The following is a 144,179-nucleotide window of genomic DNA, read 5'->3' on the forward strand; positions in this document are numbered from 1 at the left end:
ATATATATATATATATATATATATATATATATATATATACACACACACACATATATATAAAATTCTTTAGCATCTTCTTTAGCCTTTATCCCATCACACACCACACACACAAAACTTTTATCCCTTTATGTTGGTTCGTTTTTTCAGTTGAAATATTATACAAGGTGACTAAAATGGTTGTCTGACTGTAAATGTTTAATCAGTCAAAATGTATTTATAAAGCCCAACATCACAAATAACAATTTCCAACAATAGAAACAAGAAAAGAAAAGAAAAGAAAAGAAAAAAACTTGTCTCCATTGTCTGTTGCTAGACATTAAATATAGAGGTCCATAGATGTTACAGTTAGTCTCATGACTGCTGTGCACATATATTCAACAGCCATGACCATTTTATGTACCAGCTGCAGTTTGGAACATACTCTGTTACACTTTGATGCTTGTGCAGCACCACGGCAGGCATATCAAGATGCCAATTCCACCAGATATTGATCTACAATCTGTATCTGGCTACATGAATTTAAAGACATTTACCAGCTGAGAATTGTCTCAATCTCAACTCTTGTGATCTCGATGTATGAAAAAAAAAGGTGACTATCTGGCTACATTTCAGCCTACAGGGCAGGTCCCTGGTCAGGAGAAGCGATGCCGAAGTGACCTCTGCCTGTTTTGTTTTTGTAGATGAAGGGCTCATCTCATCTTTTTGACATGCACTTTGAAATAGCAGGATGAGTTGGGATGACCTTTGACATATTTTGTCCTTAGGAATGTAGCCAACGTTGTTTCCACCTGGCTGAGATCTGATCACAAGGCGAGAACACCTTAAGTTATCATGTGCTCTTCCTAATCATAAAAAACACTGAGATACAGATCATGTGTTGATCCCACAGGTCAGTGGGGTCTGAATGGCACCTTTAATGACCATATCATTATGTGTATGCATAGCTGCACAGTATCTCTCCTGGAATGCCACATGTTAAAGTAATATCTGCTTTTTGAAGTAAAAGGATGACATGCCACTGCTATTACTACCTGTATTTCCTTAATGTTTGGAATACATACGTGTTTGTGTGTATGTGTATTCATGCATCCATTAGAAGGATAAGGTGTTATGCACACATACCCAGTGGTGGGAAACATACTGGCCAGAATATTAAACGTGTACCATTCTTTCACCTCTTCCACTCTAGTTCTGTTGTAAACATTTCCCTGAGTCCTTATACTGGAAGCTTTTAAAAAGGGAAAAATAAAATCATACCATAAATAATGATGTAAATCCCATCTTTGTGTAGCTTGTCTATCAGTCACACGCTCACACACTCTCCTGTCTGCCTCTTGAAAGTGGTCAGAATGATTTTCTCCACAGTAAGCAGTTTTCAGACTGTCTTCTTGTCTTTTCGAGCTCCTCATCTGTCACAGCGGTAATTCTTGCTGCCTGAGAGATGATTCAGTCCATGGTGTGTTTCTGCAGTAAAGACAGCACGAGATGGTTTGACCGCTTATTCACTCGTTATTAATTCATGTGTCTCTGTGGAAACAAAACTGTTAAAATGTGTCACGAAGGGGCATCCGGTAGGTCATTGGTAGAGCAGGCGCCACATGCACAGGGACTGTGTCCTGGCCTCAAATTCCAACCTCGGCCCTTTACTGCATGTCATCATTTACCTCCTCCACTTTCACGTTACACCTGTCCTATCAAAACAGAGGCAACAAAAGCCCCCCAAAAATGTTACACAAGCATTTAGAAACCTCTATAGGTTAACACTACATTGTTAAAATTACATCACATTTGGTAAAGACCACATTTTGCTATGTTGAGGACACGAAACTCAAAGTGAAGGACTTGGGACATGACTTGGGACTTAGTGCAAAGACTTGAGACTTGCAAAACAATGACTTGCTCTCACCTCTGATACCTCCTAAAAAACCTAATCTGAGTGACAGCATGTGAATGCTCCATAGGAGATGTCTCCGCCCTGTAGTTTTCTGTGGAGCAGTCCTGTCTGTCCCCAGAGACACTCACAGTGATAGCTGTCTCCACTCAGAGAACAATGAAGCACTTAGCCTCCAGAGGAGTCTTTTCAAAGCTGTGAGGCTAGAGCAGTGACACTGGACTGGTCTGCGCTTTACTGCGGCAGTGAAATCAGTTCAAGGTGCTGGTCTGAGGTCGGGGTCAGGAGAGGTCGTCAGAGAGAGAGCCTAGAGGGGGGTCAAAGGTGAGACTTTGATGCAGGATGCAGGCGGCCTCAGGCGGTGGTTCGATGGGGCGATCCAGGTGTGGGAGAGCCAGGTGATAATAGAGCTGGGTAGAGTTACTACTACTGCTGCTTGATGTGTGTGCTGGCAAGGTGCTGTATGGATGCTTATGTATCCGAGTGCATCAAGGAAGAGAGTTCCAACCCACTGTGCTTTTGATCACTTCACAGGCAGCTTTTTGAGAAAGTGGGGCCTGCTGAGAGCTTTTAGTCACACAGAGAAAGCAAGAGCACGGTGACCTGACACAGGTAGGCTGTGGGAAATAAAAGACACAGCAGGTTCACGTCACAGTTAGAAAAAGTATTTTTTTGAGGATGCTGAATAAAGTTATTTTCTTGTTTTTTGTTTGTATGCATAATTTTATTTTACATTTTCTTTTTTCCCTATTTTCTAGTAATTTTCTTATTACATCTTATGAATTCCCTGCTAATTTTTGGGCCATTTCTTATTAAGTTGCTTGCTGCGCTCCAATGAAACTAATTTGCTCAGGTTTCAAAGGGTTAATATAACACTAAGCAAGCCGATAACACTATAGGAGTATCATCAGGAGTGGGTTGGTTGGGATTTTTCCAAGGCTGGGGGCAGATATACCGGAGAGGCAAAGGGAGTGAAAGGGAGTGAGGTTTCACAAATCATGGCAATAAAGACTGCGGACTCCAAGGTTACCCAACCGAGTGGCCATTCAACACACACCTCAGCAGCTGAGTGGAGGAGGATTAGGAAGAAAAGGATTGGAAAGGAAGGGAGGAGAGAGAGAGAGAGGTGAGTGGAACAACTACGTGTTCCTACCTCCCTCTGACCTCCTGTTCTGCACTGTCAACAAGCAGTAATCCGTGGAGAGAGAGGACGCAAGGAGTGGCTCTATAAGAAGGGAAAAAATGGCAGTGACAGGAGTGTTTTAAAAGTGATGAGAGATGTTCAATTTGTTTGGCATGGATACAACAACAAAAAAAATGTTTATGGGGGCTCTTCTGAAGGGATTATAAACATGATTCATTGTCCTTCCTGCAGTATGAAGAGGATAAAGATAAGCCTACCTAATTCCTGTTTTAACAGAAAACTTTTTTTTTTTTTTTTTGGAGCACACACTATTCATCCGGGTGGGTAAATCAGATAAAGACTCAATGAACATTTCTTGACAAAGACAGTGAAATAAGCTTCATTGTACTTCTTGAAACTTGATGCAATGGTTGAAGTCTAGAAAGCTAAGGTATGCAACATGTTCTCATCGCAACTTGACACATGGTGCAGCTCTGTCATGACCTTCCTTGAACCTATGACGTTTTAGGTATCCTTCTGCCTCAGCATGTCAGGATGCCAAACTGTGTCAAAAAAGCACATGGTATTGTGTTTAAAATGAGAACATGGCAACCAACACAAGCCGTTGCCTTACAATAACAACACCACCAGTTCTCTCCAAGCGTGCTCTCAACTGACGCTGTTCAGCCGCATTCCAGGTCAAGGTGGTGAAGGTGGCTTTTGGTGTCACGCTGGTACACTGTAAGCACTAAAAGAGCAGACATATTTGAGGAGTTTCGAATGAGAATGAATTGGTATATGCATTGCTGGAATGTAACGAAGTAGATTTTCCTGGTGTATAGCTTCAAAGTATTTTCCTTTACTTGAGTCATTTTAGTTTATACCACTTTATACTCCATCTCCTCTATATTTCAGAGAAAAATATTATATCTTTTACTCCATTTTATTTGACAGGTTTAGTTACTTTTCAGATTCAGATATTTTATGCAAAACATATGAGTAGCTTATACACTATGATAGAAATCCCTACTATTGAAGAAGTGTATAAAGCACTTAAGTTGTCTACATATCGGCAAATGACATTATCAAAGTAATAAGTGTTTCAGCATATTGAATCCTTTTACTTTTCATACTTTAAGTACATTTTGCTTATAATAATTTTGTACTTTTACTTGAGTTACATTTTGATTACAGGACTTTTACTGGTTTTGTCTGTTTAACCTAAGAATCCAATTTTTGCATTGGACAGAATATGAGAAAATGTTTTATTTTTTTTCCTGGAAATTCAGACTTCAGTTCAGTTTTCCTATGAAAAGTAATGCTCCTAAATTTGTACATATCCCACATATTTTGGAAAGCTACGTTCATGTGACCAACGCGCTGAGTCTTGTAAGTAGGTAGTTTGGGGTGTTGAAAGGGTCACAAAATGTGTTCTGTGTAAACTTTCATCGAACTTGAAGTTATTTAAAAGTGACTCGAGTCCACATCTCTGGGAAGTATGTCTATGTGTGCTTGCACATTTGTAAAAGATGAGTCTCTTGAGAGGCAAAGATCACCAATGACAAAGATGGATTTAAGAATCACCTTGAATTAATTTAGCAAAAAAAGGACTGGGCACTTTCTTGAAAGTATTGCTCAGGCTGAAATGTTCATGCACTTATTACCCTTTTTTTTATTTTAGATGCTTTAGAGGGCATCCATTATTGCAGCAGGTTAAGAGTTTCTGATGGTTGTGTTTACAGGATGCTGGAAGGGTTAGTAGGTGATCTACAGTTAGTGTGCTAACCGCTAACATGTAAGATTAGAGAAACCTTCTGCATCATAATGCAATACAGTCATTCAACATGCTTATGTATAAACAGCAGAACTTTTTTTCATCCAACTATGGAAACTGATCGCCCACCAGAGATAATCCACTAGCTAACCTTTCCCATTATATATTTTGGCATTTGGCATAAGATCCAAATGCCAAAATCCATATTTATGTCCACATGATGTATTGCTGGACGGTGTCAGCAGAGTACGTGGTCGGTCTGATCACAGTGATTTTAAATGCTGCTGGACGGCACCTGCCGCAGCACCGTGATATGCAGGTGGTGGGCAACAGGTTGAAACACATAATATAAGGGACATGAAGGTCTCTTTGAGTGTCTGTTGACATCCCAGCATAGTTGATATGTGCTGTTGTTGCCAATACACTTGTACACTTGTAACATAATCCCACCATGTGGATTTGTTGACATCACTGAGAGGCATCCCTTAATGTAAAGAGCAGATGCAGTAGGATACCTAAAACGTCATATTTAGACACGGAGGTCCACTGCAAAGCTACAACATGTGACAACTTGGGATGAGAACTTTCTCATGTCAGTATTAAAATGTATTTGCAATGCCACACCCAGTTTTAATACCATTTAATGCAAACAATGTGATTAAATCCCTCTCACTATTAAACTGTGTCCACATATTCTGTTTCACATCAAAATACTCCACATTGCGGAGGCCAAAGAAGCTCAAACACCCATTTCACTGGCAGCCATATGTGGGATTCCACAGTACTGTGATCTTCATCTTTATAAATAATTGTTTTACAACTTTATTCATTTCACTTTTACATGCCCTGTGATTTCACTGCAGTGTTTCCTTTTCCCAGAGAGAAAGATTAATGGATCTTCAGTTTGGTGAGAGATATGGATAGATGAAAACAGGTCTATATACTCTGCACCCACTGAGCTTCAATCAGTAGCCTCCTCAGATGATAAGCAGCGTGTGTTTGTATGTATCAGAAGGGAGAGAAGGGCCGATGTAGGCCATGCGGCAGTGGGTGTCTGTGGGAAAAAGGATGCATCACAGAGATAAATAAGATAACAGGGCTGTGTGTCATTCTGCAGGGAAGATGAGCAGGAGATGACGGCCCACTCTGCCTTTGATCAAGCTTGAAAAGTCAAATAATTCCGTGTATTTATACTGCCTTGATTTGCACTGGCCTCTGGAGGGGTCACATTTTATCTGTTTGCATTTCACAGCAGGCGGCAGCTTGCTCTACACCGCACTGGTGTTGTAATGCTTTCTCTTTGAGTACATAATGCCAGATTACTGCAGAAGTGGAAATGTTTACATAGCTAGTGTGCAGATGATTGCACATGTGGAGGCCAAATGTGTTGACAAGTGGGACTACATATAGATGAATTAGCACTGCTGGTTATCATCAGTATGAGCCATTCAGGCTTTCCACAGGTTAGAATAGTTGCAAATGTATCTGGAAATTGGTTTACTTGTTTCCCTTCATTATAAAGTATATTGTCTATATTTCCACCATATATTTATTCTTCTGTTTCCAAGAATGTAATTCACTACCCACAGATAATGAGCCTGCCGAAGGTTTCACCTGGAGGTCCAGGAAGGAACAGAGAAATCTCAATTCTCTCAAATCTCAAATTCATTTTGTTCCTTTTTATCATTTATGTGTTTTTTTTCTTTAATACTTATTTTGTCTCTTATAGGGGGATATACAATTGTTATTATTGTTATCATAAATTTATTTATTTTTATATGGGGTAGAGAGTGGTTGTGGAGAGTAGACTTGAGTGGTTAGAGGAAGTGGGCATAATTGTATAAAGAACTGTCATCTGTCTATTTCTGTAAAATCAAATAAAACAAACAAAAAAGGTGACAAGAAAATGTAACCACTGAAACCAAGCTCCAAAAAAAATTTGACTTTTTTTTTTTTAAAAAGGGTTAAAGTAATTGAATTACAACACAGATAAAGGGCTTATATTATCTCATAGAAAACACTGTACAGGCACAGAGTGGAGCTCATTTTATGCCTTGGGCCTCCCGGCAGTTGAATGCTGTAGTAGTGTTATGTTCTATTGATGTGTGATTGTTGGATATCAGTGCCATAGGGCAGCCTCAGAGAGAGGGCATTGTTTTTTAATAGTCATGGACGGTCACCAAAATGTGGTATTTATTTTTGATGTTTGTAAAGCTACTAAATTTGGGGCCATGTCTTGTTAAAATGCTTATTGTTTTGTACCCATGTTTTTGAAAGTCAGTAAGATTTGCTGAAGTATGAAAGAGTTAATAGTATTGAATTACAACACAAAAAAAGAAAAAAACAAATTATTTGTATTCCACTACAGTAAATCTGAAATCTAATTACTGGTTCTTACTCCCTTACTATCACAACCCAGAAGTTTTCCCTCAACATCGCCTCCAGTCTAGTGGATCCAGTCACTGTATAAAATCCTCCTTATGACCTACAAGGCCTTCAGTAACTTATCTCCTCTACGCCCTCTCACTGCCTCCAGTCCAATTATGCAAAGCTCTTAAATATTCCCAGGACCAAGTGCTAAACCTGGGTGACGGGGCCCTTTCCTTAACTTCTCCCTTTATACTCTGGAGTTCCTGATCATCCTACATTCAAAAAAAAGCTCAAAACTGGTTCGGCCTTGTCCTCCCTGCCTCTCATTGTGCTGTGAAACTTCTTCAAGCTGTAGAAATCTGATTTCTCATATTAAGATCTGTCTTTTGAGCAGCAGACCAGAAATTAAATTAAGCATCTGGTCACACATGTAGTACTGAACTACCAGTCTGTCCTTGTCCTCTTGACACCTCCCGGCTAACTGGGAGTTGCCTGTCATTGGGAGTCGTGCAAAGTTGTTAGAGGTCATTTGGGCTCATTGGCTGGTTGCGGGTTGGTATTTGCTGGGCGGTCACGGTGGCGATGTAATCTGGTCTCTCAGTGTGTGGGAGCGAGTGATTTATGGCCTCCGTGTTTGTCTGTGGAATTACCGTTTGATTGCTTCATTCCTTCCAGAGCCCTTGAATCCATGCTAATGAGTAAAGTGCTTATCTATCAGAGCATTAGGGGGTAAATCCAATTGAGCTTGTTATAAAAAAAAAGCCGAGGGATGCACAGAAGTACAGTTTCAGCAACTCTGCTCGACTCCTCCAAATGATGATGCATAACTGGATATATCTTGTTACATCTTTATTATACTGGAAGCGCACTTGTCCGTGTGCACATTTCTATGGAGCTGACCTCTGGGTAAAGTCTGGTGATGCTGTTTGAACAAGCTGTATTCATTACCCCATATACAGTATTTGTTCGATCAACAGAGAGGACGAGAGAGCAAAGCAGTGGAGAGATGAGGTAGGAGAAGAAGTCAAAGAGCAGCGTGGAGGACATGGATCGTTAGTCCGTTTAAGGAGAGGAGCTGTCTCACTGTTTGTAAGAAGCATTACCCTTCAATTACATTTAATCTGGACAGCAGGACTTCAGCCTCTCGCTGCAGAGACAGGGTCAATATCGAGGCGAGCTGCCGAGATGAGCCTGTGACTGACTGAAGTTCGAAGACAGACGTTTCTGTTCTGCTTTAAATCCCTAAAATCAGACAAAATGTTTCCTGGTGCGGTTTTCTATATTTAACCCTTAGGGACCGTGTGATGCATTTTACATGCTTTTTATTCTAAAATAAATACTAAAAATGACTTTACATGTATTATATTGAACATTATCATTTTAATTGTTATTATTATTATTATTATTATTATTATTATTTTGCATCTGAAAACATTGTGACATCATGACAAAACCCTGGCATTTATATTGTTAAAATTAAAAAAAAAAAGAATGACCATTTGCTATGTATGATTAGGACTGATTTTGTTAAAAAAATGACTCAATGAAAGAAAAAAAATAATATTAATGTATACTATTTTTAAAGCTTAATTTTGAAAAGTGCATTTTATGCGCAGAGTGATACAGGTGTGTTTGGTATTAAAGCAGGCCCTAAGGGTTAACAAAACTTCATTTCAACACCTTAAAACTGTCATTTGGAATGTTTTTTTAATGTCTTTTTCTCATTGTGGTTTCATATTTGAAAGTCTCTGATAGACTTAATTACACACACTCCTCAAATCAAAGTGCAACAGAGCCTCACCATAATGTTGCGGGCCAAGACATTAATCTTTTTTAATCAGGGATAACTAGCTATAATCACTAGCACTTGTTCAGGGCACGTCTTCAGAGGAGCCATGCCAAGAATCACTGCACCAGTACCGTGTGCCGACTGTCGGTGTTCCTTGGGCAAATTGCTTTTCCACTTTGGAACGTTTCCAGGAGTCATGACGGAAAAGAAAAGAAGTACAAGGGATTGGAACTCGGATGGAAATTTCAGATTGTCAGATATCAAGACTTTCTTTAAGAGCGTTGCTGCTGCTGTTTCACCGACTCCCTCTGTGTTCTGTGGACAGCTCTGGGTGTTAAAGGCCCAGCTGTCAGTCAGGATTAGCAGCCGTTTGGCTGTCAGGTACCGCTGTAGGAGCGTGGCCCAGCAGTTGTATTCCAACTCAGATCCTCCATATCAATGTTTGTGGGTGAAGGTTTTAGTTGCCAATAATTGTTCAGAATTTAAGTTTACTGACCCCTTGCTGATTAGAGATATAGATGACTTGTCAATTATTTAAGAGCACACAGTTTGGGCTATAACTATGTTCAACAGAACTAATAATATTAGTTGTTGCATATAATTAGAAGTAATTAGACATTTTATAGAGATGAATCACACTTTTGTTTTCTCGTGCTTGTTTATGCTTGTTTCAAAAAAGCCATACCATGATATGTCATCCAAAATGGAAGAAAAAAGGCATAGTATACTATGTCATCAAAAAAGAAAAAAGAAAGAAAGAAGTCATAGTATTGTATCTAGTCAAAAATATGAAAAAAAAGTCATAGAACAGTATGTTGTCCAAAATATGACAGAAAACTCATGGCAAAGTATTTCATCCAAAATATGACAGAAAAGCAATTATGTCATCCAAATTTTGACTAAAAAGTGAAAGTATACTATGTCATCCAAAACCTAACAAAATAAAGTCATAGCTTTATATTCTGTCAAAACTATGATTAAAAAAGCCATACAACAGTATGTTGTCTAAAAAATAAGAATGATATTAACAAAAGTGTAGTTAGTTTATTATGTCCTCAAAGGTATGACAAAAAATTGACATTATATTATGCACCTAAAAATGACTAATGTCATCCAATAGTATAAAAAAGTCATATTATGAAATGTCATCCAAAATATCATAAAAAAAGTCATACTATATGTTATATAAATTAGATTAAAAGTCTAGTCCTATCATTTATCGCTCAGAATATCATGAAAAAGTCATAGTATAGCATGTTGTCCAAAATATCATAAAAATGTCATACAATAGTGTATTGTCCAAAAATATCATGAAAAATTCATATCGTCTAAATGGTGATATGAATACTATAGTATACTATAGCATGTCAAAATATCAGAAATAAACTCATAGTATAGTATATAATCCAAAATGGCATAACATGTTCAAGCAATAGTATGATGTGCAAAATATCATACAAAAGTCATACTACCGTTTGTCTTCCAAAACAGCATGGAAGAGTAGTCCAACACGGCATAAAATTGTCACATTTTAGTCATTGATAAATTAATAAAAATTACAAAAAATACAAAAAAAATAATATTACTATAGCATGTCGTCCAAAACAGCATAAAAATGCTAAAGTATGTGGCAAAATGGTATTACAATGTGATATTTTTCATTGTCCAATACACACTTTGCATACATACTATAGTATGTGGTCAAAACTATCATAAAAAAATCATACGATTGTATGATGCCCAAAATGGCATAAAAATGTCAAAATATAGTATGTCATCCAAAACATACTAATGCCATACTATATTATGTTGCCTAAAATGGCATAAAAATATACTTTCGTATGTTGTCCAAAATGGCATAAAAATGTTAATACTAAAGTATGTCATCCAAAATGTCATAAAAATATCATACTATAGTATGTTGTCAAAAATGCCATAAATATGTCTTTCAAAAAAATGTCATGCTATCGTATGTCATCCAAAATGGCATAAAAGTCATAGTATATTATGTCATCCAAAATATCAGAAAAAGTCAAAATATAATATTTGGTCCAAAAAATAAATACATGTCATAGTAAAAGGTGTTGGAGAAAATATCATGAAATAGTCAAAGAAGCCATACTATATCATGTCGTCCAAAATGGCATAAAAAAGTCACACTGAAGTCTGCATCCAAATCATCATGAAAAGTCAGAGTATAGCATGTCATCAAAAATATAATTAGAAAGTCATATTATACTATGTCAGTGTTTTTTTAATTTCAAGTCAATTTTGTTAATAAAGCCCATTATCACAAATTACAATTTGCCTCAGAGGGCTTTACAGCACACAACATCCCTATTACAACAAAATATACTAAATGTTGTAGTACAGTATGTCCTCAAAAATAGCATAATAATGCCATAGTATACCATGTTCTCCAAAATATCACGAAAAAAGGTATAGTTAAGTATGTTGTCCAAAACGGCATAAAAGTTATAATATAGTACTTCATCCAAAATATCAGAAAAAGTCATACGGTGGTATGTCGTCCAGAATAGCATAAAAATGTCATACGATAGTATGTCGACCAAAATATCATAAAAATGTCAAACAATACTATGTCATCCAAAATGGCTTAAAGAAAGTCATACTACAGTATGTCATTCAAAACATCATAAAAAAGTCATACTAGTCATACTAGATAGACTAAATGTCATATTATTCTATGTTTTGGAAAATGTAATAAAAAGACATAATATAGTATGTCATCCAAAATGGCATAAAATAAGTCAAGTCATAGCTCTAAAAATGTATTTGGATGGAGAAAATAAACAAAAACATAAATGGCTGACAATAATTGTTGATCTGTGAACATTACTGAAAACGTACTAAACTTCTTTTTTTTTTAAACCGTGTAGTCCATGTTTTTGTGCTTGTACAGCTCTCTCCTTTTCAAAAGAACGGCATGTCCGCATGTTATTTTTAAACATGAATTTCATGTTACCTATGGCAACTGGTATTACAAGACAAGTTTAAATGCAGAGCTAGCACACAGGTCACACAGTGAACAAAGAGCCTCACTGTATGACACAAGAACAACACCAGAGCGGTCTCTGCCTTGGAATTTGGGTCTGGGTCGGTTGCGTGACAGCCAGAGAAAGATAAGGGAGAAAATGCTTAACCTGGCCTGTGCGGATGGAGCATTTATCAGCGAGGCTAATCACTGTGATTAAACCTCAACATTCAGGCGGCATGGAAGGGAAATGGACCAAAATTTCAGCCAAGCTATTACAAGCACACGTGTGCTCTGAGGCGCACAGGTGGGACGCATGAACCTGCTATCTTGTTTTTCCCACTGATTTTTTAATTTCCTGATCAGCTCTGTCTCTGGGGTGAGATTTCTGACTAAACTGGTAACCTGTCTCGCCGTTTGGGAGCCCAGCGCAGAGCTAGATCTCCATATGGCTGTATTAAGTCAGATTCTGACACAGACAGCTGGGGCAGATGTTTCCATCCATGGCTGAGCAACTGAGATAAATCAAATGCTGACACTACATTGGGCCGGTATGTGTGAGAGGTCTACCACAATCCCAGAGTGTGAAGAAGTGTTAGTTACAGCGGTGTAGCAGTGCTTGAGGTGACACCACAGATATACGAGACCAGCACAGAATATCTTACAGATCACAATGCAGCACTGCATAGATTTGCTACTTTACCCTTCAAAACTTGAGCAATTTGGACTGATCTGATTTCTTTTCAAGAGCAAAAGAAGGCACTGTGCAATTTTGCAAGAAATGACCAAAAAAAAAAAAACGACAACAAATTAGTAAGAGTTACACAAACACTTCCTGGCTTCCTGGAAATTAGAAAAGACTAAAAAGTGTCAAAATAAACTATAAATATATTTCTGTAACACATATTTAAATATGTAATTATAAAAAAATACTCTTCTCTTTACATTTTTCCTCAACCCACCCTTTTCTCTCTCTCTTTCAGGTCATTATTCTCAGAACTTTTTACTAATTTCTTGCAAGTTTTGGGGTTCATTTCTTGCCAAGATGCACATTGCCTTTTTCTCCATGTTTTTGAAAAGCGTCTGAATGCTGCACAAGAAAACTTATGTTGATCCAGGTTTCAAAGCATAATCTTCTTCTAGTTTAATCATTTAATATTTGATACATAAAGCCATAAATAATAGGTGAGATAATATTGCATCAATTCATCATTTTTAATTTGTAAAATTATACCAGAATTTCTTTACATCTTTAATTAATTTTCTTTTAACAGCTGCACTGAGCAAATATTTCTTCATGTTTATTTTTTCAATGGATCACATGAAAAAATGTGTGCAATGTCCAGCATATCATCATGTAGCTCTGAAACCACAGGGAACTCTGCAGTTCCCTTAGGCTGGCTAGATTGAGTATTTAAGCATTTTTTAGTGCACTGTTTCTGATACATTCAGCATTCAACAAAAAAAAAATTAACTGTTTTGGTTCAGTTTTGCTATCCTCATCGAATTCTAGGTTTCAAAGCTAAAATTAGGGCTTGAACTTACCTCTGTGTAGCCAGCTGAGGAGCATAGTGGAGCATTTAACATCTTAACTTTAACAGGAAAAGTACACTTTCTGCTTCTTACATGCATACAGTCGTTTATCAAAATAAACTTACAACACATACAACATAGGTAACAACAATGTTTTTATGTTTGTTTCCCTATGTTCAGGCAACAATATCACATGGTTATGTCAGGAAAAACTGACATATTGGCTCAACATTCATAAAGGAAGCAAACTGCATATATATACACCGTATATATATATATATATATATATATATATATATATATATATATATATAATATATATATATATATACACACACACCTTTTTTCAAGAGCATTAATTAATATATGCAGACAAAAAAGACTGTCACACAATACAGATAACCAAACATAAAATCCTGTCTAATTGTCTAAAACAAGTTCAGTGATTATCTGAATAGCAGTCTCATTGACCAAGACTGACTACGTAGCACCAAAAGCCACCTTTTGTGGCTGTATGATACACTGCCAAGGGAAAAAACATTCACAGTGTTAGTATACGCCACTGTATGCCCGGATGGCACCTGCTGCAGCGTCATGATACACATACAGGTGGCTTCAGTTGAGAACGCTGCTGGATGGAACCTGTCATGTCCACAAGATACGCCCACTGGATTGTGTCAGGTTGAAATGCTGTTATAACAACATCCAATGTAGGGAGCATGGAGGTCCCTACAAGGAGGACAGGAGGGGTTTTGAATTGATCCAACAAACCCCCAACTTTTATGCGGGAGACTGATGTTTGCTTCCCATCTTTATGTAATGTTATGTTTTTCTGTACCTTTAACGTGTCTTTTTGCATAAACCTAAGCATCTGTGACTTTGTTTTCCTAATCCTTAATATGTGCTCTTATTGTAATCCCTGTATTGGTTGCCATGTGCTTTTGTTGCCTAAACATAAGCATGTGTTTTTGTAGTGTAATCCCGCTATGTGCTATTGTTGACATCCTGGCATTCGTAGCGGCATTCCAAAATGTCAACAGTAGATGCAGAGAGTGTAATGATGCTGAGGTCCACTGTCACAGCGGCAGTATGTCACACTTTTGGATGAAAACAGTTTGTAGTAGTTTGTTGCCCACACCAACTACGACCATTTGACAATGTTAACAACAACTTGTTACAACGTATTTCAGCCAGGAAACCGCTGTGTGTCCTGCACAGATGCTAAAGGATGCCTCACACCTTAGTATGAGACACCGAGGCAGTGTGACAGATAGCCGATATTTGACAACTTGGAAATGAAAACAGGCTATAATCTTTATGAGAAAGTTTTCTAATTGTCGTTCTTATACCAGGTTGCAAGAAGATATCAATTAATGTTATATGTTAAAAGTAATTTCATAATAAACTTGCTGTATAGTGCATAGTTATCCCAATATGTTTTATGCTGCAGTTTTTTGTTGCATTCTTTTACATATAACCCATAAAGTTGAGTTACCTTAAGGCTGTGAAGAGCTGATTCTGATCCTAATTGTAGATGTTTTATATTCTATTTGTGTTGAATCCTATTATTCCTGTAGCAGCCCAATTTCTCCACGGGGATCAGTAAAGCTTCATCTCTTTTACATATGCCGTTTGGTGGATGCTTTTATCTAAGCCGCCTTTTATTTCCATGAGTGTGTACATTTTTAGCATCAAGGCCACTGTACCCTAGCAGTTCAAGCCGGGCCACATTAGCCTGTTGTTAAATTCTCTGCGGATTTACGTCCCGGTCCACGGTTTGATTTTTCTATCTGACTGAAGTGAAAAGTTTGCCTGGAAACCTCTTTAGATTCAGACGGTGTAGCAGGCAGACAGGAGGGGATATCCAACAGGTGGAAGTGAGATGGAACGGTAAACAGAGAGCCCGCAGAGACAGCCTGAGGCTCACCGACATTCCTCAACACTAAAGGCCCAGATCGGGAGCGTTTGTGGAGGAGCTGGTAAAGAATGGAAACAAGGGCTCAACTTTGAAATTATTCATCATTTTGCTGCTTCTCTAGCTGTTTTTATGCTGCGCAGCTGCAAGAAATGCTGTAATTTCTCTTCAGTATGCTGGGAATCGAAGGGGATGTCATTCATTGGGACTAATGCAGTTCGCCTCAAAACTGTTGGTGAATAATCTCCCTCATGATGCTCTGCACTCTTAGAAATAAAGATTCTAAAAGGCTTCATTCTGACGGGCTAAGGTCCCACTCAGAACCGTGCTTTTTTAAAAAAAAAAAAAAAAACTTGTTGGAAGAAAGGATTCTTTGTATGATTAAGAGTACAACCATACCAACCAACCACCGTTCTCTATAGAATGTCTGCAGTATTTAATGGTTCTGGATAGAGCCCCGAAGGGGTTCTGGGTAGAACCCTTCACAGTTGGTTTAAGGTATTACCCATTATGTTAGATTCTCTGAAACGGTTCCCATTGGAACCTTAATAATAGGCTCTATGAGAAACCAAAATGGGTTCTCCTATGGAAAAACAAGCTGAAGAACCCTATATGATTGTAGTTAGCATCTTTATTATCAAGAGTGTGCTTTGCTGGGAAGAAATTCATCAGCTCTGTTCAGTGCGTTAGTGCCGTTAACAACAATGGATTTGACTGTATAGAAACCAGCACAATTGCTTCAGACAGCTGATGCAAAACATGAATTACCATGTCCCGCTTTACTTTTAATCCCTGGTGACGACGCAGTGCAGAGATTTCTTGTCCGAGTGCTGTTTCTACTCCCCTGAGCTTGAACTTTCAGATTCCATTTTAGCAAAAACATTTCCCAGACAAATCAAATCCTCTCATAATTCAGCCCTGTGTAGACTCCCCGGTGTATCACCCCTAATGTAACCATTGCCAAGACAATGCTTTTGCCTATTTATCACCAGTAATGATGAACCAAAATGCAAAATGGCGATACAAAATGAACATAAAAAAATGAAACGACGTGATTGATGTCTGATTCTCGGCGAGCTGGCACGTTGGGGAGCGGAATAAATGAACGTCAAAGATTCCCTTCTGGGCAGAAGCACAGAGGGAAGAAATCTAAAGTACTTTATGTCTCCGTCTCCATTTTTCACTAACATCTAGATATGCACACACACATGCTCACGCACACACATACGCACACACACTTGTCTCCTCCGCCTTATCCCACACTCTTGCTCCCTCTCCTGCTCTCTGCAAAGCTTAAGACTTTTATGTCTGTGCTCGTCATTTGATTTGCAAGCCAAATTCATTCCTCTCCCTTACAATGTGCTGTAGGGTTCGCCACCCTCCTCCTCCTCCCCGAAACCCGCCTCCCTCCCTTCCCCGACACGGGCTGCACATGGAAGCAGCTCCAGTAACGCTGTTGGCAGACATCTGGAAATGTTTTGGCCCCATGCTGGAGGTCACTGTCTGGACCAATAGAGACCATACCTCAACCTTTGCAATGTGACAAGCCTTCATATATCTCCCCGACCTCATGTACTGTATGGAAACACCCCCCACCAATGCACCCCGTCCCATTTATACATCACCGCAACCCCTCACCTCCCCCGTCCCTCCTTTTTTTACTCTCCGCTCATTTCCTACCTCCCACATCCTCTGCTCCACACCACTACCTTAGTCCTCTCCTCCACCTCTCAGTGCAAAACGCAGAATTTCTTTTGTTTCTCTTTGTCTGCACTCGGCTCTTCAAGACACTTGCGGTAACAAAAAGAAGTTCCCCTTGACCAGGTCATTTCAGTTCCAGTTAAGAGCCAGATCAAAAGAAGTTAAGCTCATTCTGGTCATACCTTTCTGAGTTCGTCTTAAATGAATGATGAGGAGCGTTCTGTCACACAAAGCAATATAAAAGCTGCTTTGATGTGGTGAGTTTCATTTGTTTTCATTGTGTGTTTTGTACTGTAGTATTATTATAAAACCACACTATGACTCATCACCCAGAACTAAATTTAATACCTATTTTTTTTGCATAACATCTTTAGACGTGCACATTTGCATATATATTTAAATGTATTTTTTGGTGTTTTTTTTTTGTTTTTGTTTTTTTGCACCTCTATTTTACCTTTAATGAAAATTACAGCCCTATCACCATACGTATCGTATCTGTGTTTCTAAAGTAACATAGTATATGTGCTGATCCTATCATCAGGAGCTGAGGGGAGACTACTGTTTGGGACCAAAAAAAGCAAGACCTGTTGCTATCTAGTGTGTCATTGCAACACATTCTCATCCCAACTTGTCACATGGTGCAGCTCAGTGACCTTCTTTGTCTACTTGTGACATTTTTGGTATCCCTCTGTGTCAGCTGTTTATGCTTCAGGATGCTGTTTTGGTGCTGTCAACAAATCACATGGTGTGATGATGCAGCACAGCCCTTATTTTTACACAACAGCACATGGTAACCAACGCAGACTGTCACAGTGGTTAGGATTAGGCAACAAAGTGACAGATGTTTAGGTTTAGGCAAAAGAGGCACATGGTGAAGTGTAGAAACAAAAAACAAAACAAAACCAAAAAAATACAGGACGCAAACTCCACACTCTTAATGTGTTGTTATCAGCAGTTATCACTTGACATGTCCTTCAGCATTCCATGTCCATGTGACTGGTTCTGTCCAGTCACTTTCTCGGCATTGTATGCCGATGCCCCCGGTTTGGCTGTTGGCTGGCGTATAATAACAATGCCACCAGTTCTGTCCCAGCGCATTCTCATCTGACGCCATTCTGTCACGTTCCAGTAGGATGGTGAAGGTGGCGTTTGGACACAGGCTCGCGTCAGAGCAGAAGCATTTCACAAGTTCGGAGTGAGAACAGGCTGGTCACTGATGTGTTTCTGGCAGCTTTTTCCATTGGTATCAAATGTGATGGTGCACTGCCTGAAAAGCCAGATTTTCAGGCCTGCGAATGTCTCCGTTGGGTGCAGAGGGGAGGACACCCTGCTATACAGCGAATGTGTGAATGACTCTAATTAGCATATGAATGAGACTCGCCTTTGACCTGGCTGGTCCCCCACAGACAACCATTGGATGGAACCAACCTCATTCAAAATGAAAATCACCTGTGATTGGACAGTAAATCCCTCACTCATTAGTCATCTTTGGGACATACATATGGTTTATTACTATTGGTTTACCCCTCCCCTATATCACTATAATAATAATAATAATAATAATAATAATAATAATAATAATAATAATAATAATAATTATTATTATTATTATTATTATTATTATTATTATTATTTATTATTATTATTATTATTATTGTTATACAGTTACTGAAGACTACACCTGCCACAATATCAGTTGAAAAAAACACATTTGCCAGGAACATCTTGAAAACAGTGAAGCTTTATTTGAAAACAACAACAACAAAAAGTAACAGAGCAGAGGTGGTCTTATTACATGAGATCATAGAAATGTATGTATCCTTGCTGCTTCGGGGTTGTATGTAGTCGGTGCCAGTCTGAATGAAGATGGCCCAATACGCAGCCCTTTGTGGTGTGTTGCTACATATTTTGGGTTCTCTTCCAGTCTCTCCTGAAGAACAGCACACAGTTTCGAGATCTCCTGGCTTCTAAAGGATGGTGGCCTCACAATATGCAGCTTCCCCGTCAGCAATGCTGTCGTCCTCATCTAATATCATGTCTATTGTGATTCCTCTTCAAACATCCATTTCTTCTTTAGTCAATACAGCTCTACTCGCTTCCAGCAGCTGAAACACAAAAAGTACAATTAGTAGGCTACTGGTCTGTGCTGTGAACACAACACAGATAATGTGGCTAATAAACATTTCTGATCCCATTCAGCACAGTGCATTCAGCTTTTTTCTTTAAATCTTACCCTTGCATCGGGTCATATCGCCTGTCGTTTCCCTCTGTTTTGGAGACCCCGCACAGTTTCCTATAAAATACAAAAAACAACATCAAAGTCACTTTGGTGAACAAATATCTGGGCTTGAGTAGCAGGCTTGTCAATGTGGCACATTACATGTTTATATTCTTCCATTTTAACATTTAATTCACTCAGTCACTCACCTAATGTCTCCTCACTGGTTGCTGTCCTGCCTGTCCTCCTGCTGCATCAGCTGTTTGTGACGAGGATCAGCTGCAGCGTCGCGAGGCCGCTCCTTCAAAAGTAATTCCAGCACCTCTTTAACTGTTCACCGTCATTTTGCCATGTTGGTCTTGCTTTTTACTGAGCTCTGTCTTGCTGCTCTGTTATTTTTGGTATGTTTCATGTAAACCAATACACACTTTTTCTTGTTTTCCCTCTGTGTGGGTTCAAATTTCCGAGAAAAAAATAAAATGACCAGCCACACTTGGACATTTAAATTTTCATCCAATCGTGATGCAGGAGGCGGGACAAAGCCATCACAACCCTTGCTGTTTGGCTCAGAGGCTGAACAACATTGGCGAATCAATGCGCAGAAATTGATTATGTAACCACGCTCACTGCGGGGCGCTGGATGTCTAAACAGGGCGCATGTGATATCAGTGGAAAGCTTAGATTATGCACTTAAAGTAAGTTTCTAAAGCATGTTGACATGGGCAGATTTCGTTTTTTGGGGCCTGGTGCCCCAGCCTTACCGCTGTATTTGATTTCACCCATTTTCTAAGTGGGAATAATGGTGGGCTGTTAGCAGCTGTAGAAGACGTTATGCTGTTCTCTAACTAATACAGACTAGTGCAGGTGATGGAGAGTTGCAGGAAATACACACACACACACACACACACACACCATTTTGGTGTATGTATTGATACCTATGTACCTGTACCATGTAGACTAAATTTACGTTGGATTTCCACCGCTTGCCGTCAATCTCCACTAGTTGTTTTGACCAGGGAGACCTCAGAGTTCGCGGTCATTACAGAATCGCGCAGTATATCATTACAGAAGAAAAAGTAGTAACTCCATTCAGTCCCTGGATTAATTATAGTGATGTCAATTCACTCCCATAACTCCCAATAAGTTGCTCCACACCATTTCCTTTCTATGGTTGTCCTGGTGTCATAAATAATTTTCTACCTTCCAAATTGGCTTCTCCTCATCCGTGTTGCCGATAATGACCTCCGAAAACCTCTGACCTGTTAAATCCAGGCCTGGATCCGCTCATTTTGATGTTTTGTTGATGTAGTTAAGTGAAATATGATCAGACATAAACACAGAGTGTTTTATTCTGAAAAATAACCGGATGTTTTAATGTTGAATCGCTGTCTGGTTTCCTGTCTGCTCGGTGTTAAATTCGGCTGAATTGATGTGAAGTGATCCGGCGTCCGGCAAAAATAGGAGGCTTGCGTATCAGATGCGCAAGCCTCCTATTTTTGCCTATTGCCAGATTTTGCTAGATTTTGCCTATTTTTGCCAGACTGCCAGAGCTGGGATGGACATCCTACTGCACATAGATCTGGTGGAAATCTGGGGTTACTGTTTTACTGTTCTGTGCATCTTTTCTGTGAGCACATACACACACACACACGATTGCTGCCGAAAATCCCACTGTTCATGCAGTGGTGGAAGGTAGGATTATTAGTCAGTTTTTAAACAAAGTTTAAAAGCGAAATTACATTTGTCCTTGATCCTGCTACATTATTGGAGCTAAAGGATGAGCTGATTAAAAACAGCAGCTACTATGAAGATTCAATATGGAATATGGATTGAATTAGCAACCAGTCACTTTTCCCAACAGCTTTTTCAGCAGCTTTTTGTTGTTGTTGTTTTTTTTGTGTTTGTTTTTTTTAATACCAACACATTGCTGTGTTTCTAGTGGGATTAGGTATTTAAAGCCAAAACATGATCTTGTTAACCATAACCAAATGGTTTTTGCCCCCACACTTAACCACATGTTCTGCACCTTTGTGATTTAAAGTTTCAATGTATTAGCTACATAATTATGTGCAAATATAGTAACATATCCGTTGCTTGCAGAAACATACTGGCAATTTTGTTGTGAAAAAAAACAGCAACAACAATAATGCCTTGTAATGTCTGTGGTGGTGTTTTGTTTTGTTTTTTTGTTTGTTTGTTTTTTTTGTTTTTGTTTTTTTGCAGGAGTGGGGGGTTAATATTATCAAATATTTAAAGAGGCTCTGTAATGTCCTCAAAGGGAAACTCTGCTGATTTTCAAATTTAAATGAACTGTGGTAAACTTGGCGCCATCTATCCAGTGCCTACATATCCCTGCACCCATCCCGGTGAAACCCCAAGGTCACCTTGCAGTGGGAGCCTTTATTGGTCTGGTATGGTGCAGTGCATTCTGGTCGTATGTTTTCTACCTCTTGAAGCAAAGTGAATGCCACAGCCAATTTTGTCTATTTTCTCTGGTAATGTAACACTAATATCAAATGTTTTTGCATCTTTCTCCTTCAAGATGGCCTATGTGAGGACTTTTGCACACTTTAGCACATTTTTTCTTTTTTCAAATCTTTTTGGATTTTTGTTTGTTTGTTCTCCGTACATACTGTACATATCTTTATCATTATTATTGTTATTTTATTTTATCCTGTTGTTGTATTTTTGCTGTGGATACCAAAACAATTTCCCTTTCTATTCTATTCTGCTTTTATATCAGTGACATACTTGTTGAATAACTTGATAACTGGACCCTATTGTTTTTTCAGGTCAACAGGAGAAAACAACACATTTGTTTGGACTATTTTCAGCTGTGAGATTAACACACGTGGCGCTAAAGTGAGTATTTATGGCACCAGGATATGGACTCAACATAAACTAGTGGCATTGTCCATTTTCTTTGTTGTTCAGATTTAGATGAGAATTGTCAATACCACCCTCATTATTGCCCATTAAATTTAAAGCTCAGCCAGAAGACAGTTCGCTTACCATAAACTGTGGGGAAAAAGGGAAAACGGTTGCATGCCTTTGTCGAAAGACTTAAAAAAACTTTTAACCTTAAAGCTCACAAACTATTGTAGTCTATCGTTTTAAAATGCACAAAAACAAAAGTGTAAAAATAAGTAGAGTGTATGTGGGACCACTTCTTGGTGAGGCAGAGGGATGGACAGTGTTACTTAGTGCATGTGTTTGGTGAAAATTGTGATCATGCACAATGCAGTCATTTAACTAATGAACCCAATGCTTTAAATCTGTGACGGTAAAGAAACAGTCATATTGCTCTTGTGCACATCACATTTTTGAGTGCTTGTGAGTTACTTTTGTAACAAAACAAGCAAAAAAAATTCCTGAAAAGACAAAGGATTAGTTATAATCATAATTATTTTACTTCAAGTTTTATTCTCAAATCCTCAGTGTTAAACACTCATCTAGGAATTATTAAATACATGAGCAGCTTGAAATTTTTGAGGACAAAGCAGAATAGATATATTGACGTACGAACAATGCTGATCCGCTGAGATGGTTTTCTTTTGTGTATTTGCCTTAATTTAATTAAATGATATGTTGGATTTAATTCAATATACAATGCTGTATTTGTTCTGATTCACTCCTGGGAATTGGTCTTAGAAATAGGAAATTGTTTAAAGATATTTCTGATGAATAATGTTGGTGTTAAGTTTGTTCTTGAAGTTTGTGATGAATTTAAAATGAACAATGTTTGCAAAACAAATCCAGTTTGATTCTTTCGTGTACAAAAAAAGAGAAAAAATCGATGCATTTATTATTATGATAGACAACTATAATTCACTAGTTAGACATAAGCATTTAAAACCTGTGCATATTGGTTTGATTTCTTTCAAAAACATGGGGAGAGGGCGCATTAGGCAGCTTCACAAGACATGGTCAAAAATGAGCAAAATGTTTGTGAATAAGCTACAAGAAAATTACCTGGAAAAAAAGGAAAATGTCCTAAAAAGTGATGAAAATAAACACAAAATGTACATATTTTATGAATTTTAGTTTATTTTGTATGTACATTAATTTAAAATTGAAGATTCCTATAATCAGTAATATAGTTTTTGGGACTTTGCCCTGTTTGTTTTTTTAATTATTTTTTAAAATAATTTTCTAATAATCCTCACCTTATTTTTTTAAATAAAATTTTCAGGTAATTTCCTTGTCACATTTTTCTTGACATTTGTGTGACTTCTCTTGATAAGTTGGTCATTGCCTTTTTCACCATGTCATAGAAACAAATCAAAGCAATCAGCTCATGTTTCAAAGGATTAAATAGCTTTTGAAAGGCGTCGCAATACAGCACACAAAAACTGATGTCGACCCAGGGTTCCATGAGTGAAAAGTGAGATCTGACTGGTCTGTCTCACCCATCACCTCCCACCTCCTCCAGTTCTCCCCTTCTCTCCACTGAGAGCATGGCAATGTCATATTTTAAGAGGCCATTTATACTAAGCTATCTATCTGCACACCCTTGGAGGAGCGAGGCAGGGTGGCATCAGAGATTAGCGGGCGGATGCAGACGTATTTATTTGGCTGTAACAGCATGTGGGAAGTGAGAATGTTGACAGCGCCACAGTTCATCAAAAAAAAAAAAAAAAAATCTGACCTTGTGTGAAAGCCAGTATGTTCTTTGTGTCATGTATCAGATATCAGCCTGAAAAGCTCATTTTGTCACACTACATGTGGTTGCATGCATCGCATATGTGTAGGCGTGTTATTTTTGCTGTCTGTGCACAGCGAATGACAAAATATGTACGTTCCATGTAGAGAGAGAGAGAGAGAGAGAGAGAGAGAGAGAGAGCAATAGAGAGGATGTGAGAGACCTCCAAACTATTTCCCTCAGCTGTTGGTGTTACAGGCATATTTTTCAGGATGTAGCAGCATGTGGGCGCAGGCTCTGTTTGTCTCAGGATGACACCCTTCACATCCATTCATCACTGTCCTGCCAGACCTCCACTGACCTTGGGCCTCTGCCTGGGTTGTATGTGTGTGTGTCTGGGGGAGAAAATGAGGGAATGATGACTTCGAAAGGAGTGATGGAATGTAATCAGTTGTATGTTCTTGGTAGGTATCTTAATTTCTGTGTGTGCATAAATCCAATACATTCTTATCCCAAGTTGGACACATGTTGCTGCTTTGCAGTGGAATTCTGCGACTACAAGTAACATTTTAGGTATCCTTCTGCATCTGCATTTTATAGTCAGCAAATGCACATGGTGGGATTATGCACATCTGGTTATATTTAGGCAAAAAAAAGCATGACAACCAATGCCTGAACGCACATGCTGGCACGGATGATACCACACACAGGAACACAGGACTCCCATATGAAAGTCCAGGGTTTGTTAGACCCATCCATCCTCTCCATCCACCCTATAGGTGCCCTCGCGTTCCTTGTATTTCTTACCAGCACTGTTTCAACCTGATACCATCCTGCCATGTTTCATTTGGGCGTGGCAGGTGCATCCGGCCATCTGACAGCGTATCATAACACTGAACCGTTATGTCCGGCTGCCCTCTCAGCTGACACTGTCCAGCAGTGTTTCATGCAGACATGCATAGTGCCAAAAGTGACATTTGTGCTCCTTTTATAACGTCGTTATCTGCAGCATTTCAACTTGAAGCAGTCAAATGGCGTATCATCCAGACTTGACAGGTTCCATCTGCCCGCGTTCCCAAGTGACACCAACCATCCCCTTATCACGCTTCAGCAGCAGGTGCCGTCCGACCATCCAGCACTGCATACTAACACGGTGAGCACCATGTCAGTTGATAACGTCCAGCAGTGTATCATGCGGACTCAAAAAGTGGCTTTGGCTTCTGGATCTTACACTTAAAGTACTGGCAAAGTGGCGCTATTTCACGACTTTGGAATCAGAATGGGTTGGTCTGTCTCAGCAGCCTCTGTCAGCTGCACACACATGAAAAAAAATAACATCAAGTGGCAGGATTCAGGTCAGAAAAATGGACAAGTCCCAAAATCAAAGGTGACAGGATGAAAACCATGACTTAAGTGATGCATCTTTATCTGCTCATTTAGCCAAGCAAGAGGTAGCAACATTAGAATGGTCATCACCTTGAGAGAGGTGTGAACCTAGACCTGGTCTGCAGTGATTGAGAGCCAAACATAGCCAGACATTTGTTATTCCAACATCTTAATGATTTCGCCTTTTAAGCTGCACAAGATTCAAGTCCCTCCAGGTGCCCAGGTGACAGATGGCTGGCCCAGGCGGGGGTCCCTCCTTCTGTAAGTTATAGATGGACACCTTGTATAAGGCACACACACACTCACACAAACACAAGGAGAAAAAAGCAATTAGGGCCAGCATGAAGGGGGGAAAAAGCTTGATGATGATAGAGTTTTACATTCCACGCCTTGTGTCCTGAACATTTCCCTGCACAAAGGGACAAGCTGTGGTTTTTCCAAGGGCAAACATGAGGAAGATAAATTAGTAAGACTTGCGCGTGTCACCAGAAATCAGTTAATTTAAAGGATTTAGGGCATTTGATTCTACATGTATAAACTTAAGGTCACACAGACACATGGTTTTGATTTATAGACATATGTCAAAAACCTACAACAGGAAATGATAAACCAATTATTCCATGAGAAAAACAGCTGCTTGTAAGATTCTGAAGAAAAAAAAATGTCTGACATACGATCGCACTGGAAAAGACGTCAGCAGAGAAAGCTAGGGGTTCGGTGATACTGGAAACACAGTAAGCTGACATTTTGCTGAATGTCTGCTGAATCAACATCCTATGCTTTTTGTTTAGTGTTGTCTCCCATTTCAGTCTCTGCTTTATGTCATCACTGTCTGTTATTATGGTAGTAGGCTACTGTAGGAGCAACATTATCTCACAGAAATACATAACATGACTATGACATCCTAACGTTGTTACATGGTGATTACAATGTGTTTGATTGCATGGTGTCCACACGATTATGTTTAGGTATCAAAGCTACTTGGTTAGATTTAATAAAAGATTGTGTTTTCTATTGAAATAACTACATTTGTTACACACCGACGCAAGAAGCCTGTGTCATAAAGTGTTGTTAGTATGTCCTGTAACATGATACAACTCTGTGAAGGATGCAAGTACACTCTAAAATAAAGGTGCTAACTAAAACCATATAAGGTTCTTCAGCTTGTCCCCATGTGAGTACCCTTTGAAGTTACAACTGTTTATAGAGATTCTATATTGGTAACTGGAAGGTTCTGCCTAAAACCTTGATTTCTGGTAGAACCTTTTATAGAGGTTCTATATGGAACACTTTCAGAAGGTTTCTACCTTACCCAAAAAAAGGGGTTGTGCCCTTTTTGATTCCTGGTAAAACCTTTTATAAAGGTTTCACAAAGTAACCCTTTCAGAGGGTCCTACCTTGAAGCCAATATTAAGGGTTATACCCTTTTTGATTCCTGGTACAACCCTTAATAAAGGTTCCGTAAGGAACCCTTTCAGAATGTTCTTCTTAGAACTCAACATAAAAGGTTATACACTTTTTACTACTTTACTTACTACTTACTAGGTTATACCTAGAACCATCTGTCAATGATTCGACCCAGAATCTCCTCTGAGAGAAGTATTCTGTGGTGTCATGGTTTCACCCAGAGCCCTCCACTTTATAGTGGTGTTACCAAGAACACATCCAAAGGGTTCTACCAAGAACACATCCAAAGGGTTCTACCAAGAACCACACCCAAAGGGTTCTACCAAGAACCACATTGGTTACTAAATATTTCATTTCCTTCTGGTTTGAACCTTTTACAGAAGGTTGCAATGCCCTTCATATAAATTCTAGGTAGAACCTCTTGCTATGAAACTACAGGATTGGTGACTGCTTGAGCATGTTGGATTCTCTGAGTAGTTCCTTTAGCTGTCCTAAAATACCTTGGCAGTTTTTTCAGCAATTCTCACAGAAACAAGCTCCAACCTGACATCAATCTCCGTGCCGCTTCTAGTGCCCATCAAGAAAAACTGAAGTGGAAAATGTTTCAAAATGTTTCATGAAATCTCATGAAAAGAAGATGAGAAAAATACTACCTGTCAAAATACATTTCATTCAAAGTGTATGGGAAAATGAGACATCCTGATTACCTAATAGACTGAACTATTTAAATAATCAAACTTTCTCTTGAAGAGGCTATCTTGGATGTTTTCATCAGCGTGCTGTCCACTGAGTGTCTCTCCTCTTCCTCCTGCTCTTCTAATCTCTCTGTGTTCCCGTGTTGAATTGAGAGCAGCTCCAGTGATGACAGATGCATCGGTCTCTGAGCCTGAGCCTGATTGATTAAGAGTCCCGGCCCACAAACAAATTAAAAGACTTTCTATCTTGTAAATCTCAATCTTAATCTTGGATTGTCTTTGAATCTTTGAAGTTTATCAGCAAAACCTTTAAAGTGATAATCCACCAAAAACCTTCGTTTTAGATAGCAAATACCCACCCTGAGTAAACTTTAAAGACTGTGTAAAGTTTCTTAAATCAAACATTTCATTAAAATTAATCTAAAAAAAGTCAAGTTCAACCAAAACTTTGCAGAGAAAGTTGCATGTAAGTCAAGAGGAGGGAAATAAAATGCTTTGATGAAGTTTTCAGCCTCCTGTGGTTGTAAATCACGCTGGTGCTGACCTGTATATTAGCTCTTTATGCCGTGTTTACGACCGTAGACAAATCAGTTAGCCCACAGGATATTTACACCAGGTCCCTGACAGCCTCTCTCAGCTTCAGTGGTGCTTAAGCTCACTACAGCACTGCATGATGGTTAACCCTGCCCGCCCCACCCTGACTCACCCCCCAACACACATACACTCTCGCTGGGCATGGTTATTTATGGTATGAGTGTACAGCCACCTTCCGTCCAATTAAAGCTGAGTGCTGGCTTTGTGCAGCCCCCTGTTCATCATTTTCCTCACAGGGGCTGTTAGTGTAGGTGGGGGTGGGAGGACTGTACTCTTGCTTTCCCTTTGACCTGTTCTCCGGGGTCTGGAGAGTCTGAGTTTAAGGGAAATGCCACTGGATTTCATCCTTCAATATATTATCCCCATGCTGCTCGACAGTTCAATTTGTAAAGTCTGAAGTTCAAGGGAAAATCAAGCCGATGCATTATTCCTGTGTGCATGTTAACCACTTTTTGAATTTGAGCCTCAACAACGTATTATACAACGAAATATTATACAAGAGTATAATATTAGAAAAAGACAAAAAAGAAGGGATACACTCTGACTGTCACTGTTAACAGCATCCACAGTACTTCTCAGGAAGAGTCAGAACTCCTTTTTTTGTTATTGTTTGTCTTCTTCCTTAAGCTGAGGGAGGGTCATCCATTTCAGACTGTGGCAACTATCTCTCCTGACACATTAAATATATATATATGTATATATATATATATATATATATATATATATATACATAAACGTCAGACCATTGGTTAGACTTGATATTTTGATAGTTAACTGCATTGCACATGAGCCAGGTCTGGTAGGAGCTATGTAGCTATGGAAACACACAGTTGTTTTAAATCCGACAAAGAGACTTGTTTCTTGCGGCTAACTCTAGAAGTCACATCAGACAAGCAGTATGGGGACATTTTGTGGTTTTATTATGTATTTTCTTAACATTTGAATCCTGGTCACCAATTGCTTCAATTGTTTGGGAAATGAGTGCAATGCCTTTTCCCCGTGTGTTGGCTTTAAAACTTTGCCTGACTTTACATCAACATGAGGTAAAGTAAATAATGACTGAAGGCACAGAAACTCCAGCAACATTTGTAGTATGTAGTAAAATAAACCACAGTGTGTGTGATAATGGCAAAGAAGGAACATAACACACCCTTTCTTTAGCCTCTACTAGAAATGCATGTGTGTCAGATAACAGACAGATGGAAGAAATGACCCATAAAAAGACGTTCTGCTTTAATCCTATTAGTTTTGTTTTATAGGGTAGACATCAGCAGATGATTTTATCCTGTACAATTGGCTCTATTTGTACAACTTTGTAACACCAGCTTGTAAACAAACAAGAAAAGAAAATAATTAAATGCATCATCAAATACACATTTAATGTAAAATATCAAAAAAATAAGTTGACATGAATGCCACACTTCAGAGACGTGACCTACACAAAATACATCATGTAAAGATAACAGAGCAGAGAATAAAGCCGCCTCACTGGTAGATATTGGCACAAGGGTTTGATGGCAGCAGATGCTCTGAAGCCGCCATAATGTAGCTGAAACACAATGCCGCCTTATTCATTGAATTAATAATCAAGGACAGAAAATGTTGGTTCCTTCTGCCCATTGATGGTACACCTGTCAGCTCATATTAGTAAAGACCCTGACTGGCATCAATACAAACACATCTTTGGAGCATCATGTTCTCTGATAAAGTCTCCAATAATATCATATTCAAATATTTTCTAGCTGCCCTGGCTCATCCTGTGGTAGTTTTGTTTACCTAGATGTGTGCACTGGCACTTTGTTTGCACTCATTCTGATGTGTCCTTGCAGTTGCATCACTAAAGGAGATACTCTAAAAAATAGCAAAGACTCCTTGTGGTGTGGGTGTACACATGCTGCTTTACACTTTAATCTCCTCATTTACTGATCCAGTTATGTACACTGAACAAACATGTAAACACCACACTTTTGTTTATGTTCCCATTTTTCACAGATTTAAGTTGAAGATCTAAGACTTTTTCTAAGCACGGAAAAGAGTAATATATCTCAGATTTTGGTCACAGATTTGTTAAAATCCATGTTAGTGAGCATTTTTCCTTCTCCAAGATAAGCCATCCACCTGACAGATGTGACATATCAAGATGCTGATTAAACAGCATCATCATACACAGGTGTGCAATGAGATACTCACAATAAAAGGACACCTATATTGTGCAGTTTGATCTTGAAAAAAGACATTTGGGATTTCATAGGACTGCATTTTTGGTCACAGACCATTTGCCTCACACAGTGCGACTCATCTCCTTCACAGAGAGTTGATCAGGTTGTTGATTTTTGATCCACTCCTCCTCAGTGGCTGTGTGAAGTTGCTGGATATTAGCAGAAATTTGAGCACAGTGTAGTACATGCCAATCCGGAGCATCTCAAACATGCTCAATGGGTGATATGTCTGGTGAGTATGAAAGACCAGCACAATCTCATTCCGGAGTCTTTGAATACCAGTGTTGTTGGCATAAAATCCTGACACCCAAATCCACCTTTCACATCCACATGATAAGCAGCCGGGCGGCATCAGCTGGATGGCGTCAGCTGGACAGAAATGGAGCGAGACCTGCGAGCTAGTTCAGGATGATAACTCGAGCCGCACCGATATACACGTGACATGCCTTATGCTCCACAATCGTTAATTTAAACTGCAAAAATCTCCCAACTCTCCCTCTGCCTGTCAATGCCACCGCTGCCCTGCGGTGGTATTGCATGATTCCATCAGAATCACCACCACCTCAGCATCCACCTGTAGCCTCCGACTGGGGGGGGTTCAAGATGCTCATCATTCCCAATATCTCTACGTAAGCATATCTGCGAGGAGTGAGCCTAGACACCAAACTCTACCCATGTTTTTCTGCTCTAATAAATATTTCCAACATAATTAGACTGAAAGGTTTGTGGTGTTACCATAAGACACTGGACAACATTTGCTGTGGCAGCACGATATGCAGATGGTCTGCATCAGTTGAGAACATGGCTAGACGGAACCTATTAAGTCTGCTCGATGCTGCCAGTAACAACGTAATAGAGTGAGAATGAAGGTCCCTATAGTGCAGACGGGCGGGTGGCGGGGGGGGTGGGTCCAACAAACCCCAGACTTTCATGTGGGAGTCTGATGTTCCCTTCCTGTTGGTATGTGATGGGGTTTTGCCTCTTGCCTCTTTTTAATCCTAACTAACCCAGCTAGCATGTGCATTTGTTGATATTTCAATGTTGGTTGCCATTCGCTTTTTTTGCCGAAACATCACTATATGCAGCATAATCCTACCTTGTGCTTGTGGTGAAATCACGGCAGTGGCATTTTGGAATGTCAATAGCAGATGCAGAAGGAAAGCTAGAGCATAATATGTAGATGCTGAAGTCCACTGCAAAAGCGGCAATATGTGATGAGTTGGTATGAAAACGTGTTGGAAGAGAACACTTGTCCAAAGTGACAGACACCATTGACAGTGGGCAATTGCACACTCAAGGTAGTTACAGTGACAAACTGCTGTCAGGTCAAGACCCTAATGACGATGATGAGGATGCAGATGAGCTTTCCTGAGACAATTTCTGATAGTAAATACTAGTGCTGGGCATAGATTAATTTTTTTAATCTAGATTAATCTCACTGCAATCCTGTAGTTAATCTAGATTAATCTAGATTAAAATTATAGATTTGAATTTTGCCAAAGACATTCAAAATAATATCTATCTAAATGATGAAAATGCATCACAAAATGCTTGAGAAAGCTGTGCTACTATAATATTTGGTAAAGAAAAATAATGTTCCATAAGATTTACTTTGGTGTTTAACTTTTTTTTATTTTGTTAAACACAGATATTTAGGAACACAGGTTCTGTCTCCATGTGGAAAAAGCTTTTTCCCGCTAACTGGAATGAACAGCAGAGGGCGCAGCCTCTGATAACATGACCCTAACTGAACTGTGGGCCTACATTAGAGGTCATGAAGAAGACCATTAACAGTCAGTAGCTTTGTGACATGGCTTGAGCCAATCACTCCAGTCACTCAGGCAGACCAGCTTCCGCCTTGTTCACGCCCCCTCCGCGTAATTCAACCAGGTATACATCCGCGCTTAAACAACAAAGTGAAATTGGTGCCTTGCTCACTGTATAGACCCAACTTAGTGAATAGTTTATCGCGCGATAAGAATCCCGCGTTAACGCAGCACGTTAACGCCGTTAACGGCCCAGCACTAGTAAATACTAAATGTCTAAATTGTTTTAGCTGTTTCTGATGTAGTTACATGTGGTCTGTGGTTGTTAGGTGTACTGCCAAATGCACAGAAACAAAATTGGAGATGGCATATGGTAGTGATATAAACATTCAGTTCATGGGCAACAGCTCTGGTGGACATTTTTGCAATCAGCATGTCAATGGCACACTCCCTCAAAACTTGGATCATCTGTGGCATGAGACAAGTGTCTTTTTATAGTGACCATGCCAAGGCACACCTGTGTGGTTAACGAGCATTTTGACATGCCAAGCCTGTCAGGTGAATGGATTATCGTTTGCCACCAAAATTTGAGAGGAATAAATCTTTTGTGTGCACAAAAAAATGTCTTAGATCTTAAGCTAAACCTGGAAAATGGGATCAAAAGCAGAAGTGTTTCATTTGCACTTCTGTTCAGTGTATTTATTGAGGTTGTTAGCTCACTGACAGACCATCTAACTCATTTTGACAAGCAATGGATTTCTCACATTATATAACTTAACACCTAACTGTGACAACCCGATGGAAAGAATAGAAGTAGCTCTTATTTAGATAAACAAAGACTTTTCGCAAGTGAAGATACAGTTTGTAAGGAACTGGATTTTCACTTTGAGGAGGTCTGTAAAGCATTTATTCCAAGGTTGGAGGAACATATAAAATTTGCACTAGATCAGGAAGTGCCTTCACCGAAACCTTGACATTCACAGTATTTCAACCTTACTTTTGTTTCTTTAACATGCACTGTGCACCTCTGATTTCACCCCCTTGAGTCTCTCTCACTGTCTCGAGAACAATTTCCCTCTTGTTTGGAGCAGACAGGCGTTTTGGAGGTGAACACAGCCAGTCAAGCTTCGGACCATTAAAATCAGCATGCTGTCCGGTTTATGCTTTAGCCACCAGAGATCCATATAAACAATGCAAGCATTCCTCACCTTGACGGCCTGTTTTGTACAGGACAACCATTTAAACAGACAAAATCTATTAAATACTGCAATATACCAAAACTAGAATTTGCATGTATGTATGTACATATGTATGTATGCCCCCGCGCACCAGACATGTTGTACTCACAGTTACATCCGTATCTGTGAAAACATGGATGCTTCACACATATCTTCCCCTTGGCAGCACAGAAGATCTTTACAAATCAGCACAGTTTCAAGATTAGTGTCACCAGTTCAGTATCTAACCAAATGGTCAAATGCTTTCTGTTCCTGAGATATGACACAGAATAATGGCCAGAAAAATGTTTTTGCAAAACATAATGATGCCACAGTTAATCTTTGACCTCTTGGATATAAGATTTGAGAGCTTTACTTTATACTGTTGGACATTTGTGTGAAATCTGAGTGCATGAATCCTTGAGTGATGGCCAAAAACATGTATTATGAAGTCTCTGTAATCTTGACCTTTGACCACCAGATTCTAATCAGTTCATTCTTAAGTCCCAGTGGACGTTTGTGCCACATTTATATCTTCAGATATTGCATTCACAAAAATGAGACAGATGCAAGGTCAGCATGACATTGACCTTTGACCACCAAAATCTAATCAGCTCATTCTTTAGTCCACTCAAACATTTGTGCCAAATCTGAAGAAATTTCTTAAAGGTGTTTCTCAGATATTGCATTAACAAGAATGAGACAGACGAGGTCACAATGATCTTCACCTTTGACTCTTCGCAGTTCATCCTTGAGTCAAAGGGCTCATTTGTGCCAAATTTAACTGAACTCCCTAAAAGTGCTCATTAAATAACGGGATGGATGCAAGGTCACAGTGACCTTAACCTTTGACATATGACCACGAACTTCATCTTGTTTTTCCAAGTGAACATTTGTGCCAAAATAAAAAAAAAAAAGAAATGTCAAGGTGTTTCTGAGATATTACATTAGCAAGATATAGACAGATGAGTTCACAGTGACCTTGACTTTTGACCTATGACCATCAAAATCACTTCAACTTTTTTTTTTTTTTTTTACTAATTTCCTTCTCTGTGGGACTAATAAAGGATTATCATATCGTATCTTTTTTTTATCCAAGTGATCATGTGTGATAAATTTTAAGAATCTCACCAAAGGCCTTCTTGAGATATAGAATTTACAAGAAAGGACCAGATGGATGTACAGATGGATGGACAAACTAATAGATACATGTGTACATGTTTTCATAAGTACGAAAAAACCTTAAAACATAATCCCTCCAGCCTTGGCTCTCGCCAGCGCAGAGGCATAAAAGCATGATAGTAATGATGCACACAGGAGCCTGTCAGAGTCCGGAGGTTCAGAGACCAGAAGGGAAAACCCGACTCTCCAGTTCAACTTTTTAATGACAATTAATGGACAGAGGGCTCTTCCAATAGGCTTCCTGGCAGCTCTGAGGTGAGAGGTCGTTTCCCTTCATAGAGTGAGGGGGGAGAGTCGGAGCTAATGCTGAGTGCCCTTACCGCCTGCACATATATCACAGTGACATGCTAAACTAGAGCTGTAGAGCCCCCGGAGGGCACGACCCACACTGGGAGGATGCATGAGAGCGCTGAGCATGTCAGCACCATAACCTGGACTCTGGAGGCCTGTGATGGATCTGTATTTTCCCTCTCCTTTGACTTGTGCTTCTTTTCCTAGGCTACTTTTCAGATTCGTTTTTCTCATGCTGTAGTCTTTATTTTCCTTTCCTTTTATTTTTATTTTTTTGCATGCCACAAATGGAAGTTTAAAATAGATGGATCCCAATCTTTCCTGCGGAGACGTATTCCCCGTTTGCTTTCTCATAAATACGATGGGACAATTTTGTATATCAGGAAATAGAATAAATATCCAGATTATTAGCATTCCCCGTGTTGTTGATACCCGCACACATAAACAGGGCTTTTCCGTTAAACCCTCAAACTGCAACACACATTTACACAGACCATAAAGAAAATACACAGCTCTTGCCAGGCCCACTGTTTGTCAAACAATCCCTGGTAATCTCCCTGAGTCCCTGAGAAGACACCAAACATTTCTATTCCTCCAGGGGCGAGTTAAAACTTTCAGCCCCGGCTAAACTTGTGGTCTCGGGTGTCATAGTCAGAGAGGTGATTACTGCGGGAGCTAGATGAGGCACAAGCCGTCCCAGCTTTTCCTGTGAGGCAGAGGTGGATGACGGGGGATCAGCTGCTGTTGTTCTACAGCTCAAATTTTCACCTGGAATGCATAATTAACTCATCTTTTATTTATATTGATTTACTATTAAGTTTATTTATATTTTAGTCGAGTTCATGCAAAGCTTTTGAGTATCAGCCTCTGTTATGCCTCCACATGGGCAATAGCAATATGTATTTGGGCTGTCTGACCGTACATCCCATTCTCGCCAGTGAGATATCTCAAGAGGACATTGAGGGAATTTCTTCAAATTTGGTGCAAACGTCTGATTAGATTAGATCACTTGTTTAGATTTTGGTGGTCATATGTCAAAGGTCTAGGTCACTGTGACCTTCTCTGTTCCATTTTTGTATAGCAATATCTCAAGAAGGCCTTCAGGATATTTCCTCAAATTTGGCACAAACATCCACTTGGACTGAACAATGAACTGAGTATAATTTGGTGGTCAAAGGTGAAGGTCACTGTCATCTTGTATCTGTCTTCTAGAGAAGGTGATATCTAAAGAATGCCTTTAGGGAGTTTCCTCAAATTTGGCACGAAAATCAACTTGGACTTAACAACAAACTGATTAGAATTTGGTGGTCAGTGGTCAAGTTCACTGTGTGATATCTCAAGAACACACTGGGGAAATTTCTTCAAATCTGGCACAAATAGGACTTAATGATGAACAGACTATTTTGGTGTTCATATGTCAAAGGTCAATGTCACTGTGATCTTACATCCATCTCATTCTTGTTTAAGTGATATCTCAAGAATACCTTGAGGGAAATTCCTATAATTTGGCACAAATATATCAGTGGATTCAATAAGCTGAAGAGATTTGGGTAATCAGCAGTCACTTTGACCATGTGTCCATTTCATTGTTTTGTGAACTCAAAACCTCAAAAGGGCCTTGGGAGTGTTTCCACAAATTTAGCAAAAACGTCAACTTGAACTCAAAATGACCTGATGAGAATTTTGTAGTCTAAGGTCAAGGTCAACGTAACCTCCTAAAACATGTTTTTGGACATAACTCAGGAATTCATATGTAATTATAACAAAATTGTACACACATTGCTAGGAAAGAAAGGTCAACTAATGTTCTCTGTCATTTACTCAGCATCATATCTGAGGAACAGAAGGGGAGACATTTGGTCAGATACTGAATTGGTGACACTCATCTTGAAACTGTGCTGACTGTAAAGATTTTCTGTGTTGCCATGGGGGAAGATGTGTGTGAAGCCTCCATGTTTTCACACACGGATGCAAATTGTAAGTACAATTTGGTGCGCAGAGGCATGCAACCTCAAGGCAATAATTCTAGTTTAAGAATTTTCTTGTATATTTTAAGTAGGTTTCAGTTGTTTTACGAGTGCAGAATCAGCGTGTGTGTATGTGTGTGTGCGTGTGTGTGTGTGTGTGTGTGTGTATGTGTGAAGTCAGGACAGGTCATCTGACACCTCTCTGGGACACACACATTATCCATCAATCATATCTGGGAAATGAAATGTCTTTCTTTGCCGCTGTGGTTTAATTTGACACTGTAAGCAAACACACAGTGTGCATGTACACACACACACACACACACACACACACACACACACACACACACACAGGTTTGACCTCAGTTTCATCATGCTATCTCCTCTCTCCCACCCTGCCTGTCAGCACCCTGTATCCCACAGTTGTTTTCCCCTGTTTTCTCTCTCTCTGGTGTATTACACTGAGAACATTCTCTCCATCCCTGCTCTCTCTTCACTCCCTCTCCCTCCCTTCCACCTTTCCCTCTTTCACATTTCAGGAACTGAAGACCATTCGTTTCTTCTTTCCTCTTTTTTAACGTTCTTTCCTATCTCCCCTTCCACTCCGTTTTTTCCCTTTTCCTATTAGTACTCATTCATCACTTCTCCTTCACTTGCCACATCTGCCATCTCTGCCTATTATTCTCTTCTTTCTGGCTTTTTAAAAATCTTTCTCCTTCCATTGTGTCCTTACTTATGTTCTCACTTACTGTCTTTTCTCTACATGTCTTTTTTTCTCTCCTATACTTTTCTCTCTACATTCTTCTTTCCTCACTCTTATTGTAGCTTATCTTCTTCATCTCTCCTTTCTCCTCTTTCCCCTTCTCTACTCCTTTTTCTCTCATTTACTCCTTTCCATACCTGTCCTCCCTCTTCTTTCTCCTCTTTTTCCTCTCCATTCCCTTTCTTCACTCTTCTCCTTGTATCTCACTTTTTCTCCCATATTCTTAATTTCTCCTTTCCTGTGCACTCTCATCCCTTCTTTTTCTCACTTTATCCCATCCTGTCTTTCCTCTGCTCCTTTTCTCTCTACGCCTCCTCTTCTTTAGTCTTTTCTCCTATTGTTTTTGTTTCCCCTTCTGTATTCTGTCCTTTTGCTTCTCTTCTTTTCTTCACTCCTCTAATTTTCTCTCAATTTACCCCATCTTGTTCTTTCCTCTCTCATCTTTTTCTATCCATTCTTTCCTCTCCTCTCCTCTCCTCTCCTCTCCTCCTCCTGTTTGCAGTGTGGCAGGGACTGGACTGGTGATCTGTCTGTAAGGGTTTTTTGTGACGGGAATATTTTTATTTTATTTTGTGTGTGTGTGTGTGTGTGTGTGCGTGCAGTGGGTATGGGGGTGTATGGTGTTTTTCATGTACTGGAATGAGGGCTTAGTGGACATGTTTTAATAAAGGTGGTTGAAAAGTCAAAAAGTCTCTCATCTTCTCCTATTTTCTCTTGTTTTTCCCATTCCTGTGTGCTCTCATAATCTCCTCCCATTTTCTCTGCATTTCTTTTCTCCCCTCTCCTTTTTTCTTCTGTCATTTTTTCTCACCTTCTCCTCTCTTCTCTTCTCTTCTCCATTTTACCTTTTTCTCTCCTCTTTCCTTCTCACCTCTCCTTTTATCTAAATTTACCCTGTCATGTTTTTTCCTCTTCTCTCTATTTCTCTCCATTCCTTTTTTCCATTCCATTTCCTCTCCTTTTTCCCTTTCTCCTCTCCATTTCCCACATTTTTTACACTCCCGTCCTTTCCTTTCCTCTCTTTTTTTCTCCCCATTCTTCCTCTCCTCCCCTTGTCAGTGAAATGAGCTGTCAAAGTGGCAGATGATTGACGAGTCAAGGTGGACCGGACTCGTCCCCCTCGTTGTCACTCAAACAGTGTGATTGTGTGTGTGTGTGTGTGTGTGTGTGTGTGTGTGTGTCTGCAGGGTGGTGGGTAATAGCACTGACACAGCAGTCTAAGTATGAGAGGAGAATATCGCCTCAGCGACAGCTGATGATTAGATTGCCTCGACTCAATCAAAAAGCGGATGTTGTCCTCAGCAGTTGAGGAAATGACTCTGCCTCTTGTGTATCTCCAAAAGAAACTCTTTGGAACGCGAATATAAAAGCGAACCAATAATTAATTGAGGAAGTAGAGATAGAGGGTAGTGGTGGGGAGGAGGGGGGATTACAACCAAATGTCACTGACAATTAATTTTCCATTGCACAAAGGCAGAAAATGAAGAGAGGCATAATCTGTTCAAGTCAATCAGATCCTAAATCCCTGTGACAAGCGCTATCTATGATTAAGTGGCTGCCTCGTCGCCGAGGTACCTTAATTAATCTATTTTACCTTGTCATCAGTTTTGCTTCCTGCAAGTCGTTAAGAAGGTACCTTTAATGGAATAACGAGCCGCCGTTTAGGAGATCCGAGCCTTCCATCACCATAAACGTCAGTCACATCGGAGGGAAACTAAGGAGAGAAGTCACCTCGGTCCAATCTATCTACTAGAGTTGGAGAAACACGCAGTAACTCATCTTTCACTTAACACTGCATCACTTTGTCACACTTCTTCATCTTGACATTTATAAAAGATGTATCTTTAGTCTCTTGGGAATGTCATTTTCCTAAAAACTATTACTCACTGCTAAGTTATGTTGTACTTTTTGTAAGGTGTTTACCCCAGATAAGTCATCACACCCACACACACATCGCTCCTGCTGAACACTCCCAGCCAGCGGTGATGAATTCTCCATTGTGATTGTGTGTCATTATTCTTACACTTGACATGCAAACTGGGATGCATTATAACTGTAATACTCAACTTATGGTCCGTGGGCAAAATCTGGCCCCTGATAGGATGCTGGGTGGCCCCCCACTTACATTTTAATTCACAAAAAAAAAAAAAATAAAGTGATTCAAACTGGAAATTGTTTTGTGCTTTTAGTATACATAGGTGCCAGAGTGCATGAAACAGCAACAAAACAGAGCTTGTTTATTAAAAAAAATAGTGCTCTTGCACTGGAACCCCTCTGCACCCCCCAACAGAGGTCCTAGCCAAGCCCCTAATATCCTAAAATCCTTGAAATGTCCTAAAATCCTAGAAATATCCATAAATGCTAGAAACATGCTAAAATCCTAGAAATTTCAACCTGAAATCCCAGAAATGTGCATAGATCCTAGAAATGTCCTAAAATCCAAGAAACAACTTAAAATCCTAAAAATGTCCTGAAAACCAGGAAATATCTTTAAATCCCAGAAATGTACCTATAAAAAGTTCTACAAATGTGCATAAATTGTAAACATGTCCTAAACACCAAAAAACATTTTAAAATCCTAGAAATGTACCAAAATCCGTATGTACAAAAAGGTTCTAAAATCCTCAAAACATGCTAAAATCCGAGAAACCTTAAACAATTTTAGAAATCCAAGAAATGCCCTGAAATCCTAAAAAGGGACTACAATCCTAGAAATCCTTAAAATCCTTGACCTATGTACTAAAATTCTTGAAACATCCTCTGGCATCTTGTCAATTAGTAAAAGTGGCTCTTAAGCACAACAAGTTGACTATCCCTGGGTTAAAAAAAGCAGATTGACGTACCACTTGTTCACACACACATTCAACATTTTCTACATCCAAACACACACTAATGGTTGAATTTTTGTGTCATAGAACATGAGAAAGTGATTCGATGATGATTGTTTCGCTCCCATCTGGAGGCATTTAAACAATAAAACAGTTGAGCAGCAATGAGAGGAAACCTTTCCCACTCTGAGTTCAGCTTTATTTACCCTGCTTATCTCTGCTCTAGAATCAACACAGCCAGGCCCAGGGCAGCGCTGTTTATTCTAATGGAGCAAAGAATAATACCCATCCAGCCATCAAATCCACAGGCCTCAAGTCGTGTGTGTGTGTGTGTGTGTGTGTGTGTGTGTGTGTGTGTGTGTGTGTGTGTGTGTGTGTGTGTTAGGTGTTTCTAATGGCTTTACAGTCCAAAATCACACGCTAGACTTTTACCCAATCTCTCATCAGCCAAAATCAGGTAGTAGAGCTCCCTCCTGTGTCGTCGCCATTTCCTCCATTAACTCTCTCTGACCTGATTTCTCTGATTTTTAACTTCTTAGCCTCTTCTGTGAGGTGCTAACTATGTTTCTTAATTTAACTTCAACTTTAATTTAAACTTTTTCTTCATTTTAACTTCTTTTTCTTATAACACATATATATTGTGGCCAGGGATAACTGTTTTCAGTCATTATTTAACCAAAACATTTTCCTCTCCGTTCAATGACTGCTATTGTGCATTTAAAAATAGCATGGTAGCCTGTGCCCCCATGTTAACTTTACCATTAGCCCCTTTCACACCCCTGTTCAAGGCAGGTATATCACACCAGTGATATTTCTGTGTAGAAGGCACAGCCAGTCGGGATCTTAGGTGATGCTTGTGGTTGTGATGTTTTGACATCAAGCCACTATGAGAGATTTAAAGAGCAGCAAGCAGCAGTAAGTGACTAACTCAAAGAGGAAGAACTGTAGCCGTAAATGTCTGCAAATTTGGAAAACAATGAGGTTCAGGGGCTCCTTAACCTCAAAATTAGCAGCTATGTAACAGAGACAGTAAATGATTGTTATTGCCATGCTCTGCCATTGTTATTGTTTACAAAGTGCTGCCAACACAAATGTTAAATTTCACTTGCGAGGCCAGTGCTATTGTGTTAAAAGTCTGCTTAAAATTAAACTGCAACCCCCCCAAATGCATGCTGGAGATCAAGACATAATGAACAGAACCACATCATCTGCAGAAAGCAGAGGTGCATTTCTGAAGTCCTTACTTTTTATTCAGTTTTCATAAATTTGTGTCTTAAAACAAATACAAAAAAAATATTTCATGCTTAAACCTAACCAGCAAAGTTTGAATTTTGATATAAGTCATGGGAATGCAAAAGGCAAATCCGTGTTAATAAAAAAAAAAAAATTAAATTGGCTGTAATGAAAATCTTTTACAATATTTCCAAGAAAGTTTACATTGCCTCAATCATGGCGTCCATTGTTTAACATGATTATTTGGATCGGTTCTAAGTATCATGTCTCTATCTAGTCTCTATTTATTTTCCATTCAGCAACTTCACTAGATCTGTACCACAAAACATCTTAATCTACACTGAAGTTCACATCTCTCAAACTGACCTGACTTGAGCTTTACATACTTTAGTGACAACAGATCTTGCTTTAGTGGGTCTGTTCCAGAGTTGTGGTTTGAACTGATAAGGCTGGCTGAGGAAGTCCTGTCCCAGCGTCAGAGGGCCGGAGAGGAAACAGGGGGTCAACCCGTGGAGTCAGATAAACGTCGTCCCCCCGGCAGATAACTCCAGCCTCCAAAACTCTGCTGCCAAAATAGCAAACCCTCCCTCTGCTCATCAAGTCCAATCATAACAGAAAGTCTGAGAGAGAGGAGAGACAGGAGAGATGGTGGTCGGGGGAGTCACAGAGAGCTGGAATAGGAGAGGAAAGGAACAAAAAACAAATAACAGTCATTTGAGTTGTACTGGCAAAAACCTGTCGCCACATCTCTTACAGCCATTTGCCTAGAAAAACAGAACAGCCATTAAAATCAAATGATATGCATCTTAGAATCCTCTCAGTCTCTGTTCCTGCAGTAAAGTAATCGTTCATAATCTCAGTGTCATGTTCTCTTATGATGCGTAGAATCCTGGAGTTTGGGGTGAGCCATAAGCACACTGTTTGTGACGAGCCAGTTGACTGTGACTCATTGCCTCACTGCAGCTGGGTGGTACGGCACAATATGGAGTGCAGGAGACACATCACTTTGATAAAACACTGAACGCATGCTTAGAGAGGGGGCAGCAAGTGAATCAAATAATGACATTTTTTCAAAGATTTCTTATCATTTATTTGTTGTAGAAATCCTTCAGCTGCTTACAGACTAAGCACTCCATATAAATCAACAGGAATGCTTTCTATGAAGACCACATTTATAATGCATTCATAATGTTTTGTGAATACACTCATAAATAACACATAATGTTTACTAATGCACTATATCAATATACATAAACCATTATAGATGTGACATATAATGCTTTGTAAGTGGCAAAGGTCTTATGGATGCTCTTGACTTGTAATAAACCAGAGGTTGAATGCTGAACATTCATAATCACTTATTCACGCATTAACAATTAACTATAGTAAGGATTCAGAGTGTGATGTAACAGTCCACAGCTGTATCATAAGTTATCATTGTATGTGTTAAGTGAGGTACATATTGATGCATTTATAATAAGTGTGTGTAAAAAAAAACAATATGGGTTGTCCAACACTTACTTCATAATTGACTAGTATGAACAATTCTGGCCTCATTGCCAGGACAATACACAGACGTTACATTTGGCTATTGCCAAAATGAATAATTTCCTAAATGGTTTGGATTAGGCACATTAAATTTCAGGAAACATTTTGATCATAAACAACATTGATAGCATTGCTACCAGGCCCAAAATGACAGCCCCTTCTCAAACTTGTCAAATACCGCTGCTATGTCAGTGGATGTAAGCATCAAACATGGATGCAAGGGGGCTCACGTCACCATCAACTCCCACAATATAAGGACCTGAAAAGTTACTAGAGGGCAGGCAAGAATGGTGGTCAGTTATTACAACAAACCCTGAACTTTTACCCAAGAGCCTTGTCCAAATAATGGAAATAAACATATAAATGGAGTGTTTTACCTAAATTTTACCTCAGTGAACTGTGAAAAGACACAATGCAGTTTTCAAGTGTAAATTGACATGCTGTCCCAGAACGTCTAAAACAGACACAGTAGCATACCTAGTTCATATTTAGATGTCAAAGTCCACTGCCAAAGTGATGGTAATTGACTGGTAATTATTTTCGCATGAGAATGTGTTGGGAATGGCCATTAGGCACTACTGGCAAATGCCAGATGGGCTGCCCCAATGCCAGAACTAGCTATAGTTGAAAAAAAAAAAAAATGGGGGTAGGTTTGAAGAAAGACCCGCGAGCTACGCGTTAGGTATTACCCTACATCTGCTGACGCACAGCAACAAAAGTACATGGTTAGGTTTTGAAGAAAACATGGTTTGGCTCAACATTCATACAGGAAGCATACACCAGACTCCAAGGTGAAAATCTGGGGTTCAATCTGACGCCATTGGGCTGCATATCATACTGCCACGGCAGGTACCATGCCGTTGACTGGTGGTATAACATAATACTGCAAAATGTTGCATCTGGCAGCGTTGTCACTAATGCTGCCTGGTGGGGTATTATACCCCCATGAAAAGTGGCGTGATGACTTCAGAATGAGAACAGATGCAATAACCTATCTATACCGTAAGGCTGGTACAGTGGTATCAGCTATTGTAGCCTTCCCCCAACCCGTCATGTAGAGTGGTCCACCATGTATTGTCAGTACATAATCAAGGAAGGGGTTAGCAAGAGGTACCATGCCATCCAAAATAAAATTGCCAGTGCTAAATTTTGTTCCCAGTTGGACCCTGAGTCCATAAAAATAGATCTATACACCATAAGATATGGATGTATTGAGTGATAATGGCAAGTTTTAGATATTGCAGAGAGTAGTGGTATTGAAGAAACATTCACAGTGAGCTGTAAGAAGACAGGCTGCAGTAATTTTGTGAAATAAAGGTAAAAGAAGGGTCCTGCCTTGCTGTGCTGCCCTGAGGATAACCATTCGCACCATTCCAGCATGGCTCCAAATGCCGCAGTTGGTTACAGCTCGATTAAGCACAAGTATTCACAACCCTTTTTCAAAAAGGCCATCAGGTGATTATGTCACGCTGCTTTTGCCTTCTTTCCTGACAAATAACAGCAGACATAATTCACACAGACAATCACAGTCTTGGGCAGGTAATCATAAACACAGAGCATCTTAGGCTTTGGACAAATGTCCAAAGGGCAACACACACCAGGCGGCGTATGACGCAAGTCAAAACTTTAACACACTTTTCTTTGTCATCTAAACACAATATTTGTTGCCTTCTCTGTCCTGTTCCCCAGTGTTACTGCTCATCAGCTGTCACATTCGCCCCCTGGATATGCACTCCCTGGCTACAATACCCTAACCTCACTATGGACGTCAAATGATGCAACGATCCATGGTGCTGCCTCAGTGTGTGACACATTCCTTGAGAGGAAAGTCTCAGGCAGCTACCTGCTAAAATAATTGGCTTATTCTTGGAACTGATCACTCTCTGCAGGCTTATTAGTACAGTCCAGAATACATAGAAATGAAGTATGCATCAGCAGTAATTTTGTGCCTTTTAGGCTTATTTCTAGCCAGGCTTATCAGGTGATTATTGATGCATGGCAAATCTCATTACTGGCCCCTGGCTGTCATCTGACGGGTTTCTAGACAACGTCTAATTAAATTTACCCTTTTCGAAGTCACAGATGTACAGTTATTCATAAAACTCACTAAAGTCAACAAAACCAAGCAAACAAAATCAAAACAGAAACACACGAGGCACAGTGAAATGATATTGTCATGTGAATGTTATGGTATTGGATTTAAAGGTTTCCTCTTTTCTGGGACCACTCTGTCATACAACAGGCTCAACAGGTTCTCATCCAAAGTTGTTACTTATTGCCACTATGCAGTGGGCTTCCACATCTACATATGAGGCTCTCGGTATTCTTCTGAGTTTACTCATGAAGTTCCGGGATGCTGGCGTATCATGTAAATGCTACAAGTGCCATCTGGCTGTCTGTGGCATATGACAACACTGCACCTGGTTTTGTCCAGCTGCATTCTCAGCTGAAGCCACCTGGCGGCATATCATACAGCTGCAAAAAAATGGCTTTTGGTGTTGGGATCTCCCAAAATCACTACAAAAGCAGCGATATTGGATGAGTTTGTAATCAGAACTGGCTGAAAGTCTATGTGTGAGTGTGTGTAAAAAAGGCGGTCAAAGACTCTGTCACTGTGTAGTATCGTGGAGGTGAAGTGCAGTGGACTTCCACATCATCATATCATGCTTGAGGTAACCTCTTGTGTCTGCTGTTGTTGATTCAGGACACTACTACTGTGATGTCAACAAATGCACATTGTGGGAATATGCTGCGCATGTTTTTATTTAGGCAACAACAACACATGGCAACCAACAGCGGGGTGTCAACAAACACATCCTGGCACAGACAGCTGGGATTAGGAGAAGGAGGTACATCATAAGATGTAGAAAAAAAAAACACATTCAGAGGGGAAGTGGACCCTGCTCCCGCATGAAAGTCTTGGCCTTTGACCCATCCAACACTCCTACCACCCGCCCTATAATCTCCCTCACGCTCCTTATATTATGCCGTTACTGGCAGCATTTCAACCTTATGCCATTTTGCTGCGTTTCATATGGATGCGACTCTAATTACGCTTTAGGTGTTTCTGGCCGCCGCTGGCGATTAATAACATTGCGACCAGGTCTGTCCAGCTGCATTCTCACCTGATGCTGTCCAGCTGCGTATCATGTGTATGCCAAAGGTGGCTTTTGACGTTGCAATCTCATGCTAAAAGCATTGTCGAAGCGTCACTATTTTACAAATTCGGAATGAGAACAGGCCGGAGCAGCCGGAATGACAGCATAACAACAGCAATGAGCACAGCTTTCGTACCCAAGTCTACGTCTAAACATGCAGATTTTTTTGTCTCATCCACATATTAAAAATAAGTCCGTGACAAACAAGCCCTTGAGAACACCACTGCAAGAAAATAACTTCAGTTTTAATAGTAGCTTAGACTGACTGGCAAAGCTATACACAATAATACAATGCATAAGTGATGGAAACAAAAAATTAAAGGTGAAATAAATAGGAGCAATAAAATGTCATCATCCTATTGAAATTCTAGGAGAAAAAAATGTCTTTTGTTTGCCTGATTGTAGCAGTGATACCTATGTTTTGCAGAAATTGTAGCAGTCAGTCTAAAAAAAAACTCTTCAGGCCTCCTCTCAAAAGGTATGTGTGCTAAAACAATTTATGTGAGTTTGTGTTGTGAATTGGTAGTAAATTGGGTGCAATCTCGATTTATTCGCCTCAGACTGCAAAAAGTGAAATTATAGGTGGGAGAATGATATAATTTATATATAATTTACCAATGCATCACCATAAATGGATGGAAAAAGGCTTTCACTGAGATAACAGCAAAACAGGCTGATAGATCTCTCAAAAACATTATCACACATGAACCACAATATTTGTCCAAGTGTTTTTACCTTCGTTTCTGTGTTTCCACATTTTGCATTGTCAAATGTAACTGGGCTCGGCATAATGATTTTGTTCTGAGACCCATGCCATACCGGCAGAGGGCCATCAGTGTAAAATAAATAAATAAAAAAAAAACTATTGTTCAGCATGTTCAACATATTAGATGATGAAATGCATGTTATAAAATCTGGTGTACATAGAAATGCTGATTGAGGGTGGAAAACATTATTGGTACATTTTCAGCTTGTAATGCAGTAGTGGCTGCCTGCCACTTAATAGCACTTAGACATCAAAAAAGAAAAAAAAAACAAAAGCACTGGGTTAAAAAACAACCCAATTACAGTGTGACCACACTGCTGGGTCAGAACACATGCTGTGTTGTTTCAATCAAGTAACCATATTGCTGCTTTTATTGCTGTATTAATATAACCTCAGTACTAAATTATAGCATATTTTTTATGTGACACTGTGTTTTGTTTTCAGAGATCGTGCTATGGGCTGCTATGAAGTCCCTTTGTTATGCTGACTTTACATTTATACATAGAACACAATAACAGCATGCTACTCCAAAGTGACATTTTAGCAACACATTTTCATACCAAGTCCTCACATATTGCCGCTTTGCAGTGGACTTCCATGTGACGCCTTCAATCTGTGTATAATGTTGCAGCAGCAGGTTTCATCAGGCCATCCGGCAGCATATCATTACAAGTGATTCTATCTGGCCACTTTCTCAGCTTACAATGTCCAGGGGCATATTGTGCAAATGCAAAAGGTGTCTTCTAATGTCGAGATCTCTCATCAAAAGCAATGCACAAGCAGTAATATTTTATGACTTCAGAATGACAACAGGCTGGATGTAAGACAGCATGCAGGCATTGAAAAAACAAAAATTGAACACAGTGTCAGTCCCTAGAATGAAATATAACATCCATGCCGGCAGCCCTTTCTAAATAATGACAACGGCATAATGGCAATTACAATCATTAACCGTCTCCTTTATATGGCAACGGATCTCATTCTCTGCTCGTAGGATTCGGAGCTCCCAGACCTTATTGTTTTCCCAATTTTTGGACATTAACGGCCGTGGTTCTTCTTCTTTGAGTTAGCCACTAACTGCCAGTGGCTGTTCTTCAGATATCCCACTTTGGGTCACACATATAACACATTGTTAAAGTTACACACACCTCCTGTTTATACTGACTCAAGTTTGTCCCTGTTAGTTCCTCTGCTGCTGGCTTAAAGGAGAGACAACTTTGTTCTCCTCATTCGTGGATCGTAACTTATTCTCAGAATGGTAAAGTGGCCCAATGAAACGCTATTCCAGCCTTGTGATTTTTGGCGCCTATTCAGCGTATAAGTAAAGTTAACTGGAAATCAACATGAACATGAGATTAGAGGATTATTTTTATTTACTCTGTCACGTATCTTGGGTGCTCAGTGGTGCCTTTTAGTTTGCAATGCAGTGGTTTCCAGTAGCTAGCGAATAGCAGCTGTCAACAACACCAGCACTTACATGTGGTGTTTAAAGAGGCTGCCCAGTTAAGTAAGTGCAGCTGGTGCCTCCATGTCCTCATTGCTCAGAGGTGATGAGCTCAATTTCTGCTTTTTTCATAGTCTCTGTATTCCTTTCTGTTGAATTTTTAAACTTTGCTCCATCTCCTGATCCTTCTGAAACCCCCCTAACCCTGTCTGCATCTTTTTCTCTGCTTTATTCTGCACATTAATTTGTTGCTTCTTTCACTGAGTTCTCCACAGTGCCCTCTTCTTTTTCTTTTAGTTTATGAATGATGAATACAGATGGAGATTGTGCACTTCTCTTTCAATGTAATGCATACAATTCTATTTTAAGGTGAAGGTAAATTGACACGTTAAACACAAACATAGCCTTAAACAACCAGTTTAGGAAATTGTCATGCTGAATCATCAGGTGGGAAAATTGAATTTGGTGACTGACAGCAGGTGGCTCTAAAGGAAAGTACACCACAACAAATGCAGGTAAAGTAAACCTCTTTTTGCATATCTCTTGTTTACTCTGCCAGTATTACTTCTTCTTTGGTGCTCATGTTTTATGTAAAATAACCTAAATGATTGAATTATAGAGAATCTTACCGAGGTAACTGTGTGTACCATGTCCATATTGACAGAAGTTCAAAATGTATATTCTTATGCATGATTTAAGCAGCTAACTAACATTATCTCCAATGGGTGGATAAAAGCACGGTTTTGTACATTTAAAGAACTCCTGTATGGTAACTGAGCCTCTAATTGAGACTGGCCTTTATTTGTCAAGATGTGTTGCTCCACCTTGCTGGTAAAAGGGACTGGGTGTCTAATTTAGACTAGGCTTATATTTGAAGTTTTACATGAACCCATGTGGGACCCTCTTGGGTAAAATGAGCAGTTGGCATGGGGAAAAATATGGATCCCATGGACAATCTCATATCAAGTCAATTTTCCAGCCTGTGTGCTACACACGGGCCCAACATACAAATGTTGCCTGGGAAAATAGCTCGTCAGAAAGGCCTAACATTAACCCTGACTAATGTCAACCCCATTTCCAGGTAAAAAATAAATAAAAATAGTATTGTACATATCTGCAAACCACAGGTACATTCAAATTTTCACGTTAACCTGGGGTGGACACATGAGCCCAGAGATATTGTTCAGTGGTGGAATGTATTCCATTTGATTTGTATTCTTTCCGAGACACTAGAGAAACTATTTGTAGGACTGGCCTAAAGTGTTAGACTTAAAATCTGACCACACACACAGCTTTTCCTTTGTTAGACACACCAGATTCAGGTTTGTTTTAATTTGTTTTGTTTTTTTTATCAACAAAGCCATTTAGGTCTGAAGGGTTTTTGTTTTAGCTTTTGATTTCAGTAGATGAGTTTAGCTGTTTTGAAGAGATCTATTTTTGTGATATTTATTTCTTTGATATAAAAGCACTTACAAACCCTTTCCTTTGTACATTTGCCTCACTTTGTTTTTCACAATAATCCTTAGTTTCTTTGTTAATTATATCTTAAATTTACCAAAAACATCTGGTTTTATGTTGCTTCCACTTCCCTTCACAAACTGGGCTTTAACACATCCACTTGGACTCAGTGATGAACAGATTTCATTTGGGTGGCAAGAGTTCAATGTGAAAAGAGAGTATATCCCAAATGTTGCATAAACATAGACTGATATGAATGTATTCTGTAAAAAAAAAAAAAATTATTACTGCGGCCAATACAGTACAATACTTTGCTCCCAGCGTTGTTTTAACTTTGGTGTATCAAAGATGCTAGTAAAACGAAACAGCACATACAGTAAGCACAGCAGAAACATCAGACAGGTCCATTAATTGTGTTTAGCATTATATCTTTATTACAGATACAGCTGAAAATTCCAACAGAAATAAACAAGTATGCTGATTTTACATGTTTCTGCAATTCAAGCCAATAGTCAGTTGTTACAACAAAGTAAGCGCATTCTGTCTATAATAATACAAATCTACTGTTATTTGATCCTAAGAATAAATTATTGAAACTTAAAGATCTAGTTTAATTACAGACTTTGTTAGTTATGTTTGGGGCAAAAAGCAGAGTATTATCAGAACATATATAGCAATTGTTTGTTGTAGTTCAGTTCAGAGGTTGAGGAAGGAAATTTAAGTATGCACAAACTACTTTCAAGCAAATGTGTATTTCAGTATGTAGTGTCAAACTGTGTTATTCTTTGGAAAATGATTTTAAGGATAATATTAATATCTTTCAGTTTAAGAAAGTGTATAAGGAGAAAGTGGTGGACAATATGTAGTTGACAGGTAATGTTTTTTTTGTTTTTTTAAATGATGGTAAGTTGCTGTGTATTGCTTTAGATTTTTTTTTTTTCTAGTATTGACTGCTAAGTAACTGACTGACAGACCATCTATTTTGCTGGTAAAATAAGATTTTCTTCTCCCTGCCCCTTTTTGATCATGGAACTTCCATGAGCAAAATAAAGTGAAAGTAAAGAATCAGATCAAAGTGAATGCAGATATCCAGGCCTAAAAAAATCTAAGCCTGTTTTAGGAGGAAGCGTTTTTTTTTCCTTAATCAATTTCATATACAAGTCATATGCAATTTTATCAGAATCAGAATACTTTATTCATCCCAAGGGAAATTCTGTTCATAACAGTGCTCCGCTCAACAACAACAAACAGGTAAGAAAAACAAGACAATGCACATAGTGCACATAATGACAGAATAAACTATATACATAGTGCAAAGAGCAGTGCGCAAGAAATAAATAAGACTGTACAATAAGTGGGTCATTTATGAAATAACCTGACACTGTGCAGTGAGTGTGGAAGGATGACAGCGAATTTACAGAGATGAGTTGTACAGTTTTATTGCCACTGGGAGAAAGGACCTTCTGTGACGCTCAGTTTTTGAGGTGGGTGGTCTGAGTCTGTTGGTCCGTGTGCTCCTGTGCTGGACCAGGAGCTGATGGAGGGGGTGGGTGTTGTTGTCCAGGATGCTCCGTAGTTTGAGAAGCATCCTTCTCTCCATCACTGTCTCCAAGGAGTCCAGTTTCACCCCCACCACACCACCAGCTTTGCGGATGAGTCTGTTGAGTCTGTTTGCATCTGCAGCCCTCAGTCTGCTGCCCCAGCACACCACAGCAAACAGAATCGCACTAGACACCACAGACTCATAGAACATCCTCAGCATCGTCCTGCAGATGTTGAAGGACCTGAGCCTCCTCAGGAAGTAGAGGTGGCTCTGTCCTTTCTTATAAAGGGCTTCGGTGTTCCGAGCCCAGTCCAGTTTATTGTCTATGTGGACTCCTAGATATTTATAGTCCTCCACAGTGTCCACGTTGACCCCCCTGGATGGAAACAGGGGTCACAGGAGGCCTGGTCCTCCTCAGGTCCACCACCAGTTATAAGAGTCAACAGCCATGCTCGCAGCTTTATGAGGCTCTATTGCCACATTATTGCTATGCTAACATGGTGATTTTAATAAGCAGGTTAGTATTTACTATATGCACCATTGTAATTTGACATTTGCTAATTAGCACTGAGCTCAAAGATATTAGCTCTAGTGACAAGTAGAAATGTCACCACAAATCTCACAAAGCAAACAGAAGACAGTAGAAGCACTCTTTAAAAGGTTCATCAGGTAGCTGAACCTCTCAAACATGCTGTCTCTCCACCAGGGAGCTGTGCGCATACATACACTTACACAACTTGCTAATGTATCATCTGTGACGAATTCTTTAGTCTCGCCGTACACCATGCAGCTCTCCTCATTTAACCCACAATTATGATTTTGCCATTTGATCAGCACTCCACTGCACCCCCTCTCCACTTGTATCTGCTCCAGCAAAAGCAAAGGCCAACAGTGACCTCTGCTATAGGTGCCTGTGAATTAACGTCTGCCTATTAATGAATGCAAATGATGCCATGTGTCAGCCTATTAGCAAAAAGCCATTTACAGTGCATCGGCCCTGTGCAAACACAGTCGCTCACTTCATTGTTTGCTCACATTCTGTTTACCAAATGAAGAGGAACTCAATTATAAGCCAAACATGTTTGACTCCATCTCTCTCTACGCCTTGCTCTCTCATTTTATGCAAGATCTTTTAGTCGAGGTAAACACTGTTAAACTGTGGATCCGCCGGTGATTCCTTGACCCTGCTGTGTCCTCCTCCACACTCACGCTCTTCACCCAACTTGCCCCTCGCTCTCCTAACATTGCTTTTCCTCAGCCCTCGTGTCAATCTGGTAGACATTTTCATTTCAAAATGAACCCCTTAAAAAAGCTATCAGCTCCATGAGCATCCAACGAGAATAACTTGTCAACGATTGATACCCCCCGTGCCCTGTAATCAGTCAGTAGAGAGGGAATGAGATGGAAAATGTCTCCCCTCTCCCTCGTTTTCTCTCCATCTTCTCCGTTGTTGTCTCTCAGATCTGGATAAAGCAGGCAGTGATGGATTGAGGTTGTCATTCCCTAAGAGGAGCCCTGGCTTTGCATATTACCCCTTTTCTCCATCACAATAATGAAAACACCGGAGAGATACCTAGGCTGCAATTGATATCCACACCCCAGAGCGCTGTGATATCTTTATCCATCATGCAGCCTCCTTTCCTTCGACCGTAAATGTGTCTCATGTGGCTGCACATAGCACCCCATCCCAGGACACTCCCTGTCCATATGGTAGAAATATGCTAAAGGTAACCCCATTGTCCTTCCAGGGAATATACCATAGGTTTGAAGTGGAATCTGCAGTTAGTGAAATATTGCTAGAATACCAGAGAAGCTAGGCTGGGCTGTTTATGGTCAAGGACGTTGGTATACAATGTGGATGTAATGACATGATATAAATTTCTATCAATCCATTCATCCATTTCCATACAGTTATTCTGGGCTGGGTGACCAGGGCAGCAGGGAGGGTAAGGTACACTAGACTTCCCTTTCCCCAGCAACACCTAACAGCTGCTCCTTGGGTACCCTGTGGTGTTCCAGCCTGTTCGCGTACCCAACTTGTGAAATAGAGTCGCTTTGACAGTGCTTTTGACGAAAGTGCGTAACATCACAAGGCACCTTTCATGTACGCATGGAACGCCACTCTGGATGGCGTCAGCTGAAAACACAGCCAGACAGAACCAGTCACGGTGTTATTATACGCCGCACACGGCGAACAGCTGTATGGCACCTGCCATGTCCACATGATACATGCATGGGTTGTCACTTGAGAACGTGGCTGGGCGGAACCCGTCGTGTGCGCATGAAACGTATCAGGGTGGCATCAGGTTGAAACACGGAAGTGCACTGCAAAGAAGCAACATGTGATGAATTGTGATCAGAACATGTTGACCCCCAAGCAAGATGAGCCATATAATCCCTCCACCATGATTTGGGTCTGCCTGGCGACCTCCTACCAGTTGGACGTGTCCAGAACACCTGTAACAGGATTCCGTCAGGAGGCATCCTGATCAGATGCCCGATGTCTGAGGTACTCACCCAGTTTCTAAGGCTGAGCCCAGCCACCCTACAGAGGAAACTAATTTCATCCACTTGTATCCGTCTTGTATCTAATTGTTTCGATTACTACCCAAAGCTCATGACCATAAGAGAGGGTTTGAACATAGATGTACCAGTAAATCAAAACTTTTGCCTTTTGGCTCAGCTCTTTACCACGACAGTCCTGTGTAGCACCCGCATCACTGCTGACTTTGCACCAAACTACCAATCCAGCTCACGCTCATTTTTCACTTGGGGCAGCAACTTTTTCCTGACCCAGAGGGGCAATGCATTGTTTTCTGGCAGATAGGAGGTGTTGACTCTATCCCGACCACTTCACACGCTGCAAACCGCCCCAGATATAAATTTACCACCTGTAAATTAGGTTGAAACAGCAGACATGGCAAGTTCAAGGCGTCAGTCATTTTAGTAAAAGGTCATTAATTCCTGCAGCACTTGCACAAACTGATTGTGGACAAAAATAAGCTTTGAATTTGATCGTTAATGAGGAAAAAACCCCTGGGTGGATATTAATTTGTTTTTGGTCAACTGTTAATGAACATTAAGCTGCAGGGAATTCAGTTTTTCATGGCAAATGACACTGGTAGCAAAACAGAAGTCTAGAGGGCCACCTCAGTATAGCAATTAGTGTCTAATTCAGCCTGAAGAGTCCCAACTGTTGTGTGTCCAATCTCAGTTTGTGACAGTCACTTAAACATTTTGTCTGTTCTGCTTTTGTCTTTTTGGCCTCAGGGAAAGTCGACTGTGCTGGGTCCCTCTCCTCTATCTCTTTGTCTCTTCATTTTTTCACCCTTTCAATGAAACTCCAGAGCATCGCAGAGCCAAGGCTGCAACGATGAATGGGTAGCCTTTTACTGCTCTGCTCCCTGTATTCTTTAGCGACATACTTCAGAAATCCATTCCACACGGAGCTCATACACTCTGAAAGACTTTTTTATTGCATGATCTCAGAATATCACCTTCGCCAAGGTCAGCCGTCTGTGTAATCTATAAAGCAGCTTAGTGCTTTTAGATTGAGGTTCATATTTCATTGCGAAAACCTTATTTTCAAGTGTCATAGCATGTGTGAAACTATGGATTATAATTAAATGGCATCTGAAGTACCTAGCTTCATAGCATTCTTATATTCAGTTTATTGTACACTATTTTTTAAATGGTAATGATGCTATGGCAGCCAGATGCATCTGTCATAGCTGTGGTTCTTTTCTTTGGTTTGTATCTCTCACACTTGTATGAAGCACAAATACAGTGTTTTCGGACAACACAAGGTCAAGTGCCAACTTTATTCATCTCTGTAGTCAGTTAACCCTGCAGTTGATGTATTTTCACACACATTCCACTCCTTTGACTTCACTCTGTTGGCCGTCCTCTCTTTAGTCTTCTGAATCCAGCATTTTTTTTCTCTTTCATCCTAACTCTTAAGGTAATCTTACCTGCTTAAGTCTAGTTCAAGAGTAATGCAGAAAAGCACGCAGCTTGTTACACACCATCAAAATATGTAACTGTGGTAAAATGGTTGGTTTTGTTGGACTAAAGCTCGATTTTTAGCCCTCACAAGTTAACAGGAGTCCTGTGATAGACACCGACAGTGATGGATGTATTGATCATATTCAGACTGTATCTTGCTTCAGTTATATCCCTAACTGGGTTTAAATTCTTGATTTACCTTGTGATACAGAGCAGGCTACAATTGCTCTTAGAGAACTTACAGAACTGGGGTAACTTCTGTTTCCTCTTGTCTTATTACTGAATATAAAACTACAACTCATTGTACTTTCTTACATTCACTGTGATGAGTGGTGGGGGTCATTATGAGTAGAAGGTTTGAGGTTGAAATGTCTTTTTTTTAGATTACTGGGGCATTGTTTAACTTGCTTTTTATCATCTTACATCTTTGCTGACCAGTAACAGTTCTTGTGGTCTCCATGTAGTATTTCTGTAGTTACCGCAGCATGTGGTTACATTTTGGAGGAGGTCGACGGTGCTTTTTTGAAACGTTTTGACAGTACTCAGAGCCAGTGTTGGGCGGTAACATAGTGATAATAGTTTTTAAAGTGAAAATTGGTGAAAGATATTACTTATAAAATGTCAGCATTACAGTTACCCCGAAAACAAATAACTCGTTACAACTTTGTGTTAACTGTCAATCACATTCATTTTCGTAATCGCCATGCATGCACAAGCTACCTAGCTTGGGAGGTGGAAACGCATTCAGCAGCTAAAAAATATTCCCATTACTGTGATTTTGTTGGGGGGTAAGGATGAAAAGTACGTTATTCCAAGTAGTGGTAATAGGATTCTTTCCACATCACAAAACATCAACAAAGCTCATGAAACACCTATTACAACCGACAGCACAATGTCAACTTTGAGAGAAAAAAAAAGAGAGATTTTAACGGTGGACAGCTGCAGTCTACAAGCAACAAAGAACTAATGAAGCCTGTGGCTGGATATTAAGTGGATTTAATGTTGCAATCACGACTGACCCTCCATCTTTCAGATAGATCCTTGGGGAAATACCAGTCACAGGCAGAAGAAGACCTCCAGGTCAAAAACCACTTGCAAGCTATCAAGCCTCACGTAGATTAACATTACCCTGACATGTAAACAGAGAGCCACACTGTCTGAATTTTTTGGAGGAAGATTGAATAACCAATTAATGGGGTGTGGTGGAAAAGTAATTTAATAATAAGTGTAAGGACTAAGTGTTGGTAGGGAGTTATAAGTAAAGTCATAATAATACTTTTCAAAGTTTATGAGTAATGTGTAATAAATAAAATCAAATGTGCAACGAACCAAATAATGCTCAGATTCCAGCTGATACAGCCTGCAATAGTTATCTTGAGTTACACATTGAAAGCCTGAGTAAAGTGTGTAGCTGAAACTTATCAGTTTAATCATGCCATTCATTTTTCATTTATTCATTACAAATAACATAATGCCTCACCTCTAAACTAAACACTTGTCATGGAGATAATGCTGTTGTCATCATTTGGCTGGAGTACCAACGTAGGTGGATGTTGATGCATCCGTGAACAAAAGACCAAAAATAAGGGATCCACAAAGGTCATTGTCTAGGAGTCATTGGATGAGTGATCAAAATCCAGAGCCAAAGACCATTTTTGGACAGAGACAAACCTCCCCCTCCCAAGTATTACTGGAAGCAACAAGCTGAGCTGCCTCCATGATTCTGACTGCCAATGAAGACCATGATCTATAGGATAAATAGATCTTGAGTTTAGAACTCTTTGTTTAACTACTATTTCAAAGATCAAGACTTTAATTAATTTTGAAGGGTCACATGTTAGTAAAATGCTTAACATATATATATATATATATGCATGAAGCCCTGTTAAAACAAGCACATATGTACCATAAACTACATGAAATAGACCTGTACCTTCCAAAAATGCCTGCTAGTTCACTCTTTGATTCAGTCCAAGCTGAAAAGTTCAGCACTCCTTGTAATTTTGAGAAAGGCATTCTTGTTTAAACTGACATGTTCCAGCCTACAGCCCTCAGCAGGGTCATCAAAGAACACTTTGAAAATCCTTTTTTCAAAAAAAAAAAAAGTGGACTTTGAAAGCATTTGAAAGTGTTGTTTGGTGACCCTTATAAAAGCCACTGGCAAAAAATATGTCAATTTTGACAATTATATGTTGTTCTCAGTACTTCAAGTGTTGCTGCAGTTTTCACCTTCAAGATTGCTTTGATATGAATTTTACAAGCCATTTGAAAACCATTGAAGCTTTTGGAACATAGCTCTTTCCCTCTTTATTCAGCTTACAGCTCACTTTGCAGCACTTGAAAATACAAAGCCAGTCGGCAAATAACCTTTGATATCAATTTCACCTGAACAAGTGTTTGGACCCACCGCACGGCCGTAACCCACCTCTGGATCCAAAAGCAGACTCGAAAAAAATAGAGTGGCTACAGAGCTGCATTTGTTTGCTTTATGATGATCTATTGTTGTGGTTATTCTGTAGAGTAACACTGCATTATTCACACTTTTAGCAGATGCCCTTGTCCTGGATTGACCCGGGTAGTTACCTTAGCAGTCCCATAGGCTGCAATGTAAAATATCAAAATCTGTTTTCAATGTAGCTACAGAATACAAAATATATCAAACAGTGCACAAGGAGGAACTTTCTGTGACAAGTATGAATGAGCACTTGGGGCACATACATATGGACACTGACTTCAGATTCAGATGTCAGTGGGAGAATTGATAAAATGACTAGTGGGAAGGTACATGTAATTCTCATAATTTCTGGTATCAGCTACCTTCCTGAGAATTGTCCCCTGATTGTGTTTTGCACTCTGATTTCAGTAGGGGAGGGTTATTCTTTTTTCTCTAGCGAATCAAAGACTTACATATCCGCCTGAATCTAACATCATTTTGTGTCCACTGTGGGAAGGTACCATTAGCACGTAGACCGAGTCTGCACACCATTTGAATGTTGTTGGTGCTGGCAGTTATGCCAGATCTGCCACTAAAATTTTAGTGGCAACACTGGTACTTACATGACCATGACCACATGGCCAATATAAATACAAACAAGCAAGGAAGATTGATAACAGTGAACTGATGAATGTCATTCAGGCTCACATAAGATCAGATCACTGTCCATGCAGGCAATCGTTTGTCAGCTAGGACAGCTAACATTGCTTTATCTGTTTTGTAAGTTGACAATTCAGCAATTTCTCACCATATGTCGTCACATGTTGCCCACTTTATTGAGGAATTTCTCATCATATTTTACATTTTAGGTATCCTTCTGAGTCTGCTGTTTCTGTTCCATTACCATGCAGCATCTGGCCACGTTCTCATGTGATGTTACCCGTGCACATATCAGCACACGCAGTCCAGCGTCGTTCATGTCCACACGTAAGGTGCCTTTGGCGAATGTACGTCAAAAGTACTCTCAAAGTGATGCTATTTTATGCCATCTGAATGAAAAGGGAGTGGACAATAATAGTATTACTGCCACTGGCTGACAGATTACACTTAATTTGAACAACCCTCTTGGCCCTTGCCGCGAGGTACATTGACGCAGTGAAATGGGAAGGAACCAACAGATGCATTGTCACGCCAAAATAACTGTTGCCAGGGTTTTGACAGTGTAGCAGAGCAAATAAAATAATTTAAAAAAATGTCAAGTACTACTGAGAAGACATGTTGATTTAGAAGAGCCATAGTAGCAACATTGTTTTTGTCTAAAGCACCCACCATTGTTGTTTTTTTAGTCCTCACTGGTTCCAGCGCACCACTTGCCAACAGCTTGACTGTTAGTCCCTCTTATGGTGCTGATTGGTTCATTATTAGTCCTCTGTGTCACTAATTGTTTGTTTTTTATGATCAAAAATGCAATGTTGGCAGACCAGAATCAGTCAACTTGAGCTCAGTGGAGTGGGTGGATTCAAAGGCCTGAACCAAGCCAAAGTTTGTGAGTCCCGATGACCTTGAAAGTTGTGTTGTCAGGGGCAACAGCTACTGATAGGGCCTCTCAAGACAAACTGGTCCCACAGGAGGGCCACACTAGTTTGGTTGCTAGATCATAACCCAAGAGACCTGGACAGTTTAAAAGAACGAGCCATTGCCCTGGGTGCCCACCACCTGCAGGGACCTTGGCGTGCTTTTCAAACATGTCTAACTGGTAGGCACAACTGGGTAGACTCAGAACACGCAGAAGAGATAACATCTCATCTGGCTTTTGAACACCTCAGAACCTTCAGAGAGGGACATTTGGACTACCTTGCTTTGGCCTGCTGCCACCATAACCCAGCCACGGATAAGCGACCGAAAATGGATGTATGGTATCAGCCAACAATGGCATAATAGTGTGCACTTTTTCTCCCCTGCACTGTTCATTTTCATACCACCCACCACCATCAGCACCACAGGTCAAAGATACACAAACAGAGAGGAACAGAAGCAGGTCTGAATCAGTGCTGACAGTCAAAACAAATGAGGGGGATAAATGGAGCAGCTGTTTTCTATTTCGCTAAATACCCCTTTTCATATAGGCAGTAAAAAAATAATAAAGTGACACAATTAGTGAAGCACTCACTAAAAAAAAAAAAAAAGCTCTCTCTTTCTCCCTGTGTCTCACTGGGCTAATTATGAGCGATTTGTAAAAAGAGACAGAGAAAAACACTGAGTGGAAACCTGTAAAGGGAGGTCAGCCGAGGTCGCTCCATCTGCAAGCAAAAGTAGTTGTTGTGAGGAAAAGAGGCTGTGCACCCACCTGGAGAGTGACCAACGGCCGCTGAACAAGGGAGGAATATGAAAAAAAAGAATCTAAACTGGAGGCAATTTGGATTCAGATAATCATTCTAACTGTCAACGGCTAATTTTGCGCTAACCCTTCAAGCCCTTTTTACTCGCTACATTAACGGACGGTATTGTGAAGCAACCGGCTTTTAATGTGTTTAACAATGCATTAAATGACGTGATTAAGTGGCTGAATTAGACAGGGAAGCTTTTCACCAGCGTGTCAAACACAAGGCCAGCCCTGACAGGTAGGAAAGCTGCACAGAAAGAGGAGCAAACAATACTACACCACACAGACAGGAATGTAAAACCCAACTGAACTCATGACTGATTTATAGAACTATACACACAGGTTATTGGAAATACTGTGTTCTCATGATAATGAGAGGATAGTGTGGATTACTTTGAGGAGTCAAGTCAATTACTTAGAGGAGCGTGGCTCTTGACCTTAAGATGTTCTCCACTGTGAGGTCTACTTACTTTTTCTGAGCGTTTAATTAGCATTTTATGGTTTTCATCAACAGCACTTTCATACCCCTTTGCCACCAATATTAGCATGTGCATTTGGGTTTTTCAAAGATGAGTAAACCCACTAAATATAGGTGATTCACACTCCTGTGAATGCAGCACTGCAGCACACCAGTCTGCCTCTCTGTAAGTACAATTTGGTGCGCAGAGGCATGCAACCTCAAGGCAATAATTCTAGTTTAAGAATTTTCTTGTATATTTTAAGTAGGTTTCAGTTGTTTTACGAGTGCAGAATCAGCGTGTGTGTATGTGTGTGTGTGTGTGTGTGTGTGTGTTCTTTTGTTGGTGTGTCCATGGGATGTCATGGACTGGCAGAAGAACTGGTAAACTATAGACAACAGTAGGAGCAGAGGTCTGTGGAAAATTTATGGTGGTTACTTCTCTTTATCTATCTCTTACTTATTCAGTCTCTCTTTCAAACTCGGTGCAGACTCATTTGGATCAGTGTTTGAGTGCTTCTTAGGTAAAGAAAGAGGGCAAGTAGTGCTGGTGCATCATTGCATCTCGGCAGTTATGGAGCTGAAACTGGCGCGTTAGCGCGTTGCGTTCTCATCAATGCCGATCAGAATTGGAGGTGTCTACTGCAGAGTCATTTGACACAGGTGTGAATGTTGATTGCATGCATGCTCATTGCATTAAAAAGCCAGATGTTAGCGTGTGTTAGTGTTTTTTTGTGCAGTGGGAGTGAGGCTTAAGTAGCAGTTTGAAGGTCCAGAGAAAAAGCCTGCATGGGATGACGAGGCCCAACAGTGCAAGACACACCGCAAGAACAGACACTCACCACTGGCCCAACATTCGCCGACGGTCTACTGTCGGCTCTGTATGTCAGAGTCTTAAAGTTTTGTGACAAAACTGACTCAATTATTTCTGACATTTCTTTAAAAAAATGTTAGTTTTAGCCATATTAGCATCACTATTCCATGGAGAGTGATGCTTGTCTGTTGAGAGATTGACCACTTTGTTTCAAACTAAAATGCCTAGAAAACTATTGGATGGTTTGCCATGAAATTTCAAACAGGCAGTCATGAAAATTAATTTTATAGACTTTTGAAATCGTTTGATATTTCTTCTAGTGCAACCATGAGACTAATGTCTGTTTTTTAGTGAAACTTGTTCACAATAATTCCATTAATTGCTATGCAACTTGATACACACTGTTCTGGCCCCCATCTGGATTAATTTTAATTCAGATCATCATCAGGTCAGATTTTGAATGCCGAACACTTTGATTTATGACTAAATACCTGCAAAACTAATGACATTCTGATCAGCTGCAGCTGTGCTCTGTATTCAGTGGTAATGGAGTGCTCCAGGGATGATGTTTTTCTGCAGGCCGATGCAGAAGTTAGCCTCGCCCTGGTTCACACGAGGGGATTTTTCCCTTGGAATTTGGACTATTGGAGAAAGTAAACTCTGTGGCAAACAAAAGTTAATGATATGTTCATGTTTTGTTTAGCAAGATAATCTTCACAAATGATCACCTCTTTTATGATTTTTGAAGCCTAAAAGTAATTACTTTTGCAATAACTTTTGTGCAGATGTACTTGCTGAAAGCAACTACATCATCATGCAATTTGGGTTTATACTTGCATAGAGGCCCAATGCTAAGTTTTGCCCCCACACAGAAGTGGAAGTCATTCCAAATCCGTTTTTTACTCATGCTATGTTAATCAAATAGCTTTTGAACCAGTGGGAACCTGGAGCTACATCACTTTTATTGTGTTGCTTTCAGATGCCTTTCACTAGTATTTACATCCTTAAACTATGAGCAAATTGGTGTGATTTATTTAAAAAACATGGGGGGAAGGGAATGAGAAATTAGTAGATTTAGAAAAGTATTTTTTTAAAGCTAGGGCAAAAAAAAAAAATCACTCTCTTTTCTCTCGTCTTTTTTTAAACCAATGTTCAGGTACTTTTCTATTTTACAAATTTCTTGCTAATTTGGGGGAAACTTTTTTTTTCTTTTTTCATTCTTGCCTTCTTTACATGTTTATGAAATGAATGAAGCCAATTTGCTCAGGTTTCAGAGGGTTAAAATTCAGCAGCACCATGTGAGCTTCATATTTTAGTCTCTCTGACCATTGCACATGAGCACCAGTGCTTTTCATCTCCTCACAGCTCATAATGGACTCATTACTGGAGTAATGAGAGCACATGCATTTTCAAACTGGGTTATATATGTTGTATATGTATTTCACACCATTTAATAAAACATAGGATATTATATGCAGACTGTCTGTGAACTCCAGATGAAAGGAAATAAATGAATAGATTGTAAACTGCGCTGTTAAAAATGCTGGAGTGTAAGAGTCGTCTGCATGTAATTTAAAGGAGTAATGGAGGTGAATGAGGCAAAGCCGCAGAGCCTGGCTGTAGCCACCAAACAGTGTTGATGTGGGTGCTATATCATTACAGGATATGATTACAGCCAAGGCTAAGGGAGGTGTTTTGGCGAACGTGGCTGCCAGTATGACCTATTGCTGGTATGAATTTTCTGCATGATTGATGTTTCTAAATCCTACCAATTTGGGGTGCCATCACTTAGATGGAACACTGTTTCTGGAGCATATGAGAGCTGCCATGTTAAATTTGCACTTCCTCCCAGCGCCGCCTGAGCCATTGCTGACTAGCCAATCCTTGCTGGAACAGATCATGCACACAGGGCTCGGGGCAGGAAGCAGCTCCACGTCAAGACCCTCAAACTCCGCTGAAAGGCTTGGAGCTGGCAGTGTCTGTTTGAAAAACAAGCCCAACCCTGTTTGACCCTCCAAGTCCCTGGCGTGCAACTTCTTACCTCATTTCTGACACCTCGGTGGGTCCACCCTCCTCCAGACACAGAGAAGAATGCTCACAAAGCGGATAACACTCTCACAAGGGTCATCCAACCTTTTTTAAGTCTACCCTCTGATAGTGAGCTGTAGTGAAATGACTTCCCCTTGTTTGTTATCTTACAGAAAGAATGAAAAAGATATTTGGCACACACTGGGATGTGTGTATGCAAGCACTGCTCTGAAAAGTCTCTTTTTTTCTCGTCTGGGCCAAACTGTGAGATCTAGGCTGCGTGGCAGAGGTAGCTCCTGCCCAGCTGGAATAATAAGAGCCTGGATGACACTTCCTCCATAAACATCAGCGGGGAGAGGTCGGGAGGGGGGTCAGCGAGCCTTGCTGGTAGGCCTGCCTGTGACATGGAGCACCACTCACAAACAAAAGGTGGAAGGAGGGATGAGGACAGAAGGGTTGTTGGCACCACTTGAATCACACTCCTCACTCGATGTGTCAGTGGCTGTCAAAAGAACGCCCCCCTCTTGAGCTGTAATGAGCCAGGAGGCCAAACTCTGTATGTGCGTCAAGTCATGTCAGTTTATTTCTAGAGTATAATTAAGTGATGACTAAAGTGCTTTACAGACTTATTGAAAATACATTACTAACAGACAAAACTTAAACAATATGGTTCAATTTCTCATTGAAGGAAAAATACAAAAAAAATATGGGTGTAACAGCAGCAATGAAAAAAACAAAACAAAACAGTTTGCTCAACTTGAACTTGAGCTGTAAATATAAATGTAGTATTAAGATGGTCTTCAGTAAAATTATTCACCATTAATAACAGCTACAAGGCCATTTTCAGGACTCAAATGGCTTCATTTTAACTTTTATTAGCTTTTGGCACAAAAAAAGTACATGGATAGGTTTTGGGAAAGAATTTGTGGTAAATTAATTGTCAAAATAAAACAAACAACAACAACAAAAAACCAACAACAACTCAGCCTTGGCTTTTGGTTTGACACAGGACATGGTGTCCCGCACTCCTGGGTGAAAGTCCTGTGTGTGTTTGACCATTCACCAGCCCTTCCTCCTCCTGCCCAATATGGGCTTTATTGCTATTTTGACTATGGCACCTCTCTTTCTCCTTTGCTTCCATCATAATCACTTTGCCCACTGTGCCTAACAGTGTACCTGAACAGCCATTTAGCCCTTATGGACTGTTTTATGCACTTTTTATTCTCTTTATTTATTTATTTATTTTTTTGTGTGTTTTTCTTTCTTTTTTTTTCAAAAACGTCGCGGCATAATGACAAAAACCTGGCCTTTTTGAGAGTGACAATTCTGAAATGTATGAATATGTGATAGTTATGATTAGGGCTGATGCTGATTAAAATAATAATGTATATAAAATTAAAAAAAGATCAGTGTTGGTGCTTATCACTGACATATCGTAGGCTGGGATTTTATATATATATATACGGTATATATACACATACATACATATATATACAGTATATATATCTAACATCTGTCACCCACTAGTACAAGATACTGGCTGTTTAGGGCAATTAAACTATATTTTTTTATAATGCATGTAAGACCCTTAAATCCATACTAAGAAATGTGTTAGTGATAGCTATAAGGGTCCATCATTTGCACAATCCTGTTTTTGTTTATTTGCCCTAAACAGCCAGTATCTTGTACTAGTGGGTGACAGATGTTAGCTGTAAAGTAGCACTGAACTTGTGTGTAGGAGTGTGCCTGTGTGTTTATGTCTATCAACCCCTTTTTCCTCTAATATCTGAGAGTCTGAAACTTTCCACTCACACAGATGTGCCTTTGACTCATCTGTGGTTTACTTGTGTCAAGTTGTGTCTTTCCATTAAAGTAAACCGAAGCAGAGCTGGCTCAGTACTGTCCCAGTTAACAGGGAACATTCCCACAACATTGGCTAACATTACCTATAAGTTGCAATAATGTTCTAAAGAAAACATTTTAATCTCAGGTTCAAAAAAACGTCCTTCTAAGGTTAAATGCTGGCAAAGACGAAACATTATAACTGCAACATTCTGAAGATGTTATAGTGATGTTGAGAGGTGACAGATCATAGAATGTTCTTTTATAAAATATCCCCATAATGTTACATGAAAACAAAGGAAGAGCATTTTCAAAGCAGCATTCAGAACACGTTATTGAGGGCTTTATTTTAATGAAAAACATTTTTGGTGTTTATTGACAATGCCACCCTAACTTTAAGAAGGGCATTCTGGGAACTAAAGAAAAGTTGCTACTAAAAATGTTACTAAAACATTGCATTGGTTGCATTGTACCATTTTGAGGTTTTTAGACCAACGTTTTTAGAGACAAACATTGCTAGCTGGGGTTATGCATCCTGAAGTCTGACTGTCCAAATGGTGTTGTGATCTAAAAAAGGACAAGGTGTGGGAAGGCAACTATTTTCAAGGACCTTAGATAATTTCAAAGTAGTTTCAAGACTGACATAAAGTTATTAAATACAGTCCTGTCTGGGTTTGTCTGTTTTTCCTCTCTCTTTTTTAATGTGCCAAATGTTTGTGAGATAAATGAGAGGAGGAAGACAGAGATCAGCATTCATGAATGGATAAAAACGTATGTATTTCCAACAAGAGACAGTAAGAACACGGGGTTAAGGGAGCAGGAGATGACAGATAGCACATATGCTAATTGCTTTCAGGAGCAGCTTGCGACTGCAGTCAAGACCACCCACGCCTTATTTTAGCATACAAACCAAATAAAAACACTTCCCAAGGGCCACTGCATTCTCATAAAACCCAAACCACAAATTTCCCAACTGTCTCCAGCTTTATCACCTATTGTAGGCGCAGACATCCCCCATCTTGGTGGTTTTCATTAACTTGATATCCCGTAAGCCCTTGTTTGACCTCCTGGGAAACCCCCCATGGTACAGTATGATGTCAGGCTCAGCTGGATTGAGATCACCTGTGGCAGACAGTCAAATGCCAGCCACTGTAATATGATCTGTGATGAATGAAGATCAACACTTATGTTGGCGGGGTTGGAAGGGAGATTTTATTCCAAAAAGACAAGTTATCTTTTACCGATCACTTTGTGTTGTCAGCCATGAAAGGAGGAGGATTTGCACTGGTCGACCAAACGGAACATTTTTATCTTGCACTTTTTGTGGAAACTCTTGAGTTATTTCTGTGGATCACCATACATTAATTTTCAGCTCAGTCTGACTTGATAAGAAATAGAATCACACCATTTGATACACATGGGTTGAGCCTGTAACACTCTGTAACCGATCGAGGATGCAAAAGAATTCTAATTGTGTTTTTCAGTTGGGCAAATTTGTCTTTGGCCCCTGCCTTTTCCAGAAGCAAAAGTAATTATCTCTTGCACACAGGCTTAATATCACTTTGGAAAATGTGCCAAATTAAGCAGCACTGTGATGAAGTTGCTCCATTAAATCTGTTGGCAGGAGCGGCGGCCTCGGCGAAGTGACGCACGTTGAGTCAACGTTTCAGGGCCACATGAATGACACAGTGGCACATCTTCCCGTCCTCAGTTTCAGTGTGTTAACTGCAGTAAATTACTTCCATGGAGGTTCATTAGTACAATAAAGAACATGGAAAATTAGCATTTTGATATGATACGTGTGTTCTTCCTGTGTGACTTCTGATTTCCTGGTGGTAAGCTGGCAAAACTGGCCAATAATGTAAGGTGTGTGCATGCTCTCTTACTCTGGTCTCAACACAATGTTTTAACTGCACATATGGGTGTGTTTTAGAATGTTCTACCTGGTTATTATTTAGAGAGAGAGTGGACACAATACCTGTTATTACACTGATGTTAAAAAAATAAGTCACAAACTCAGTATTGAACACAGTAAACAATACCATCACTCTTGTGCTGCTGTGGTGGTTTTGGTTTTTGGGTTTTTGGGTGGCTTTTATTTTGGGTGGAATTCCTGGGATTGTGTTTTTTGTGTGCAGTGGCAGTTCTCCCCAAGCCCCCAGGAAGTGTGTCACCCTCTGAAGAAAAAAATTACATAGTGGCCGAAAGTGGAACTACAGCATCACGTGATGCACACTGGCCCAGAAAGATTTTTTTTTTTTTTTTATTACAAGGTACCACCTTTTATTATATTTTTGTGGGCACAACACTTTTTGATTCTGTTAATTTAATTTCTCCACTCATGATTACAATATGATTCCCTGATAAGTTGTATGTATATTTGTGTGTGTGTGTGTGTGTGTGTGTGGAGAGAGAGATAAATATACCATTATCTGAGCGCTGTTTGCCTCGAGCACTCAATTCGGGTAACTTGTGTGAGCGAGCCAGTGAGTTGGAGACAATGCTCGGGTACACTCGGCCGCGTTCGGCTGCCGTTAATCACTTCTACGCATGCTCTATGGGCCAGTAGATCCGGGTATTTTACACTTTTCTAAACCTGGAAAAGTAGTTTTCTCTGCTTCATGCGCCACTGAGCAGCTCTCATAGGAATGAATGAGGCCCCGCCCCCATGGCTGTATCCAGACTTCCTTATAATACATCCATGGTTCTCCCTTTTTTGGCTGTGTTGCAGGGGCTGGGTGTGGCTTTCGGGTGCTGGAGCTCACGGCGCACTTCCTCACCTGCATTTCATCAGTAATCAACCACGGCTTAAAGTCTGCAGCTTCACTCGACTCCGGTGCCAGATTGTTACCTCCTATCACGTGGTTAGATTGGCCACTTCACTTGTTGTAATTCTCATTACTACTAGTGTTTACTACTAGTATTAATATTATAGACTCCACCATCTTCCAGCCTCACCAGCCTCTCCAGCCTCACCAGCCACGCCAACTTTCTCCACCTGCTTGGCTACTGGGATTGCCCTTCCCAACATTCCCCATAACTCTTCCATCAACCCTTTATTTACTCATTCCCATTGTTTGTGTGTTTGCTCCTGGGTCCTTCCACCTCCACCGGTTCTCAGACTGTAACAGCTGCTTTTACAAGTATTTAAACTCCTGAGACCTGAGCAAATTGGTGAGATTTCTCTCAAAAACATGAGAAAAGGCAAAAAAAAAACTTCTTATAATTTCTTTTTTGTGTCTTTTCTTCTCTTTTTAACTCCACTGCCTCCCTCCCTCCCTCTCTCTCTCTCTTTCTCTCCCTCTATCACTTTTTTTTACAAGTTGTACTTTTTACTAATTTCTGTGTTTACTCATTTTTTCCCCCAATCTTTTTCTTTTTTTTTTTTTAACACATTTCCAGGCAATTTGTATTTGTATTTGTATTTATTACTTACTTGTGTTTACTACTTTCTTTACTACCTTTACCTTTACTACCTTTTCTAATTTTAGGGCATTTTAAACTGATGTCTGTGTTTAAAATTTGTTTTTTTCCAAAACTTTTTCTTTTCTTTGTATTTACTTTTTTATTTTTTTCAACTGTCTCATTTTGTTGCCTCCTACCCATGTTTTTGAAAAGCCAAGGCAATTTGCTCAGGTTACAAAGGGTTAGCACAAACTAATCTTTACTCCATTACCATGTCAGTCTATTGAGTGTGTTTAATTTGACACAACACGTCATAGCATTACTGTTTGTATTCTTTCTCACAGAATCCTGGTAGAAAGTTTTAACCTTAAACTGTGGACAATGTGAGCATCTGCAACTTCAAAACATCCATTTAAATCCAGTTTAGCGTGTGGTTATGGCCCCTGAAGCCATCAGGTTACGAGCGTGACCCCAGACACCTGGTTTACCTACTGGTGCCCGACACCTCTTAACCTGTGACCTTTGACCCAACCGGAGGCTTGTCAGACATCAGCTGTCCAGCTCCTGTTGCGTTGGCTCGGAACTCCACAGCCAGTCTGAATGAGAGAGAGCTCCACCAATTTGCAGTCCCGTGTAGCACTCGTGAGATGTTTTCCGTGCAGATGTTTGTCATAAATATTCATAAAGCTGCCTAATGGCAATCATTACTCCAGTTCAGTCTCTTTGCCTTGGCAGGGCCCCTTGTGGAGCCTGCTGCCAAAATGGCTCTTGAACTCTGCACTCTAGTGGCCGCCGTGATTGATTGGGACTGTCATCACAGGAATCCTCCGGTCGCTCGCACAGCCGGCCGGACAAACATACGACAAGCACAAACACAGAGGTTTTACACCACTGCGCCGAGTCATGAATAGTCATCCAATTCGCTAATGTGATCCGCCATCAATCTCACAGTCCCCCGCTCTCTCCGTGTGTGTCTGTGAATGCATTTCCTCTGAGGTGTTCCGACACGTTTACATGCTTGTACGGAGGAGGGAGGGAGCGGTCTTGTTTGCAGTTGAAAGCGCTTCATTTGTATTTGATTGCACCCGCTTTTCTTCCTTTAATCCTGTGAGAAAAGTTGAAACCAAACAGGATTTATCTCAGGTCAGGACAGGAGGAGAAGGTGCCAGAGGAAGTGCATGGAAAAAGACAGGGATTTCTGCGAGCATTTAAGAGAAAGCGGGACGTTGACTGAGTGCTTTAAGGTATTCTGAAAGTGGATAAGGGTGAGTGGAGCCCAAGGGCCTCCCTTACCCGGTCCAACTGTAAGTGCTTTAATGGGAGCCAATAAAAGCATGAGGGGTGACTGGCAGGGGGCTGGCTGCAGACCCACCTTCTCTCTCTACCTCTCCTCCTCGCTCCCCGTCTCTGTGGCCTGTGGCTGTCGCTCTGTGACAGCAGCCTCCACTAAGAGCGAGGCCTCCATAAATCTAGTGGGATTAAAGAAACCCAGCTATGGGTTGCCTCCAAATTAAACTGGGGCAGAAACCACTTAATAATCCACAGGAGAGAAAAAAAAAATGTGGGGTGGGGGGCAAAAAATAGCGGGAAGAAAACATTGACATTGGCAGGCGCACATAGGGAGCTAATATAAATAAACACAATTTCATAAACAAACAGTCATATAAATATATCTGATGAAAATTACAGATTGACATTCACGGATAAATATCAGCTCAACCCTTTTTATATTAAATCTCTATTTGCTTTCTCATGAGTTTACTCAGTAATTTTCCCAACAAACTTTTCAGCAATAGTCTTTAACTTTTGTTAACTTTCATCATAAGAGTAAAAATGTATGCTGCATTTTCTTCCCTGACAGCTGATGTGGCACTGTAGGCAGGTTTTCATTACTGCTTTGCACAAAACTTAAGCGATATTAGCATGGTGATGGACCTCCAAAACATTAGCAGTTTTATTTCTCTTGCAACCACCGCACTAGCCGTCATTATTTCCAATCCAAGGCCACATAGGCATGTTAAAGAGCGATAATGGAAAGGCACGTGTTAAACCCACGTGTTAAAACTTATCAATCAGTTTGAGTGTTTGCTATACTGAGAGTAGTCCATTCTGACAGGGAAGCCATTAACAGCTTCAATTCCTCATCAGTGCTCCTGTCAAAGCTACCAGACTCCAAATAGTAATTTTAGCTCGCTAAATACTAGAACTGCTTGTCTGCCACTTTTTCTATTAGTTAGTTATTTTGAGATATTGTGTGACTTTGGTGAATCTAAGATAACCTTTGAAACGCCAAAGTCACACAATAACACAAACAAGCTAACTGATCAAGGCAGCCTAAGATGAGCCACTCCTGTGTTCAGGGATAATAAATCACTGTTTTTTCTCAGTCTGGTTTTGAAGAGAGCAATATGATGGCTTCATTTTACTGCTGGAAATGTCTGTCTGAGGTTAAGGTAAAATGGTGAAAATAATCTCAATGCAGAATACACTTAAACTGCTTCAGATTTTTATTTATTTATTTATTTATTTTATTATTATCATTATTATTATTATTATTTTAATTATTCTTTTTTTTAAAATTGTGGTTTACCTGCATTCCATTTTTAGCATTAGATTTCTTAGCTTCCATCGATGCCGGACTCCAGCCTGTTTCTCTAAACTGGTGCTGTGCTGACCACCATCTACTACATGTGACACTGACTATTGATAAGTATCTCACACAATCCCACTTCAAAAAATCTGAATGATCTCTTCAAGAGTAAAACAGCAAAGCTGAATTGTCTTCCTTGACAGCACAGACCCTGATGTGGCACTATGAGACACGTCCCAGAGTGTGTATGTTGATATTCAGCAAACTTAATTCTCCCTCATCTTTTTTATACCGAGCATTTTCAGAGGGTTTCTCCAGGGACACAATCATCAGCAGAGTGCTGTGTGTTGTCTGTCTTTGAAGATGTGTGCAGACTGTATGTGTGTGCAGGTGCAAGGCTTGTGTGTGTTTCAGTTTTCTTCAATATTTGCAGAAATTACGCCCTTTAAAGATTTACATCCCTGTTATCACTTCTCCTACCGGTGATGTTTGAGGGAATGTTACTGGAAAGGCTGCCGCTCCTCCGTGAACTTTCACTCCTCCAAAACTTCCCTGCTCTCCAGGCTGAGGGCAGCGGGAGGTGAGAACGGAGGAGGAGGAGCAGCGTTCCACAAGTTGGTATTCCTGCTCTTTTCCTTCTCCTCAGCTCCTTTGGGAACCTTTGTTGGCACACAAACCGCTGTTTGTTTGAGCCGCTCCACAATACTCCCACTCAGTGGGAGAGAGCTCCTCAGGGGTGTTGGATTCCACCTTGTGGCTTTCCTTTCCTTTTCCTCTCTCTGTGTAGAGTTGTGAGGCAAGAAGAGCGGGGCAGGGCAGGGCAGGAGACTGGGGATAGCATTCAGATTAATGAGATCCTGAGGGCTAGACTGGGCCCAGTGTTGCACATGAAAGCACTGGGAAAATGGACACTGGGTCTGTGGTTCCTGGATAAGGTCTGATGACTTAATCTGTGTGAGGATAAAGGGAGTTTGGTGAGGATGGAAGCCATGACAGCGTTATAGTTTAAAGCTTTTTTTTGTATTTAAGGGTGCAGAGCTTGGTGAAGTGTAAATAAAACTTTATTTTCCAATCATCAGCTTTGCCAATGTGGTGCATAATCTTAACTCTGTGTCTATTATGCAACTTTTGGTGGTGTATTTTTTTTTTTGTGGTTGGTGTTGGATGAGGTGGCTGCAAGTCACTCATCAGGGTTAGGAAATTAACCCCCCAGGCTGTTAACTTTCAGCTTTAACAGGCTATATTATGGTATTCAAATGTAAACATTAGTAAACATCAAGGGAAGATGGAGAAGATGGGCACCAGCTGAACCAGCAGCCTTCTGGCCATTGTGCAGGCACTGGAAAATAAACTGGATGACCTCCGTGCTGCATCAGTTTCCAACAGGAGTTAAAAGTGTAATATCCTTTGATTCAGATATACACTTAAATACAAAGAACATGCAAGCTGATCCACAACTTGCTGTACATTGTGGGTCAAAGGTATCATTTAATGAAATATTTACATGCCCACATGTGCATTAAACCCAGTCTTATTCTGAGCTTGAAAAATAACGCCGCTCTGTCAGTGCTTTCGGCACATGAGTGTGACGCCAAAAGCCACCTTCTATGTCAGATGACGATGCGGTCGGTCAGAACCGATGGCATTGTTATGTTACGCAGGCGGACAGCTGGATGGCAGCGTGCGCGTCCACATGCAACACACATGATGTTGTCACTTGACAACATGGACGGACGGAACTGGTCGTGTGTGCCTGAAACCTGTCAGGTCAGGTTATATTGCTGCCGGTAACCATGTAATATAAGGAGCACGTGTGCTCAAAAGGCCCACAAACTAGACTTTCGTGTAGGAGATTGGAGGTCGCTTCCTGTGTGGATGTGTGTGTGTGTTTGCTACACTTGACAGTTCGCACTGTTGTGTAAAGATAGGGACCATGCGGCTTCATCCCAACGTGCATTTGTTTACATCACTATAACGGCATCTTGGAGCATAAACAGCTGTTGCACAAGAACAGTTCGGAGTGAGAACGTTTTAAATATTTACATGCCCACATCTGCATTGCTGTAATTCTTTCCCATGTTCATACTGGCTATGAAGACAACCCTTTTGATGAGCTCCCAATGGAAAAGATAGGGGACAAATCCACAGTCCTGCTTTGACAAACACATTCCAAAGTCCCTTAAACTGCTGATCTCAAGCAGCCCGATCACCTGATGGATATGTTGACTGATAGAGGAGAGTCAGCTGGTGGATCACATGTTTCCATTCTATGCAAACAAATTGACAAATCTCATTCAGGGTGCCTATATAAACTGCTTTGGCCTTTCCTCTGTTGCTGCTTCCTTTGCAAGCTTTTTTTGCAACTTGCCTTAACTCCAGCTCCTCCTTTTCATGCTGTATGATATATCTATGTGATTTTTGATTGTCATTGATACTTGCTTTGTTCTTCACCTGGAAGGTCTTTGCTGCTGCTCTCCCTGCCTTAGGCTTTCCTCTCGTCACATGGGAGGGCAAGGAGGTTTGCTCTCTCTGCCTCAGGCTTTCCACTTATGGGCATAGAAGGCAAACATGTTCTCATTTCAACTCGTCACATGTTGCAGCTCTGTCAGTGGACTTCAGTGTGTGCATTTTACAAGTTAGGTATCCTTCTACATCTGTTTTTTGTGCTCCACAATGATGCAACCGTGATGTCAACAAATACATGGTGGCATGTGTGACATGTGGTTGTGTTTAGGCAACAACAGCATGGATGGTTGAGTTTAAGTGACAAAGTCATAGATGGCTAGGTTTAGGTCAAGGGGGCACATGGTAGAGTGAAGACAAATATTACATTCAAATGTGAGGCAAACATCAGACTCATCGAAGTCTGGATTTGTGGTACCTTTTCACTTTGTCAGCCTTGCCACCTGCGCATATATAAGGTGGACGCGACAGGTGCCGTCTGGCTTTACAATAACAATACATCTGATTCTGTCCTGTTCCTGTCCTTTTGGCTTTGTGCACTTACACCAAAAGCACCGACAGAGTGAAGCTATTTGACAAGTTTGGAATGATAACAAGATGGGAGAGCAGAGAAGATTATTCTTTCTAACTGGTTTTCCACATAGGCATGTGGAAGGGCAGCGAGGTCCCGGGAAAGAGCCATATCCCTAAAATGCCATACTGCAAATAGAAATAAAGTTTTCTTTAACTTAAGTGGTCCTAACTGAACTGAAGTTTATATAAAGTTTCAGCAGTGTGAGGTGGTCAAATCAAGTGAGTTGGTTAGGTCCGTGAAAATGACCACAATTAGTTTAACAGGCTAACATCCTGGTAGCCTGTTCAGTTAGGTTTCAGTCCAGTTTAGTCAAATTTGACTTTAACTTACCTGATGAAAGGCTCCTTTGATATTTTTGAGCTCTCTGTGCTATTAGAAAACTTTAGATGTGATATTTGTATGACATGCATTTAATTTAATAATGGCAAGATAAAAATACATGTTCCTGTCATTAACTTTCTAAATACAGGCCCTCTGTGTGATTGACAGCCGTTATTAGCAGATGGAGAGGATTTGTTTGTAATTTCTCTCCAGTACCGAGGCGACTGGGGGAACGACCAGATGAGAACACAGAGTACTCCTCGAAGTCTTATCAGGAATCAAGCAAAACACATTTCTGTTTCAGCACTGCACTTCAACTTTGATCACTTCCCTGTGGAAAATACTGGAACTAATGTTTTCTCAGGGGAGACGTCTGTATTCCAGTTTGAAACCTACGCATGCTACATGTGCAGCCTGCTGGTACTAAATAATGACACGCAGATACTGTTGAGGTGCTGTTTATTGATCTACACCGCAGCCCCCTGGTTCCCACTGAAGACATAATTTAATATTTATGTACCCAGATCCACTCTTGATCTGTAATTATTTATACCACAGCCTGCCAACAAGATTTTCCCAGGAGAGCTTTTTTTTTTTCTTCTTTTGAATAAACAGATACGTCTTTTAGTTATTTTATACAGGTATTTGGGGCTGGCAGGGAGAGATAGTATACTGTAAGACAATACAAATGATTTTTTTCTTGACAAAGTGAGACTTATTGGACTGATGTCTTCGCTAGCTACTGTGGTAAGACACTGAGACTGTGTGGCGAGGATGACAGTGGATTATTAAAATAATAAATACTGACTGGATGTAAAAGCAGATTAAACCAACTATGCAACCAAGTTTGATGAGCAGTAGTCTCAGATCTCTGGGACTTTTATATTAAACACAGATTCTTTATATCAGAGGACGAGCAACATGAATAACCGAAGGACATGGAGCCTTGTATGGTTGTAAATTTCAACACTACAAATGAAAAATGCAAATCAGTGAGATAAAACTTAAAAAATGTGTAAGTCAAGTCAGTTTTATAAACGCCCATTATCACAAATAAAAACCAAATAAGAAAAGTAGGGCTGAACAATTAATCAAAATGTTATCAAAACTGCAATAAGGGTAATTTTCAAATGACAGGAGACTAATATTTGTGTGAAAATGCCATTTTCAATAAAATATAGTCACACTGCAGAGATGTCTTGGTTTACATATCATTGTAGATTACAGGCTGGAAAACGCCTATTTTGGTACAAATCCCTTCAACAATCACTTCATAATCATTTTGAACCTGTTTTTTTTATGACAATGAGAATAATGATTTAAACATTTTCAAACTCTCCAATCATGTAAATTATATGGCAAAAGTAATATCGTGAAATAGGTTTTTGTAGTTAAGTGAAATATAATCAGACATCAACACAGACTGTTTTATTCTGAAAATTACCTGGACGTTTTAATATTGTGTCGCTGTCTGACTTCCTGGATCAGTCGATTCTGATGGAGTCTGCCATGGTGGAGCGAAACCAAACGCGGATCTGGTGTTTATTTATCCATCAGTGTCAGCTTGGGTTTTCTTGGGGTTCTTCAGTTTCCTCCCACATTACAAAGACATTCAGGTTAATTGGTGACTCTAAACTTGCCGTAGGTGTGAATGTGAGTGTGAATGGTTGTCTATCTCTGTGTGTCAGCCCTGTGATAGTCTCGCCACCTGTCCAGGGTGTACCCCACCTCTTGCCCAATGACAGCTGGGATAGACTCCAGCACCCCTGCGACCCTTAAGAAGATAAGTGGTTACAGCTAATGAATGCATGATAATAATAATGTACAGGAACATATCTCTAATGCACCACAAAGCTACTTGTGTACTTGCCAACTGCAACTCTGTTTCTGTTTTTAAAAAGCAACCTAAAGGAATGTTAAGAATGTATTATACTGCAACAGAGTTAAGCTTTCCATTTAGGTTCAGCAGTGGGTGTTTTTAAGGTGCACACCATGTCATTTCTCAGAGCATCCAGTTTGAGTTCAGCTCAGGACCTTTGCTGCGTGTTATCACCCTCATGCTGAACGGTTGTTGACACTGTGGTCAAGTCCTAAATATCTTGTCTGACTCTGGGTTTTAGCAGCATTCTACTTCAAAAAATTTACATGCCGTGAGCTGAATAATTCACAGACTGAGTGAAATATTTAGATACATACACTTTGATCACCTTTTACAAGACCAACAAAATAATTTAAAAAATAATAAAATGTATTTAATGGTTAATTGAAGCAACAAAAATGAAAAATCTGAATTGTGGGATATGTGAGACTGTGCAGGTTGGTTGTGGTGGTGGAGGTGGGGTGTCGCTCTCAGGGATCTGATTGAAACCATTAATCATGTACATTTTCTTGTATGTTCTTGAAACACAATAATCCTCTCGGGTATACAGTGACTCTGCAGCAGTAATTGCCATTTCTAAGGTAATGGTGAGGGTCAATGGTAATGGCTGGGGTCAGTGACCTACGCGTTCTGTCACTTTGGGTGACTCGCAAAGAAAAATGTGTTTCTCAGAGCTTTATCGAAGAAACAAATTCTAATTACACTGTGTATAACTCAGCAGTGAAATCACCCTAAAAATAACCGATCAATAAAATCCAGCCCATTAAATTGCCTCTGCATTGTTGCCCTTCTCCATAATTTCCGTTGTTCCTCCCTCGTCAGCCAGAGAATCATGGCATGAGCTGCAGACTGAGAGGAGGAGACGGTTTAGTAATATCTGCTCCCCTTGGCCTCGCGTCTGGCTCTTAATGGCACTTCACAGCGGTAATGGTGCTGGGGTTAATGTTAATGTGGAAATGACTCCGTGTGTGTGAGTGTGTGTAGGTGTGTGTGTGTGTGTGTGTGTGTGTGTGTGTGTGTGCAGCTGAGGGTCGGCCTGTCCTTCATCCCCAGAGCTGCAGCTCTTTATCAGCTTTAGTCTCTCAGTGTCTGAATGCGGGTGAAAGCCGGCAACCATGGCTCGTGCCACCAGACTGTGGCATCATCCCGTTGCTCTCTCCCTCTGTCGTTCCCATGCAGATGCACACACGCGCTGATTTACAGGCCTGATAGCTCGCAAGCCGGGGAATGGAGAGACGACGTCTGGGCCGCCATCGATTCGTTGTTTGATTGCTTTAGTTTACGAGCTGCTCCGATTTAATTGAACAGAACTAAAGGTCCTGAGATTTCACCTTCTCAACAAGAGCTGATGTGTGATTAGTGTAATGGGGCTGGACGCTTTTTTTCCTGATGTTGTGCATCAAGTTACTATCTTACAGATAAGATCCCTGTGTGCACTTGTTATTAACAATCACAACAAGGGATGGTTCGGTTTTTTTTTTTTTAAGTAAGGTTGTATGGGATACTTATGTTAATGGTGGTCTTGAGTGTTACACAGAAACTAAGCAATGTACTGCTCGGGATAGGGTTCAGCAATAAAATGTATTTTAACCACCGAAAAAAAATCAATAATAGTTTAATCCTTTGAAACCTGGAGTGACATCACTTTTCTTGTGTTGCTTCAGAGGCCTTTCACAAATATTTAAACCTTTAAAGGCTGAACACACTGGTTTAATTTTTCTCAGAAATATGAGATAAAAAAGCAATGAGCAACTGATTAAAAATGTTCCACAAATTGCAAGAAACTAGGAGAATTAGAATTTATTTAAAAAGCTATAGAAAAACTTTTTTTTATAATTACCTATTTAAAATTATGTTACAGATTTTTTTTTTTCTTTTTTTCCCAAAGTCATTTCCTTGTTTTTTGTTCCCACATTTCTTGAAATAAATCAAGCCAATGTTTTTTCATGTTTCAAAGGATTAAGTGTATGATATATTGACTGTATTATTTACCTTTCCTTCAGTCTGTTTTGACAGGGAAGCTAATAACTACTTCAGTTCCCCATCTATGCTTGCCTCAAAGCCACCAGACTCCATTAAGAAAAATAGTAAGTTTTAGCTCACTGAACACAGGAGCTGCTGGTTTACCGCAGCATCGATCAGATAGTTGGTGTTATTGTGCATCTTTGGAGAATCTGAACTTTTAAATGCCAAAGTCACACAACAACACAGACAAACAAATTGACTAAATCAAACAACCCCAATTTTAAATAATCTGAACTGTCCCTTTAAGAGATGTGCACCTTTTCACAGCACAGTCGTGAGAGTAGATGTTGCTCCTGTAGTGGCGAGACATCCCCAGTGATAGTCTGGTGTTTTTATCACGTCAGGCTAAAATGCAGTCATACCAAATTCATATTCAAACTTTATGGGCAATAAATACCTGAGCTGTTCATCTACTGCTATTTTACCCCATCTGCCTTGGACTGCGATCCAATGGCCATCTGGCTCCTTCTTTATTTTCCCAAATTGATCTACCACTCGGCTAGCCCTCCCCACACACACAATATATATGACTTCACCCTCCCATTCTCCAGTTAACCCACAGCAAATCAGCCATTTAAGTTTGGGAGCTCGGCCAAGGCTATATCTCAGAACAGAAAGAGAGGGAGCGAGGTGAAAATTTGGGTCTATGACTAAAAGCGTTGGCTCGCACCCAACTCAACAGTCAGGGTTAAGGTAGCTGCAGCTAACAGCTCTGGATGTGTGAGCTCCGAGCTGACAGTGTGTATGCGTGTGTTTCCCAGCTCGCTGGTGTTGAGTTTCAGTTTTCATGCTGATGGGAGGAAACGCTGATTTAATTTCAGCCTCCTCTGAGTGCCTGTGGAAGTCTGATTTACAACCCTCGATACTTTGAGATAATACATTGTGGCCGGAGCACATTAGCTGTAAGGATTCATACTGTACTGTAAATACAAGTGAGTCATAAACAGAGCTGAAGCAGATGTGAACGCTTTCAAATGGAGTCCCAGAAGTTGAAATGAAGCGCAGTGCTTTTCTTTTGAACTGCAAACATGTTTTGCACCAAAGGGGAAGTACATTTTGGCTGATTGTTTAAGAGACTTCTTCTCCATTAGGGTTGCAAATGCATTTCATAGGAGTCTCCAAAGGTTAGCATTGATTTCATGTACCCAACCGAGTTCTCATTCAGAACTCGTCAAATAGCACTGCTCTGTCAGTGCTTTCAGCGTACATGTGTGATGCCAAAAGCCGCCTTCTGCATCCACATGCAACGTGCATGAACAGGGTCAGATGAGAATGCGGTCAGACAGAACCGGTGGTGTTGTCAATGTACGTTGGCAAATGGCTGTATGTTTATGTGTATGTAATTATGTGTATGTGTGTGTGTGTGTTTGTGTGTTTTCTAATCCTTACCATGTGCCCCTTTTGCCTACACCTAGCCATCCGTGACTGTGTTGCCTAATCCTAAGCATTGTGGCAGCCCTTGCTGGACCGCGTTGCATCATACCACCTCAGTCCAGTTGTTGACATCATGGTATCGGGCTGCATCATCCCACCATGTGCATTTTTTGACATCACCATAATGGCATCCTGGAGCATAAACAGCTGACACAGAAGGATACCTAAAACATAAGTAGATGGAAGGTCACAGACAGAGCGGCAGCAGGTGACGAGTTCCAAGTGAGAAAGCGGGTGGTTTTAGAGAGACTTATTCTCCATAAGGGTTGCAAATACATTTAAAAGGAGTCTCTGTAGGTTGGCATTGGTTTTATGCACATGGCATTGAGGGCGAGAGACAGAAAGACAGCTGTCCTAATCTTGGCCACACGCGCTTATCTCCTTTTTGACCATGGATCTCCTAGATGAGCTCTTGCAGATTTATGGCCTATAACCATTGTGGGCTATAACAGAAGATGTCATTATACATTTCATGGCAGAGTGGCTCCTCTCGTCTGTTCTGTCCCATTGAGCTGTGAGGTGCTTTTCAAAGGAGACGTACCTCAGACGGGTCCCCCAGAAAATGAGATGCTAAGGTCATTAACTTTTATCCTTCAACTATGAATTTAAGCTGGAACGCTAAGTCTCCGTCGAGAGTGTCACCCCACACCAATGACAGAGGTGCACTGTGGGAGGCAGAGCCGACAGGGAGACAAAAAGTGAATTCTGGTGGTTTGATGCTTTTTAAAAATTTTACCTTTTGAAAGTAGCTTTGTTACTAGTGTCACAGCAGCGGTGCACTCGTGTGCAATGATTTAAGACGATCTTGGGTCATCACAGTGATGTAAGACCAGACTTCTCAGTCACAGTCCTCATGTGACCTTTGCTGCATTACCTGTGCTGCGTCACAAATGTATTGACTTACAGTGTTTCCTCTACACTCATTTAGGAGTGGCGGGCCGCCACTCCTAAATCCTACCCGCAGCTCCTTCAAATGTCGTTTTTTTTTGGTTGTTTTTTTTTTTTAAATTGCAAATACACCACTGCCGCATCACAGCACAGTCCTGCACTGCGTTGGGTGTCGCAAGTGCTGAGGCAGATAACTATCTTGCTCCGTATCTACTCTTTGGGGTAGATACCACCGCTCCCTCCCACCCCCCAACAGAACTAACTGGTGCCGACGTTAATTAGCTACTCGCATCCAGGCATCAGGTCGGAGAGTCAGAGGAGTGTCGGCTTGAAAATAGCGTGCAACTTACCGGAGAAAAGGTAGACTTATTAGCTTAAGAAAACTTATAATAGATTTTATTAGTTAAATAAACATTCGCAAAATATTGATGGCCAGCTAAGGTTACGTAGCTTAAGTTAATTGGGCCCGGTGCCAACTCAACTCAGTGTCGCTAACGTGAGTAAACTAATTGATAGCATTAAGCGATATACACGCCATGATGTATTTTTACATTCAGCCTTTAAAAAGCGATTTTCATGCCAACCATTCAATAAAAAGGGGCATTATGCTGGGCATAAAACTAAAATCTGCTGTCAAGTGTCATTTGTTTACGCCGCCACGGCTCCCCGGAGAGCCTGCCCCCACTGCTGAAAAAAATCCTAGAGGAAACACTGACTTAATTAAAATAAAAATTAAAAATGCCCAAAAATTAACCTTGAAAAATTCCTACATTCAGCATCAGTATGTTTTACTTTAGGTATGGTCAACACCTCAGAAGTTGTTTGACGCAGTTTGAATGAGAAATCGTACTCTTCTTCTGAGACCCAACTCCACTTTTCTCTCTCCATTGAATTTCACAATGTAAAACTTCACAGAAAACGAGTCCTAGAATATGTGTAATACCACTCACATGCACATGCCACAGGTAGCCTAACTTATTCTTAAACTGAAAATATCGCATTTGTGCAGCAGTCAAGTTACAGTTACATCCATGTCTGCGAAAACATGGCTTCACACAGCACAGAAGATCTCTACAATCAGCACCGTTTCAAGATTATTATCACGTTGGGCGATAGCTGAAAAAGGTTTTTTTAAAGAACATTATGATGTCACAGTTGACCTTTGACCTCTCAGATATATTATGTCAGAACTTCATCAGTATAGTTTGAGCATATGAATTCTCGAGTTATGGCCAAAACATGGTTTTGGCCATAACTCGAGAATTCATTGTTGTGACCTGGACCTCTGACCACCAGATTTGAATCAGTTCATTCTCGTCCGAGTGGACGTTTGTGACAAATTTTAGGAAATTATCTCAAGTAAATCTTCATATATGGGAATGAGATGGATGCAAGGTCACAGTCAACTTGACCCTCGAACACCAAATTCTAATCAGCTCGTTGTTTGTGTCAAATTTGAAGAGAACCATAATTTAACAAGTTCATCATAGAGTCCAATCAAGTGTTTGTTCCAATTTTTTTTTTTAAATTCCGGAAGGTGTTCTTGAGATATTGTGTCCAAAAGAATGAGACGAGTTCAGAATGAGAACTGGCTGTATGTGCTGTTCAGAGGTGGCTGCAGAGCAACGTCACTGTCTGTATTCTAGCTTAGCTCAAACAAACTACAACACATGCCCCAAGGGACACGAGAGACTGAGCCAATCTGGAGCGTGTTCCAGCACAACATATTTCAATGATGTCAGTGAAGTCGTTGAGTAGGTGAATCCAATTTGTAAAGCAACAGAGGCAACTGTGCCTAAAAGTCGAGTCAAATCAATTCACAACCAGAGATGTTTTACAGGTCCATTCTGACCAGGTCCGAATTATAACTGGTTTCAATGTCATGGGACTATGTATTAATATATCTGTTACCTGAATTAATCCAAATGGACTCTATATTAACCTTGATCAGCATTGTATCATAATCATTGTAACATTAGAACATATTGCAGATGAAAGATGTGTTCATACACTGCCGAGCTCTCTCTCTATTTGGATCAGATCAGACTGTCCTCAGTCTCCCGTCATGCAGCTAGATGTTCCACATGGCCATTCCAAATCCAAAATGTTGGACTTGTGACGGCCTCCAGAACAAGTATTTTTCATGTTGAATTTTAATCAGAGCCCAAATTCACACTGAGTTGCTGTCAAAATACATTTGGTGTTGTAAACTGCATTACTGCAGCCTCTCTGTAGTTATTGTAAGATTCCAGTGAAATTGCGTGTCATGCTGATGCTGGCTATGAGTTCTGTAATGTGGTGGCTTCTTCAAGGTTCATGGGGTCCTCAGTGTGCACAGGACCAGGTACAAACTGCTAATATTATCAGAATCAGCAAGTAAAACCATGATTCTTGATGGAAAATTGAAATGGAAATTTAATTGAGATAAAGATAGAAAGAAAAAGGCTCTCCTATGCACAAATATAATAAGCATGCTTTGATTTTGGTATTCTCTCAAATTCCAGCAGAGTTAGAAAAGAAATAACCAAAAAAAAAAAAAAAAAAAAAAAAAGCCCCACATGCCTACTTTGCAGGGTATGCCGCGAGCTACGAGCATATAACTGGATGTTTGAGCAGGAAACATCACTGAAGCATAATGTGAAAAAAGGGAATAAACCCACACACTCAGCCAACCGAAGACAGGGGGAAATATGAAAAAAATAAAATAAAAGCACAGCAGAACCCAAAGCGCAGCAGCTGTCAGTCAATGTCAGTCAACTCCCTGGACATCCACGACAAGAGTGTGTGCTTGTGTGTGTGTGTGTTTGGGGGGAATGAAAGACTTTGTAGCACCTCACTCGCCTGGAGGGTAGAGAGAGCAGGAGAGGAACACAGCAGGCTTCACCCTGGGGTTTTCGCTTCATCTACAGAGCCATGTGGAATGTTTTGATTTCCATAGGCGATGGTGCCGGCGAAGACGCTGTGTGTGAATCACAGCCGAGTCCTGCTGTGTGCCTCAGTGCGTGTGCTCGTCTCTCTTCTTCATCTGTCACTTCATTTCTTGCCCTGTCTTTCCTGTTATTTTATTTTTTCAGCTTTTTTTTTTAGTGAAAGGAGGAGGAAAAACAGGACAACCCTGTGAATCGAGGTGGCTCATGGGAGGCACAACACAAACCAGCCTTTAGTAAAATTCTCTGGGTAGTTGTTTAAAAGAGAGACCAATGAAACAACCATAAAGTGGTATTGCTACTTCATGTTGACTAACTGTAGTAAGTGTCTAAGGATATTCAACTTACGGCCAAATCTGGGCCCCAACAGGTTGCCAGGTGGCCCCCTAACCATTTCCTTATTTAAAGTAAAAATAATGTGATTCACACTGGAGTTTTGTTTTTTTTTTGTACTTTTAGTATACGTACTTCGTCAAAGTGCATAAAACAGCATCAAAATAGAGCTTGTTTAGCAAAAAAATTGCCAGTGGAGGATCCCCCACACCCTTGACAGAAGTCCTAGCTAAGCCCTGTCCTAAAATCCCAGAAACATCCTAAAATCCTAGAAACTTGTTATATTCCTTGAAATGTCATAAAAATCCAAGAAATATGGTTAAATCCTAGAAATGTTTTTAAATCCTGGTAACATCCTGAAAATCCTAATAATGCCATAAAATCCTATACATGTTCTTAAAATCCTAGAAACATCCTAAAATCCTAGTAACATTCTGAATACTACAAATCTCCTAAAATGGCCTAAAATTTTAGGCCCTAAAATCCTGGAAATGTCTTAAAATCCTAGTAACTCTAATGGGGCTGCTGCAGCTAGCCCCTGGCTCCTGGTCATTTGCAAACGTGGCCCCCTAGCAAAGCCAGTTAGGTATTCCCGGTCTGAGGGGTCTGTGAGGAACAGCAGTGTGCAGAGAAGCTCCTTGATAATGAAAGTCGCTTTCTGTCCTTTAAAGATTTGCACTGATGGCACGTTAAGTCTGAGTTCACTGTGTGATCTCTGATCGTTTAATCTTTTTTACATAGGTTCAGCGGAAGGGCTTGATCGTGGCATGTTTGTATAGCCATATCTTGTTATATCTGGTGTCTTTTTCATGCATTTGAACTCGGCGACGCTCATCCTGCTGCCTTCACTTCAGGTCAACTCCCACGCAGACATCCAAAGAAGACACGCGGAGAGGGCGAGTAGGAATGAAAGAACGGCAGAGGGAGGGACTGTGAAAAAGTGATAGAAAAACAGCGGTTGAGAAAAATTAAGTGTCTGTGTGAGCACGCCAGAGCACGCCGGAGCATGCCTCCGCTCGAGAGACAGAGCACAGAAAAGCAGAACAGCAAATTATGACAGTTCAGGGATGAGCCCAAAGCTGTCAGCAAAAATGGAAATAAAAAGGGCTGTGAGTGCCCCACCGCAAGTCAAAGTGACAGCCATGTAAATAATATTGGCAGAATATGCTGCAATTTAGGCATAATTTTCCGAGCCCCTCCCCAGCCCAAAGAGAAAAAAACTGACAATTTGTCCTTTGAAGGTTAAAATGAGCATACTGGGCTCTGAGGAAGAAAAGGCCTGTGTTAGCTACAGTAAGGGCACTGTGAGGAGAGCCTAAGCAGGCCCGTGCACTTCCTGCACCGCTGCCTGGCCTGAGCTCTGAAAATCATTACGCCACCATCTGTCTGTCACGACCTTGGCATATATACACCTCACATTTATGACATTTAAACGGAAAACAGATGCAAAAGGCCTTTAAAGAGAAGTCTGATCCACCACACAGGGCTAATGGCTCAAAAGTGTGAACGCTGCCTTTGAGGGGCCTAACTTTCGCCTGCTCCAGCACCGAGCCCCTGCCATCAAATGAAAACACCATGCAGAACCGGCAACCAAGGCCTCATTATGAAGACTTGAGTCATTGGGAAGTGTAGTTAACTCTGTGTTGTGTGTTTAGTGGTCAAGGATGACACTTTTCTAAAGTAACCTTGATTCAAAAAGCATGACAAAATTTACAAAACATATCAAATATTTTTTTTTTTGGGGGGGGGGGGGGTAATCTTGTGGTTTTTTTTGTGGGTCTGGTCACAAGTTATTCTTTTTCTTAGCAGCAGTTTGAGGAGTTTGAGTGGCAGGTGTATAATATTAGTTAGTCCATTTGGTGAGAGCTGATCAGATGGGAGTGGGAAGAGCAGCTGCTGCCGAGAAGAGTGAAAGAAAATTATTAGACCAGTGCAATGAACAGTTAAGTTTCACTTTCACTGTGCCTAGATCTTTGCTGCTCCACCTGTGCCCAGAGTATGCACTGCTCTCCGAGAGTGTGGTGGATTGTTAAGTGAATGGTAACATGGCGGGAGACTCTTTAATGCTGGTGAGCTGCCAAGAATAAATGAATGTGTGGGATCCTCTGGTCCATGCTAGTCAACAAATGCTATTCTTGGGCGAAACAAACTGTGCCAAAGGACATTTTGTCTGAATAAATTCAGAGTTTGTTCTAGCTAATGAGTGTGAGTCTCTGAGCATGTTATGCAATAAACAACAGGTGAAATCAATCAATGATTTAGCTTGCTCATTAAATCTCGCTTTTAAAGACGCCATTCGGTAAAGTGGTGACAGTTGATGAGAGATCCAGAGAAAACTTTGAGCAGATGGAATAATGTCAAGCAATTACAATATTGGATTTCAGGACCCTTTTCCACCCAATATTGTTGTTTATTTCCAATAAACAGATGCAGCTTGAACACACTGAAACAATTATGTGTAAATTCTTTCAGCTCACGGGCTGTCTGAGAGCTGAAAGCAAATACTGTTTGCAAATAAGTCTCCACTGTTTGTTTTCCTCTCTTTTGGATTTGCCATATGTGACAATATCATAAATGCTACAAAGTTTTAAGGAACTGAAAGCTGACGTGACACTTAATGTGCACTTTAATGTGACTATCAACTCATGCTGCACATCAGCATTGTCCTATATCTCTACCAGCTGTTATTTACAGTTGCTTTAAACAATAGGGTTTTTATATCAAACCGCAGACATTTTGACATGACACAGTGAGAAAAGCATGCTGTATATGCACAAATAATCAATGGCTGAATTCCATTTAGCAGCTTCAGTTTCATGGTCTGTTTGCAAATTTGCTTACTCATCCTTTTAGTGGCTAGTACTTCTTGCCTGTATTGGCTGGATTGGTTAGTTTTAGGCAAAGTAAACAAGTGAGTTAATAAAACTTCCTCCCCCTGTGCAGTAAACTGAACATTGAAATAAGTTATAGAGAGCAAAACCATGTTTTATACCAGGCTGTAAACATGTTTATTTCTGTTGTTAAGTTTGGCATTTTAAATTGGCAGTCTATAGGAATTGACTCTCTTGTGGAGCCAGCTTCAAGTGGCCATTGGAGGAAGTGCAGTTTTTCCATGTTGGCTTCATTTTTCAGCCCTGCAGGTTGCTGCTAGGCCAGTGCTTATCCCACTTTGTCACATATTGCCACCTTGCAGTGGACTTTCTTGTCTAAATATTATGTTTCATAAATCCTTCTGTGTCTGTTGTTTATGTCTTGGGATGCAGCTACCGTGATGTAAAGGGAACAACAGCACATGGCAACCAATGTTTACTGCACATACTGGCATGGATGGTTAGGATTAGGGAAAGGGGGCACATGGATTGGCAAAGAAAACATCATATTGAAATGGGAAGCAAACACTGGACTCCAACATCAAAGTCTGGGCTTGTTGGATTCATCCACCTCCTGTCCCACCCAGTGAATAGGCAAATGTGCACTTCATACATGATGTCATTACCCACAGCATTTCAACCTGATGTCCTCCCGCAAAGTATCATGCACATGCGACAGGTTCTGTCCGGCCAAGTTCTCAAGTGATGCCGACTGTGGGCATATCATGCGGTCCACCTGTCCACCAGCATGTATTAACACTGCCACCGATTCTCACCTGACGCCGTCCAGCATCATTATGCGCACGCTAAAGGTGCCTTTTGGCGTTGCACTGTTACCCCAAAAGCACTGACAAAGCGGTGCTATTCTATGACTTTGAAATTTTAATGGGCTGTTCTCCCCTTAGTGCTTGTATGAGACAAGGACATTTGTCCAATTCCAATTAAATGGCCTTATCAAGCTGAAGAGTGCATGCAAAGGTAGAGACTGAGACAACAAATTACCCTGTTTGTGATGATGATGTGATGAATAAGTTCATTTAAAAAGTCCATTGAAACAGTCTATGTCATCTTTTCTATGGAAATATACATACAAGTAATTACATTTCACTTCTCTGGTGTCCTGACACCTCCACTATGTACTTGTCCAAATAAGTGTTTCATGTCTTATGTCTTGCGTTAAAAAAGCAAGAGAGGGAAGGTCCTTTGGAACAAGAGACGTCAGATACAATAATCTCCATTGAAGTGTAATATTTCCCAAGGAAGCTGAGAATGCATCTCATTTTAGAGGGTGCTACCCAACAGGGCCATGGGGGCCCTGCTCAACTACTTTTTTATTTGGTCTCAAAACACATTTGTCAATCAACCAAGTCACAAAACAGGGACGGGCTGTCAGGAGACACTAGTCTAGCCTTCTTCTCTGCGAGTAACCAACGCAAACAAACAGTTTCAGTTTACAAAAATGACAATGTTCCTTCTGACGGCCTTCTGCAGGGAGACAGGGAACATTCCTTCATGTTCTCCTCTCTCTCATTAAATAAATCAACCAGTGTATGATTCCTTTATTCAAGTATGGTTGTCGAAGCTGTTTTTACTGCTGTATGTACTTTTCACGTCAATGAAATTGCATTGTAATTCACACTTGGGTGTTTTTGCACTCATCTCATAGTTTTTTAGCTGGAAGTGCTGTAGCCTTAGTGACGGCACTGGGGTGTTTGCGCTCCTTTCATTCTGTGCATGCCGCCAACATCAAAGCAGTAATTATGCAATAAACTATTAAAGGCTCTGCGTCTGCAGTCAGATGCTGTCAGGTGTGGGATGGTTTCGCCTAAAGGTTTGTCTTGTTTGTAGTCTTTGATTGGGGTGCTGCTGTCCTCGCAGCAGTCAGGAGAAATGAAGGGCTGTGTCGGCACGGCGGTTACACTCTATGTGTGGCATCCAAATTGGGATTGTTGAGAGTTGTTGGAGAGCTTGAACTGGCAGGTTGCTGTTGTAATTGGCATGTCAAGATATTTGCTTTGGTTTTAAAGTCTGGGACAGTAAACACAGATAAGCATGCAGAATCCAGCCCCATGTAGACACATACAGTAGCATGCAGTTCATCAGGATTTGGAGAGTGAAACATTGTTTTTTGTGTTGACTCTGCAACTCCTGCACACTAAATCTACAATGAAACAATGACTATGAAGTAATGAATTTTCATCATGGGGTAAATGGGATATTTCAGACTCTGAACTCATCCACGCAATACGCTTAAGGGCAGTGTCTCTTGAGAACACGTCCGGATTGAACTGGTTGCATGTGCACGAAACTTGAAAGAACAGCGTCAGGTTGAAATGCTGTCGTGACAACATTATACAAGTAGAGTGCAAGTGCACCTTTAGGGTTGACAAGGGAGGAAGTGAATGGTCCAACAAACAACTGACCTTCATGCAGGAGACTGGTGTTTGCTTTCTTTTTTTCTAGACCTTACCATATGCCTCATATACCTAACCCTAACCATCCATGACTTTGTTCCCAAATCCTAACCATCATTCCCAGCATGTGCTGATGGTCTGCATTGGTTGCCATGTGCTAAACATAATGACGTGCTATGTCACGATACTTAAACCTTCATAAGTAGATGTGGAAATTCACTGACAAAGCACAACCATGTGAGAGGTTGGGATGAGAATGTCACAGGGATTCACAAGAAGCACATTTTAAAAAGGGAAAAGCCAACAAAGGCTGAAATAACTATGACCGTGACCTGACCACAATACCAACATGACAGCCCACAGTTAGTCCCCTTGGTGGAAAAGCAGAAGCTGTGACAAAAATCCTAAGGTAGCATTTAGTTAGCTATTAAATGTAAAGGGTTTAAAGAGACCCAGTGAATGTTAGAACAAGGGTAATGGGAAGGGTTGCATGTTGTTACTTATAAGGTCAATCGTGTTTATGTATAATGAAATAAAATGTGGATTATTCTCACTCTGAACTTGTAAAATAAAAATAGCATAATTTCACCATGCATCTGTTGACATCATGTCGTGACATCCTGGAATGTAAACAGCAGACGCAGAAGGATACCTTAAACGTAATATGTAGATGTGGAAGTTCCCCGCAAAGCTGCAATATTTGATAACTTGTCCACTTAGAGGGGCAGGTTCGGATGGTGGATGGGCCACAAAACAGGGCTTTTCCCATGATTTTTCCTAGGAAGTGGCTTTGATAACTATTGAATGAAAGAAATACAATGTTTATCTGTTTTGGGTAATTGTTGAGACTTTATCAAAAAATGAAATTGTATTCTATTTCTAAGCAGTTTTCTTAACTTTAATATTTTCAATGTGCTTGGGGCTCAGAGCCACAGAAGACATACAGCAACAAAGTGGAAAATAACTGAAATTGCAGTGTATGTTGTTCATTTTATTGGATTTGTTGACAAGAAAAATTTAGAAAAACAGCCACATTCTTTAACCTTGAACTGAAATCTTAACAATACACAGGCCCTTGAAGGAATCAGAGCCGTTCTCACTCACAAGGTCTAAAACCCAAGCTGGTTCTCACAAAGAAACACACACCGTATCCTACTTAGCCAGACGTGATAATATCAGCTTTCACTGGACACCTGAGTGAAAAGAACAATAACAGCATGATTCACAATCAGCGGTGCACTTATAGTCTGATCCTTTACAGCTCCATATGGGAGTCTGCTGTCTTTCTTTAAACTTGGCAACAATTTCTCCTTTTTTTCCATCTGAAAGTGCAGTTTTTGACTTCCAGCGTTCCACCACTTTTTACGACACTCTTCCTGCTATTTGGATGTGGACTGTGAGACTGTGTTTACTCAGCACAGAGGCCGGGAGGAAGAAACGGATGTGTGCGTCAGGGAGGTGGAGGGAGGATCTTGTGACTTGCCAATCACCAGACAAGTGCACTGATTATCTTGGGAGTCAGATGTGGACGTATTTACCGCAGGAAGTGTGACGAGGAGTGTGTGGATCAGAACCACATTAGTATAGTCTTCTGTGCAGAGGCTAATGGGGGAAAATGGAATCTAAAGTGTGTGTGGGAGAAGAGGGGTGTTTTTACAGAGAGGGCGACACAGGGAACAAGAGGAAGGCTGGCACAATGGAGCCGGGTCGCTGTGGTGATTGTCATTTCTGGCCACCACACCACGCCTTGATATTCACAATAGACTGCATCCGCTGTGTAGGCAACTACTCTATACAAACCAGGAAACTTACAAGAATGTCTCCACACTCAGGAGAAAAAAAAGCCTGTCTGAATGCAGACAGAAATACTTAGAATGACTATCTACCTCCACAAGTACCTTGCAGAAGTAGTAGTCGCGGCAACTGCGACTGCACTATCCAAATTTTCCATTTATATTCAGCAGGAGACTGACGGCTGTGAGAGAATATATAAGTGGAGGAGCAGAAGTAATGCAGTACTACCAGTCAAGCTTAAGTCTGCTGGAAGACTCAACCTGCATGAGCACATTTCATTTTCCATGCATAAGATATTGCAGGGCTGTGTTTGTATAACGCAGGCCATACTGCTTCCCTTCCTCACTCTATTACTTGTGGTCATCCACAAAATCAAAAATGATCACTGAATTTCAGATTTACTCCCATGTCCAGTTTTCGTGCATGCGTAGCCTCACTGCTGCACGCACATCTGAGCTGGTAAAACTAGGTTACCTGTCAGGGAAACTTTTATAACTTTATTCTCTTTCTGCCTCTACTTCTATATTTGCCAGTTATGACAATGTTCTATGGCCTGGTATTGTTGTCACCCTGTGTGTCTCTGTGTATGTATGTGTCATAATAGCAAAATGTGGTCCTGGAGACATTTACACATTCTCATCCCAAGTCGTTACCTATTGCCACTTGAAGTCGACCTCCATGTCTATATATCATGCTTAAGGTATCCCTCTGTGTCTGCTGTTGACATTCAGGGATGCCGCTCCTGTTAGCTCTGATCTACGCCCAATAGCTCTATGATGGAACTCGATCTTTGGTAGTGCAGGCATTTATAACATTTGCTACAGGGTTGATGTTTAAAATATGAACTCACTGGGGTGTGTGGTGACTCAATGGATAGAGCAGGCGCCCCATGTATGAAGGCAATGTCCTCTCCGCTGCGGTCGTGGGTTCAACTGCCCTTTGCTGCATGTCCCTTTGCTACTTGTCTCCTCTCTCATCCCCTTTCATACTGTCACTCTGTCCTATCCAATGAAGGCAAAAATGTAAAAAAAAAAAATCTAAAAAAAAAAAAAAAGAACTCACTGGTTATTAGGCAATCTCTATAGCTTTTTTCCCCCCTTTTTTCTCAAATACAATCTTCACCCAGCATAGTTTATGCTGGTTGAAAGAATACTTATCCCTCCAGGCCAAACAGGCCATAGTGCAATACCTGTCTAGCATTGCTAAGAACTTGAGGACAAAATCTGCAATTGCCATTTTTTGCTAAAAACAGTCTTAAATTCAAAGCCAATCTGAGTTCACAAAATCAAATGGGTATCTTGGTCCTTGTGTAGGTTTATTTTGGTGTTGTGTCACACTATGTGACACGTGTATCTTGTGATTTTCAAAACATTTGATTGCATAATGACAGTTAACAATCATGAGATCATCAGCTTCTCTCAGCCTCTACTTTTACATCTCACACTGTGTGTCAGCGGGTCACATTTGTAAGGGAGTGCTGCATTGCAAAACAGAAAGCACATTTGATTTATTTCTGCTTTCATTTTGATGTTTTATCTGTCAGAGGAATATATTTGCGGTCTGTGATCCTTGAGCTGAATGTAATGTGTGGGTGTTGTGGCAAGCTCAACATCCACCTCTGAGACAGGATGAGGTAGAAGAATGTGGGAATCTGGCATGAATACACAACAAACTATCAAAACTGCCATAATGAGCTCCAAAATTTGAGGTCGCTGCTATTTATTCATGTTAACCCTTTGAAACCTGGAGTGACATCACTTTTCTTGTGCTGCTGTCAGATGCCATTCTTGATTTATTTATTTATTTTTTTTCAAAAATGAAGGAAAAAAGAAAAGGAAAATGTTTAGCTATATTTTTAATTACCATAACATATTTAAATACTGTTACAAAATGTAATTTTTTTGTGGCCATATGCCTCCTTTCATTTGTCTTTTCTTTTTTTTTTCAAGAAATTAAGTCAACTTGTTTCAAAGGGTTAAACAGAGATACATACACTGCTTTTATGCCACATTCAAGCTAACTGAAGGTTACTTTTTCCTCAATTACTTCTTTGTCAATTTGCATGGTGTAATATTTGAATAAAGGTAAACATGGCAGACATCATGCTACTTTTAACGAATGCTTTGCACTCTTAGATTCAAACGCACTCATTAAAAGAGACTGTAGTTCTAAACTGTTAACACACTGTAGCTAAAATTTTACCACACAACTTTACACTCCAAGAAACTAATCCAAGGAAAGCAAGGATTTTTTCACCTTCACATGAAGATCCTTTACATATAATCACATGCACAGCCAGGTGATAATGAAACACTTTTACAAGCTTATTTTTATTCAGTGAAAGTTTGTTTCCAAGACTACTTATAAGCAGTGATTAAATTTAAATTGTTCATAGTGTCACATCATTTTACTTTTCTTTTTCTCTGTGATGTATAAATGATGCTTGCTAGATAGAACCTGTCGCGCCTGCATGAAGCGTGGCAGGACGGCATCTACTGGGTGGGTGGGGGGGTGCTTGTATGGGTCCAACAAACACTAGACTTTCATGCAGGAGTCTGGTGTTCCCCTCCCTTCTAAATGTGACGTTTTTTTCCTACACCTTACTATTTGCCTCCTGCCCCTAATCCTCACCGTCTGTGCCAGCATGTGCGTTTGTTGATGTCAGGGGTTGGTTGCCATGTGCTGCTGTTGCCTAAACATGACTCACCATGTGCTTGCCCTGACATCACCGCAGCACCACTAAACTGTAAAGCTGCAACATGTGATGACGTGGGATGAAAATGTGATGAGAAAAACATGACTGAGGGGCTTGAACTTTTTTTTCATTTTTCTGCTTTGCCGAAGGTATTATGAGAAACCAAATCAGAGAATGCGCCTTAGCACCCATTCTGGAATATATGTGACACAAATCTGTCTCTCCATTTTGTGATTGTATCGTTAGAGAAAAAGCTGTAAAAGGTGCTGCACGGTACAAAAATGATGGTGGTGGCCCACAGCTTAGTTTGCTCAAGGGACCCCAAATGGATTAATTTAGCCTTGGAGAGAAAGGAACTGGAAAGAATATCCATCAATAACTTTTGTCTCTATTACTGAACAGTTATTAGCTGGAATTGAACTTGGTTGACTTTATGTTCTTATTTTCAGAAATCTGTGATTTATTGCTGAGGGACAGTCCTCCAAAGATATACTACTTCACATTGTTATCATGCTCATCCTAAATGCAAATGTTATGTTTTAGTTTTCACTCTCTATTGATTTTAAAGTACAGTTGAAATTGAAGCCATTCTCACACTATGTTTTATAATCACCTTTATTTCTTTCTATTTTACGTAATTTGTTAAACTGTAAAACCTAGTATGTAAGCACAACACATTTCCTTCAGGCGAGAGTTTGCTGAATATTAATTCAGAGTGACTGATATATAAAATGCTTTTGGTCACAGGAATTGGAAAACTTTGTTTGTGTCTTTTTGATTTGCAGAGCTGGGACATTTTCCCCAGTTACAGAAGTGCTGACACAGAACTGCAGAAAGGCTGATTTTGACTCGTGGAATAGCTTTCTGATTAGCAGGTCAGCTAAACGGCCTCGGGGCCAGCCGGCAGCAGCTCGGGGAAGGGCCCCCGTCCTGAGACCTGACTTGAAAATGACTTACAAAATGCTGCTGGTGGCTTTCAAGCTTCAATTGGCTGATGTGTCAGAACAAATTAAAGGTGAGATTTAACAGTTAGGTCCCGGCATGTCAAGTAAACTGACCTTGTATATCATTTACATGATATTACCACGGACCTTGACTATAAGGCCAAGGAACGCAGCCAGCAGAGTCGTGCAAAACAAATGTACAGGTGCCAGATACAGCAAACTTTAAAAAGCATTCTGTAACGATTTATTTTTTAACCCTTTAAAACCTGGATCAACATCACTTTACTCTTGCTGCGTTTTGATGCCTCTTTCTTATTTTTGCACAATAAACGTATATTATATACATTGAAAAGCATTTCATTTTACGTCTCCATCTGTTAATTCTACTACAGAATGCGGTGTTAAATACCAAATATTTACTTAAAATTCATTTTACTTAAAATTATGTTTGTATATATATTTTTTCATCAACTCTGTGAATAAACAAAAAATAAACAAAATATCATATTGTTAGATATCGGCAAAAAAGCCAATACAGTGCATCCGTCATGTGAACCTTAACGCCCTGAGCTAACATGGGAAAAAGGGGTAATGAGCAAGAAATGTGGTAAAATACATTTTAGAAATTCAAATTATACATAAGGCCTCCAGTATATATATATATATATATATATATATATATATATATAATATAACACATACATACATATATATATACATACATACATATATATATATACATATATATTATATATATATATATACACATACATACATATATATATATATATATATACACACACACACACACATATATTATATATATATATATATATTAATATATAATATATATATATATATATAAAATATTAAGAAATAAGAAAAAAAAAGTATTGTTAAACACTTCCCTTTTAGTTAATTCCCTTGTTTTTTTTGGTTTTTTTTTACCTATAATAACGATAATAATAATTTGGTCATTAACCTCTTCCAGTATTTTTGCAATCAAGCCAATTTGCTCAGGTTTTTTTTTTTTATAACTTATTTTTTATTAACATTTTCTTTGAACAATTACAGTTAGAAGGTGTATCCTGAATAGTTCATTCGTCATTTATAGTTTTCTCAAAGTCCTTATTGTCCAGTGGTAATGGTGGTGTCCTCTTCCTGGCTTCTGTATTCAGTCCATTTTTCCCATTTTTCATTGAATTGCGTCTCCTGCAATCTCAATTTATGTGTCAATTTTTCCATAACAAATAACTCCTCCACAATGCACAGCCACTGCTCCTCGGTCGGTGGGTCCACTTTATACCATAGTCTTGTAATTGCCTTTTTGCTTGCCGATAACAATATTTTAAGTAGATACTCGTCCTCTTTTTGTACTATATCCTGCGTCAAATTTCCTAGATAAAATATCTTACATGATTTGGGTATCTCATACCCAATTATTTTTTTAAGGCCTCGCCATATTATTTCCCATATCCTTTTAAAGTAAGAAAAATATATGTGTCCTATCCATGTTCCACATGCTCTCCAACATGGCTGCTGGCTAATCTCCTCCAGAGTAATAAAAAATCTTGGAGCTGGAGCTGGTGGCGTGCACTGCGTTTTACAAATAGCAAACCATTCTTCTTCAGTTATTTGTTCCTTCAACTCTTTTTCCCATTTTTCTTTGATATACAAAGAGGAAACCTTTCTACATGTCATCAAACCTTTGTATAGAGCTGAAATCACTCTGCATTTTTTGCCCTCATAGGCTTTCTGAAAAACCTCAATAACTTCATTTGTTGTATCTGTTTTTATCTCCTTTTCATAATAATCCCTTATTTGTAAATATCGAAATCGCTCGTGTTCATCTAATCCAAATTTTTCCTTTAGTCTTTCAAAACTCTGCAACTTGCCCCGTTCAGTCATTATATATATTGCCGTGATGCCTTTATTCCTCCATTTCTTAAACCCTTTATCATGAATACCGGGTATAAACCTTGAATCATCTGCAAACCAACTCAAAATCTTTGTCTCCTTTTCCAGCTTATATCTTTCAACCACTGTGTTCCATATTCCAATTGTAGTTTTAGTTATTAGATCTAAATGATTACTTAATTTGCCCAATAATCCTTTATGTGTTATTAAATTTCGTACTTCTATGTCCTTTATCCCTACTTCTAAATTTTTCCATCTTGCATTATACCCGTCCTTGCACCAGTATATTAAAGGTCTGATCTGTGCAGCGTAAAAGTATTCCTTTAAGGCTTGGTAAAGCCAGACCTCCTTTATCTTTAGGGAGCTGCAGAGTTTTGTATCTAATCCTGGGTTTCTTTCCTCCCCATATAAACCTGATATCCACTTATCCCATTCTATAAATTGTTTTTGTGGGATCATCACTGGAAGCGACTGAAACAAATACAACAGCCTTGGTAAAATATTTATCTTAATTATCTCTATCCTTGAGCTAAAATCCAAACTAGTAAGTGACCATCTCTCCAAATCTTTCCTTATTTCTTTTAAAAGGAGATATGCACATATAAGCTCAAGGGGAATGAAAATTCTATAAAATATTTAGGTGTAAATATTTTATAGAATTTTCATTCCACTTGAGCTTATATGTCTCCCTCATCTCCTGTAATGGAGAGTAATTTATTGTCAAAATCTGTGTTTTTGTGACATTAATTTTGTACCCTGAATAGCTTCCGTAATTCTCTAATAATCTCATTAATTTTGGAAAACTTTCATTAGGTTGTTTTAAGAAGATTAAAATATCATCTGCGAACAATCCTATCTTATGTTCCTAATTTGCTCAGGTTTTAAAGGGTCAATGGACTATAAAAAATTGTTGGTGATGGGTGTTGATGAAGGCTGCATATCTTCTCAATCGTCCCACCCATATCTCTAAACCGCATATAGTGTGTGTGGCATGTTCTGAGAAAAGTCCATATTGTCATTTTCCCATGAAATGTGACCAGATGTGAGCCTAAATGGACATGAGTTCAAGCTTTGCTCCATTTGCTTTTGTATTACACCGCTCGGCTCCAGGTTCGGAGCACAGCTGCTTTTGGCCGGCCAGGAAATTGCACCTGAAATTGGCCCTGTGGTCTGAGTGGCTTATAAGCCACCTCGTAAGTATGAAAGTAAATGAGAAAGCAAAGAAACAGCCTCTCTGCCTCGCTATATCCACCACAGGCACGTTCTCACCCATCTACAAGAATCTCTTGTCCGCCAGCAGCCAGTGGTTACCAGAAAAGGTCAGCGAGTCATGTCATATATAGTCTGCAGAGACAGAATCCAAAATGGGAGCGGGTGTCCGTTTTCTTTGGATACCAGCGCATGTAGAAATAAATCCCAGATCCTCTGTTTTTATTCCCTGTCTGTAAAGCACCCTCTTGTTTTCAGCTCTCTGCTATTGCTGTAAATTGGCTTGGTTTTTGGTATGTGCTGCCTGTTCACAGAGAATGAATGGAAGAGCTTGAATTTCACTGATCTGGGCAAAAAAAATGCAATTGAATAGAAATTGCGCGCTGGCTTTCATTATGAATTGAAATAGATCATTTCTCTATTCACTGTCTCCTGGGTTTTCAGGCAGTGAATGAGTACAAGATATGTCTTGCTTAGCCGGACCTAAGCCTCAGAGTTAGAGAGGCAGTAACTGCCGACTGGAAACCTGGTCATGTATCAATGCCAAACGCTGGAGGAAACATACCTTTAGTGGTTAGTGTGTGGATGTGGGCCAATGCTGCTGGCCATGTTGGCTACTCTATCACTCCCAATGAAGGCCTAAAGCATGCTCAGGCCTCAAGATGATTTTTGTTCTTATCAATCCATACCACAACACTTCAGTACGCATGATTACAATAGATTTAACACGCAGTCCAGGTCCAGGTCCCCTGATTGTAAGATCAAATTAACATTGGGATGTTTGCATGGAAACCTGTTTTTGTGCCAAAGAGTGTGGTTCAGACCTTGGTAGAGCACAGAGCTTAGGGGCATAATTCACCAAGAGTAGAAAAAGTTTAAATTTGGACACAGATCAACAGACCCCATTTGCTTTAACTCAGGGTCTTAATTTTCAACACCCTCTGCCCTCGGGTACTGAAACAATTACACCAGCATGGATGGATTACTGAACGGGCCAGCTGGAAACAGGTCTGGGATAGAAAGTCAGACATACAACTATAAAGATATACGAAATTACCACTAACACCCTCTTTACATGTTTATTTTATTTTTTTAAATGCAATTTGTTCAGTTCGATCACATGTGGACAGCAATTAATACAAGCATAAAAGACAACCAAGACACATCATGCCCTGACCACTAAAACCATTTGCTGATGTAGTCTTGGATGCATTTGACCACATATCTAATCTAGCACTCGATAACTTGCCCATCCATCCTGGACAAAGTGTGATCATCTATCATTTTACCCTATGAAAGAAGATGTGCTGGATTCTGTTGACAACAGTTTCTCTGGCTGTACCGACCATAGACAGTTTATAAAGAGGGACAACATGACAGTGCCGCCAAAGTGTGGCTATTTAATCTGGATCAGCCCCTAGTGTCTGACTGCAGTATAGCTCATAAAGCCTGCCCCTCCATCTTAGTGAATGGACATAGGTCAAACTAAAAACTCAAAGTACACGCCAAATAAATTTTTCCCAAAGGTGGTTTCTGTCACTGAAGGTAGTTCTCATCACCCTGATGTTTGTTTAAGTGATCCTTTTTTTGATAAGTTTGGTTTAATGAGTTATTGAATTATACAAAAGGGGCGCGGCACAAGCTGCGTGTGACTTGAACTACAAGGAGAAACACAGTGCGGCTTTCTCACAGCAAAGAGTTTGACTGGTCACAGTGGACACAGGTGTCACTATTGACACTAACGATGGCTCTGTTGTATTAAAGTGTCTCAGTGAGAGGGACAGTAAACAGGTCTGCAGGATACAAGGAGCCTGAAGTCAAAGCAGCTAAACAGAATTCTGCTGTCATTAAGTTCATTATTTACACCTGTGCTTTTCCTCCAAAAGGCTTACTTAGGTTTGATTTTGATGAAGTCTGGCATAAAAACAATTAGGAAGATTATCATCAAACAACAAGTCAACACATTTTTATCCCAACTCTTTGCATGGTGCCGCTCTATCAGTGACCTTCTGCATCTACTTTATGACGTTTTAGGTATCCCTCTGCGTCAGCTGTTTACGCTCTGTGATGCCATTACAGTGATGTCAACAACGCCGTCCAGCCATGTCATGCTTGTACATGGAAAGCACTGAAAGGGTGGATGTATTTGACAATTTGTTTCAGCTCACTGAAATAAATTTAAAACTCATTGTAGACATGGTCTAAGACATAAAACAACCACAATTAAAAACAATATAACGACAAGGAGACACAAACCAATGGTTACATGCTGCATGGTGGCAATATGGCAGCTACAACAAACCCGACTGCATCTTTTTTGGTCAATTTATTTGTCTTTGTAGCTGTTTTGTCTCCTGTTTTATGTCTCTTTGAGTGTGGGTGTGTTGTTCTTATGCAGGAGGAGCGGGGGACCTTTTACAAATTTGTGCCCAGGGCCCCATCGTTATAATACGTCTATGAGCACACTGTATGAGCACAAAAGGCTATGCGATTATCTCTTGGATTCAGACACAGACAGCTGTGAGTAAGTGGGTTTGCCTTCTAACCTCCGTCAGTTTTTGTCTAATCACTTCTCAACTCCTCAACCTCAACAGAGCGCTCACTCCCAGTCAGAGAGCCCTGAGCTAACATCTGAGAAGAGACAGAGGGGAAAGCAGCTACTCCAACTAGACGTACAAGACAAGGGAGAGCACTCCAAGTAGTCCAGAGGCTCTCCATCCACTGACTTTCAACGATGGAAACATCAGAAATACACACTGAAGGTGACATTGACAGAATGAGAGAAAGAAAAGAAGAGAGCCAGTTGCAACTCAATACTATTGCCCTCAGGGCCCGTTTATCAAGAAACTCAGAGTAGGAACTCATTCCTGGTGAAATGTATTACCTTTTTCATTCTTTTTTCTTCTTTCTCTTCATTTTTTCCAAAAAGTTTTCCATTATAGATTTGCACAAAACTTAAGCTTCGAAATAGTGATAAAACACAGTTGCGAGATGACTGCGTTTCCATTGAGCGAGGTTATGCGACTCGCAATGTCCTGCAACTTCTCCTTGGGTGACAGTGTAGTAGGTTGCAAATGCAACATTTTAAGTTTTTTTTATATATAAATATATATATATATAAACCCAGCCAGCCAGTTGTAAGTAAATGGTGAAGAAGGATGCTATTTTCAAACTAGTTTCCCTTTCAAGTCACTCCTTAACATGTGCGTGGTAAGCACTGCGGTTAAGTACAAGTGTAAGAGTGTATTGTGTATGTGGTAGAAAGGTGTTTTTGTATATTAAACTAGTGTTGAATGGTACATTACAGACTGTAATACATGTGTTAAGATATGACTGAATGTAAGGATAAGAGTACAGTGAGTGTGTTTTAAGTTATATTATTTTGGTACATCTTAATATTTTTAGTTAAGCCAATTCTTGTGTATGTGGAATATAAGTAAGATTATTTTGAATTCAAGTGCACTTATTTTTCTTTGGGCAGAATTTTTTAGATTGTTTCTTGTCAGTTTGGTTTTAACAATTTGTTATTTGTGTTTTGGTACGAATGTGCCGTGAACTTAAATAAGCGACCTTCAAATAGCTGATGTGGCTGAGTGTTTTATGTAGATGTGTCAGAAATAAATGAGCACTGGCCTGAGCAAGACACCAACTTTGGTCCTCTTTCCATCAATCCACAGATAATGTTGTACTGGCTATGCAGTGCTTCCCAGCCTGTGTATCCTTTGCTGCCAGTCCAGGTATCCCCTAGGTCTTGCGCCGGTAACAATAACATGGATGAGGATGGATGTTCAAAACATTAGCACCTTTTTTCTATTGCAGCCACCACACTAGCCATCATTATTTCCAATCCAAGGCCACTTAGGCGTGTTATGGAGCCATAATAGAAAGGCAAGCCCCCTTATACATGGGAGTGGCCACATATGAGGGATTTCTGGGAGCTGATAGTCCACGATTTCACAGAAGAAATGTGGATTCAAAATTTGAGATGATCCACTCCTTTTTTGAAGAATTATGTAATGCAATAACAGCTCTTGTAACTCCTGCTGTGTCATGATGGAGCCAGTTCCTAAACAACAAGCACATAGCTATAGCATCATGTGGCATATAACAGACAAAAAAAGTGTTTCCAAAGCAGTTTTGCCAAAAATGGCTGTTTTGAACTGCCTGAAATACCACCTCAACATTTTAGAGATAAATTAGTTTTTTTCAAAAATTGACATTTCCTTTATTTTATATTTGCAATGTCAATTTGTGCAGTTTGAGGTTTAATGGAAACCCATCTAGTGTCTTAACTGCAATATTCTTCCATGTCTTAAACGTAGGCTTTAATTAACATACGACACATATCGTATAAATTCTCATGGTTAGTCTTACTTGTTTGTATCTGTGTTGATCATTGCATTGCACACGTATTTATATTTTGTAGATTTTTAACTTGCATGCTAGTTTTATACATTACACTGTAGCATAAGGCACGATTTTATATTTTACACACTTAACACACTCAGCACATTATCCAAATAATAATTTATATATTCACATACGAGTGCCAACTGTCTGTCACTGTATTTCTTTACATTTTTATACACTTTAAATTCTCAGCATATTATATATACTTTTTTTTTTTTTTTTTTAAATACTTACATACTAGTGCTAATTCTTTACTATCACTGTATTTCTATTTTAGATGTTTACATACTTGTACTTATTTCTGTTTGCTATAATTTTCTATGACGACATCAGAGCGACTGTAATGAACCAAGATTTCCCCCCAGGATCAATAAAGTATTTCTGATTCTGATTCCTAACATTTTTGTCTCTCTCAGGTGCTCCTAATATTTTCAGTATTGCTGTTAAATTCAGGCAGAGACATTCTGTTGCAGGGACTATGTTTTGGAAACACTCAATGACAATGAGCTTTGTTAAAGATGCCTTTTGGACAAAAACAAAATCATGTATGTGATTGACTTTGTGTGGGAAGCAGAGGAGAATATGTTCACACTATTCCTGCAGAAATTTGTTCAACACTGACAAATTCTGCACTTATGAAATAAACTTTCCTCTTGCAGCGCCTGAAATATACTCAACAGAGTAAAAATTTTATTTGAAAATAACCATGTTCTCGCTGAATGTCGAATGTTTTTGAGTGATTAAGATTATCTTAAAAGGTGATGGCCGATAACCCCTTTTCACAGGACAAATGCTTGACTCAGTTGCAACAGGAAAAATCTAATATGAGTTTTTTGTTTTTTCTATTTGATTTTCTTCAAATTAAAGTGGGGCTACCATAGAGTGCCCCAGTATTTAGTCCTACAACCCAGAAATGTATTAGCATTTCAGCACCCCCAGTTCCCTCGTCTCAAAGTCAATGGGCTCTTTCAATGGGTTTATGGTTATTGACACCTGAAATAAGGCATCTGGCCCACTGTTCATATGAAAACATTTAAGGTTTTAACCACAACTGTCAGAAAAAGAATCACATGCTATCATAATATCTTCTTTGTGGCTGATTCGTTACACTCTCCCAGGAGTTGACTTGCTGAGTATCATAAATAACTCAAACCTCCTGCTCTGAGTTAGAAGTGTTGGTCATTTCTACACACAAGACATTGGAGGGAGTTTTAAGTGCTTAATAAACATAGGCCCAAAGAATGAGAGGGAAAGAGATTAAAAGAAGAAGAAGATGGAGTAATTCTGCAGCAGAATACATGGGAAGAAGGCAAAGAGCAACTTAAGAGAAAATGGCCCAACAATTGGCAAGAAATGAATTAAAAGTAGGAGAAAAGTACCTTAAATTAAGCAAACAAAACAAAATGAAGCAAAATGGAAAAAAAAAGCATATGACCTAAAGAAATATATAATAATTATGTCAATAATTTAAAATATATAATTGTGCTAATTTTAAATATGTAGATGTCTAGATTTTTCTTATCTTTAAAAAAATATTTTTTCTAAATCTACTAATTTCTTGGAATTTTTGGGACATTTCTCACCAAATTCCTCAGAATTAAAATGTTTACTGATATTTACTTTGTGTGTGTGTGTATATATATGTATATACTTAAAACATGCTTTACTTAATACTTGTAAAAGGTGTCTGAATGCAGCACAAGACAACTGATGTTGCCCTAGATTTCATTTAAACCTTTATTTAAGACTCAATCAATGTCACGCTCCCCATCAAAAAGCAAACAAATGACGGTTACAATCTAAATAAAATCACAGAAAACAACAAAAAATAATAGCAATGTAAACAGCTAGATATAAAATTACAGGATAACAAACATGTTATGGTGTAGAAGTATAATTAAAATATTTACAGTCAGTTAAAATAAGATCTCAAATAAGGTGTTTGAACAGTTGTAATGGTAGAAGAGTGTCCAAGTTGTGTTTCTTGGCAGAATATTCCATGTATAATGTAGACTGTAAGAGACATTTTTCCTAGTTCAGTTTCAAAGGGTTAAACCAAGATTCTAATGTCATACATTTTGCATTTTACGTCCATTTTGTCAACACAATCCACTGAAATCACTGCAAAAATATGATGGAAATCCAGTGGGAGGCAGTGAGAGGACATAAGTGTTACACCAGCCAACCTGCTATAGTCTTCTAGCTCAGAAATGCCTGAGCTGCAGTCCTGCCCTTGAGAAGTGCTCTTAAAAATAGCGGCCGTCAAATATGCAGCTGTATAATTGGAATATTAGATAAACTCAAAGAATTGTGAGTTATGACAACCGCCTTGAACAAAAGGCAATAAACTCCCACCTCACAGCTGGAGAGTGCAGTATAAAGGGGGGTGGAGGAGGAGGAGGAGGAGGAGGAGGAGGAGGAGAGGAGTGATATATCTTCTGCCCTTCCCAGCCCTGATTTTCCACAGTGATTGGAGGCCCACTGCAAATGATGAGGGAGGCAGCTGTGAGAGTACAGAGGTTCTGCAGGTTCATGGCAAAGTCAACACCATCCAATCCCTCTAAACTCACACACTGTTCAGAAAGGCTCAGTCATTTCCTAAAACATCTGGGTGCTGTAGTTTTAAGTAAATGTTACTCAAATAGGAGGAAACAGTGCATTTGTCTGGGACTATTTTCAGCAGCGGAGCAAAACACATTTCTTGCTTATGTGAGTATTTAGGACAGCGGAATGGTGTAGCCGGGAAATGCAATGCCTTCTTATCCCAATTCGTCACATACTGCAGCTTTGCAGTGGACTTCCGCATCAAAATATGATGATTAAGCTATCCTTTTGCATCTGCTGTTTATGTTCCAGGATGTCACTACCACAATGTCAACAAATGCACAAGGTGGGATTACGCAGCACATGGTTATGTTTAGGCAACAGAAGTACCTGGCAACCAACACCATGATGTCAACAAACGCTCATGCTGGCACAGATGATTAGGTCTAGGGGAAGAAGCCAAAGGCTTAAAAAAAACCCATCACAGTTCAGATGGGATGCAAACATTCCTACATCAAAGTTTGGGTTTGTTTGTCCAGAGGCCCTCCCACCCGTCCTACAGGCACCCTCGTACTCCTTATATTACATTGTTACTGGCAGTGTTTCCACCTGGCACTTGTTTCATGTGTACATGACAGATTCCGTTCTGCCACATTCTCACGTGAGGCCACCCATGCATGCATTAGGCGGTTGCGGCAGGTTCCCTCCCGCTACCTGTGCCCCCCAGCCATCATATGATAACAACTCCACCAGTTCTGTCCGAGCATGTTTTCATCTGATGCTGTCAAGTTGCGTTCAGGTTTGATGCTAAAGGTGGCCTAACCAGATTTTAGCCACAGCGCTGCTGAAACGAAAAGTTTCAACATATCTGCTCAAAAATAATGTGCAATTGTAATGTTTCTGTGATTTGCAGAAACGTGTCAACTTGTTTTTGTGGAGTTTGGTTCCGTATGTCTCAGAGCAAGAGCCTTGACAACAACACACTGATTGAAACAAATACAGAAAACTCAGTGTTGAATTAGGACGAGCGGTGCACTGTTGGTATATTGGGTTGGGATAAGTGATAATGAGTGAGACAGAACATGATTTAGATCTGTGTAGTTGCTGATAACAGGTATTACATTAATTGTGGTTAAAACAGCGATAGTTTTACAGAAATATCTTAACTTCAGACACCCAGATTGAAACAGGAAACTTCCCAGACAATCCAGCATGTCTAGTCACCATAGTTATAAAGAATGTTACCCTGTGCAACATTGTGGCTCACTGATGTGTTTTTAGTAGTTTTTTAATAAACACTGAGCTCTGACACAGAGGAAGAAGACATATAAGCCTTTAATACACATGCAATACATGTTAGTGGTTAAGAGTCAGTGTTGGTTTGGTCTTGTCATGAGATTTGTTTAACAATAATTGGGACTCTGGTAAGAAGAAAAGACGCAATTTTCTTTGTCAGGTATCGTATAAAAACATTCCATATAAATTTCACTAATTGTAGCTTTATTTCTGCCCTGTGACACTTTCCAGCACAGTGCAATATGACTGTGTGTGTACCTACAACTGCAAGCAAAAAAAAAAAAAAAAAAAAAAAACCCTGCATGGGCACTCATCTCCCCACCCTCAATCGTTTACGCTCCACTGCCAAGTCAGAGGTCTAATTATGCATTTGAGCGTGAGAGTTTAATTTGCACTTTTCATTTGGAGTGATTGGCACTCGCATAAGTTATGCTGAATGCTGTTTAACTAGAGGGGAGGCAGGAAGCAGGCACCAGGCTCTATCACTGTGCCACTCCACTCACCCTGGTCGTGCATGTTGCAGATAAATGTATATTCATGTCTCTGCAAACTGGAGTGTGTTGAGGTAAAAGGTTTTACATTGGATTTAGAGGGTGTGTGTGTGTGTGTGTGTGTGTGTGTGTGTGTTGTTCTTTTACTACTGTTCAACGCATTCTCATTCCTAGTCTTCACATATTGCTGCTTTGGCACTGGACTTCTGCATCTACATGTTTCGTTTTAGGTATCCTTCTGCGTTTGCCCATTGACGTACCAGGACGCCACTACCATCACCGGGATGTCAACAAAAGTGGTGGGATTAGACTCTAAAAGGCTCGTTATGGTTAGGCAATACGATCTTGTGGCAACCAATGCTGGGAGGTCAACAAAAGTGCATGTTTATGTGTAGGTAAAATGGGCACATGTTTAGGTGTGGAAAAAAAAAACCCATCACGCATTGATGGGATGCATACACTGACCTCCCTGGTCTGGGTTTTGTTGGACCCAACCACCACCCCTCACACTGTCCTACAGAGACCTTTGTGCTCCTTTTATTACGATATTACCCACCGTGTGTCAACATGACAGCGTCAAACAGTGTATTACATGGCTATGATAGGTTCCATCCGTGGATTCTCGCCAGGCTCTCCAGCTTCCTCCCACATTTCAGAGACATGCAGGTCAGGTTATTTGGTGACTCTAAACTGCCCGTAGGTGTGACTGTGAGCATGAAAGGTTGTCTGTCTATTTGTGCCGACCCTGCGATAGTCTGGTGACCTGTCCAGGCACTCGCACCCTGCCTCGTGCCCAATGACAGCTGGGATTGGCTCTAGCCCCCCCATGAACCTTGCGTTGAAAAGGGGTTACAGACAATGAATGAATGAAGGTTCCGTCCGGCTGGGTTATCAAGCGTCCACTTGCTTGTGCAAGTGCTTGTCCACATATCCAGCCCGTTGGATGGCATTAGCTGAGAACCCTTCTTGGACAGAATTGGTCACTGTGTTATTATACGCCGGCTGACAAAATTTGCCGTACCACATGATACGTGCATTGAAAAGCTGACGGTGACAACGTAATACACATGATGAGTTGGGGTTGAGAACATGTTGGCATATCCTGCTGCCGTGGGAGGTGCTGTCTAGCTGGCCTATGCCGTCTCATTGCCACAAGTTCTGTCCAGCCATGTTCATACAGCTGCAAAAGGTGGCTTTTGACATCAGGGTCTTACACTGAAATCAACAAACAAGCGGTGGCATTTGATGACTTTGGAAAAAAAAATGGGCTGACTAGTTTGTGTGTGTGCGCCTGGTAGCTCCACATCTTTTATCTGAGTGCTGGGAGACAGAGATAGAACTCCCAGCATTCCTGTTGTGAGGGTGAGGCCTCCCCATTTGTCGCTAGCGGGTGGAGTTGAGGTACTTTAAGAAAAGCGCACACACACACACACACACACACACACACAAAGAAAGACAAACAGTCTCATTAAAATGCATGAATACACAGTATCACTCAAACATACTATCAGCATGCTCACCCAAGCACACAAACTGTAAAGCACACAATCCCACATACACACTTGTGAATACACTTGCTCTCTCTCACGCACACTCACACTCACACACACACACACACACACACACACACACACACACCGTGTACCCTCACGCTACCTGCACTCCAAGTCGTGCAGGCTGCTTCTCCTTGTGTCTTATTTCTGCTATCTGTTTTTTCAACTTTTTGTCACACTCCCGAAACAATAACTCATTTTCTCTTTCATTTTGTCTTTTCAACAGCCCACCTGCCTCTGCTACTGAAAACTGCAACACCAACACATTCCTTCCTTCCTTTCCTCCGAAGCAGATCCCCATGTGGTCAAACACATTACAGAAGCGTCCTGCCCACCGCTGTCCGCTTATTACCCACCCTCTTTGTGTTTGTATTTTCTGAATATCTCTGCCGGCACACACATAAACACACACACACACACACGCGCACACACACACACACACACAAAACTCCCTAATTAACAAACAATTTGTAAAGGGAGGAGGTAGACAGATGTTGGGAAAACAATTAAGAGAATAGAATATTGCTGCACAAAGGCTTTTGAAAAGCGCTGCCGACCCTTCGTAATCCCGCCCGCCTGTCTGTTGCGATGATAGTTAGCCATGTCTCATCGTTTCCCTCCTTCCTGCAGCCCGGTGGGCGTGGGGCAACTCATTCTGAGAGCTAATAATGGAGCTGTCTGAAAGGCACGATTGTCACATGGTGCAGAGAAGTCAGCGATGTGTCAATCAAGCTTTGCACAGCAGGAGTCAGGAGCAAAATGTGAGGAAGACAAAAGAGGTGAACTAGAAAATGAGGAAGACGGGAGAGATGGTGGCTTTTTTGTTCTTGTATTTTTCTATGAAAGTTTTGCTGATCATGCATGCTCCTTTTTTAGCAGTGCCCTACTTCACATTAGGATAGTTGCATCCTCGCCTGCCCAGTGCACCTGGTACCTGAAGATGATGCCAGCCACTGAGCAGCTGCACCAGAACATTCCTTTTGTTTGCTCATCTCATTTGGTGAGTTGGAGCACTCGTCGTTTTCGGAGGGTGGTTTAAAGCTACTTCAAGTAGTTCATAAGGGTACTCTAGCAACTTACAGTTAGTTTTAAAGACGATGTTGACGATGAGATGTTATGCAAAAAAAAAAAGGAAATAAGAAGGCTAGACTGTTATATACACAGCTGTTACAAACTTGCTCTCTATTAAGGTCTTAAATCCGTAAAACTAGGATGTCTCTGCAGTAGAATGACACAAATACTTTTGAAATTGGTGCTATGTGACCAGAAAAAAAGAACGCTTTTCAAGAGGTAGAAACAATGCCAGCCAGCCTGTGGGAAACAATCTCATATAACAGTAAAATGGTAAGCTAAAACATGCTTATGAAAACATTTGAGGTGTGAAAAATGCAACTCAGTAACAAAATCTTGGTTTATATTTGATCAGCGCTGCTTAGTTTTACTGTTAGATATGATTTTTTTGGCCTCTTTTTTTTACTCTGCAGGACGCAGTGTGGCGCCCACTTCCTGTTCACAAACGCATGCTATTACAGTTTAACAGGGAGCTAAAATGTTTCTCTAAAATCATTTTAAAGAGAAATAGGCAAACCACTCACATACACGTGATTTATATTTAGTCAGTACTGCCTAGTTTCACAATTTGATCAGATTTCTGTCCAAGTTTGAGATCATGTTCTTGATCTTTGTGTCTACGGCGCTGGCCTCAAAGGTGGGCAATACAAAAATGTGGCAGTAAGGCCTGTAGTTAGTAAGTAGCAGTCCCAAGAGACAGTGAGACTTTTCACTGCTCACCATCCATACCGGCACTAAAGACACAAAAAGTAAAGTGCACCAAAAGAGAGACTTGCCCCTCTTTCTCTGTCTCAAACTAAGACCAACTCTTACAGCATGGTAAAACCATAGATGGTATATCAAGATGAACAACAGGACAGCTCCCCCAAAGTATAGTTTATCAATCTCGATTGTCACCTGGTGTCTGTCTACAGTATAGATCATAAAGCCTGCCCCTTCATGTCATTGAATGGACCAAACTAAACACTCAAAGTACATGCCAAATACATTTTCCCAAAGATGGTTTCTGTCACTGAAGGTAGTTCTCTTCACCCTGATGTTTGTTCAAGTGATTGTTTTTAAGATAAGTTCGGTTTCAATGAGTTATTAAATTATACAAAAGGGGGCTTTAACAGCTTTAATCATACAAGATCGTTTGTCACTTGCCGGCCACCATTGTATCATATGTGAGTTTGCATTACTTCACCTACCAGCGGGAACATTCATTGGAAGTTGTAGGTTGTAGGACGCTACAGTGCTGTAGCACCAATTAACTTTTTTTTTTTTTCATCTGTCTACTGCAAAGACGGTATAGTTTTATCAAAAGACCATCTTCACAGCAGTGCAATACTACAATAATTAATACAACGGGATACCTAGGATAGTAACACACTCCTAATTTAAAATCATTTCACAGAGTAACTTTAGAGTATGTGTGGTGCTTTCGTCAGTGGTGGGCCGTCAGGGCCAGCAAGGCCTTCTCTGCTGGCCTAACATAACCAGAAATCATGATCATATTTATGATAAAAGTTAATTTCATTTTTTTTAATGTATTTTTCCTAATAAATATATATATATATATATATATATATATATATATATATATATATATATATATATATATATATATATATATATATATATATATAATTATTCTTCATATTCATGTCATATTATATCCCAGTGTTGCATTTTTAGGTTAGATTTTTTATCCAATCAGAGTTCAGCTAGCTTGTGTTGCCAGGTTGTATGAAATCTGTCCGAGGCCTTCAGAATCAACAATGCAGGCGTCAGTGCACTGTGAGTGAACAGGCACATATAGTTGATAGATAGTTGCGACAGCCAATCAGATAATGAGTTGGCGACAGTAAGGCCTTCTAGCTGGCCTCACGTTGAACGTGACATGTACGCGTCCTGTGATTGGATACTCACTTGTGAGAGCCGGCAGCGCTATGCAGATCAACAAAGCCACACCAGAGCCACACCCGGGGGCTGTTAGCAGAAAAATCTAATATATATACTTATTTTTTTAACCCACAATGACCAAATGAGAGGAAAATGTAGTTTTGGTTGCAGATATACTCGCAAGGCCATTTTCAAGATGGACCTTTCAACAGAAGCTAGCTCTCGTGAGACGAGGTCGGCCAACCCCCGAGCTAACTAACCTGTCCCAGGCGTGGAAAGGGGTTTGTCCGCCACTTCCAGTCAAGTAACTATGAGCGGTACCCCTGGCTTACAGCTTCCAAGGGGCGCTGCAAATTGTTCTGCTGGGAATGCCTTTTGTTTGCAAAGGACCGATTTGGTGTTTGGAGCTACACTGGATTTGCGAACTTAAATTGTTTAACCAAGGCAGCAATGAGACACCAAAGCACGTCTGGCCACTTGCAAGCTATGGTGCTTTTAAAAACTTTTAGAGACACCAGAGTGGATACACAGCTCAACGAACAGGTGCGCAGGGAAAGAGAGCTCCACAATGAAATGGTGAAGAAAAATAGGGAGATACTAAAAAGACTGATTGATTGTGTCATGTTCCTGGTAAACAGGAACTTTCATTTAGGGGACACGATGAAAGCACTCACTCAAGTACACAAAGAGACTTGTTTCATTGTGTCACTGTCGCATGTGGGCCTATTCTCAAGAACAAATGTGGCCGTCTTGTTGCTGTCTTTCTTATATTAAACTGCAATTTCGCAATTTAGTGTAGAATCTTGTTAAAGCTTGCCTATTCTTGGTGGACTTATGAAAATTTTTTGGACAAATAATTTTAAATTCCCTTTTATTTGTAAGTTTGAGAGTACCACGTTATAGTGATAAGTTTTAATTGCTGATGCGGGTTTATTGATTTTTAAATGCTCCGGAAAATAGCCCGTGTTGTACACGATTGAGGTGATGCAACACCCAGTAGTGCGTAAGTGTGTTTCTGTATATCATTTTTCCAGCCGTGGTGTCATAAATGATGGTATTATGAGGGGTATTTATTCAAGTCGGACTAAGTAGGACATCACTGAGGGCCTAGGTGTGAAATGCATGGCCCGCCACTGGCTTTCGTAATATACTTACCACTGGCTTCTTATAGACATATGCATTTGCATTTTTCCTTATGTGCCCCCAGGACTCCTACATTCTTGGAGCGATCACTGCCTTCTTTAGAAATACTGAAAAGAGTTCTCCCAGCATGCATCAGATTTGTTTATATTCCAATTTTAACTCTTCGGGGTGGCATGTTTGTGCCAATTCATGTACAAGCTGAATATATTTAGACTTCATAAAACCTCCGCAATGCTCGTGCTCGTATTCACAATTGCATTTACTGTTGCATTGTTTACATCCACTTCCCGGCACAAACCACGCTCTCACTCTAATTTCCATGGCTTGGCAGAGCGCTACGGCCTCCTTCATTTGAATGACAAGTCATTAGCTTGTTAAATTGCAATGGAGAATCCACTTATCCTCCCCACCAACTGCACACCAGTTGGTAGAAAGCATGAAATTGTGCAAAGCTCATTCTGCTCACCTTCAAAACTACTGTCTTGTGGGGAGTTCTTGAATTCTAATAGGCTTTGAGTGAAAAAAAAAAAAAAGTTGTGTTATCTATAATTTTTATGGACTTTGGATGTGAATTTATAAATGTATATTCATGTCTCTGCAAACTGGAGTGTGCGTGTGTGTTGTTCTTACTGCTATGCTGGTTCAACACATTCTCATTCCAACTCGTCACATATTGCTGCTTCGGCAGTTAACTTCCCTGTCTACATATTGCATTTTAGGTGTCCTTCTGCGTCTGCAGTTGATGTTACGGGATGTTGGTACCATCACCAAGATGTCAACAGAAAGTGGTGGGATTACAACTTAAAAGCACACGGTTATGCTTAGGCAACAAAAGCACGTAGCAACCAATGCTGGGACGTCAACGAAAGCGCATAGTTAGGTTTAGGCGTGTGGAAGGAAATCTTGTACTCTTGATGATCCGACAAGCGATAAAGTAAACCTAATAAATAATAATATAAACTTGATGAATAATTAAATAAACTTAACAAGAAGTGAAATAAACTCAATAAGTAGTGAAATGAACTTGGTGAGCCTCAGTTGTCCTTACTTGAATATGTTTTTATTACATATATCAGATCAGAGAAGCTTTTGGCACAACGCATGCATGGAAAGAAACATGGTAGAAAGCATGAAACTATGCAAAGCTCATTCTGCTCACCTTCAACACTACTGTCTTGTTGGAAGCTCTTGAATGCTTATACACCTTGGATGGATGAAAAACAAAAAAAAATGTTGTAAAAAGTGTTATCTATGATTTTCATGGGCTGTGGAAGTGAATCTTATAATCCTCTAGGTGACCAGGTGGAGATAGATGACGTTCTGTCTCTGTAAAACTGTAAAAATGTTTTTCCCCCTCCCCTGAGTGCAGATATATTTGTATTTATTCCCCAACTTCAGTTGCATATGTTCGTCCACAAACCGCAGCGCAGGTAGATTGCCTTGTGAATTATTAAATGGAGCAGATTGCCCTATCACACTAGCAGAATGTGAGCGGCACAGGTTTGCCATAAAGAAATCTCAGCAGAGAGATTAGGAAAAGTAAAACCATGTGATGGGGTCCTGATTTCTTGGGAAAGACGGAGCAGATAACAGCCCCGCTCTTTTATTCATTTTGGGAGTGAAAGATAGATGAGTGGCTGAATAATTTTTAATCTTCTTTGAGGCCGTGCGGCGGACGACAGGAGAAGGAAAAGATCTTTATTTATGATCTTTGCCGTACTGGTGGAAAACCTGGCATTCTTGCGGCAAGCTGAGATGCAGTGGAGAGATATGTGCCAGATCAAAGTGTTGCTGATGTTGGAGGAGATGTGGAATCTCATTTTGGAGTGACGGAATTCTGTCCATGCTGCTGCAGCTGCGTCCGCTCTGCACGAGTCCACTGTCAACCTGCCGAGTCACAGAAAAGGCCTTTATCAAGCTTCCTCTCTGACACTCAGAGGGTCACATTTTTATATTTGACCTTTGACCTCTTATTCTTGTCTTTTTATGTCTGTTTTTTTCTGCCTCTTACTTCTGCAGAACATCTTTCTGACACTATCCTGAGACAATAACTTAATATATCACCTTGGGATATTTTAGGTAAGTGATACATGAGTGCATGAAACAGCATCAAAATAGAGCTTGCTTATAAAAGTGCCAGTGGTGGATCCCCTGCACCCAACTAACTAAACCCCTAATGTCTTAAAATCTGATAATGTCCCGAAATCCTAGAAACGTACTTAAATCCTATAAACTTCCAGAAATCCCAAGAATCCCAGAAATGTCCTGAAATCCCAGAAGCTTGCTCGAATCCTGGAAATGTCCTGAAATTGAAGAAGCTTACTCGAATCCTGGAAATATCCTGAAATCCTAGAAATGTCCTAAAATCTGAGAAATGTCCTATAATTCTAGAACCGTCCTTAAACCCCCATCACCTCCTGACATTTTGCAAAAGTGGCCCCCAAGCAAAGCAAGTTGAGTGTCCATGTTTTAGGTGTTAGGATCTCAAAAGCACTTTTCACAGTCTTCTTGTTCTCTCACCTCTCCTCAGCTGACCCTGTCTGTACAAACTTTCAGACTGGAGCAGAGAGTCTATGGAGCAGAACCGCAGAGAGCAAGGCTCCTTGATGTGGCCCCTCTGGGGCTCCCCTGCAGTGGGGCTGCTGTTTAATCAAGCCCCTAGCTTCAACTCCCAGCAGGCCCATGCCTCCCTGACCCCCACCATCTGTAGGCCCGTGAGTTCACAGAACCCACACGTTCTATTATAAGCTACCTGTCCTTGAGCTCCCTCCAGTTTTTACAGCAGTGTATGTTTAGCTGACATTGCTAATCCCCACAATATATAGCTACCTCATCCACACACACACACACACACTAGATGGGCACCACACACATGCAGCTGAGCTGGAAGCAGAAAGCTTCCCTCCTGTGCTCCCAAATGGTCAAGGGAACTAAAAGTGCAAAAGACAACAGCAGCGCTGAAGGAGACTGTCCAATTTAGCTCTCAGTCCTCTAACAATAAAGACAAATATCATATTATGTCTCAAATTGACCCGCTGCCCCAAATACGTAAAACTCCCAACTTGGCTCCCACAGCAGCAAAAACAAATCAGAGCTGGAAGTGTTTTTCTTGTGTGTTACCACTGTTTTAACTTTCTGAGTGTTCCTGATAGCATCCAGCTAGCAGAGGCAGCGGCTGTTACTCTGCTCCTCATCACAGGCCCCTGACCACAGAGAACGCCTTATCAGCGCCGCGTGTGCCACCGATCTTAAGCCCGCACTGATGGATTTGGCTGAGCGCTCGATGGCTGAGTTTTAAGCAGATTCATATCAGGGTGATTGAATGAGCTGGGGCTTTGGTTGGCTTGTGTTAGCACTGTTGGTGCTGTTATTGCTTACGCAGGGGGAGACAGTGACACCACAGCCGCCGTGATGGATAGAGAGGCTGAGATTTCCCTAAAGGAGGAGAGAGGGATGGAAAATGGAGAGAAGAGGGGAGGCAGGGGAAGCAACATAGGAAGTAGTGTATGTGTGTAGAGTAGGTTATGTGAAATCAGGACTGCCAAAACATTTTTTTTTTTTTGGTGGTGGCGCTGCACATGCGAATGTGCCTTGCAGCAATTTTTTCCTTACATAAAGCATGGCTCATTTTATGTAAAAGAAGTGATGAAAAAAATGTCATTCTTTCAAGTGTTATAACAAAAAAATAAAAATGTATGATTCACACATAGACGTGCATTTAAAAACATTAGAGTAAATGTCAAACTGCACTTACTGAACTAAAAGTGAATTATGCCTTGACCGAAGTGCAATAACTATAGGCCTACTTTATGTTACACTGGGACAGCAAGGTGTGTTTTGTGTGAAAACAGCATGACTTATTCTACAGTCTCATTCCCAGTTAGAGAATAGGTGAAATCAAAGCAAGGCTGGAGCTGGAGGATAGACTGGAGCACCAGGCCCCCAAATCACTAAATCCGCCCCTGATAAAACGGAAGCAACAGAGTGCAGCTGGATGAGAGACAGAGCGATGTGTCAACGTGTTTATAAAGAATTACATCTGTACTGTATTACATTAGTCTGACTAAAACTGAAACTAAAACAAAGTCGTCTGTAGAAATCTGAAGAAGTCACTTTCCTCCGCTCAACACTTAACTGCTCAGACGCTGTGAGGAAAAACTCTGCTGTCTGTCTCTGTCTCTGTTACTGCGCCGCGCTGTCAGTCTGCTGCGATCTATCGATCAGCTGTGTGATCAGCAAAATGTGGTAGGCATATTGTTTTCATTAGTGCTTTCTGTTTTTTGTCGGTTGAACATAGTAAAATTAATCTCTTGGGCTCAGTTACTTTAGTTACAAGATTGTGCGGCCTGAATCACACTCTAGTATCCAAATGCACACACACCTTGTCACACAGTCTGTATTCAGGCATGTTTCATAAAAGCAAAAATTATTTCTGTGCATTTTCAGTATTAAATCTCTAACCAGCTGCTGCATGTTGGATGTTCACACACAGGACACAAAGAAATCTCCAAATCTTTGGAGATCTCTTTTGCTTATTGGGGCAGACGTCATCCCGGGTTCCCCCTGGAGATTACGTGCATGGTCAAGGGCTCTAAATCGGGAGAAATGTGACCGGGAGCACAACGAGAGAGGACTGCATGAAACGGGAATCTGCCGTGAATTCGGGAGGGTTTGCGGTATAGCTGTGACACGCTGGCTCTCCAGCTTGTTGTGGTGTTGATGTGTGAAGTAACAGGTCCTGCTGACAGATGAGAAAAGGTCCAGGAAGGTAGCCAAATGAACCACGGCCTGGCAGATAAATATAGCCTTTGTTTGCATTAATTAATTTTTATGTCATGTTTAGCAACTGATAAGCAGAACCTTTTTTTTTTTTTTTTTCACGGGTACCTGGTGCTTGGTGTTAAGTACTCGGTTCTAATTTGGAACTGAGTTTCAGTTCCCAACCCTACTAGTCAGGCAGATTTTAGAACTCTAATTCTGTAAAATTCCAAGCGATATTGCTGGTGGCTTGACCAGCCCTCTTCACCAGTTCCTAAAACTTTTTTTCTTTGACCTCTTGAAAACCCTTTGAGAACGAATTAGGGCAGCTCCAAAAATGGATACAGCCTCTAAAACTATAATATTTCTTTTCTCACAGAGAAAATCAAAAGCTTATTTTGGAAAAACCAAAAGTTCCATGTTATTGCAGTCTGTTCTCACTCCAAACTCGTCAAATAGCGCCATTTTGTCAGTGCTTTTGCCGTATGAGTGTGACGCCAAAAGTCACCTTCCATGTCAAAAGTACAACTTGTATGTGGATGGACAGAAGTGGTTGCATGCACATGAAACACTGTAGGACAGCACCAGGTAATAATGCTGCTGTATATAAGGATATAATTTATGCTTATAGGGCTGGCATGTGGGAGGGTCCCACAAACAACTGACTTCTGTGAAGGAGTTCAGAGTCTGCTTCCCCTGTGGACGTGTGTGTGTGTGTTTTCTACACTTTAGCATGTGCCTCTTTTGCCGAAACCTAACCGTCCATGATTTTGTTCCGAATCTCAAGTACCGTGACGGTGCCCGCTGACACAGAGGGATACCTGAAACATCATAAGTAGATGCAGAAGGTCACTGACAGACCAGTTGGTTATTTGTGTTCCCTGGAGTCTGGAGGTGATTAGTTTAGCATAAATACTGGAAGCATAGGAAAATAAGAAGCCTTAATCTGACTCAGTCCCAAGAAAAAAGGTTTTGGAACAATCAAAGTGATCATTAAATGACACAGGTGGGAGCAAGTCATCGGTTTGCAAGTCACAGAGTCTTCAGTCTGTGCACTTAAAAGGTATACTTTGCAATTTTCAACCAGTTATGTATAAAAAAAATAGGGGTGGGGGGGGTGGGGGGGGGCTGTATAAACTGTGGTAAACTTCCAACCATCTAACGAGTACCTAGATAGCTCAAAACTTCAAAACATGTCATCCGACGAAGTTTCACCTGCTCCTGAGGCTGTTGCTCATACTACAGGCTGTATTTCTGTATTTTAAATTTTTTCTATTTTCAGAATTTTAACCCTTTTCTACCATAATGCAACTATGTTTTTAGATGAAAAACAAAAAAAAAAGAAAATACAAAAAGCAATTATTTTTAATATACTACATGCAAAGTAGATTTTTTTTTGTTATCACAACCTGGGATATGTCAGTGATGTGCAGCAACACTGATTTTTATACATTACTAATTTTTGTGTAGTGTGAAATACTCATACTGCTCCACATATTTGACTGTACACCTAGTGGATATAGCATGCTTTTTCACCATATGCCAAACATGGTGAAACATTACATCATCAAGTGGAAAAAAATAGTGAAAATTACAAATTCGAGGGTAAAGCCCAGAATGACACCCATAGATAAAACAATGCATGTTTTTTATGCTTTGATGGCTGTGTGATCAAAAAATGCAGTTTGAATGGATTTCAGTAGTGCATTTTGCCAAAAAAATACGGTATATGCATGAACATAGCCAAAATTATAGAAATGAAGAATGAAGGGTGTGTAAAATAGTCCCAAAGGGTTAAATAACATACTTTTTAATTTTTGGGCTTTTGAATGGTATTAACCACTTTCCATCAAAAGTCCAAGTGAAGTCATTAGTGTTAAATTCTAAGTTTGTGAAGTGGCTGTTCTTTGTGTGGTCCAAACGATGATGGAGTAAGAGAGAGATGCATAGTAGCAAGCTGAGGAGTGTTTGCTCCCAGCGTGTGGCTCCTGTGCTGGGAGCTTTTTTCATTACCCAGTCTATCAGCATGGCAAATAAGAGCTGTGACCCCTCCTGACCTGGCCCCTGACTCAGATAAGCACTGCAAACACAGTGTGAAGTGGCTCAGGCAGTGGCGGTCACACACGGCGGAGCACACTAAGCTCTCCGTCCCGCCGCACTGACAGACGCCACCTGCACTCCTGAAATGCTCTGAATGTTTCTCTGTGTGTGAGAGGGAACAAGAGAGGAAATGTGTGTTTGTTTGGGAGTTGGGGCATGTTTCAAAGTGTCTGTGCGAGGCCGTTGTTTGTGTGTGCACACATTCGTCTGCACACATGCGTGTCACTTCCTATTTGTTGTTGTGATGGGTTTTCCCTCAGCCCTATCTGCCATGCTCCCCCGACATACCATCACTGCATTGACAGATACATCACTCTCGTTGCTTTATAGCCACCGAGGAAACGAGGTAAACAAAGGCTGCAAAAGAAGAAGCCATGTTTCTCTTTTATGGTCGACAATTTTTCACGGGCTTTAGGAAAGGCCGCACCTGAGTTATTGGAGAGGCCTGTCGCAATGGCTGGCGAGGCAGGAATTTTATCCGTAACATTTTTTAAACAAACTTTTGCGATATATCTCCCAGTGTTCTCTGCTCTGTGGATGGATTTTTCATCCTCAGTGCTGGCCCTCTCCCTCTGCTCAGTCCTCAAGGCCTGTGTCTGACATCACGGTCGATGACAATCTGGCCTCTGTGTTTATTTTTCTGTCCTCTGCAGATAATGACCATGGCACCAAGGCTATAGAGAAACTATGGGAAGATGAGCAAATACACACAGAGATGAAGAAAAAAAAAAGCAGTCTTACAGAGAGAGTCCAGGCCTTTTCTCAGCAGTAACCACAATCGAGGGCAAACCTTTCAGAATGTAGCGGGGAACACAGAGAGCCTGTGTTGATTTAAACTGAATTTATTCCTTTGTAGCTGTCAACACTGTTTCAAAACCCAGACTCAGAGGGCTGTGGGGCCCTGGTGGTCTGTGTCAGTACTGCAGGCAGTCTGTGTTAGAGTTTCAGTTGGATTGTGAGCCGCTGTCCTTGTCCTGCTGTTAATTATTACTATGCATCATTTGAAGCAACCATACAGCTATAGACATCAGGATGTTTGGACAGTTAACTCATTCCACAACCAGTAACCATGGATTACCAGAATCATTTGGGAACACGGACAGGTTCAGGTTCAGTTTCAAGTTCCTTTAGTTGTACCCACAGGTAGATTTAGTTTGCAGTATATAGTGCAACGCATCCATCCAACACAGTTGTCAGACACCACAGACAACATACACAGAAAGATAAAAAAGATATAAGATAAAGAATAAAAAGATAATATATATATAAAAAACATAAAACAATAAAAGTGTGCCACTGCAAATGAAAATCTTAAACATGTAATAAATACCAATAAAAACACAAACTACAAAAAATAAAAAAATAAAATAAAGCAATCTAAAAACTGCAAATAAATATATCATAAATACAGGCTCCCAAATGATTATGCAAAATATGCAATTGTCCTGTAGCTTGTTCACCCATGTGATGGCAGCTGTAGCAAAACTGTTTTTATATCGCTTAGTGTTACACTTTTTAGTTTTTGTTTTTTGTTACCCAATTTTACAGCTCACAATAAAGCCCACTAATGTCACATAATTCAAATTTGGTGTTCATTTGACTTTCCATCAAGTGCCAGCATGAAGTCAAAATTTCAGTTCATCCAATGCCAATGATTTATGAGCAAATAAGCAGAAAAGAAACTGATGATGTTCCCATCAGGCTACGCTGTACATTGTGTTAAGTGAGGATAAGCAATTGAAGACTTTGCTGGATAATACCTGCTTAACATCAAATCAATATGGTACCACTGTTATTGTGGGCATGTTTTATTCATCATTTATTAAGTCAATTTTAGCTTTTGCAGGAACTGTTGGTTCAACAATCTCAGAGGCTGGAAAGCATTGTTAAATTTTGCATTAACTTGAAAAATCTTGACAATGTCTATCAAGTCAGAGCCATTCAGAGGGCAAAGGTCATTCTAGCAGACCCACATCAGCCTGTCCATGCAGAGACTCGACTTCAGCCATCAGAAAGGAGGTAAACTTTCTTTAAGAAGGTAAAATCAAACCAATATCTTAAATCACCCATTCCCTCAGCTGTTGGGTTTTTAAATAAGCTTTAGGCTCTATTGTCTTTGTAATAACCATTAATAATGAACCTTGAATGTTCCATATTCACTACAACTAACTTTGATGACATATACTGTATGTTATACATATTTATGCCCAAAATTGAATTACATCATCTGTCATGTGATACTGTTCGGCCCAGAAAGACTTTTTCCCATTGACTTACATTGGGAAAAAACAATTTTTCATGAACGTCAAAACCCTGCAAAACAATTAATTTCACTATCTAGATTTAAGCCATCCAATTTAATATTATTATTTGGAAAGTCTTAAAGAGCCACAAGATGAAGTTTTTAGACTGCCATTCAAGCTAGCAAAACGCTAAACCGGATGTCACTTGCTCTGCCAGTGGAACTTACCCACTCGTACACACTCAGCTGCATCAGCCTCTCGTGCACAAGCCTCATGCCTAGCTGTGAAGAAAGAGCCATTGTGTAACAGGTGCAAGCACCTGTCTTGATTCCACCTGAAGCACGTGTATGATATACCACTGAAAATGTGTCTGAAACATATGAGAGGACACAGATACATTATGTTGCTGCTGCAATGTATTTGAAGCATTTCACAGACACAGCATCTTCAAACAGCCAGACTTTGTGTTCTCTTTGTGTGGCCTTCAAATACAGCTCTTACCACACTGTATCTTTGTCTCTCTCTCTGTCCCTCACCGTCCCTTTAGAAGTGATGTGTCACTCGTAAGAGACAACACCTCATAAAGATAAGTAATCAATTACTTGTCTCACAGAAAAAGCACTCTCACTTTCACTGGAGGTGAGGCATTGTCTGCCCTGCTTAATTTATATTCCAGAGATATCCAATAGGCTTAACGCTTTAAATGCAGTGTTAATTTTGGCAGGTACTTTAGATTTAGTTTTAGTCTTTAGTAGAAAATGCTTATCAGTTTTAGTCTCATTTGAATCATCATTATCCACTATATTTTTCATCATTGTTATCACCATCTTGCCTCATTAATGAAACATACATTTTGTCTAATTTATTAGCCATTGTCTTTAATTAACAAAATAACCATTTGAGCAGTTTTTCTTTGGAACTAATATGAGGTCACCACAACAGGATCACACAGCTGGGATGGACCATACACTTGCAACACTGAGTACTAAATCCAAATAAAAACTTAAAAATTCCCTCCATCTTTGGTCACTCTGCATTGTAAGAAAGAGCATCTAAAATATAAGCTTCAAATGCTGAGAATTTGCCTTTAAGATCACAGTGAATAGATGATCCAAAGGAGCAGGGCAGTGCCTGCACATCAGCCTCTAATTCCTTGATGTTTTAAGGATAAAGAGTGGTGATCCAGATCAGCACATTTACTCGCACAGATTTGAAACAGACTGCTGCTGTGCTCTTTGTGTATTGTTTGGGCGAGCTTGGCTTTGTGAGGAATTGTGTACACAGAGAGCAACTTGGAAAAAACAAACAAAAAAAAAAAAAAAACAGTGGAGGTCAGGATACTAGGATGTGTCTGTGCTTTGGCTTCACCAGTGAAACGATGCTCCCTCTTCTGGCTCAGAACAACAGAGGGTGAACAGGATTACCTCGTGTCATACCACACAAACACAGGATCTGTAAGGGTAAAGTAGCGAACATGAGGTCAGTTATGAGGGAGGAGTGCTTTCTTTTTTATTTTCCTTTTTTAAAATCTATGTGGAAAGACAGTATCTACTGGGTCAGTGTCTGTAAACTACAGTGGAGTACTAGTGAATGGTAATACCACAATTACATTTAATAACAACCATTTTTTAAAAGAGCCTCCACTCAACAGATGTTATCATTGAAGTTTTGTTATAAATACGAAAGACATTCCTTATGGTCCCTGTGCATAAATGTGTGTTAAAATTATACTACTATGATGTACATCTTAAATAAATTGAACTAAACTAAAATACACTGTTATAATTAAGTATGTACCTTGATTAGCTTTTTTTTGTTGCTAAAATCTGTGTTAGTGAGCACTTCTTCATCCATCCACCTGAACATGTGTTTCCATGGAAACGTAGATAACAGTCACAAAAAGCTTTTTTTATTTTGAGAGCTAATTGCCTCTAAACATGTATATATTTTGATTATACGTTTTTATTTTGTTGGTAGTACTTTAGTGATGCAGTCTTATTGCACAGATTCACCCAGAGAGAGACTTGGAATAAAAAGTTCCAGGACACACAGGAACAATTTTGAATATGTTGAAAAAAAAAAACAAAAACAAGTTGCTCAAGTTTCAAAGGGTTAAAGTAAAAGTTGATGGATTTTAATAAATCTTGATAGTTACTCCAACAAGATATTGGCACTTTAAGTGCTATGGGTAGAAGAACAGTTCTTAAGATGATGCTTGTAATTATAATCACAATGGCATTTTCTGGACTACTTTTGAAATTTTTGTTTCATACAATTAAAGTCTAGCCTCAAGCAGAATACACAGTGCACAGTTTCAGCAAGTTTTCAATATTGGAAAATGCTTTGATTTAATTAAATGTGCATGGTGACAGATTGAAGAAAACAAAATCTGCAAACAGCAGCTGTCAGGGAAAATGATAGTTTGGTAATGCAAGGACAGATTTCAGGCTCTTACTATCACATCTCACCATTGCACAGATTTTGTTTTAATTGCACTATTTTGAACAAGAATTGCCTCCAAATGAAGAAGCATTTGTAGTCCTTGTCTCTGGGAGGTTACTGGCGAGTATTTTGATTTTATTTTTTTATTTTTTTCTTCTTGGAGCATATGGTAATTAGCTGCACTTAAGCAATTACACAAACAAAAAGCCGAGGAGCGGGGCATATGTGAAGGCTCTGAGCTGGGTCATATTTTCCAACAGATGCACAAAGAAAGCGAGAAAAAGGAAAAAGCAAGCTGAGAGATGGAATTTCTTGTCATCCATCTCGGGGACTGCCGTTTCAACCCCCGCCCCCACCCCCCCCCCCCCCCTCTCTCTCTCTCTGTCACTTTTCAGCAGCTATTGTTCTCGGTGGGGTGATTTTTCTCTTTCCTCTTCAGACACGATAAAGGAGTGCACAGTCATATCCCCAGCACAGCTTCAGCAAAACAAAGAGTTACAGTGAAAAATGAGAGGCAATTTCCATCTTGAGACAACCCCCCCCCCAAAACACACACACACACACACCCTGATTGCTGAGACTAAACTGCAGGTCAAACTGTTAATAACTGCATTGCTATAGTATATAGCAATACTATAGTTTCCTGTTTATTTTCTGTTTTAAACTTGTTTAATCCCCTAAAAGGTAAGGTAAAAGGTGTCCAAATGGTGTCGGGTTGAAAAAGTGCCAGTAATGACATAATAAAAATAGCATGAGGGTGCCTACAGGTCATGTGGGAGTCCAGTGTTCACTTCCCATCTGAAAGTGATGTTCTGGACATTTCCATGTGTCTACTTCACCTAATTCTAACCATCCATGCCAGCATGCATGTTTGTTGATGTTCTGGCATTGGTTACCATGTGCTGTTGTTGCCTAAACATAACAATGTGCTGCATCATCCACCATGTGCATTGGTCAACATCACGGTGGCGGCATTCAGGAACATAAACAGCAGGCGCAAAGTGCAATATGTAGATGCAATGTCCACTGAAAGTGGCAACATGTGACAACTCAGGATGAGATCATGAATAATGAATCTATCACGCCTTTGCACTCTGCTCATAAAAATGAGCATATCTCAAAAACTAAATAATGTGCATAGTTTAAATGACTTATGGAGTGTTGAGATATATAAGGTTCATTTTTTTTACATTTAAATATCTTTTGATCCATTTTTTTTTTTTTTTGTAAAACCTGATTTGACTTTTTGTATTATAATAGGTATTTTTTGATGACACGATTTAACTGTTCTCATCAATCATTATAGTTTATTGACTTACATAACATTTTAACTTAATTTGCACAAATTTTAGAGGAATGAAGCATTTGAAGATACTCAAATAAACAACATCACAATATGAAAAATAACAATGCCAGCACTGGCAGACTGTATCTACTGCAAATTTCAAAGGGTTAATCTAAAACAAGAGCTGAAAAATAAATCACCTTATGTGTAATTTCAATGAAGTCCACATCTGTATGTGACATGTGTTGTTTCCCAGCAATTTGGCTCATAAACACAACACCTCCCCGGACTCACATTAAATGCCATGTGTTACACAATCTATCTTTGTGCAATCAAGTCAGAAAGGAACTATTTCCTTTATCATCAAAGCAACAGAAATGTGGGAAAGGAGAGGCCATTCAGAGATTTGCCTGCAAATGACCAGAGACGGGCAATTCAGAAATTCCCCCCAGACAGTGATTGGATTGATATGACACATCTATTTATGAGATGTCTGTAATCATTTTGGGCTCCTTATTCTCTGCGGATCTGTGCTGCATTTGAAAATGGTATCCTGTCCCACGGTGGGCAGTGCAATGATGGTTAATGGAGGCAGCAGCCGAGCCTGTTTATCGCCTGTCATTTCCTGCTACGGCTCTCTCCCAGACATTTTTTTTTATTATTTCATTTTCCGAGGATTACATGAAGGATGAGATGAAATTGCCCAGTGTTTGTCGTCTCCTCCCTGTCCGTCACTCTCCTGCATGCCCACTCCTATTCTTAATTCCTTATCTCTGCTTCTCACTGTCTCACTTTGTCAACAGCAATGGAGATATCAAAGAATCGGCACGATGCTATTGCTCCCTCTCTCAGTGGCTCCTTCTTAATCATTCTCCTCACACACTCTTACAGGCCTCCAGGAAACACAGCATCTAAAACCTGTCACTGCACCTCCACACACAGGAGGATCAATGGCATTTGGATAAAGCAATAACTTACTGTGAATGTTAGAGCACAATGTAAGCTGAGCTTTGAAAAAGGCTAGTAACACTTGGGCACAGTCACAACTTTAACCTTTTGAAACCTGAGCAATTTGGCTCTATTTCTTTCAAAAAATGTGGGAAGACAGTCCTATGCAACAAAAGAACATGTCCCAAAAATGAGCAAGAAATATGTAAAAAGCCCAACATAATTACCTGAAAATTATTTTGAAAAAAAAAAGAGAAAAGAAGAAGAAGGTTAGAAACAAAAGAAAAAAGCACAAATGATCTGGAGCAAATATATATTTTATATTTCAAATATTTGATTATGATAATTATAAATATATTTTTTTTCTTTTATTACCTAGACATTTTTCAGTTGTTTTTATTTTCATTTTTATATAATTTCTAAATCTACTAATTTCTTGCGATTTGTGAAACATTTATCACAAAGTGACGTTGCTCCAGGTTTCAAAGGGTTAATAAGCAGTTCATATCTAGCAGGGTCACAATCTTATGCCTCTTTTTCAACAAATTTGGCATGTGCACACAGGTTTTTTAACACAAGTCAACCCACTAAAATTAGGCTATGGATTGCTTTCCCATTACCAGTAGAGCCAACACATTCCCATCCCAATTTGTCACGGTGCAACTTTTGTCAGTGGACGTCCGCATCTACATATTATGAGTTAGGTGTCCTGCATCTGTTGTTTACATGCCCAAATGCCATTATTATGATGTCAACCAATGCACTTGGTGGGATGACATGGAACATGACGCTTTGAATGCCTGCACCAAATTGTATGGCAGTCCATCCAACAATGTTAAACTACATCAAGCAAATCCAAAAATGAAAGGAAAAGTCGAAGAATCATCAAGGTTGCAACTCTTCATCCTCTGAGGACCATGCATATCTGTACAAAATTGCATTGTGGCCCGCCCAATATTCTGACATGTCACTTTGGACCAAAGTGGCAGAGCGACAAATCACCACTCTTTGAACCCTGCCATTAGTGTGACTAATGATGTGACTTTGATGCAGCTGGTTCTCTCATTTGCTTCACTTTAATCATTCACCACACGCGCACACACACACACACACACACACACACGCACACACACGGGCACACACATGGGCACACACACGCACACAAACTGGCTTCTAAAAAACATCTGAGAGCTGTCATTGCAACTCCAAACAGAGGCAGATCAAAATGAAACAATAATTTCATATTGTTATAATAATTGAAACAATTACAAAAGCACTTTGTGTTAAAACATTTTTTTTTATTTAGTTTTTTAATTTTCATTTTTTTTTTAGGATGACTGTGGTGTTTATTTATGCAGACCATTAGAACGGCCACCTAATACCACATGTTTTTGCTTCGAATGACCATTTGCTTTTGTGCTTAAACCCAGAAAATGCTGCAGTGCCTTTTTATTTGCACTGCAAAGTGAAGCCTTTAGTCAGCAAACATGGCTTTTGCTAAATCCCTTGTGGGACTGTGGGGAAGAATTGTGCAAACAAGCTGTGCATAATGCTGTCATTAACAGACTGCTTTACTACTGGCCGACTTAGAGCATCTGGCCATATACAAGCTGACCTTTGAACTCCATTATCACCTAATAATGCAACTTGTCAGGCTGCAATTTGTTTGAGAATTAGTTCTTCAAACTTAGTGTGAGCTTCAGCCACTTGAACGTTATTGACATTGATACACAAAGTACAAAAAGTAGAAGTGATGCCATTTGCCATGATATGGGCAGACTGTTGTTTTAGCTTCATTGACTTAATTTATTATATTCCTTTAGCTTAGTTGACTGCCATTCTCCCCACTCTCACAATCAGTATATGAACATAATGTTAGAAAAAGTTGAAATATTGTCTTAGTGTGACTAAAACATGACTTTTATAATACATGTAAACATCTTAGTCCAACTGAAATCATACCAAGTCGAATTTCTGGCAGTCACACCTGGCCTACGTGTTCTGCGCATGCTCCATAGTACCCTTGCTGGGCTTTGACCTGGATTTTGAACAGCATAAATTTGTTGAAAAAGGCTGGGAAAAAAAAAAAAAGTAGATAGGAAGAAAACAAAACAAGACAAAGATACCAATTAAAGCATAGAGTACATAGAAAATGTACAGCACCGAAAAGTTATCCATGTTGTCCCAATTTGATATGCAACCTGTTTGCCACTTGCTAACTAGTTTGGTATGTGATGTAATGGGTCAGCCAGAAGATGATCCAATAGCAACTAGCTAAAAGGGGGCATGGTGTCACCTACCATGGCGAGGTCATCACACAATAAATCAGTTCTTCCTTGGTGCTTGTATACTCAGACCTTACCATTTGCCTCCTTGCTCTAAAACTTACCATCCATGACTTTGTCTCCTTAAACTAACCATCCTTGTGTTGTTGCCTCATCATCAGCAATCAAGTCAGCCCACCATGCACCATTTGTTGACATCACAGTAGCAGCATGCCAGAGCATAAACAACAGACTCAGAGGGATACCTAACTAGGAATATAAAGATGCAGAAGCCCACTGACAAAGCGGCAATATGTGACTAATTGGGATGAGAACATGTTGGTATACAGGGACAGAGACAGTAGTTTAATTAAACGGCCTAATCAAGCTATAACTGTAGCTTGACCTAACTGTTAATGTAAAACGAGTGACTGCCTGCTGGTGTTCAGTGTAGATCTCGTGTTGAACATCATTCCCACTCCTCTCAAACATTTTGTTCAAAGGATAGGTGGACACACACCAAAGGTTAGTGTCATCAAATAAAACAAAAATAAAGAGAGATGATGTGATGAAATACGTATGTGGTCAATAGGTTTTAGACAGATAGGCAGGTTAGCAGTCTCTTGCTGGCTAACTGGGTGGGCTTTGTGTGATGGTACCATGTGCAAAGGAGCACCAGGAAATGGGAAATCAATAGGAGCCAAGTGCACATCAACAGGATAGAAGTCCTGAGGCAATTATTTCAACACACCACCTCTGGCAACTCCAGCTGTGCTCCTCTTGCTGATCAAATCCCAGTCAGGTAGAAATGTTCCAGTGAGGGTATGTAGGCGTGTAATATAGGCGAATGGTGTGGACGGATGTGAGATGAAGAGTAAGAGAACATAGGTAGCTCATGGGTCACTCGAGCAACCATAAGCCTTTACCATCCCATAAGGCATTATTAGTGTTTCCTTATCTTTATCCTATTTTATATTCTCCTGATGCTCCATTGGTATAACGTGTCAAAGAAATTTCAGAAGATGCCTAAAGCAGTGAATCCCAACCTTGAACTTTTCTTAAGCTTTTGGTTATATCAGACTGTCTTTGTCAGCAGATGAACTTATCACTTAACACTTATCCTGTTAAGGATCGCGGGGGAGCTGGAGCCTACCCAGCTGACACTGGCCAAGAGGCGGGGTACTCCATGGACAGATCGCCAGACTATCACAGGGCTGATATAATAAACTGACTTTTTCTAAAATCATGTAAAATATTGTAAAATCGTGAAAAAGTCAATCTATTTTGTTGGTACGACTAAAACTGGACATTTAAAATACATGGAAACATGTCAGTCCGACAAAAATCACAATAAGTCAAATTGCTCAAAGTGGGACTAAAGCCAAAATAATGCGGTTGGGGTTTGATTTACCCCTAAATGTATACGCCTAAATTGGATCTAAATTTGCCTTGGCATTCTGCACATGCTCCACAATCCCCGCACCAGGCTTTGACCCAGGAGTCGATAAGCATTAATTTGGAGAAGAAAACTGGGAAAAACAAAAGAAGAAGAAGAAGAAAACAAAACAAAACAAGATAAGGGCAGAGTGTGTACGGAATGAATAATGCCAGAAAGTTATCCATGTTGTCACCATTTGACATCCAACCTGTTTGTTGCTTGCTAAATTGTTTGGTATTTGACATAATAGGTCAACTGGAAGAAGGTCCAATAGCAGCTAGCTTAAAGGGGGCATGTCACCACCTTCCGTGCATTGTTGGACATACTTCCACCAATAAATCGATTCTCCTCCCTTGCTTGTATACAGGGACAAGGGCAGTAATCAAATTAAATTGCCTAATCAAGCTATAACCGTAGCTCCACTTAACTGTGCATGGAAATATACTGTTAGAGACAGACAACCATTCATGCAACAACCAGTCCTCAATTAATCTAACCTGCATGACCATACATACCTCCCGATACCATAAACAGCCCTCTGCCAGAGGAAACCGAACAACCCAGAGAAAACCCACACCAATTGGGGGGGGACATGCAAACTCCACCCCGGGCAAGCAGGCTCAGACCTGGAACCCTCTTGCTTTGAGGCAAACCTGCTAACAGCATGGAGTTGCCTAGTTGTAATGGAATTGTGAGTCGGTGGAAAGCTACTGAGTTTATCTTGTCGTGAGATTGTGTAGTCCAAATCCTTTTGGTCAAGAATGAGCTTCCAGCAAACATTGATGAGCCATTTGAAGAAGTCACCTTCAGGAAACTGGGATTGGCTTTTCTTAACTGATAAATTTGACATGTTATGGACTAAATGATTTATTGAATGATAAAAAAAACTACTTTGAATCCACACAATTATATGGCAAACCATCTGATAATGTCTAGACATTTCAAATAAAAACAAAAAAGTCAAAATCAGGGTGGAACTAGAGGAAAAAGTCAGAGGATCATCACAGTCATTAGGCTTCATCCTCTGAGGACCATGGATATCTGTACATAATTGCACTGTAGTCCATCCCTTATAGAGATATATCAGTTTGGATCAAAGAGGTGGAGTGACAAATCACCTCTCCTTGAGGTCTGCCATTAGTGTGGCAAATAATTCCATAGTGATGCAGCTGGTTCTCTCATTTGCTTAACTTTAATCATTCACCACATGCACAGTCCTCACAGTGTTCAGTATAATGGTGTTTTGAATGTCTATATTATGTAGATGACAGCTAGGCAAATTCAATCTGCTGAGACAGATCATGTGATGTGATCAAAAGCTCTGCACAATTACTGAATGGACATGATTTACAGCTCTAAATTACATTTATTTCCTTTACAATCTGTTCAACGTCCCAACATGTTCACATCCCAAGTCATCACATATTGCCACTTTGCAGTAGATTTCCACTTCTACATATTATTGTGATTGTGTCAATGAGTCTGCATTACATCACCACCAGCGGAGGCAATTATTGGTCTGTTGTGGTTCAGTGCATTCTGGTATTTGTAGGTTTTCTACTTCTTGAGCAAAAGCAAACATCACCGCCCATTTTTCTTTCTTTTCTCTGGTCATGTAGGACCAATTTCAAAAAGTTTTTGCATCTTTCTACTGCATAGACAGCCTAGTTTTATGAAAAGACCATCTCTTTAGCTAAAAAAAACCCTTATAAATCTCTCCCTAGATTTTTCATGAAAGCATCGGTGCATCTTTGTTATTCCTAAAACCATAGCTGCTTCTCCCAAGGTAAACCCAGAGAGTGAATGATCTGCAGTGGTGAATACAAGACATTGCAGTCATACCAAAGTTACAAATGACATCTGTATTTGCTGAGGACTTTTTGCCTATATTGTATTCTTGCAGTGCCAAGTACTTGAGTGAAATTTATTACAGTGTGGGGAAGACAGGTAAACAGTGCCATTTCCACTCACCTTGCAATGGACAACACCTGTAACCATGGTAATAGTGCATATCAAAGACAGTGTCAACTGTAGACACAAAATGCTAAAAATATCTATACAGGAGACAGAAAAAAAATTTTTAAAAAATGAGTAAATATGAATTCTATACATTCCCATTAAGAGATTACAGCAAAGTCAAATAAAGTTGCCAAAATCTACTCGGTTGTCATAATACAGTAATAATTTTTATACAATGAACTGGGAATATTAATGTCCAAATGGCAGACTCCATGATAAATACTGTGGTAAGTAATAGAAGCTGAAGAATCCAAAAACAATAGAGAAAAAGGGGCGATAAAGTCTAACTTATGGATACATTGCCAACTTATACATCAGTGAGGAAAAAGGAAAAGCTAAACTTTACCACCACCAGACACAAAAGGATCAATTACTTCTATCCACTTATTTCAACTCCAGTTTGCACTTTTCAACAGTCAAGTGTTCCTTGATTTAGAGACAGCTGTCTGAAACACTTGGAAACAACATTTAGCTAGCATTTAGCTTGAATGTCATCGCAGCCATAAATACAAAAGAAGTGCCTTCATTCCCAGTAGCACCGCTAAAAGCTCAGTATTTATTAATGCAACTGCTGCGCAAGGGGGTTTCACAAAGGAAGAAATGTGAGTACAATTGCTGTGTGAGAGCAGCTATCAGCACACAGTATATCTTAGTGAATTACTCCAGCAATTAGCATTAGCAAAAATACTAGCATTGATTAGAGCTGCTTCCAGTTCCCCACAGGCAAAAGGAGCAGCTAGTGTTGCTTGGAGCCTGTTAGACATATCTATCTTTCTCTCTACTGATTTATATCTGTCAATAAAAATTAGGCGTGTGCTGCGTGGAGCGAGCTAACGCAGAATGCAAAATTTAGCATAATTAACAGAGGTGGTTAATCTTTTCATGTGTAAATACGCTGATTTAAACATGAAACAAACAGCATGAATAGCATTTCACAAACACAAGGTTGAATAAGGGCATGTTAATTTGCCAGAGCTGAGCAATTAGGTGGAACACAACGCTAATTTCATCTCTCTAGTCCTTTGGGATATGATAATGTACTGTGCGGAGAAGCATTACATGGGTAGGCACTACACGTTCATGCTTTCAAGTGACTGTTAATTATTCATTTAATATTTTTTTTTAACCATGTCCAACTGGGAGGGTAGCCAACAGCCGGCTCCCCTACCTGCACTATCTGTGAGAGAGATCCAGTGAAGCTGCTCCATCGCAGAGGCAAATGTATGAAAAAATAAATGCACTACATCTCAGTGTGTGTATTTTCCAAAATGTGTGTTTAGTTGCAATCTCACTTGTGTGTGATCCTGACCACCCAGTCTGTCAAAATGAAATATGGGCAGAGCAGGACTGTCACTCAGGAATGGCTCACTACAAAAGAAGCTGTGATGGGAAGATGAAAAAAGGGGAAGGGTCTAAGCACATCACTAGTTAATGTGACATGACCTTGTCCAACAAATAGTTATGATGACTGAGCTTAGCGCAGCACACCAAAAACACCAGGGGGGCCTTTTCAAATCAGGTGGTGATGAAAACCGTCCTCACTTAAAGTGCTTTTGAAAGCCAAGGCCAAGGGGTCTAAATACTGCAGCTAATATAATTAAACCAGGTTCACATAGGTCCTGAGCCCCAGGCTTTGGGTCAGCCTCCCAGCCGGGGGAATGTCTCTATTCCTGGCCCTACAGAGCAGAGCTGAGGCCCCGGCAAGTCCTCAAGCCCCCTCCAGGCTTTCGCTTTTCCATTTAACCCAGATACCAGGGGGTTTGGGAAGGGGAGGGGGGAGGGTAGAGGGTCTTGTACTGGGAGAGTAATGAGAGGCACTGTGGAGCTAAGTGTTGTGAAACGGGGGGTGGCTGAAGTGATTCCAGCCGGGAGGTTCCTTAGGATCAGGACCCAGTGGCTGACCCCTGAACCTGTGCCCATGCAGATTAGTCCCAGGGGACTGGGGCTGCTGTAGAACAACTCAGGGGTAAACAGTCTAAAGATTTGAGAGAAAGAACGTCCATTTGTAAGGGGGTGATGCAGTTGTAAGCAAGGACATTGGCAACAAAGCAAAGCAAAGCAAGTGTTCTGCTTGAAAATAGTTATCTTTATTGGCGCTGGATTATCACTCACTATTTTTTTCTTATCCAAATAAAGGGTGAAAGGAAGTTCAGCTCATTCCGAAACTGTCAAATACAGCTGCTGTGACAGCACTTTCGGCATGAGATCATGACACCAAAAGTTGCTTTTCGTGTCCACATGATATGCCACTAGAATCAGGTGAGAATGCAACGGAAAGAACTGAATGCTGTTTTAATATACGCCAGTGGACGACTGAACGGACCTTACATGTCCGCATGATACATGCACGGGTGGCGTCCCTTGAGAACACAGCTGTTGCATTTGCGTATAACACGGCAGGGCAGTGGCAGGTTGAAACATTGTAATATAAGGAGTGTGAGGGCGCCTATAGGGTGGGTGGGATTGGTGGTGGATGGGTCTAACAAACCCCAGGATTTCATGTAGGAGTCCAGTGTTGCTTCCCATCTAAATGTGTGGGGTTTTTTTTTTTGTTAATTTTTTTTTCTACACATTATCCGTTTTTATTCATATGATAACACTGTGAGTACATTACCTGTCTACAAGGATCTACAAAACAATCAAAAGCGCTGTAGTAAGCATGCCAGGCCAGTAGTTGGAGGTGTAACTTTGAAATGACACACTATAGAAAAACACCACATGCATGCGCAAAGTGCAGCTGTGATATCACCGTTCTCACAGGCTCCGCCATTTTCCAGACAATGGAAGGGTTTTCAGGTCACCAAAATGCCGTTGTCGTGTGAGCAAAAGGCCAAACCGAAACAAAAAATGAGCATTTCATGCAAGAACTGTTGCCATGTAAACAGCCTCTAAGAGTACTGTTTAACCAGAAGTTCACAATATGTTATTCCACACATGCATGCAGGTCATATGAATGTGAATATGACTGTATTACACTACTTAATGTGCTGAGGGGGAAAAAAGTTTTATCATTATTTTTTTGTGGCACAGCCTGAAAGAAAAATAAAAGTCTTGTATTCCATTTCCTGCTCTGGAATTTCTGAAAATATATTAATGTCCTAAACAAGGATGTTTTTCATGCTTTTCACGCACACACACACACACACACACACACACACACACACACACAAGCACATACAAAAAATAGGAATGAGAGAGGGAATCAAGATCACACTGGCTGGGGGGCAAATAAAACCTGCCCAGGTTAAACGGAGCTGTAGAGGACCACACATCAAAGCATAACACCTCCGGCCAAAGTAAATCTAAACACAGATCAACCTTACATACAAGCTGCAGACCAAATAATGTGTGTAACCCCAGCTCACTAACTCATGCACATCAGTATCTAATTTAGCCCATGTCATACCTTGTTTATATGAATCAATCTGCCCTTACCTTATACGCTGGCTTGCATTTCACTTGTCATTCGCCTGTACAGTCAGTCATGTTGGAGGAGTTCCAGCAGAAATGAGCCAGGAGGGGCTGGATGGAGTGTAGAGTGGCATGCATCAAGGCCAAGAGCTATAAGTTATCCTGTGTGTGTGTGAGAGAGGAGGAAGTGTGTTTTTTTTTCCTGTTTCAGTTCTTCTTCAGAAGGATAAATGTTCTTCTTGGAGCGATCAGAGAGCTCATGATTTATTCACCAGTCCTGAAGCCCATCTGACTCCGAGAACATCTACAGGGGGCAAACAGAAATAAAGAAATGGAAACACACACTTGACCACAATAGACTGTCTCTCAGTGTCTCTGTAATCAAAAAATAAATCTATACTAAAGACAGATGCAAGATGGCAATACAACATTGAGACATGAAATCTAGAATAAAGACATGACCATGGTGACTACAGATGTACAGGGTGTGTTACACCCTTTTTCTACCAAAATTAGCACAGGAAAATCCGCTAAAAATCAAGAATAGAATCCTTCCCATTGCCAGTAGATTAGAGCCATGTACACAGCTCTGCAACAGAGGAGTGTTTTGTTTTTCTGGTATGTCAAGTTTGATGTCACAGACAGGCCAGATATCAGGTTAGTAAACAGTAGAAAGCAGCATGGTGGCCAGTGAAAATATAACTCTTTTTTTTAATGTCTCTAATGCAGACTAATTTGAAAGCATGTTTGAGCACTGCTTGGATGGTAAACCTGACAGAAACATCACCCTGGTGTTGTGTTACTATCACTTCTGATCGGAGCCACAGCTAATGAATACCCAAGACTACTGCAGAGTCATTCGTCCGAGGAATAAATGATGATTCTTATCTTTCCCATTACAAACAAAAGTCAGATGTTAGTAGGTGTAAGTCATTTTTTAAAATGCAATTTAAAGGGGGGTTCAGCATATGTCTGCATGGCTATATATAGCATCTCTTCAAAACCCACTCTCCTGGGGCACCCAGTAGCTCAGATGGTAGAGCTGGCACCCTGTGTACAGAGGCTGTGTCCTCGCCGTGGCAGCCGCATGTTCGATTCTGGCCTCGGCCTTTTGCTGCATGTCATCCCCTCTCCCCTCTCCCCCTTTCACACTCAATCTGTCCTATCAATAAAGGTAAATAAACGTTTAACACTAACACTGAAACTACAGTTCTCAACAGCACTGTGGTGAAGGTGTGGTTAGGTTTAGCACCATTGGAAAAATATTGCGTTTTGGCCCAACAACCCCCGGACATTCATGTTGTCTTGTGTTTGCTTCCTGTCTGAAGTTTATTTTCTAAACCTTGAAAGAATAAATAAAGTCCGCACACTAGTTCATGCTCCCATGAAAATGTATTTGATTACCTCCACAAGTGTGACATTTCAGGCATTAGCCCTTCCATCAGCGTTTGGTCCAGCATTTAGATTGTATCAATTTTGGATGTGCACGCTGCTTGGACTTTTCTCTTTTCTACACCTTACCATGTGTCTCTTTCTCCTTCCCCTGTTGACGTCTTGGCATTGGTTGCCATGTACTTTTGTGAGACTAGAAAAACAGGGATCTTTCAGATGTAAAACAACTGGTTATGCTCTTTGTTGGTCTTGAACAGTGGTGTGGGGTGTTCTGTCTCACCTGGGACATATAAAAAAAACGTTTAAATGTAACACACTTGTGGTTTGCACAAATGCACAATACCAACATTTCATCCATCAAACGGGTTACTCAAACATAGTAAGGCTGCTGAGGCTGCAAGGAGCCCTGTGAATGAAGGATGAAAAAACAAACAAACAATACAACTTTTTTCTCCAACCTTCTGCCTCCTTTTACAATTTTTTCTCAGCTGCAAAAAAGAGAGAAGTTGTCACTGAAATGTATGATGTCATTCTCACTTTTCCTCTTCCCATCAACTCTTTTTTCTCACCTTCTATGATATCTGGTGATAAATATGAGTAAAAATAGATGTGACGACTGTGCTTGCAAACAATAGTTGGCGAAGAAAAAGGAATAGAAGTGTGCATCAATCTGAGTGTGTATTTTTATTTACAATGGAAGGTCAAGAGCTTTTCATTCAGACTTTGTAGTGGTGATCTTTTGCAGTTTCTCAAAGGGTGAGTTTGGTACTTTTCAACCTGGGACCTTTTCCCAAGTTTTATGTTTCAAGGTACAAGGTACAAGATAAAAGGTAGATTTATTGTCATTTTTCTTAAATGTGGTTTAGGAAGAAATGAAACTGAAGTTGATCCTAAATCTTGCTACATCTTTTTGGCGTCGAGGGAGGCGTTAAGGAGTCTCACAGCCTGGGGAAAGAAGCTGCTCTGTAGTCTGGTGGTTCTGCAGCAGAAACTTTTTTTTCTCTTTTTCCAGATGGCAGCAGGGTGAACAGACTGTGGCTGGGGTGGCTGCTGTCTTTCAGTATCCTTTGGGCTCTGTGCAGACACCTCACTTCACTGAGGTCACTGATGCTATGTAGATGGGAACCAGTGTTGTTCTGAGCAGTTTTAATCACCTGCACGAACCATGCCAGTTTGTGATGTTTCCAGTCAGTATGCTTCTATTTCTCCCCTGTAAAAGTTAACCAGGATCTTGCTCTGGAATTCAGCCTTCCTAAGTTTCCGTAGGAATTAGAGCTTTTTCTGTGCTTTTTTAACCTGGGTGATGACATGTAATGGCCAAGATAGGTTCTCAGTGACAGAAATTCCAAGGAACCCATAGCCGTTCACCTGCTCCATCTTCAGGAGATTAAAAAAAACAGAATTTTTAAAGTAATTCAGTACTGAGAAGGAACACTACAGACAGCAGCTGCAAAACACGCCACAATGTAACAATTCAGGGCATGTTCACACCTTCAATTTATGTATGCTAAAAGTGCATGTGCTCAGGAGTGCTTATATTTTTATTTTAAGTTTCTGCCAACTTATGGAGAGGATCAGTGCAGAGATGGACGTAATTTAATGTAATTTAATTATTGTAAAGTTCATTATAAGACAACAGAAACACAGTGAAACTTACAAAACCATCCTGGTTCATCTTCACACTTTTCCTACAGTCATGACCTCTGGTTTGGTTGAAATAAACCCTTAAGTCAAGTCTGGTTTAATTGGCAATGCCAATTTCAGGGATGTTTCTGCTTAAAAAAGGTTCTCACTCCTAAAAAAAAGGTTTATCTCTGTATGGATCCCTCCCATAATGATGCCAGACTGCAAAAATAATAACCTGAGCCTGTCAGTGTCAGAAACAAGCACAATAAGTGGACTTAAATGGATGGTGCAAGCATGACTAAGTAGTTACAGTGCAGCCTTTATCACTGCCTCTGGATGCAGAGCTCTTTCAATGCTGGTCCAGTTCTTAAAAATTGATCATTCTCATTAATTCTGTAAACACAAAACATGGGAAATTAGGATCCAGGTTGGAAAATATGGACAATTCAGTCCTTTGAGCAAATCAGCCTGATTTATTATTTATATTATGTAACAATTGTTGTTGTTTTTTTATGTTATTTGTTATTCTAATAATTTAAATATAGTTGCTGGACATTTTTCTGCTTTTTTGATATAGTTTTTTTTAATCTGTATCCCTTTCTCTCTTTTTTTTAAACATTAATTTTCAGGTTGTTTTCTTGACACCTTTTACAAATTTCTTGTAATCTTTTGTGTGTAATGTTTTGTAATTTTATTATTCTTAATGTTACAATCCCAAACAATTAAATACCAAGTTGCAACCTGTATACAACATATCACAAAGGTCTCTCTGTCCCTCTCTCTCTGTCTCTCTCTCTCTCTCTCTCTCTCCATATATATATATATATATATATATATATATATATATGTCTATATGTATTCTGTATGTAAATTTCCACTATATACAGTTTAACATAAGCATGTGTTGCATGTAGGCTGTACATCATGAAACAGCATTTGTGGCTACCCTGCAGCAAATATCTTTAATCCCAGTGAATCAAGCATGAAGGACTTCTCCTTCTTCTCTGTTTTATTATTTAGTCCCCCTCTCTTTGCCATGCCCTCTCCCACCCCTCTCTTCCAATACATCTGTCTTTTTCTCCATTTTCATCTTGCACTTTCTCTCTCCTTGCCTGCATCGCACACTCGTCCTCCTTCAAACATTCTTTCTCTTTTATTCTCCCTCTCCTTTACATAGATTTCTGTGTGGCAGCATGGGGGTCTGGAGCTCTGCCTGCTCCAGCCAGCTTAGGTGAATCAGTTTCCATGGCAATCAAACCCAAATAACCAACAATGGCATGTTAATTATGGTTATTACTGTATGAAGACTGTTCCAAGAAAATGAGCGATGTTACTTTTCTTTAGAGGGATTAAAGAAAGGAAATGTCAGAGGTGAAGCAGTTTGGACAGCATAATTTATAACAGAGCATTGATTGCACAAGTGTTGGGCGCTGCAAAGTCTCTTGGACTGTTTTGGTGCAAATGGAGGGTTCAGAAAGAAGCTTGCTGGCCTTGGCTCTGAGGGGGTGACAGAAAAATATAGTGTTAGCTGTGCTGAAAAATTGGCCATGCTTAAACTCCATTGTAACAGCCCTAAAATCTTGTGTGATGTCATCTAAGTGCATATACGTTTAGCTAAAGCACTGGATTCACAAAAAAATACTTATTTCTTGAAAATCATTAACACCTGTTTTAACATGCATAATCAGAATCAGGTTTTTACCTTACTTTACATTGGTGTTTTGGTGCATAACATTAACATAACTGATTACTTTATCATGAAAGTAAGTTCTGCAGTATATTTGTTTTAAAAATAAAAGAATTGCACAGTGAGAAGTATCACTCATAGTGATGAACCAAAGGAGCCGCTCCTGTCAAGTACTTTGGAACCATTCAGCTTTTTTTTACATGACTGTTGTGGTTTTCCTACCAGAAAACTGGGTTTGTCAACAAACCACAACCTTGTTTCCAGCTGCAGCAGGCAGCTGTTTACAGTAAACATAAATAAGTAAGTAAATAAATTAATAAACAATAAACAATAAACCAATATACAAGCTTATTCTTATTTTCAGGCTGTCAAATACGACATTTTGTCATGCCCTTTGGTGTTGGATATTGACGCTATGACACCCCCTGGCATCTTTATGTGACGCAAGCCATTCTCATTCTAATGTTGTCATACTAGATCCCGACAAAAGTCAAAAGCCACTTCGTGTCTGCATCATATGCCACTGGGCAGCATCAGCTGAAGGCGCAGCCTGACAGAACTGTTGGTGCGGTGTTTTTATACAATGCTGTACGGGACCTGCTGTGGCAGCATGATACACCATAGAATTGCATCAGGTTAAATGTTAAGGGCAGGCAGATGGGGTGGTGGATGGGTCCAACAAACCCTGGACTTTCATGTGGTAGTCGGATGTTAACTTCCCATCTGAATGTGATGCTTTTTTCTACTCCTTCCTCTAAACTTTTTTTACATTTAGCAAACACCTAAATAATGTCATTCTTTGCCTTTACCTCATGAGTCTGTTAGCAGCATGACATACTGTGGAGCATATGTCATATTTGTTACTCATTATGGTACAAACATTACCAAAAATGTCTCATTTATTTCTTGTTTTCAATAGAAAAGAAAAACATGCTCAACAGGTAAATAGCACAGTTACAAAATATCTATTGAGTCTGTGATATTTTTTCTGCCTGCCAGGTACTAATGGACCCTTCCAGGTCTGCTAATGTACAATAGCTGCTTCCTGTGTGCTGTTCGATAGTTGTCTCTGTGGGGCTGGCACACGTCATCCTCAGCTGATATTCCGGCTCTTAAGTCTATTCAAAGGGCTTTCATAACATCCATGTTTACCACAGCGGATGGCCTACGCTGTCAGTGAATGAGAAGAAAGCGGAGAGACAGGGATGAGAGACATAACAGGAGGTGGATCAACAAGATGAAGCATGCCATTTCCAAACCGTCTGTTCCTCTCGCATCTAGCCATTACCAGCGTTAGCGTCTACTTGTCAGCTTTCTGGCTAATTAGATCCAATGGTGCCCCTGTGTGTGTGTTTGCATGTGTGTTAATGCTGTTGCCATGGCGATAGTCTTCCTCTATTACCCCACTAACAGAACACTAGCAACTTGCCACCTTTCATACACCCACGTCTGGTTGGCTAATGTGCTGCTTAGTATAGTTTTTGGTGCTAGCTTTTGTCAGGCTGCATTTGCTCGACAGGAAGAACAAGGTGCACTATTAAAGCCTGATATGTAATGAAAACACATTTTAAATGTTTTCATTAGAACAGGAAGTTCACAGTTTCTGACAAGGTTGTTTTTGCTTTAACCCCTTGAAACCCTGGAGCAACATCACTTTTCTTGTGCTGCTGTCAGATGGCTTTCACAAATCATTATAACTTTGAACCCTAAGCAAAGTGATTTCTTTTTAAAAAACAAACAAACAAACAAAAAACACATGGAAAAAAGACAATGAGCAGCTTGGTAGGAAATGTTTGACAAATTGCAAGAAATTAGTAGATTTAGAAAATTATTTTTTTAAAAGCTAGGGGAAATGTCCAGGGGGGAAAAGCTAGGGAAAACTGTACTTGTAATTATCATAATTACATATTTTAAGTTAAAGAATTATTATATTTTTTAAAATTACTTTGTCTAGGTCATTTCCTTGTTGTTGTTTATGTTGGGTTTTTTTTTGTTTGTTTGTTTTTTCACTTTTTTGGTGTTTTTATGCCTCCAGGTTGGGGATAGCTGAGGCCAGAGGAATCGTTTTCAAGTTATCCGTACTTACACTCAAATCTGTCTGTAGGTACAACCAGCCAGGCAACCCATTCTCATGAACGTGATATCTCAAGAACACCTTGAGGGAAATTCTTTAGACTTGGTACAAACCTCCAGTTGGACTCAAAAATGAAATAAGTTTTTGAAGCTCATAGGTCAAACATCAAGACCACTGTGAACTCATTCTTGTGAAGGGATTATCCCATGAATAACTTGATGAAATTTTGTTAAATTTGACTCAAGAATGAGCTGATTAGATTTTTGTGGTCAAAGGTCAAGGTCACTGTGACATTGTTCATTCTTCTGAAGGTGATACCTGAGGGGAATTTATCCAAATTGGCACGAACATTCAAGTGGATTAAAAGATAAACTGATTCGATTTTGGTGGTCAAAGGTCAAGGTCCCACTGACCTTGTATTTGTCTCATTCTTGTGAAAGCTATTTCTCAACATATATCTCGACGAACGTCTGGAGCGAGTTTCTTCACCTTGACTCAAGAGTGAACTTATTAGAATCGAAGGTCAAGGTCATGGTGACCTCATAAAACATATTTTTAGCTGTAACTCAATAATTCATACGCTACTTATGACAAAATGTCCTACAGATGTCTGATAGGATAAATATAATGAAGTGATGACAATTCATTTCGAAGAGGTCAAAGGATGATATGGATGTAAACTTTAAGTGCAACTTGACTGTTGTGCAAAAGCATACAACTTGTAAATCTGTTTTTTTATGTGGTAATTTTAAGGCGATTTAATGAACTTTTTACAAATTCCTTGCAATTTTTTTGGGGTCATTTCTTCTTTTCATGCTCATTGCCTTCTTCCCATGTTTTTGAAAGAAATCAAGCCAATTTGCCCAAGTTTTAAAGGGCTAAATTCAATTAGTGAAGCACAAAACATCTTTCTTTGTCACTGATAGAGGTGAAGATGCAAATGTCAGGTCACAGAGTGAAGCGAAGAATGGGTCAAAGCACTGAGGTGGTGTGGTTGTCTTTTAAACTGTTTTCAGTGGGATAAAGACAGCGCGGTATATGTTGGGGATGTGCAGCAAGTGGGGTGGGAGTGGCCTCACAGGAAGGTTTAAGCTGCTGTCAGTCAACGTCACTCTCTGCTATTTAGATTCCAATTACAACTGTCAGCTCAGTCTGAGCCCTCATCTGTCTCTCTCTCCTCCGTCTCTGTCTGTCTGCCTCTTTAAACCCTTGCACACTCTACTTCTCTGCGTCCGACAAGACTATGCTGATTCTTCTCCTCTCTTTATTCATCTGTAACCTCCCTCTGTGTCAGTCATTATTACCGTCTGCTGGATTCTCTACCCCACTCACACTCTGCAGTTCTAATCCTCTTCGGTTTATATTACCTTACAAGGTGAGGATGCGCAAGTTTCAATCCCGACAGATTTCAAACATGGTGAAGGAAAACAGCAAAGTGATATTGACACTGGTGGTTACCACACTGAAACAAGCAGTTGCATTGTCTGTTGTCATTCACCCTAAAACACGGATAAACAGCCTGATGCATGGACAGCTGGCTTACTGATGGAAACATGGAACAGAATTATGATGCTTAATTAGAACCTGATTGGAAAAACCTGTGACAATTGTTGTGATCTGAACTGTAAAGTTGTCTGGGCGAGGCAGCTTTATTTATATAATACATTTCAAACAACAGCAATTTGAAATGCTCTACAAAGCAAAAAAAACAAAACAAACATAAAACATATTAAAGGATAGAGACATAAAATAAACGAGTTAAGATATTGTGAGGCTGTCTGTTGGTAAGAAAAGCACAGTGACGTCTTCTCAGGTACTTTGTCTCTTTTTAAAGTCTGTTGCAACAACGGGACCACGACTCAACTCCACTGAACACCCGAGAAGCATCTCTCATACCACTCCATCATGTAGGCCTAGTTTCTTATTTTTAAGTAAAGGCAGGAGCAACTTAAAACAACATCATTTATGATTTGAGCAAATATGCAATGGACTTAGTTGTCTAAATAAATCAAAGAATAAAATAAGATAATCTACCAAAT

Source organism: Plectropomus leopardus, chromosome 10, assembly GCF_008729295.1.
Source record: "Plectropomus leopardus isolate mb chromosome 10, YSFRI_Pleo_2.0, whole genome shotgun sequence".
Classification (NCBI taxonomy): domain Eukaryota; kingdom Metazoa; phylum Chordata; class Actinopteri; order Perciformes; family Serranidae; genus Plectropomus; species Plectropomus leopardus.